The 144,179-nt window shown below is 45.5% G+C and overlaps 1 long non-coding RNA gene across 1 annotated transcript; it reads left to right on the forward strand.

The window, feature by feature from the left end:
* The first annotated feature begins 42,222 nt into the window (after positions 1-42,222).
* LOC138297263 (uncharacterized) lies at positions 42,223-104,773 on the forward strand. Its single transcript, XR_011203983.1, has 4 exons — positions 42,223-42,344; positions 66,723-66,791; positions 84,238-84,327; positions 104,423-104,773. It is a non-coding gene; the product is annotated as an uncharacterized lncRNA (long non-coding RNA).
* The last annotated feature ends 39,406 nt before the right edge of the window (positions 104,774-144,179 follow it).

Below are 144,179 nucleotides of genomic sequence, written 5' to 3' on the forward strand. Positions count from 1 at the left end.
GACGGTGTTGACTTGGCAGGTCATGGATAGTAAGGAGTCCAGGATGATGCACAGTTTGTGCGCGTGGTTTGTGGGGGCGATTCCCAGAGTGGGGACCACCAGGAGTCCTTCCAGGCAGAAGGGGTGGAGCTGAATATAAGGATCTCTGTCTTGTCATCCAGGCAGTGACTGCTCTTCTCCCATTGTGGAAATTTCTCTTGGCCTGAGCAGAGTCCTCAGACAGGGAGACAATCAGTTGGGTGTCGTCGGCATAGGAGACTATGGCCCTCATTATGACATTGGCGGTAAATCCCACATACAGCTGCGGTGACAGCCGCCAACATACCGCCACAGTGGCGAATATCAGTTCGCCATATTCTGACACACACACACACCAATCCAACAGAATACAGCTGCATACATAAACCGGCCAGCCCAAAGGTCATTGATAAAGTGGCGGCACCAACACCCATACCATTACGCCAACAGAAGAACGCCCATCACATTATGACCCACGAATCACCACAACGAATATTCAACCATTGGCGGTACATACCGCCGCGCTCAGAATGGACACCCACATACAAAACAACACCACATTGGCCAATACTAAAGACACACACCTGACACTCTTACACACACCACACCCACACACCCACAGCACTATAAAACACACACCTATATTACCTACAACCATTTACAAATACAAATAATTGCCACAAGACTGACACCAAGACCACTGCGACACCTCTTACACCCATACATCCCTCATGCACCCCACATCACACATCCAGCACATTACTCAACACACTCTCACCAACTCACACCACACAACACCCATGTCCCCACAAAGGCACCCGCGTTTCACTGATGAGGAGTTAAGGGTCACGGTGGAGGAAATAGTCAGGGTAGAGCCACAGCTGTTTGGAGCACAGGTACAGCAGATATTCATTGCAAGGAAGATGAAGCTATGGTGGAGAATGGGTGGACACCCATCACCAAAGCTTACATAGCATAGGGAAACTAACAATGCCACAATACATCACCATACACCAGCAAAAGGTGGCAGGGCAACACCAACGATAGAGGAGAAGCCAGGGATGTGCAATATGTCACATACATGAAGCATAATACATCAGTTACATCACCACAGGTACCCCAGCCAATGTCAGCGGAGAGGAGGTGCCACGACTATCCAGTCCCCCAACAGAAGATGCCCCCAGTGATGACAGTAACTTTGGACTTCAGGATCTAGATGACCTACCTGGCCCATCAGGGACCACTGGACAGCCAGTCACCCAAGCCCACTCCCAGTCCACCTCAAAGCCTCCCCCATCAGGATCCAACACCACAGCACCCACCCAGAGTACCCACACCTCTGTCCCCAGGACACGTCAATCAGCAGTGTGCCCACCTGTACAAGGACCCCAGGCCACACTTCATACCCAAGACAGTCATGAACCTGGGGTCAGTGGCAGTGGCCACACCGTTCAGGGGACAGAGGCACAGGCCAACAGGGACACTGGAAGGCCTGCTGTGTGCCAGGGGGAGGACAGGACCAGGGAACTAACTCTCCAGGAGGCACTCTCCGAGATCCTGGGAGCCTACCAATATTCCCAGGACATAATGGGCCAGATACTTGACAATGTGCAGGAGAACAGGCGTCTGCAGGAGGGACAGTATCGGGGGATCAGGGAGGACTTCCAGGCCATTAACACCACCCTGATCTCCATAGCAGGGTTGCTGGCAGGCATGGCCATCATGAGGGAGGTGACAGCACACCAGCGGGCCCCTAACACTAGCCAGTCCATTGACCAGCCGTCCATTTCTGCTGCAGCTAGTGGGCAGGAGGCCCTACCACAGGACCCACGGGCCACCAGCAACCCTCCCCTGCTGAAGGTGAACCACCCCACAAATGTTCCCTTCAAACCAGAGAGAAGCCAGAGACACTTGCTAAGACCACCGCCAGGAAATGAGACTCTCCTGATTGTCCCCCTTATGTCCCACCCTGTCAACTTGTCCACTTTGAACTGCCTTTCCTCCCCTTCCTGTGGCCCCTTCAACACTGCACCTGTGCTACAAACAGACTGGACCAATACCCTCCATCATCACCCCATTCCATTGCACTTTCCCCTCAATTTCTTAGCACTACAAAAAACACCCTTGAACACAACTTGACTACTAGTATTTTATGTATTGAAAATATGTATTTCTGGAAACAGTTACATCTAGTGCAAATGAACTGTACACTGTGAGAGCATAGAAATAATGACCCGTAGCTGTCTGTAGTCAGCACATCAGTACACAGTTATTATATCACCAACATCTGTAAAATGACAAACCATTGGTAACAGTAAGTTGAGATGCAAAGGAAGTTAGTGCCATCATGCTACAGCCACGCAGAAAACACAAATAGTCATAGGAATGTGAGGTTGCACTGTCTCACCTGTGTGTCATTGGAAGTACTGACGGATACCTGATGTTCTGTTGTCCTCCTCCTCATCCTCAGCCTCTTCACACTGACTGTCCTCAGGGTCTACTGCTGCCACAGAGGTATCTCTAGTCTCTTCCTCCTGGAGAAAAGATACATGGTGTCTGAGGTCCAGGTTGTGCAACATGCAGCATGCGACTGCTATCTAGCAGACCTTCTCTGGTGAGTAGCATAGGGATCCACCTGTCAGATGGAGGCACCTCAACCTGTCCTTCAGGAGGCCGAAGGACCTCTCGATGATCCTTCTGGTTCGTCCATGTGCCTCATTATAACATTCCTCAGGCCCTGTCCTGGCATTGCTCACAGGGGTCAGCAGCCATGATAGGTTTGGGTAGCCAGAGTCACCTGCAAGTACTGAGGGAGCACATTTGGCCTCACACAATCCTATGGGGTTAACACCAGAAGGCATACACTAACATACAGTGGGTGGAGACCAAGGCTCAACTATTAGCCACTCCCTGTGCCTCTTTAGTTGGGCCATCACACTTGGGATGCTGCAATTCCTCAGAAAAAAGGCATCATGCACCGACCAGGTATACTTAGCATTGACGTGGGAGATGTACTGGTCCGCCAGGCACACCATCTGCACATTCAGTGAGGGGAAACTCTTGCGATTCCTGAACACCTGTTCATTCTGGCGGGGTAGGACAAATGCAATATGTGTACTGTCAATCGCCCCAATAATATTGGGGATATGTCCCATTGCATAAAATCTGGCCTTCACAGTGGCCAATTCTTCTACCTGGGGGAAAGAAATGTAGCTGCACATGTGTCTCACCAGGGCAGACAAGACTCTTGCCAGCATGATTGAAAACATTGGCTGTGAGATTCCTGATGCCAAGCCCACTGTCACTTGGAAAGAACCAGTTGCCAAGAAATGGAGGACTAATAGCACTTGCACGAGAGGTGGGATCCCAGTCGGATGATGAATAGATGAGATCAGGTCTGGCTCCAATTGGGCATACAGCTCTGTGATTGTGGCCCTGTCTGGTCTATAGGTGAGGATAATGTGCCTGTCCTCCAGTGTAGCTAAGTCCACGAGGGGTCTGTACACAGGGGTATGTCTCCACCTCCTACTTATTCTCAGCGGTAGGTATCTAAGGGACACAAGAGTGAGAAGGCTGTCACAGTTGGAACAATGGAACCACAACTTCAGTATACTTGGTGCACTTATGTAATGGGACAGTGTTAATAGCGAGGGATGTGCCAATCTAATCTGTGACGCAGTTAATGTTGATATGAGTGCCCCCCCCCCGAAATGGCAACCTCCTGTCCTGTATGTAGGGACAGGTGGAAGTGAGGTAGCTCCGCCGACGTTGGGTGTCATAGCGGAAAGCGGTCTTGCACCGCTTTGCAATTCCTCATTTGATAATATGGGGCTCTATGGAATACAGTGGCCAATGGGGATCCGCACTGTCGGTGATGGTGTACACCGCCGCGGATGTGAGCGGCATTTTCTATCTGATTCCTCACTTCTTTCCTGACCTTCAACAGGAGGACACCTACACTGCGTGTGCTGCTGTGACCTGTGTCTAGAACCCACCATGGCACGTTTAACCAGCGAAAGAGCCCCTGCCTTCACTTCGGAGGAGTTGGAGCGACTGGTGGATGGGGCCCTACCCCAGTACGGACTGCTGTATGGGCCTCCACACCAACAGGCGAGTACACATTAGGTACAATGCATGTGGAAAGGATGCAAGGTGATGTGTGTGGAATCTTCGTGCCATCAGGGGAGTTGAGGGTGAATGTCTTGTGGTGGTGTACATGGTGTGCGCCGGGCAATGTGTGTGCCAATGGTGATTGAAACGAGTATGGTGGGCCATATGTGTGACAGGCTGGACTGTTTGTTTAATGGTGTTCTGTCTGTATTGCCTCTGCAGGTCAGCGCCCATCAAAAGAAGGGATTATGGCGTGCCATCATCAAGGACATGCGGACCCTGGGGGTCTATTGCAGGTGGAGCACCACTACCGGGAACGGTGGGAGGACCTGAGATGCTGGGCGTGGGAAGCTGACCCCCCATATGGCCCACATACTGACGGTGGCCTACCCTGAGCTGAATGGGCGCTTGAGGGAATCACAGTAGCCACAAGGGGGTGAGTATAGTGGGTATCATTCCAAAATTTGGCAGGTGGGGTGGGATCTAGGTGGTGGATGTGAGTTAGTGGGTGACCCTAAGGCCAGGTCAGACATTGCAGCGTGAGTCAACTCTAGAGTAAGGGCTGTATATCAAATACAAGTAACCTAGCTTGTTAGTAGTCCATTTCAGCCAGAGCATCGTGGGTCCCAGGAGGGGTGCATTTGGAGGTGTGTGGCCCTCATCTTGCCTAAACATCTAGACATATCACTGGCAGTGCAATGCATAGTGCTTAAGCCTGTTCCCTGTGTGTGACGGTGCTGTGAATGCCAACTGTGGTGTTGGTGCAGTCACTGACCCAGTGTTTCCTTTGTCTCTCTCCCCCCCTTTTTTGCTCTGTCATCCTGCCCTTTTTGTGCATTAGCATCATCTGGTGGAGGAGTAGGGACACCGGCGACAGAGAGAGCTGCATCCCACAGGACCCAGGAGGCACAGTCCGCTGAAGCCAAGGGAACCTTTGGGACGGAGGGTGAGGGGAGCACCACGGCGGAGACAGGAGATAACACAGACTCAGATACCTCCTCTGATGGAAGCTCCCTGATGGTGGCGGACTCCTCTGGTACAGCTGCCACCCCCGTGCCAGCACCGCCCTCCCAGTAGCCCCTCACCGAGTTGCCCGTGCCCACTCACCCAGGAGGCTGGGCTTCTCCTTCACCCCAGGAACCTCAGGCCCTGCCCCAGTGAGCCCTGCTGCCCTGAGTGAGGAGGCTATTGACCTCCTGAGATTCATTTCTGTAGGGCAAGCAGCCATGGTGAATGCCATCCAGGGGCTGGCATTCCAGATGCAGCAATGCAATGAATTCCTGGAGTGCATTTCAGGCTTTGGCCTACTCTCTGATGGCAGCCATTGTCCCTGTTTCTACCACCCCCCCTCCAACTACCACTTCCCAGTCCCATTCTCCTCAACCCCAACCCATCCCAGACACACATACTGATGAGCATGCACACAAGGCAACACCCAAGAGTGGCACAGGCAAACACAAGCACCACATTTCATCCCACAAGCACTCACACAAACACTAGACAGTTCCAGACACGACAACATCCACTGCCCCCACTATCTCCCCCTCCTCCTCCACCTCCCTCCCTGTCACGTCCACAATCACACCTGCATGCACTATATCAACATCCACTACTAACATCACCACACCAAGCAGCACACACACCTCACTAGCAGACACCTCCACAACATCCATGCACACGTCCCCTGTGTCCTCTCCGATCCTGTCTGCCTCCCCAATGGACACAAATGCAACTACTCACACATCCAACAGCCATACACCTCACATCCGCATACTGCCCATGCACCTGCACCCAAATCCAGCAGACATGCACCTCCTACAACCACTCCCTCAACCTCCACTCCCATCACTTCTCCTGCCTCACCGTCCCTAAGAAGCTTTTTCTTGCCCAACTTGACCTCTTCCCTCGCCCCCCGTGTCATGCCCATAAGAGCAGGTTCCCAACGACCCAGCCCAGCACCTCAGTCAAACAGTGCAGGGGGACAGTGGTGGCACCACCTAGTCGTGGTGGGAAAGATACCACACGACCAGCCAAGAATAGGAAGGAGCCTGTGCCTCCTGCTTTGAAGAGGAAGAAGCCCTAGACTCCTGCCCACAAGGCTAAGGACCATGTACAACCTGCCATGAAGGGAAAGAAGCCATCAGCCCCTGCCAGGAAGGGTAAGGAATTCACACCCCGTGTCATGGACAGGACGAAGCCCTGTACTCCAGCGGAGGCTGTCAGGGTGACACCTCCACCACCACCACCAGTGGTCATGGGGCTGAGGAAGTGCAGCCATCACCTCCTGCAGAGGCTGCCCAGGAGGCACCTCCATCTGACACCACACTGCAACCATCACCACCTGCAGAGGCTGCCCAGGAGGCACCTCCATCTGCCACCACACTGCTGCCATCACCACCTGCAGAGGCTGCCCAAGAGGCAACTGCATCTGCTACCACACTGCAGCCATCACCACCTGCAGAGACAGGCCAGGAGGCAACTCCATCTGCCACCACACAGCAGTCTTCACCACCTGCAGAGGCTGCCCAGGAGACACCTCCACCTCTCACCACACTGCAGCCATCACCATCAGCGGACCCATGTAGGCCACCCTCCAGGGGCAGCTATACGAGGGGCCCCCTCCAGAACCAATGGGAAAGTCACCCACCTAGGGTCTGTGGCCTTGCACTCCTCAGGACAGAGAAATGGGCATGAAGCCCCTTCCAGAACCAGTGGGCAAGTCACCCACTCCAGAGACTGTGGCCTTACACTCCCCAAGACAGAGAACTGGGCATGCAGTGGGCTTGTTCCTGACTTTGGCTGAGGTGTCCCCCCATTCCCCTGCATCCCCCTGAGGTGCTTGCCTACTTGCAAACTGATGCCCCTGCAGAGTTCTATCTGGATGAAGTCAGGATTCGAGTTGGGCCTTGGACTGTGCCCTGTGGCCATGTGGGCCCTTTGAACATTGGACTGGGCAGTGCCCCTTTGTGCACATATGTACATATCTGTTTCACGCACAATTTGATTATTTATTAGCTGTTGATATTAATACATTCACCTTGGTGCAATCCTATTGTCCTTGCATTATTCTGCCGTGTATCGGGTGCAAATTGTTTTTCATGTGCAGCTGGACGTGTGTATGGTGTGTGTGTGTCGAGTGTGTGTTGTGCGTATGTGTGTCACTCTCGTTTTCCTCCCTCCCTCCCTTGTGTGCTAGACGGCTGTACTCACCATCATCTTCGTCGGCGCTGGTGTTCCAGGTGGAGCATAACGTAGAAGATCATCTGAAAAACTTGCAGTTCGGGTTCCATGGCGGTGTTGTTCTTCCCTGTGTCTCCGATGGTGAATCTGTTCTCGTCAGTGATGTGTTTCTGCCAGGCTTTTGATGGCGTTGGTACCACCCCGGAAAACGTGGCGGATTGTAGTGTCTTATTATGGTGGACAGTACTTTGTCTCCTGCCTGGCTGTTGATAGCGACCGCTGGCAGATGGTGTTATCACCGTCATGGTCATAATTTGGCGGTAATTACTTCCAGCCTGTTGGTGGTATTACCGCCACTTTATCACTTACCAACAGGGTCATAAAGAGGGCCTATGTTTTGTCCGTATTGTTTGGTGATCTTTGCAAGTGGGGACATGTAGATGTTGAAAAGCGTTAGGCTGAGTAAAGATCCTTGAGGCACTCTGCAGCAAGTGTCTTTGGGTTCTGATGTGAACGGCGGTAGTCTGGCACTCTGTGTTCTTCCGGTGAGGAAGGACATGATCCAGTCCAGGGATTTATCCTGGATGCTGTTGTCATGTAGTCTGTCGCAGACAGTGGAGTGGGAGACGGTGTCAAATGCAGTGGAAAGGTCGAGGAGGATGAGTACGGCCCTGCATCCACGGTCCAATTTGATGCATGTCATCGGTAGCTGCTAAAAGTGCAATTTCAATGGTGTGGTTGCTTCTGAATCTGGATTGGGATGGGTCTAGGATGCGGTGTGTCGGGCTTGCTGGCTTGCCCCCTTCTCTTCTGCAGTTTCAGGGACATCAAAGACTGCCTGCGACTCTTCTGGTTCATCTGTGAGTCCTACCCTTGCCTGATGTGTCCTCTCCAGTCCTGGGCATCAGATGTTGGTTCTGCAGATGCCTTATGCAAAAACCGATGCATCGTCACCACTGCACCGGTTGGAACCAATACATCACCCCTTCAATAGTGACGCAGAGGCTGTTCGACTACAGTGGGTCACAGCCTGCACAGCCCAGTGATGAACCTCTGCGCAGCTGGGCGTCGATGCATCGCATTCACTTCAACAGAGTGTGAAGCTGCCATGGGACCTGATGACGAAGCTCAATGACGATGCATTACTCAATTGCGGAACCAACGCTGTTGATGTTTTTCTCCATCAATGATACATTTTCAGTGGACGCTGCTTGGTTTCTGTAGCCGGCCTACCCACCATCACGGTCAACCTGAACTTTGGATTTACACCAGTCCCCCACGACCTAAGGTAAGATTTTGGGTTTAATCTTTAAGAGCTACTATATCAATTTCTACTGATAGGATATTTGTCGTTTTGGTCTTTTTTTACTCAAATAACTATTCTCTATTTTCCTAAATCTGTGTGGAGTCTTTTTGTGGTGGCTTCATTGCATTACACTGTGGGTGTGTGTGTGTATGTTTGTGTGTGTGTTTGTGTGTGTGTGTGTGTATGCATGTGTGTTGCACAAATGCTTTACACATTGCAGCTTTCCCTCTTTAGTTAAGCCTGCCTGTTCTGTTTCAAGCTACAAGCAAGTGAGTCCAAGTTAATTTAGGTTGTGTAACTGACTTACCCTGAATAGGATTGTGACTCCTACTTGGACAGAGTTCATACCTCTGCCGACTAGAGACCCAATTTCTAACACTGTATTATATCTATAGTGAGGGTATGATTATCCTGGATGTCTGGAATAACTTTAGTCTGTCTCACTTTGTGTCCCACCCAATGCTTTTAACTCTTGTCCCCACATGTCAATTCTGCCCAGTTTAGAATCGCAAATCTGTAGACATTTTCTCATCTTCCGCAAGAAGGCAGGGATACGATGGAGTGGAAGGCTCATTGAGGTTTTATGGTTCACCTCTGCTGTCACATTGTCAGTGTCACATGGGCACCTTTAGATTTGGTGATGTTTCTCTATGAGGACAATGTGTCCATCTTACATTAAACCACAACATACAACAATACTAAGTAAAACAGTGCCAGGATAGTGAGATTCAGAGAAACAGCCTAGGTGTATTTGCCAGGCCAAGAGTAGGTGGCAGGTTCACAGTCCTTCTCTCAGGCAGCATGCATTTATCAATTTAACTTAGCCTCCCACACACTGATTAATGCACAACCACACTGATTGAAACCTAGAGTGTTTGTTGCGGACCTATCAGGACAAGCTGCAGCTTGCCAACTCAGCCTTCCTGTTGAAAGCATGTCAGTATTCAGCAACTGTAGTTAGAAAGGAAAGAGATGAATGGATGGAGGGCAAAGGTGGATTTCCCCCTGCCCATCTAATACTATGTTTATCTATCTCATAGCAACACAAATCACATCCCCTTAAGTTTAATAGAAATGTGTTTATTTGTATTTACTTTAGTATAATTTTCAGTGCATTAACCCTACACATGGGCATAGGTTCAGGGGGGTGTTTTGGGTTTGACACCCTCCTAATAAATGTATTTTCTAGAAGTAGTTGGGTACAGGTGCTTTCAGCTGGGTATTGTGAGGTGTCAGATTTCACAAGGACTTTTTACATAAACACAAACTGAAACACACACACACTCTATCCCTCTCTGCCTTGAAAGTCTTCAAAAATGTTGGGTATTTTACAAATATTGGCCCTCATTTAGAGTTTGGAGGATGGCGGAGGCTGAGCGCCAAACTCTTTGGGACAGAAGACCGCCACTCCAGTCTTCCGCCCGCTGGCTCTATTATGAATTTCCCGCTGCACCAGCGGGTGGAAACAGCATTTCCACCTGCTGGCTAGGCTGGAAACTCACCACAATATAGATGCCAGCTCGTAATTAAGTGGCGACAATGTTGCTGTGCATTGGGTGCTACAGCACTCGTCGTATTACAGGCAGTGAAAAGCATGATGGGGTGTCTTTGGGGGCCCCTGCACTGCCCATGACAAATTCATGGGCAGTGCAGGGCCCCTGGCACCCCTTCTCTGCCATTTTTTGCATGGCAGGTGGAACTACCATGCAAAAGCCGGCAGAGAGGGGACTCGTAATCTAGCAGCACTGCCCTGGTCGATTAAGACCGCCGGCACAGCCAGGCCGTCGGACCATGGTTGTTCTGCCAAGGTCATAATGTGGAGGCCGGACTGATGCTTTGGCGGTGGTCCGACCACCACTGCCAGTCTGGTGGTCCTAGGACCTCCAGACTCATGATGAGAGCCATTGTGTTTTCTCTCACTTAGTGCCCCAAACAATCTGCATTCCTGTCCCTTTCCACCACCCCTTCAGCTTCTCTCATATGCCCTGCTTGTTGTATAATGTATTTTAACATTATAGCCCTCATTATGACATTGGCAGTAAGTCCTGCTTACCACCATGCTGACTGCCGCCAACATACCACCAGCGCAGCGGATTACCGCTACCCATATTATGACACACACATAGGAATCCCCCACTATACAGCCACACACTCAAGTCCGCCAGACCAAAGGTCAGTGATAAACTGGCGGCACCAAAACACACACCGTTACGCCAACAGAACTACACCCACATCATTATGACCCACGAATCACCACGGCAGACATTCAATGGTACTAAACCATTGGCGGTACATACCGCCATGCTCAAAATACACACACACATACAAAACAATATTACATTGGACAATTCAAAATACACACACCTGACACCCATACACACAGCACACCCACACACTGACACCACTATAAAACACACAACCACAATACCGACAACCATTTACGACCAAAGAAAATTGCCAACTGAGAGAGAGAGACCAAGAGCACCCACAAAGCCACAAAACACCATCACCCATACACCATCCACACACCTTACAGCACACACCCCAACACAGCACCCCACACGCCCTTCTACACACCACTAACACTACACCCATGGCACCACAAATATACCCCAGGTTCTTAGAGGAGGAGCTAAGGGGCATGGTGGAGGATATCATCCAGGTAGAGCCACAGCTATTCGGATCACAGGTGCAGCAGACATCCATCGCTAGTAAGATGGAGCTATGCCGGAGAATCGTGGACAAGTTCAACACCGTGGGACAGCATTCAAGAACCAGGGATAACATCAGGAAGAGGTGGAACGACCTACGGGGGAAGCTGCATGCCATGGTAGCAAGACACCAAATAGCAGGACAGAGGACTGGCAGTGGACCCCCACCTCCTCCCCCACAACTAGCAACATGGGAGGAGCAAGTCTTGGCAATCATGCATCCTGAGGGCTAGGCAGGAGTAGCAGGAGGACTGGTAAGTCAAATCTTTATTATTAACACCCCCTTACATGCATGCAATCACAAACCCCCACCCTTTCCCTCACCCCATCACTCCACCACCTCACATATACCCCATGATCACAACCCATCCATCCCAATACCAAGTCCTGCACGTAACACCAATGCATGGACCCCATCACAGACCTGCATGGACACCCACTACTGAAGCATGCGCACTAGAGACAATCACCTAGCCCACCAAATGACTACTCACACAAGGCAAAGCTACCAGGGCAATAGAAAACATAGAGGGCAACAGACTCCTGCACAAGATGTCACACGCAGAAAAATTAACACTGCATTTACATCCCCAAAGGTCCCCCACCCAATGTCACTGGAGAGAGGGTGGCCATAGAATTGTAGAATTGGGAGAATCTGCCTGCCATGTACAAGTTCAAACACAAAACTATCAATGTAAAGTAAAGTTACAGTGCCTTACCTGTGTGTCACTGGAAGTACTGTATTGTCATATTTATTGCAGTTCTGTTGTCCTCATCCCCATCCGCTGCCTCCTCATCTTCACTGTTCACAGGGTCCACAGTTGCCACACAGCCATCTCCAGCCTCATCCTCCTGCAGAAAAGGCACATGGGGCCATATTTATACTTTTTGACGCAAAACTGCGCTAACGCAGTTTTGCGCCCAAAAAATTAGCGCCGGCTAACGCCATTCTGAAGCGCAATGCGGGCGCCGTATTTATTGAATGGTGTTAGCCGGCGTTAGCCGACCGGCGCTGCCTGGTGTGCGTGAAAAAAAATGACCTACACCAGGCAGCGCCGGCGTAGGGAAAAATGGCGTTTGGGCGTCCAAAAATGGGGCAAGTCAGGCTTAGGCAAAAAAATCGTCTTAACCCGATTTGAGCCATTTTTTTTTGGCGCCCAGACACCATTAACATGACTCCTGTCTTAGCAAAGACAGGAGTCATGCCCCCTTGCCCAATGGCCATGCCCAGGGGACTTCTGTCCCCTGGGCATGGTCATTGGGCATAGTGGCATGTAGGGGGGCACAAATCAGGCCCCCATATGCCACAAAAAAAAATTACAAAAAATACTTACCACAACTTACCTTTTCTTCCCTGGGATGGGTCCCTCCATCCTTGGGTGTCCTCCTGGGGTGGGCAAGGGTGGCAGGGGGTGTCCCTGGGGGCAGGGGAGGGCACCTCTGGGCTCATTCTGAGCCCACAGGTCCCTTAACGCCTGCCCTGACCCAGGCGTTAAAAAGAGGTGCAAATGCGGGGTTTTTTGCCCCGCCCACTCCCGGGTGTCATTTTTGCCCGGGAGTATAAATACCACGCACATGCCTGGGAGTCATTTTTTAAGACGGGAACGCCTACCTTGCATCTCATTAACGCAAGGAAGGTGTTCACGCCAAAAAATGACGCTAACTCCATGAACTTTGGCGCTAGACGCGTCTAACGCCAAAGTATAAATATGGAGTTAGTTTTGCGTCGAATTTGCGTCTAAAAAAACGACGCAAATTCGGCGCAAACGGAGTATAAATATGCCCCATAGTGTCTCAAGGCGAGGTTATGCAACATGCAGCATGCCACAATGATCTGGCAGACCTTCTTGGGTGAGTAGTACAGGGATCCACCAGTTAGATGGAGGCAACAAAACCTGGCCTTCAGGGGGAGAAAGGTCCTCTCGATAATCCTTCTTGTCTGCCCATGTGCCTCATTGTAATGTTCCTCTACCCTTGTCCTGGCATTCCTCACAGGGTCAGTAGCCATGAGCGGTTGGGGTAACCAGAATCACCTGCAAATGTCGAGGGCCAACTGTTAGCCACACACTAACCCTTAGGGCCCACACCATACCCATACACCAACAACCACTGGGTGGCAACCAGGGCTCACCTATTAGCCATACCCTGTGCCTCTGGAGTTGAGCCATCACATATGGGATGCTGCTATTCCACAGGATAAAAGCATCATGCACAGACCCAGGATACTTTGCATTTACATGGGAGATGTACTGGTCCGTCAGGCACACTGTCTGCACATTCATCGAGTGAAAGCTCTTTCTATTCCTGAACACCTGTTCATTTCTCCAGGTGGGGGACATATGCAAGATGTGCACCATCAATAGCCCCAATGATGTTGGGGCTATGTCTCATTTCATTGAAGTCAGCTTTCACTGTCGCGAAAACCTCCACCTGGGGGAATACGCTTGTGTTTTATCAGGGCAGACAACACTCTGGTCAGCAATATTGAGCACAATGGCTGTGACATTCCTGCTGCCAAGCCCACTGTCACATGGAAGGAGCCAGTTGCCAAGAAATGGAGCACAGATAGGACTTGCACAAGAGGGGGATCCCGGTGGGCTGGTGGATAGTAGGTGTCAGGTCAGGCTCATATTGGGCACATATCTCTGTAACTGTGGCCCTGTCAAATCTATAGGTAAGGATGATGTGCCTGTCCTCCATTGTTGCCAAGTCCACCAGTGGTCTGCACACAGGGGATGACTCCATCTCCTATTCATCCGCAGCGGATATAATCTAGGGAGCAAAACGGTGAGCAGCTGATCAGTATTCCACATTTCCAAACACAACACTGCATTGCATGTTGTGACTGTAACAGTATATTGTTGTATAGGTCCAAATGGTGCATATGTGTACTCTGATGCAATTAGGTGCCATGGCCTGCCCCCCCCAAAAATGGCATCCAACTTTCCTGAATAGAGGGACATGTGGAAATTAGGTAATTCCGCTGACGTTGTGTGCCGTTGCAGGAAGCCGTTGAGTACCACCGTGCAACTCCTCATTGGTTAACATTGGGCTCTATGGGTACAGAGGCCAATGGTGATGTACGACGGCGGTGACAGTACGCACCGCCACAAACGTGACTGCCATTTTCTATCTGTTCACTCACTTGCCACCTGACCTTCAACAGGAGAGGACCTACACCGCAAGTGCTGCTCTGACCTGTGTCTGGAACTGACAATGGCTCGTGTCACTGAGGAAAGGGCCCCTGCCTTCACCGCTGTGGAGTTGGAGAGACTGGTGGATGGGTTCCTACCCCAGTACCAAATGCTGTATGGGACTCCAGACCAACAAGTGAGTACACTGTGAGCACGATGCATGAGGAATGAATGCATGGAGTGCTGTGTGTGAAGGCCTTGTGTAAAGGGTGAGGTTGGTGGAGGGGTACTGGGCAGTGTGCTGCATGTATGGGGGGCAATGTCTGTGCGCAAGGGGATGTGAGGGCTATGGTTGGACATGAGTGTAACAGGCCGGACGGTCTGACTGATACCATTGTCTGTGTGTATTTTTCTGCAGGTCAGCGCCCATCAGAGAAAGGGTATATGGCGTGCCATCGCCAAAGAGGTGCAGACCCTGGGGGCCTATGGCAGGCAGAGCACCCACTGTCGCAAACGGTGGGAGGACCTGAGTTGCTGGGCAAGGCCTCCCAATGAGGAAGGGGTGCCCGTCGAACCCTGACCCCCCTGATGGCCCGCATACTGGCGGTGGCCTATATGGACCTGGATGGGCGCTTGAGGGCATCACAGCAGCCACAAGGGGGTGAGTACAGTTTCCCAATATACTACTTGCGCATGGTGGGGTGGTCTCTGGGTGGGATGGGGGGGCCTGTGGGTGCCCCTAGGCCAGGCCAGATATTGCAGGGTAGGTCCCATGTTGGGCAGGGTATGATGTGAACCACCTCAAACCAAGCTAGTAGCCCTCCACTACTGGGCAGGGGTCTGTGGGTCTCAGCTATGCTGCTATTGGTGTTAGGTATTCCTGTCCATGGCCTGGTGACTAGCATTGTGACTGATAGTGCATTGCCTAATGCGTAGGGCTATTCCCTTTGTGTGTGTCATGTACGCCAATGGTGGTGTTGTTGCCGCCAACCCTGTACCAGCACCGCCCTCCCAGCAGCGCCTCTGCATGTTTCCCGTGCCCGCTCACCCAGGAGGGTGGGCATCTCCTTCGCCCCAGGCACCTCAGGCCCTGCCCCAACTAGCCCTGCTGCCCTGAGTGAGGAGGCTATTGACCTCCTCTGATCCATCTCTGTTGGGCAGTCAACCATTGTGAATGTCATCCAGGAGCTGGCAGCCCATTTGCAACAAACAAATGCATTCCTGAAGGGCATTCACTCTGGCATGGCAGCCCAACAGAGATCAATCGAGGCTCTGGCCTCCTCTCTGATGGCAGCCATTGTCCCTGTTTCTAGCCTCCCCCCTCCAACTTCCTCTACCCAGTCCCATTCCCCTCAACCCCAGCCTATCCCAAGCACCCAGGCAACCAGCATGCACCCAGGATAACATACAGGAGTGGCTCAGGCAAACACAAGCACCACATATCATCCCACAGGTACTCACACAAACACCATCCAGATGCAGATATGTCAACGTCCACTGCCTCCACTGTGGCCCCCTCCTCCTCATCGTCCACCTCCCTCTCAGTACTGTCTCCACTCACACCTGCTTGCACTACATCCTCATCCACTACCTCCATCACCAGCACGCCTATCACTACACACACCTCACTGGCAGTCACCACCCCAACATCCATACACACGTCCCCTGTGTCCTCTCCCACTGTGCCTGTGCCCCTCCTCCCAAAGTACACTAACACAAGCACTCAGACACCCAACAGCCATCCACCTCACAACAGCATCCAGCCCATGCACCGGCACCCAAGTGCAGCAGACTGACACCTCCTACAACCACTTCCTCTTCCTTCACTCCCAAACCTTCACCCTCTTCCCACCCCAATGTCCCTAAGAAGCTTTTCCTCTCCACCGTTGCCCTCTTCCCTAAACCCCCCTTTCCTTCACATCGGGCCAGAACCCAGGTGAGCACCTCAGCCACCCAGTCCATGGCCACAGTAGTGTCGACAGCCACTGCAGGTGGGAGAGGATTCCGGGAACCAGCCAGCAGCACTGAAAGTATGCCTGCACCAGGTGCATCAAGGAAGGGCAAGGAAGCACCACCAGCTGCAAAAGGGAAGAGAAAGGAGGCACCACCAGCTGTGAAAGGGAAGGGCAAGGCGGCACCACCAGCTGCGAAAGGGAAAGGTAAGGAGGGACCACCAGCTGCTACGTGGAAGGGCAAGGGGCCTGCACCAGAATACAGGAGGGAAAGGAGGCCTGGTGCTGGGACTCATTCGGAGACCCCACCACCAACCATGGCGGTTCAGCCGTCCAAGGCTGCCAGGGAAGGGCTGGAGCCTCCCCCCCACCACTGTCAGCCCCGCCACCAGCACTGCCACCAGCACCGCCGCCAGCACCGCCACCAGCACCACTGCCAGCAGCCCCAGTGGGCAGCCGTCAGATGCTGCAGGGGAAGGGCTGGAGCCTCCCCCCCCCACTGCCAGCACCGCCACCATCACCACTGCCAGCAGCAGCAGCCCCAGTGGGCAGTTATCCGAGGCTGTAAGGGATGGGCTGGAGCCTCCCCCCACCTCTGCCAGCACCACCACCAGCCCCACCTCTGCCACCACTGAGCAGCTGTCACTGCCAGCAGGCAGTTTGTAGTCCTGCCTCAATGGGCTGTAGTGCATCCTGGACCATGCAAATCCTGTAGGTGTGACGCCCAGGTGAGAGACTGTGACCTTGCACTCCCCAAGATCTGCATCACAGGGAACAATGCCACCTCCAGAACAAGTGGAAGAAGCCATCCACTCACCCCATCCTTCCCAGGATGAAGCACACTGGGCACAAGACCCCCTCCAGAACCAGTGGAAGAAGCCATCCACTCACCCCATCCTTCCCAGGATGAAGCACACTGGGCACAAGGCCCCCTCCAGAACCAGTGAAAGAAGCCTTCCACTAGAGAGACTGTGGCTTTGCACTCCCCAGGACCAAGCTGTGGGCAAACCACCCACTTCAGAGACTGTAGCCTTGCACTCCCAGGACCAAGCAGTGGGCAAACCACCCACTTGTGAGACTGTGGCATGCACTCCCCAGGACAGAGTAATGGGTATGTAGCCCCCTCCAGGAGCAGTGGCATTGTACCATGTTTCAGCGGAAGTGCCCCCCCATTTCCATCCCCCTGAGGTACCTGTATATTTTCGACCTAATGCCTCTGCAGTGTTCTCTCCATGTTGTGGCAGGAGTGAGGTTGGGCCTTGGCCTATGTGATGTGGCTCTGTGCAGACATTGAGGACTGGGCAGTATCCCTATATTTGTAAATATGTATATACATTTGTATTTTGATGCACTTATTCATGTTATTTTATCGTATTACACTCACTTTCCTCCCATCATTTTGTCCTTGCATTATTCCTGAGAGGTACGGGATGTATATGTAATGGTACTGCATCTGGTTGTGTGTATGGTGTTGGGGTGGGAGAGTTGCGTTTGTGTGTCACTCTCTTTTTCCTCCCCACTCCCTTGTGTGCGAGGCAGCAGTACTCACCGTGGTCGTCTTCGCGGGTGTTGGTGTTCATAGTGCAGGAAAAGGTAGACGAGCATCAGTAAAATGTGCAACTCGGGCTCCATGGCATCGTGGTTGTTCCCTGAGTCTCCAGAGGTGAGTCCTTTGACTTCTGTGCTTTGTTTCTGCCCTGCTTTTGATGTCGTTGGTACTGGCCCGGAAAAGGTGGCGGATAGGTGTGTCATATTACTGTGGGCGGAACAGTGTTTTCTACCGGTGCTTGTTGATACCGCCGTGGCGGTCGGTGTGTTAAAGTGGCTGTCTGTCTGGGCGGTTTCCGCTGTAGTCATAATTCCATTTTTGTTACCTCCGTCCTGTTGGTGGTATTAAAGCCGCTTTTTTACCAACCACCAGGGTTGTAACGAGGGCCTATATGCCTTCATGAGAGTTGGAAAATCTGAAGTCCTGATCTGTCACCAGAGTCTTATAGATCATCTGGATATGACAGCAACTAACAACTTTTTAGTCATAGAGACAGTAGACAGGCACGTCTCCCCACCCAACAGGGTGTATAAATTAAATATTCAAATAGAGTGAAACATAGAGCACACTATTGAAGTAATATTTTGGGAACAGTTAAATTGTGAAATTCTATAGGCAGAAAAAGATTGGTCACCTGAATTTGTCTGCTCTCTCCCGCAAGGGGAAGATACAGTTTTGCCTTTTTTCTCAGTCGTGGGTCTAGATATGGTAAAAGTAGCTTATGCTGCAGATTGGGGTCTGGCGCAGACTCCAGTGCTCTACTGCAACCATGTAGGGTGGGATAAGGGTTCCCTGTCCAACATAATACCAAGTCGGAAAGTTTGAAAGGCTAATTCTGTTGGTGGCACAAGCAGCGCTGCAGGCCCACTAGTTGCATTTAATTTATAGGCCCTGGGTATAGAGATACCACTGTACAAGGGACTTAAAGGTAAATTAAAAGTGCCAATTAGGTGTAAGCCAATCATAACAACTTTTGAAAGGAGAGCACCTGCACTTTAGTACTGATCAGCAGTGATAAAGTGCTCAGAGTACTGGAGCCAACAGCAAGAGGTCAGAATAAATACGAGGAAGGAGGCAAAAAAAAATTGGGGCTGACCCTGCAAAAAGGGCCAGGTCCAACAGCATTGAATACTGTGGGGATTGTGCACTTCCTCAAAGCTGTCGCCTCTGGATTTGTTAGTATCTTCCAGGCTATGTTTAGTGTGATACCGGTGGTCGTACCTTCACTCTTTTCAAGTGTCTTTGGGGGATTCCTGATAACTTTGGCATTGATTGGCAGAGTTTTCCTGCTGCTATTTTAATACGCAGTGGATGTTCTCTCTCCGCGAAGCACAGTAATGGAGCTTCCACCAGCCCACCTGTGTTGTGAACGCATGATGCAATAGTCTGGAGCTTCCGTGCTTGGGGAACGGGTGCTGAATTGGCCTGTGACATTCAGACTGGTCCTGACATGTGTCCAGACTGTCTTCCATTGTATCTGGTGCCTTTTCGAATGTGCACCTATCGGGTGTCTTGCCGTGCAACCTGCATCTCCTGTGGACACAAATCTGTTTATGATCTCAATGAGGTTTTATTCGAGGACATGCCCCTTGAGACTGAGGTTGATGCGCGAGGCATCCTATGAGCCAGCACTTGTGAACTTGCTAGCTCTGATGACATCTGGCACAATGAACAGTGCTACCTACGCAGTTGATACTGCACCAGAGCTTCAGCACACTTCTTTTCCATGGATCCTTTTACCAATGCACTGATCAATTCTTCTGAAGTGGAGTCATTTTAGGGCTCCCTTGATGACATCAGAGACTTTTTGCAAGAACATGATTATTGTTGAAATTTGACTACTGGGTTTTTTCTTCAAAAAATACAATGTAACACTGAATTGCCCTTAAATTCAGCATGCTTATTGGCCTACTTGGCTTGTCAAATTCAACAATTATCTCTTATGTATGTTTTTAACAATACTTTTAAAGTTGTTATGCTTTTATTGGAGCATTTTAAGCAATAGGGTTTGGGAGGGTGCTGTAGGTCCATTTTAGTCAGTCACATGGGCATGGTGGTATCTTGACTAAAGGCTTGCTGCCTGTGCCCTTTTACCTGGATTTCATGCTCCGTCACTGTTTATTCATTTTATTTCTAATGTTTTATGGCATTAATTTTATACTTGCAATCAGCTGCTATTCTCCAAAAGCAACAGTATCTGTGCTAGTGATGAAATGTTTTACATTTCTCAGAATCACAAGAACAGAATGTGAGACACGTAAAAATATTGTGCACAATCGGTCCCAAGTCTACGTAAACAGTCCAGCGCTTAGGTACATACCCACATCAGGTGTTGCAAGACCATAAACATGTCTCCTATAAAAATATATTGTAGGACAAAGGGCACCAAAGGTGGTTACAGACAGAATTTCCATCCTTGCTGCATGCTGGTTGTTAGACCTGACAGCCTTAGGGTGGTCACCCCTAACCTTTTTGCTGTTTGTTAGACTCTGCACACTTTACCACTGCTAACAAGTGCTAAAGTGCATATGCTCTCTCCCTTTAAACATGGTAACATTGGATCACACCCAATTGGGATATTTAATTTACTTATAAGTCCCTAGTAGAGTGCACTATATGTGCTCAGGGCCTGTAGATTCAAAGCTACTAGTGGGCCTGCAGCACTGATTATGCCACCCACTTCAGTAGCCCCTTAACCTTGTCTCAGGCCTGCCACTGCAAGGCCTGTGTGTGCAGTTTCACTGCCAATTCGACTTGGCATTTAAAAGTACTTGCCAAGCCAAAAACTCCACTTTTTCTACATATAAGTCACCCCTAAGGTGTGCCCTAGGTAGCCCCTAGGGCAGGGTGCTTTGTGGATAAAAGGCAGGACATGTACCTGTTTAGTTTACATGTCCTGGTAGTGTAAAACTCCTAAATTCGTTTTTACACTACAGTGAGGCCTGCTACCTTCACAGGCAAACATTGCGGCTGCCCTCACGCATTGTTTGAGTGGTAACTGCTGATCTGAAAGAAGTAGGAAGGTCATATTTAGTATGGCCAGAATGGTAATACAAAATCCTGCTGACTGGTGAACTTGGATTTAATATTACTATTTTATAAATGCCACTTTTAGAAAGTGAGCATTTCTATGCACTTAAATCTTTCTGTGCCTTACAATCCACGTCTGGCTGGGTTTAGTTGACAGCTCCTTGTGCATTCACTCAGACACACCCCAAACACAGGATACTCAGTCTCACTTGCATACATCTGCATTTTGAATGGGTCTTCCTGGGCTGGGAGGGTGGAGGGCCTGCTCTCACACAAAGGACTGCCACACCCCCTACTGGGACCCTGGCAGACAGGATTTAACTGAAAGGGGACCTGGTGCACTTCTAAGCCACTCTTTGAAGTCTCCCCCACTTCAAAGGCACATTTGGGTATAAAAACAGGGCCTCTGCCCTACCACCTCAGACACTTCCTGGAGAGGAAACATCAACCACAACCTGCACCCTGACAAGAAGAACTGCTGGCTGCCTAAAGGACTCACCTGACTGCTTTCTGAAGAGGACTGCTGCCTTGCTGTTGCCCTGTTGTCTTGCTGCTCTCTTGCCTTACTGTACAAGTGCTCTCCAAAAGCTTGCCTCCTGTTCCCTGAAGTCTCGGGACCAAAAAGACTTCTCTCCTGCAGCTGAAATCCCAGTGAGGCGAAATTTCGACGCACCGCCTGCCAAGAACGACACAGCCTGCTTGCGGTGAAAATTTCACTGCACACTGAGTCCGGAATGACGCAGCCCGACTTCGCAAACAGAAGATCGAAGCAGTGCTAGCGACGCAACCGGAACTTCAACGCACAGCCCTACTGGATCTACGCAAGCTAACTCAGAATACTGCCACCGGACTTCCGGAGAGGAATCGACACACCGCCTGCCGTGCAGAAGAAAATTCCATGCATCGCCTATCGGAATCGAAGCAGCTGCTGTGACTTTGCTCCGCCATCCCAGGATTCCACGCATCGTCCCCGGGGCATCTAAAAACCCCACAACCCAAAAAGGATCCAAGTCTGTGTGCTGGAAATCGACGCAAAGCCTTCCCGCGTGGAAAACAACAACGCAAGTCCATGTGCGAAGGGGCGAAACCGACGCACACTCACCGTTTTCCACGCATCTCCTCCTCTGCGGTCCCTTGCAAGGATTTTTCAACGTAAACCAGGTACTTTGCCCTGCAAGAGACACTTGTCGTTTCTAGGAGAATTTAAGAAATTTTTGATTGCTTTTACAGTAATCTTTTAACTATAAAGACACTTGATATCACTTTTGGTGACATCCCTACATTTGCTTATTTCATCTTTGATCGTTTTGACCTGCATTTATTCAGATAGATATTATATATTTTTCTAAACACTGTGTGGTGTATTTTTGTGGTGTTATATGGTGGTATTGGATGATTCATTGCCCAAATACTTTATACATTGCCTTCTAAGTCAAGCCTGACTGTTCAGTGCCAAGCTACCAGAGGGTGGGCACAGGATAATTTGGATTGTGCGTGACTTACCCTGAATAGAGTGAGGGTCCTTGCTTGGACAGGGGGTAACCTGACTGCCAACCAAAGACCCCAATTCTAACACTGATTTTTCGGCCGACCCCAGCCTTTTGTGTTTCCACTGATCTGACTTTGAAGACTGGCATCCTGACTGTGTACCAAGGGAAGGGGTTGGGGTGTACTTCTCATGGACACTGTATGGACAAATATGGCTTACATCGCCATGCTGCCACTTAGCGGCTATAGATTAGGCCCTTGGGTAGGAAGTCGCATATACATGTTATCGCAAATTTTTGGGGATTGTTTACATTCACTAATTTTCACAGTCCTAATTTTGTAGCTTCTTGTTATCCTAATTGTGGCAGCTCATGCTTTTTACCATAGACTGCAGTCCTCTCAATAAATGTATTGAAAACTGTCCTGCATCTTGTTGTTTGCCTGTGTGTGTGTAAGAGACTTATATGTGGAGAGAATAGGGTACAACTCGCTTCCACAATGATTTCCCTGAGGGGTTTTCAGAGTTCATGCAAGGCTGCCACAAATCACCTTTACCGATTGGGTTTTGGTGAGGTACTGCTAGTGAGCCGGGAGGGTTGAGCCAACAGCTTCCTACTGGAGTGGGAGCAGCTTAGTCGCCTAAAACTCAGAAGTGCTGTCACCCCAAATCCAGCAGTCTTCTCACCATGAGAGAGTCCTCATGATTGTGTTCCATGGGTGCTGGGTGGCAGCACCCCAAGCAACATTCATGTAATGCCCCTTTCACACAGTGTTATGTTTGAAAGGGGTCCATATTTACAGGGCCACTGCTTTATCCTAGGGAGTGCAAAGCCACAGTCTCTCAAGTCTCTCAAGTGGGTGGTTTGCCCAATGCTTTATCATGGGGAGGGCAAAGCCACACTCTCTCAAGTGGATGTGATTCTCCACTGGTTCTGGAGGGGGCATTGTGCCCAGAGTGCTTCATCCTGCCAAGGATTAGGTGAGTGGATGTGATTCTCCACTGGTTCTGGAGGGGTCATTGTGCCCAGAGTGCTTCATCCTGCCAAGGACTGGGGTAGTGGATGTGATTCTCCACTGGTTCTGGAGGGGGCACTGGTTCTGGAGGGGGCAATGTGCCCAGAGTGCTTCATCCTGCCAAGGACTGGGGTAGTGGATGTGATTCTCCACTGGTTCTGGAGGGGGCATTGTGCCCAGAGTGCTTCACATGCAGTGTGGCAGGTCCCATTCTCTCACCTGGGTGTGTGTGCCACGAGATTGCCTGGGAACAGGTAGCATGATGCTCATGGAGGCAGAGTCACACTCCACCCTGCTGTGACTTCGCCTGCCACATGCAGGTACAAACAGTGCTGGGTGTCGTGCCTCATGTACACTGTGCAGTGTCCAGGACATCTCCTGAAGCCTCGGATGGCTGCCCACGGGGCTGGCGGCGGTGGTTGCGGCGGTGTCTGTGGCGGAGGTGCTGGCGGTGGTGCATGTGTCAGCACCTGTGGAGGGACACAGGAGGACATGTCCTGCAGCCTCGGACGGCTGCCCACTGGGAATGATGCTGGAGACTGTTGCTGAGGCAGCAGATGTGCAGGTGGTGGTGCAGGTGGCGGTGAAGGTGGCGGTGTATGTGGCGGTGCAGGTGGCGGTGTCCACCGCCGTACAGGATGATGTTCTGATTGACAGAAGTGGTGACTCTGGTCCCTCAGCTGGAGCCTCTGTGCCCTGTCCTGACTTGCTCTTTGCCTTGTGTCCCCTTTGATGTTGCTGCTGGTCCCATGGCACTGTCCCCTTTTGGCTTGGAGGAGCCCTTGCTTGGACGTTGGTGCGGCTTCTCCCTCCGGCATGTGGGCACCTTCTTCACCTTGGCAGGTGGCGGAATGGGCTGATCCTTGGCCTCGCTAGGTGGCACACTGGCAGCCCTGATGGGTACCGCCCACGATGTGACCAGACTTGCTGAGACCACTGTGCTGGATGATTTGGTGGCTGAGGTGCTGGGCTGGGACCTGGACAGCCTGGCCCTAGGGGAAGGACGGGGGGAGGTGTAGGGAAGAGATCAGTGTTAGCCAGGAAGAGTTTCTTAGACTCTGGGACGGGAAGATGGAGGGGGTTTGGGAGTGGAAGAAGAGGTAGTGGTTGTAGGAGGTGTACGTCTGCTGAATTTGGGTGAAGGTGCATGGGCCGGACGCTGTTGTGAGGTGGATGGCTGTTGGGTGGGTGTGTGCCTGCATTTGTGTAGTTTGGGAGGAGGACTCACAGACACACTGGGAGAGGGCACAGGGGATGTGTGCATGGTAGTGGGGGTGGAGATTGCACGTGAGCAATGTGGGGTGATGGGCGTGCTAGTGATGGAGGTAGTGGATGAAGATGTAGTGCATGCAGGTGTGAGTGGAGACAAGACAGGGAGGGAGGAGGAAGATGTGGCGGAGGGGGACACAGTGGAGGCAGTAGATGTTGGTGTGTCTGAATAGGGATGGTGCTTGTCTGAGTGCCTGTGGGATGTGTAGTGCTTATGTTTGCCATATCCACTCTTGTGTGCTGATGAGTGTGCATTCTGGTCTGATGGTGTGCTTGGGATAGGAAGAGGTACAGGGGATTGGGCCTGGGTGGAGGAAGTTGGAGGGGGAGGCTGGACACAGGGACAATGGCTGCCATCAGTGCTGAGGCCAGAGCCTGAAATGCTCTCTGTTGGGCCGCCACGCCAGAAAGAATGCCATCCAGGTATGCATTTGCTTGCTGCAAATGCCTCTCAACACTCTGGATGGCATTCAAAATGGTTGATTGCCTAACAGTGAGGGATCTCAGGAGGTCAATAGTCTCCTCACTGAGGGCAGCAGGGCTGACTGGGGCAGGGCCTGAGGTGCCTGGGGCGAAGGAGATGCCCACCCTCCTGGGTGAGCGGGCACAGGAAACTCGATGAGGGGCTGCTGGGAGGGCGGTGCTGGTAGGGGGGGTGGCGGCTGTACCTGTTGATGCGGTGGGCACAGAGGTACCAGCCACCACAAGAGAGCTCCCATCAGAGGAGGAGTCGCTGTCACTGGTGTCTCCTCCTGTTCCCGTTGTAGAGCTCCCCTCGCCCTCCATCCCACTGGTGACTTCTGACTCCGTTACTTCACACTCCACGGCCATGTGGGATGCAGCTCCCTCCTGCTCTGGTGCCACTGCTCCTCCGCCAGATGATGCTAATGCACACAAGGACAGGGTGACAAAAAAAAAGGGAGGGGAAAGACAGAGGAGACACATGGTCAATGCCTGCAACACCACTACCGTTGGTGGACACAACACACAGGGAGCAGCCCTATGCACTAAGCCATGTACTAACAGGGCAGGGGAAAAGCACATGCCCATGGGGGACTCTGTCTAGACCCATTTCATGCACAGCTGGAACCCATGGGAGCCTGACTTGGTTAAGAGGGCAAATACCACCTTTAGGGTTGGAGTGGGAATGAGCCTGCAAATCAATGGATCTACCTTTGCGCGTCTGCTCTGGCCTAGGGGAACCCACAGCCCACCTCCCCAACCCAGACACCTCATCAAGCGCGCAGAGTCAGCTGAATGAGAGTGTACTAACCCCCTTGTGGCTGCTGTGATGCCCTCAAGCGCCCATCCAATTCAGGATATGCCACCGTCAGGATCCGGTACATCAGGGGGGTCATGGTGCGACGGGCACTCCTTCCACGTTGGGAGGCCCCAGCTGGGCCTCTGCCGTCTTCTTGCTCCAGCGGCACAGGTCCTCCCATCTTTTACGGCAGTGGGTGCTCCGTCTATGGTAGACCACCAGGGTCCGCACTCCCTTGGCGATGGCACGCTAAATACCCTTCTTCTGGTGAACGCTGACTTAGAGGAATAGTGAAGTTAAAAAGGATGTTACTTTCCTGTACAGTTCTTCTCACACATTGGACACAAAGCTCCCACCCTGTCCCATAAAAACATACACTCATCATCTTCACATGCTGGCCTGTCCCCCCAGTCTCTTCCATCCACGACACTCCATAGAATCATGTCCCATCCACCATGCGCACGGTTTGCTCACCTGTTTTGTCTGGAGGACCATAGAGTACCGTGTACTGGGGGAGGACCCCATCCACCAGTTTCTCCAACTCCTCCGCAGTGAAGGCAGGTGCCCTTTCCCCAGACACTGTAGCCATTGTCGCTTCCAGGCGCAGGTCACAGCAGCACTTGCAGTGTAGGTCCTCTACTGTTGAAGGTCAGGTATCAAGTGAGGGAAGAGATAGAAAATGGCGGTCACGTCCGCGTCGGAGCGTACCGTCACCGCTGGAGTACATCGTCATTGGCTCCTGGAACCCACAGGGCCCAATGATAACCAATGCTGAATTGTGCAGCGGTCTTCGACTGCCTACCGCGGCGCTGCACAGCACCAGCGCAGTTACCTTATTTCCCCTTGTCCCACCTTATAGGTCAGGCAACCGCAATTTCAGGGGGCCACATGGCAGGTCAACTAACTGCATCACACCTATTTAGGCCAGGAATATGGACAGACAAAGGCACATAGAGATAATTTAAAGATTGTGCTAAACAGTCTTGTGAAACTTATGTGGTGTATGACCCTCTGCTCACCGTTCTCCTCCATAGGGCACGTCTGCTGGGGCAGGTGATGAGATGGCGGCATCCTCCGGTGTACAGACCCCTGGTGGACCTGTCGACAATAGAAGACAGGCACATCATTATCACTTACAGACTTGATCGTGCAACAATCCAGGAACTGTGTGCCCAGTTGGAGCCAGACCTGATGTCAGCTATCTGCCATCCCACAGAAATCCCCCCTCTAGTGCAGGTCCTGCCAGTGCTCTATTTCCTGGCCAGTGGGTCTTTTCAAACAGCAGTAGCCATGGCATCAGGGATGTCACAGCCAATGTTCTCTAACGTGTTGTCCAGAGTGTTATCTGCCCTGCTGAAACACATGCGCAGCTACATCGTTTTCCCTCAGGTGGAGGATCTGCCCACAGTGAAAGGTGACTTTTATGCCCTGAAACATATCTCCAGCATCGGTGCCATTGATGGTACACATGTGGCATTTGTCCCCCACACCGCACGAATAAACAGGTGTAGAGAAACCGGAAAAGCTACCATTCAATGAATGTGCAGATTGTGTGTTTGGCAGACCAGTACATCTCCCATGTGAATGCCAAGTATCCAGGCTCTGTGCATGACGCTTACATTTTGAGGAATAGCAGCATCCCTTATGTGATGGGGCAACTCCAGAGGCACCGTGTGTGGCAAATAGGTGAGCCCAAGGTCCCCATACAGTTTAATTAGGTGTCTGGGTATGGAAGATTCCCTAATGTTTGGAGGATGTCTAACAGTTGTCCCTCAGTATTTGCAGGTGACTCACGTTACCCCAACCTGTCATGGCTAGGGACCCCAGTGAGGAATCCCAGGACAAGGGCAGAGGAACGCTACAATGAGGCACATGGGTGAACTAGGAGGATAATAGAGTGCACCTTCGGTCTCCTGAAGGCCAGATTCCTGTGCCTCCATCTGACAGGTGGATCCCTATACTACTCACCGAAGAAGGTGTGCCAGATCATTATGGCATGCTGTATGTTGCACAGCCTGGCTTTACGATGCCAGGTGCCTTTTCTGCAGGAGGATGGGCCTGATGGTGGTCTTGTGGCAGCTGTGGAGCCTGTGGACAGTGAAGAAGAGGAGGCAGAAGAAGAAGATGTAGACAACCGTAACAACATCATCATGCAATACTTCTAGTGAGACACAGGTAAGAGGATGGAACTGCTTCCCACATCTCATACTATTGTAGGACCTAGCATAAATCTGCCTTTTTACCTCTGTGTATGGACCCTGACAAGTCACTTTGGGTTTCCATTTCACAGATCTGGGTCCTACTTTGTGCCCTCTGCTATGTTTACTGCTGGCCAACAACTGTGTAACATTGGTATGTGAACATGTACATTGACATTGCTATATTTCTGAGAGGTTACAATTACACATTTGTGAAAGTACAGACTGACTCCAGATTGATTTGTGATTCAAGGGTGTTTATTTCTGTACTAATAAGTGGAGGGGGGTGTGCAATGGACTGGGGTGATGGTGGAGGAATGGTCATTGTGGAGTTCAGTCTCTTGGTCTCACAGGTGCATTGTCCATGGGGGCATTGGAAGGGGAGCAATGGCAGTTTAAGGTGGACCGGGTGACAAAGTGGGACAGAAGGGTGACATTCAGGAGGGTCTTATTTCCTGGCGGGGTCCTGGCAATGTTCTCTGTCTTGTTCCTGGATCTCAGGGACCGTTTGTGGGGTGGTTCTCCTTCTGCAGGGGGTGGGGTGCTGGTGGCCTGTTGTACCTGTGGCAATGCCTCCTGTCCACTAGCGCCGGCGGAGGTGGAGGGCTGTTCATCGTCCAGGCTAGTGTCAGGGGCCCGTTTGTGTGCCACTGTGTCCCTCATGGTGTTGGCCAGGTCTGCCAGCACCCCTGCAATGGTGACCCGGGTGGTGGTAATGGACTTCAAGTCCTCCCTGATCCCAAGGTAGTGTTCTTCAGCCGCGGATTCTCCTGAAACTTGGCCTTTACCATGCCCGTGGTCTCCTGGGAATGGTGGTATGCTCCCATGATGTTGGAGAGTGCCTCGTGGAGGGTCGGTTCCCTGGGCCTGTACTCCCTCTGTCGCACAGCAGTCCTCCCAGCTTCCCTGTTGTCCTGTGCCTCTGTCCCCTGAACCGTGTGCCAACTGACCCCAGGTCCCTGAGTGTCTTGGGTTGGTGGGTTTGCCTGGGGTCCCTGTAGTGGTGAACACACTGCTGATTGACGTATCCTGGGGACAGTGGCATGGGCCCGCTGGGTGGGTGCTGTGGTGATGTTTCCTGAGGGGGAAGGGTCTGTGGTGGCTTGTGACAGTGGCAGTGGAACTGGCTGTCCAGAGGTCCCTGATGGGCCGGGCTGGTCATCTTGTTCCAGGCATGCAGAACTTCTGTCATCACTGTGGGCCTCTTCGGTGGGGGGACTAGATATGTCTGGCACCTCCTGTCCGGTGACGTTGGGTATGGGTTCTGTTGGGGTGTAAATGCATAGTTTTAGTATCTGTGTGTGCCATCTTCTGCATTGGGTGAGGTACCCTCTACTCCTGTGCTTGAATTATTGTGTTTGCCCTTTTGTGATAATTGGTTTGGGGTCTGTGTGGGTATCTGTACTGGACATGCTTTGGTGATGGGGGTCCATGCATAGGTGTTGCATGCAGGGCCTTGGTATTGGGATGTGTGGGTTGTGAAAGTGGGTCATACGTGAGGTGTTGGAGTGATGGGGTGAGGGTGAGGGTGGGGGTATGTGATGGCATGCAGTTGGGGTGTTATGGTAAATAAGATATGACTTACCAGAGTCCAGTACTCCTGCAAGGCCCTCAGGATGCAGTATTGCCAAGACTTGCTACTCCCATGTTGTTAGTTGTGGGGGGGAGGTGAGAGTCCACCGCCAGTCCTCTGTACAGCAATCTGGTGTCTGGATACCACTGAACGCACCTTCCCCCGTAGGTCGTTCCACCTCTTCCTGATGTCATCCCGTGTTCTTGGATGCTGTCCCACTGCATTGACCCTGTCAACGATTCTCCGCCATAGTTCCATCTTCCTAGCAATGGAGGTGTGCTGCACCTGTGATCCGAAAAGCTGTGGCTCTACCAGGATGATTTCCTCCACCATGACCCTGAGCTCCTCCTCTGAAAACCTGGGGTGTCTTTGAGGTGCCATGATGCTGTGTGGGTGATGTGTGAGGTGCTGTTTGTTGTGCTGTGTGATGTGTTGTGTTGGGGTGTGTTGTGTGAGGTGCGTGGATGTTGTATGAGTGATGGTGTTGAGTGCCTGTGGATGCTGGTGTTGTGTTTGCTATTCTCTATGCTTTTAAAAAACAAAATTGTTGTGACGGTTTGTGGGTAATGTGTGTGTGTGTGTGTTTTATAGTGTTGTGACTGTGTGGGTGTGGTGTGTGTATGTGTATCAGGTGTGTGTATTTCGATTTGTCCAATGTTGTTGTGTTTTGGAAATGTGCATGTATTTTGAGCGTGGCAGTGTGTACCACCAATGGATTACCGCAGTTGAAAGACCGCCGCGTTGATACATGGGTTGTGATAGTGTGGGCGTATTCTTGTTGCCGTGACGGTGTAGGTTTTGGTATCGCCAGTTTGTCACTGACCTTTGGTGTGGCAGACTTGTGTGGGTGTCTGAATTGTGGCGGATTCCGAGATGTGGGTCGTAATACCTGTAGCGGAATTCTGCCGCCGCCACGGTATGTTGGCGGCCTTCAGCACGGTGGTTAGCAGGATTTACCACCAGGGTTGTAATGAGGGCCTAAGAATTTAAACTCCAAGTCCATCATTGACTCCAAGTGGAAAACGAATAGCTTTCCTGCTCTCAACACGAGTGATATAGGTGAAGGAGTATGACTCCTAGCGATACACATTCATTTTATTGAGCCATCCCTTAACTTATAAGTGAAAAATAAAGTTGATATGAAATCAATTGAAAATTCCCCTGCCATCCAGGAGCATTAACAGAAAGGAATCAACTCTACATTTTGTAACCTCAATACAGTAAGGGATTTACAAGAAGCTCATGGTTAAGTCATATATCATGGACATGCGGCTATTGCCCTACCCAGTCATTGAACCAGGAACAAGCTCAATTGAACCCTTTTAACAATGTTGCACTATCAAAAGGGAAATTAGTGAAGGGCTTAAGGATGAGTAACAATATTCAAACGCTCTCAACAACAGCAGCCATTTGAAATGACCTCTTGGGTTCAAGGGATGCCAAGAAAGACCACATATGTCACTGAAACAAGGACAACCCTCTGTCTATGAGGACCAGAATAATTATATGCAAAAACAACACCATTGTTCTGTGGGAGTCATGTAAATGAAATACATCCCCAAGGTAATCAAATCAATTGTATGTGTTATGTCTGATCCATATCATATGATTCTTAAATTTAAAGAATTAATCAACAACACATTTCTCTTTATTTCAGATTTAATTGTTCATTGATCCAAACAAGGTGCAATATGTGCAGTGAAAAATAGTGCAGATAACAGTGCTAATGTACATTGAACATATAAACAAGAGTGTGAGCAGACACTGACCAGAACCCAAGGTTGCTAATGTATTTGAACAAGTATCGTCAGGAGAGTGTATCAAACTGTGTCCATTTCTATCACATTAAAATGAATTATGACATGCCCAAGGGGAAGGGCGTGGACATTTCGACCCAGAACTTTTGTGCTATGTCTCATCAGTATCTTAGCCATCTTTCGAATGCACAACAACTATTTGTAAGTACGAGGGCACCAAAATATGCCTCTATCTGAGCCCAGATTATAAAAAAAGTCCCTGGGGGTGTGATGGGCATGTGTGTCTGCTTTCTCTTTCCCAGGGGAACTTTGGTATTACAGAAGGGGCCGCAGATCCTTGTGCCACCCCTTCTGTAATACAGATAGGGGGTCATTCTGACCCTGGCGGTCCGAGACCGCCAGGGCAAGAATGACGGAAGCACCGCCCACAGGCTTGCGGTGCTTACTTCACTATTCTGACCACGGCGGTAGCGCCGTGGTCGCACTGCCGGGGCCGGCGGTTTCCTGCCATTTATGCCCCGGCGGTGATAATCCACCAGGGCAGCGCTGCAAGCAGCGCTGCCCTGGGGATTATGACCCCATTACCGCCAGCCTGTTTCTGGCGGTTTGCACCGCCAGGAAGAGCCTGGCGGTAAGGGGTGTCCTGGGGGCCCCTGCACTGCCCATGCCACTGGCGTGGGTAGTGCAGGGGCCCCCTAACAGGGCCCCGGCCAGCTTTTCACTGTCTGCATAGCAGACAGTGAAAAGCGCGACGGGTGCAACTGCACCCGTCGCACGGCCGCAACACTGCCGGCTCCTATGTTGCGGCCTCATTCCCGCTGGGCCGGCGGGCGCAAACTTGGTTTTCACCCGCCGGCCCAGCGGGAATGTCGCAATGGGGGCCGTGTGAGTGCGGCCGCATTGGTGGCCGCATGGCGCCAAGGTCGGAATGACCCCCATAGTGTTTTTGCACATGTAGCACCAGTGCTAGGCTTTCCTTCATTTGCAACAGGCGTGAATCACTTTGCCTCTGCTCCCACTACATATAATGGATATGGGTGCAGAGGCAACCATGACTTTCAGAGGTGCACTAAAAGAGTGCCACAAGAAAATGCAGTACTCTGGAGGAGTGAAAGGGGGCCCCATGGACCCTCCAGATATTCCCCTGCACGCGGGTTGCCATCTGCACAGTGAAACATGAAGCAGCTTTGAAGCAGCCCCTCTATATTTCACCAGAATGCACTGCCTCCAGGGCAGCACAAGTTTGTGGCTGAACTGGGGGCAGCACATTCACAGTAATACAGTGCACTAACAAGAAATGTGCAGTGTATGTAATGAGGCCTCTGGAGCACCTAATCCTTCTGTTAAATAATGGGGTCCAACCTCATGACTACACATTAATACCAATCCTGAACCAACTTCACTCCTGAATTGTCAATCTTAACTAACATCCACCACAAGCACTCCAACACAGCAACATTCACCCACCTCTCATCCATTGCACAATGTAGAGTTTTGGAATATGACCCACATGCTCCACCACCACCCCTAAATGATACTCCTTCTTCCCTAAACAGGCGCAAACTAAAAAAACAACATAGGACTCTTCACAATTTCACATCCCCATGTGTATTACACGACAAGGCAACGCTACAAAAAGAACGCAACTCACCATGTCACTCGCAATCACCATCTCCACCACCGAAACAAACAACCCAACAAAATGCTTTCTAAGCCTGCAGGTGGAGGAATACAATATAGAAAAACAACACTTTTGTGACGCTCATACAGTTAATTTCAGCATTAAGAACACACCAGCTACAAGTTCAAAATATACTGACCACTAATCTGCAAAACAAAATTACACCACTGCCAAAGCAAAATCTTTAAACTGACTACTCATAAATGCTCAATCACTCTCTAGAAATAAGCACTACATTTACAAACTACTCACTGACACACAACCTGACTTACTCTTTACAACTGTACCATGGTTGGGAGATGACATAGCCCCAGTGTTGCATGATGCCGTCCCTCCACGCTATCAAACCATCACACAAAACCGTATAGGCAAAAGAGGAGGTGGATTAGCTGTTATATTCAATCAGTCAATAAATCTCAGCAAAACAGACATCATCTCCAATTAAGGTTGTGAGGCCCTCACTAACAGATGCAACCCTACACCAACTTCCTCCTCCTTTACAGACCACCACTTATCAATTTAACATTCCCAGAAACATTTCTAGACACAGTTACAAACCTTCTAACATTGTTCTCCAAACTATGCATTCTTGGTGACCTAAACATTTGGTTTGACAAACCAAATATGCCCCATCCACAAACTATCATCACTGGCCCAGTCACATTGAACCCACATCAGAATGTACACAACACCACACACATCACTGTATACCTCCTAGATGTCATTTTTGCAAACCCAGACCTAATTACCATTCAAAGCATCACATCAGTCACATGGTCAGGCCACCATTTGGTAACTTTCCAACGTAAAACACACCCAAGACAACCTTACATACATCTACCTATCGCCCATTGAACACACTCAATTTTAAAAATACTTATAAACACAATTAACAGCCAACACAGATCTAGACTGTTAGAAATTAGGTTTTTGGTTGGCAGTCAGGTTGCCCTCTGTCCAAGTAAGGACTCTCACTCTAGTCAGGGTAAAGGAGAAACACACCGGTTAACCCTCGCTCCCCCCTTGGTAGGTTGGCACGAGCAAAAAAGTTTAACCCAGAGGCAATGCACAAAGTATTTGTACCAACACACGGTAATACAGTAAAGCACTACAAAATGGACACCACACATGTTTATAAAAATAGTAAATATTTATCTAAATAAAACAAGACCAAATATGATAAAAATCCACCATACACAATTAAAAATATGACTTTAGCAATTAAGAATACCAAAATAGTGCCTAGAGGCACAAATGCTGCAATGTGATGTTAAAGTGTCATCGTGACGGAGTTGTTTCCCACAATGCGATGCCACTGGTGCTGATTACGGAGTCACACAAACCCCCACGTACAGTTCCGTAGCAAAACATGTGGTAAACAGGCTGGGGCACTGAGTCGGGGAGCAAGGCATTGCTACATCCAATGCGGTGTTGGTTCCTAAGCCGCGGGGCGCAGTAGCGGAGGTGTCATGAAGAGGTGTCAGGTCCTTGCTGCGGAGCGGTGGAGGTGAGGCGGTGTTGGTTGTGAGGAGTCGGTCCCTGGGCACTTCCAGCAAAGTAGAAGTCCGGCAAAGTCAAGATGCTGTGGGGCGAACTCACGGGGTATCCATCGCAGCACAGGGTCACAATTGCTGTGACAGAGTCAGGTGTCACGAACTTTGGGTGTACGACACTTTAACTCACAAGTTTGTGGCGGTCAGCGGCTACAGCAAGGTTTGGCCTACGTTAACGGTGGGGTCGTCGCACCTCGGTGAGGTCCATGGATCCAGGTGTAGGTGGCATCACGGACTTTGTGCAGTGGCATCCTTAGTGAAGTCGCACGGAGTCGTTCAGGGTCGTTTCACGGGATTTCACCAGAAATCCACATCCAGGGGCCCAGGATCTTGAATGGCACCCTCTGGCAAGCTAGAGTCCACAGCATACAGATTCAGAGACTGGTTGGTGAAGCCTTTGCTGTCCCTGAGACTTCAAAAACAGGATGCAAGCTCAGTCCAATCCCTTGGAGATACCTTGCAAGCAGGACTGCACAAGAAAGTCCAGTTCTGGCCCCTTTCATAAGCAGAAGCAGCAATTGCAGGATAGCCCAACAAAGCACAGTCACTGGCAGAGGCAGCACTTCTCCTCAGCTCTTCTCCTGGCAGAGGTTCCTCCTGAATCCTTGAAGTAATCTAAAGTCTGGGGATTTGGGTCTAACACTTATACCCCTTGCTGCCTTTAAAGTTGCCCAACTTCAAAGAAAATTCTCTATTGTTTACAGGATCCTGCCTTGCCGAGGCCTGGCTCCAGACGTACACCAGAGGGTTGGATACTGCTTTGTGTAAGGGCAGGTACAGCTCTTTCAGGTGTAAGTGACCACTCCTCCCTCCAGCCTAGCCCAGATGGCCCATCGGGATATGCAGGTTACACCCCAGCACTCTTTGTGTCACTGTCTAGTGGAGATGCACAAACAGCCCAACTTCCAATCTGACACAGACAAGAAATCCACAAACAGGCAGAGTAACAGAATGGTTTGAGCAAGAAAATGCCTACTTTCTAAAAGTGGCATGTTCAAACTAACAATTTAAAAATCACCTTCACTAAAAGATGCATTTTTAAATTGTGAGTTCAGAGACTCCAGATTCCTATCTGCTCTCAAACGGAAACTGCACTTGAAGTATATTTGAAGTTAGCCTGTGTTGTGTAGCCATTTTAGTTATAGCTTCATACACATTATTTTAGCAAACTAGGCCTGCTGCTGTGCACTTTAACCTAGAAATATTTTATTCAGCTTTGCTTTATTACTTTAACAAAAACCACATTTGCGGTCTCCTTTTATTTTCTCTATCTAGCTATTCTTTGCCTAGTCCAACACTGTGTTCATAAACAAGACATTTCTTTCACTCTGTGCTTTTCTCAAGGCTGCAGTAAGATAGGTTGCCGGCAAACGTGGTAACGCTTTGTCTCTAGTGTTCATAGAAACATACACACTCTTACGTGGGGATCCTTTCTTGGAACATCAGCTGTTTTATTATAAAAACACTACTTTGACCCATGTGCATTAGAGGGAGTTTCCAGCCAGATGACCATGGATGTTTGCTGATTGCTGAATGCTTCGCTGCTGCTGCTTATGTAGACTACAGGCCTCTTCCTCAGGTGTGGGGGTTGATGTCTTCCCAGGGGAACCTGAAGGGAAGAATTAGAGCTTAACATGCTGTGCTCTAACATTGCCTAGGTAGGAACTATTTTTAACGACTCTAGTGACAATATGGTAGCGTTATTTTTATGCTTTACTCTCCTTGGGACAATTTTAATCTTGTCATGCTTCATTATCCGAGTTATCGCATTGCACACTTTATTATCTAATGCAGTCAATAAAACTTTATTGAACTCTATTCTTCCTCTAATTGTCCTTGTATATGTGAGACTAATGTAACTGTAGAAACAGATGAGATCTGAGTGAAAACGATTTCCCTGAGGAGTCAATTGTGTCATGCGTTTGGTTGCCCAATCATCCCTACTCTTGGGTGGAGGTGAGGCACTGCTAGTTAGCTGGAACAAAACCTGGATTATTCCAACAGGTGTCACCTGTAGTGGGTTCAGACTCAGTCCCCCGACAGTGCAAGTGATTCTGCTGCCCAAATCCAGTAGACTCATTAGGATAATGAAAGCCTATGCGACACCCCCATGTTAACCATGAGAGAGACAGGCCTTGCTTCAGTGAAACCTGAATTTGGCAGTATTTCACTGTTAGGGCATGTAAAAACACACAAGTACATGTCCTACCTTTAACATACACTGCACCCTGCCCATGGGGCTACCTAGGGCCCTCCTTAGGGGTACCTTACATGCATAAAAAGGGAAGGTTTAGGCCTGGCAAGTGGATACTCTTGCCAAGTCGAATTATAGGTTTAAAATTGCACACACAGACACTGCAGTGACAGGTCTGAGCCATGTGGCTAGGACAATCAGTGCTGCAGGCCCGCTGGTAGCATTTGATTTACAGGCTCTGGGCACCTCTAGTGCACTTTAATAGGAACTTACTAGTGAATCAAATATGCCAGTTATGGAAAAGCCAATTACACATACAATTTCACATAGGGAGCACTTGAACTTTAGCACTGGTCAGAGTAACAAAAACAGCAAAAACAGAGTCCAGCACACAGCAACAACCTGGGACATAGAGGCAAAAGGTTTGGGGAAACCCCGCCAAGGATGCCAGGTCTAACATAGACACAATAAATTCTGTTCAAAATCTTTTCGAGTGGCTACAGGAAACTTTCGATATCCAAATACCACTCAGAAAACCAAAACAGGAAAAAAGAAACCAAACACCTTGGAGAACTACAGATCTAAAAAAAGATGAAGCAACAAATCAGAAGGCTGCAATGAACTTGGCTCAAAACAAACAACATTCAAGACAAAAGTCACCTATGCAAACTTAAACTATACAAATCATTAATCAAAAACCTAAAAAAGGTACTACTCAGGCTGGATTCAAAATGCTATATCTGCAAATAATTAATTTTATAATATTCTCAATGAATTTCGAAAACCTAAATGCGTGGAAGCAACTCATCCCATTACTAAACAATTCACAGACAATCTGGCAAATCATTACACAACCAAGGTAGACTCAATGGACTCTTATTTTAAACAAAGGTAAACCACCAGCCCCAATTAGTTTCTAAAAATCCTCTCCAAGAGTAAGCCAACCCAGCTGCTGCACTCCTTCAAACAAATATCACTGAGTGAATTTATGGACATGGTCAAAGCAAGCAGGCCTCCAGGCTGCCCTTCTGACCCTTGTCCACCCCACATCTTCAAGAACATTATTTTATCTTCCTCTGGTGTCACACCAGTAAGAAGAATCGGCAATAATTCTTTAACTACGGGAATCTTGACTGAAGACTTTAAAAAGGCATACATATGCCTATTATTAAAGAAACCTACCCTGGACCTGCATGACCCCAACAACTACAGACCAATTACAAATAGACCTTCCCTGGGCAAACTCATAGAAAAAACAGCTTTCGCCCAGATGTCACAATTCATTGAAGATAACTCCAAACTTTCAGACTACCAAACTGGATTCAGCCCAGGAAGAAGCATGGAATCTCCCCTCATCATCACCTGGGATCATCTTAGAAACACAATGGACCACAATGGAATTGCTGCACTGCTTCTCCTGTACCTCTCAGCTGCTTTTGACACAGTTGACCATGATACCACAATAAAGATTCTATGAAGCCAGCATAGAGGGATCTGCTCTTGACTGGATACCATCCTACCTTGAAAAAAGAACAAATGTCATCCACAGTCCTGCTTTATCATCGAACCCTACTTCATAAAAGCAAGGGTCTCTCAAGGCTTAATCATCTCACCCATGCTTTTCAACATCTCCATGATGTCATTACCTGCAATGATCAATGAATTTCAACTCACATGCTACAACTAGGCAGATGATACACTAATACGCCTTGAACTGGAATGCCCCAAAGACAATGGAAACTCACAAATCATCAGTTGCCTCAGTGCCGTTTGATCAGTGGATGACAAGGAGCCATCTCAAACTGAATGTGTCGAAAACAGAAATACTCACATGTGGCGAATGGAAAAATTATGACCCACTCTACACCTGGCCTGATGATCTGGGACCACCTCCTAAAGTATGTAAGGAAGTTAGAAACTTTGGAAGTATCATGGACTCCAACAATGAATGCTCAAGTGGACAAATTAGCAAGATCAAGCTTCATCACCATGAAAATTCTGCAACGCATCTTCCCCCACCTCGGATTTCCACACAAGGTGCAAGCTACTATCTCTCTTGTACTATCTAAACTGGATTACGCCAATGACCTCTACCATGGATCATCTCTATCTACTAGGAAAAAACTACAACGCATTGAGAACTCGGCTACCAGACTACTCCTACATGTAAAGCCACAAACCCACACCTTCCTTGCTTTGAGTCCCTACATTGGTTTCTGGTTGCCAGACAATCCACTTTCAAGCTGCTTTGTATCACCCACAAATGAGTACATGGAACAGGATCGCTTTTCATCATGAATGAAATCACCAAAGACATTCAACAAATAAACTTCCATTCAAGATTGGCACCCCACCTAAAAACACCACCATACAAGAAAAAGACAATAAATAGGTGGTACATCTTTCTCTGTTCAAGCGGCCAAGCTATGGAATTCATTACCCCCAAATATAAGATCCACAGAAAACGATCTTATCTTCAGGAGACTACTCAAGTGTTGGCTCTTTCCTACATAACCACCATACTCAAACAGCAATGGACTGCATATCCCTGTGTATGTAAACATTTATAATTTCATTATATGTAAATATATATCTATTTGTATTTATTTGTACAAATAGGTATAATAACTATTTAGCTTAAAATATATACATACTCTTTAGGCCTGTTTTAACAAATATATACTTTACTTAAGGCTAAATGAATATATGTATGTGTACATGCAGGCGTATGTATGAGTATATATATATCATATATATGTGTATGTATAAATAAATGTGTGTATAATATTCTACGCTTAACATGTTCATGGGACACTGCATAGTTTCTATATAAGTTGTTTGATTAGATGCTTATGAGTCTCTGTTTTCATTTTATCTATCACAATAGGCAAATATTATCTTTACTATTTATCTACAAACATTTCACTATTGAAATATTAATACAAGATGTTGAATACCAAACATGTTTGTTTTCAGTGAACCTATCATGTTGCTGGGGAACTCGTAAAAACTAGTGTCCAGCACATGTATTTAAAATTACTTTCCTGTTCATTTGTTATACCTAAGAATCAACTTAGACAGATGTATTGCTACATACACTACGTGCATGCGGCAGCACTACGTGCAAGGTAAACAGTGGTGCAGAGTGTGGACCATTGGCCTCTGCTTTCATTGGCCTTCGCTTCCATTTTGGTTCACGACTCCATTTTGTCGAGTCTGGTTCGGTGCGTAAGGCACTGTTCTGTGTTTTTCCACAAGCTTCGGCAAGCTGAAGGGTGGGGTGTTTTTCTGCTCAACTTCGCTCCATCTGCCTGGTACGAAGGGCGCTATTTACATTCCACGAGCTATCAGTTAGAACAACAGGGGGATGCGCCTGTACACAAGGAGGAATGCAAGCTTCACCTTGGAGTCCTCTCCTGGGAACTTGGCCCGTTCTGAGGAGACGTCTCGAAGGGTGAACAAGGTACCGCCGATTGCACAATTTGTAAAGGAGGGGGTCTTTTTCTAGAAAAGACTCCTGGGCGTTAGTAAATACTATAAAAGTTGGGGGCCTAGATGGGCTGGTTTAGGAACTCTCTTCTGGGTTGGACGCAACGCCAGGAGGACTGATTGTCCCGAACAGAGGCTCCCTGTGTCAGCTGATTTGGGTTCCCCATCTTTGTGTACGGCGGAGGGATGCAGACGCTCTTTTCGGTGAAGCTTTTCAATTTATTAAGTGTATTGTGTGTGCGCGCGTAATGTGTACTTATTCTTGCAGTCATTTTCATGCTATTGAGCATTGAAGTATATTGTGTGTGCGCGCGTAATATGCACTTACTCTTGCAGTCATTTTCATGCTATTGAGCATTGAGGTATATTGTGTGTGCTCGTATTATATGCACTTACTCTTGCAATTATTCACAGAGTGCTTATATCTTTATCATTATTCTCATGTTATTCTCCTGATGTATATATATATATATTAGTGTGGTTTAGTTTTGCTAGCTGAGAACTTGCCCCTTAAATAAACTTGATTATTCTACTTACGAAGGTGTTTGAGAGTGATTGCTTTACATTGTGCCTTAAAATATCCTGAAGTGCATAGTTTTGATATTCAGAAGAGTAAAGCAGCACAACATCACAGGAGCATATCTGCTCATGCAGACATGTCCACGCATGTAGGATAGTGCATCCTGCCTTAGGGCTGTAAGGTGAGCCATGTCATGTTTTAACTTTTCTCTGCAGCTGCAATGGCAGTTTGCGTGATGATGCTTAGTGGTCCCTTAAGGTGACACAATACATGCTGCAGCCCTTAGGGACCCTCTTTAGTACCGCAGGCCCTAGGTACCTGGGATACCATTTACTTAGGACTTACAGGGGAGCTAAAGGTATTGCCAATTGGAGAAACAATTGTACGGTTTTAGGGAAAGAGATCTGGCACCGGGGACCTAGTTAGCGAGAACCCAGTACACTTCTGTCAAAATTGCATCAAATGCCAGGCTAAAGGGTGGTGACCATGTAAAAAAAGGGCACTTTCCTACAACAGTGTGTCTCATTGACAAGAGCAAGATAAGGAAAAATACGCAAAACGGTGATATGAAGGAAGATAGAAACAGAAAAACTAGTCACAAAGGGAGAGAGCAGGAACCTGCAAGTGCTAGATAAAAGGGCAGGGAGTGTCTGATAGTGGACTGAAGTGCCATTAAGTCTAGTCAAAACCATGCAGCCTTGATATTCGGCACGCGAATGTTTAATTGCACCGGCCTCAGCTTTCTGAGCACAGCTTTGGGCACCGGCCTTCCTTCCTTTACAAATTAAGCATTGAACGACACAAGACCCTGCCTCAATTTCAATAAAGTCCAACTAACTTGACCAGATTGTTGATTAAAATAGTTTGATTGGTGAACAGACAGTTTGGTAAATGCAGTAATTCCTGCCTGAACATTCTTTTGTTTGAAAGGAGATAGTGGGAAATCCCCCAGGCTGCCAAGCCATAAACTGATGAGATTAGGACCCAAGGAAGCAGCGTACTTTGACACTGACTGCACGCTGATGAGTGAGAGGTTCTGCTTGCATCGTGAAAAACATGCACGGTGAAATGAGAGTTCCGATAAGAACACAATATTAGTGACCTTTGCTTTGCCTGAAGCATGCCTTCAGTCTTCAAAGGACGCCTATGAATATTGTGCAAATGCGTTCGCAAGACGTCATTCGTGTTAGGTGAAAGTACTATTAATCCCCTCATCACTTTCGCTTATACAAAGTTCAGAAAAACAGCAGGTTGCCCCACTCGGTTTACACCGGATTGTACCAGCTTTATCAAACGCGTTTGGGGCAGATTTGGACTGTTCGCTGCGATTTATTTCCTGGAGATTTCACAACTCAAGGTACGTGGAACCATAACTTGGAAAACCTAGAAATACACCCATTATTGCCTCCGCTAGTAAGCTGATGGCATAACAGATTCAGCAAAAGTATTTAGTAGGTTTGGAATTGCCAAATTTAGTCTGCTAATGTTTCCAGTGGTTGGGGGGAGGCATAATCGTTGCCATGCTGATAAATATGTTTGTCAATTCGCTTCAAGAACTGCAGATACTACATAACTCTACGCAGTCAATAAAAAATGCTTCAACCTTGGTTTGCGTTTACAAATGGTCAAATTAGTTCCTGTGTCGCTCAAGTACATATATATTGGATATGAATTGAAAAGTCTCTCCGTAATCTTCATCTGCCGTCAAAATGATGAATGCCCCAAGGAGAGTCCACCAGGGGACGGTGTTCAATGGCCTCTGCTCCTCCTGAGTCCTCCACTTAATTGAGACTGTCACCATACATTGCTTACCTGTTAGGGCTGCTTGGACAGGATTTCGCGGCAATTTAATACCTTTGTGTCTTATGTCATGCTGGGCTCTCCCTCACGTGCACACCTCACTGGTGGTCTCAAGCAACTGCCTGTGTAGTTGAGTGGCTCATCTGACATCAAAAAGCAACAATGCTACCTAAATGCGAAACTGTACCACATCTCAGAAGGCGAGTGTGCATTACTCATGGAGTGGAAATAGTGCACTGAAACCTGTAGTAATATTTATTTTTTCCCTTTTTATCATTTGTGCCTAACTTCATGTACCAAACAGATCCACGCCCAATTTTCAAGTATTTCCTTAATGGCACAAATGCTTCTCTTTGCAGTAGAAACCTTGGCCTCAGCTGCAAATGCCTCCCGTTTCTCACATTCAGCAACATTTCTCTAGATGTTCTCTAGATAATAAAGAATAACTTATCAGACAGCCTCATTAAAAAGGTTTGTATTTTGTCTATTCAATCCAGTTATGCAATGATATCAGATTAAAGGCATCTGTGGAGCTTATTTAGAATTTGGCAGAAAGGTAACACCGCCACAAACTTGGAGAAGTGCCCTTTCTGCCAGATTTCCCTGCTTTCTTTAGAGTCATATGGAACCACCATATTCCAATGTGGGAACCTACACAGGCTCTACCAGCGGAAACATATGACTGATGGTCTGATGAAAATTGGACAGTCAGTCAATGTATTTCAGATCATCCACCATCTTGAGTGGACATTTCAATGTATTATTTTTCTTTTTTGGGACTACCAGAGAAAGCCTGGTGGTCTCGAGCAGGAAATATGAATAATGACCCGGATGTGCTGTGAAAAAAACCCCAAGGCATAGATTTTTTTTTTTTGCTTTTCAATAACAAATTCGAACTTTGGAAAACGGGAAGCATTGCTCTGTGGGTGCACTGAACATGGTGCCTGCACAGTAAAGCTTCAGTACCTTCTGTGGAGCCACCATGGTGGCGGGTCTTCTGACGGGACAGAGATCTCTGCCAGGCAGTCAGAGATCTCTAAATATGGCAGTTAATGCAGCAAACTACATCCTTCCGCTACACTAGCAGAATAAAAGACAGTCCCCCAAAGGCTTCATAAGATCTATTGCAACAAGTGAAATTTGAAGCTGGATTGATGTGTTGCCCTCTAAGCAGTGGCATCTGGTGAACTTTGAAAGTGGTGAGGCATTAAACCCAACCCTGAATTTTATTGACTGAAAGCAATGAACAGGCACACCTGTCCCAATAGGGAATCAGAAGTTGTTTAATAAAATGACCAAAAAGCAATAGCTTAGAGGCATGTGGCATCTCAATGGCAGGAAGGTTTTAACATTTAAAAAAATACCAAAAATTAAATATCAGGGACACTGATCGAACAGGTTTGCTTATGGTACAATTTTCTGGCAGGTAGTCTGTCTGGTGCCTGATTTTAAACTACAGCGACTCTAATCTCAGAGCTCCTGCAAGTGGAAATGCGTGAACCCCAAAAGTCCATCAACATTGTTAGAAAAATGGGCTGACAATACTCAACTAGAAAAGGAGTTGAATTCAAGACTGAAGTATATTGCTAGAGCTGTGTGGGGGAATATTGCAATAGTGGGAAGCACCACGAGCAATGATTGAGGTGCAGTCACAGAACAGTTGCAGTTGGCAGTTTAGAAACTGTATGCAATGCTGCAGGCTATTTTTGCAGTACACGAGAAAGAGTGTGGGATTGCATGCGTGAATGTGTGAGAGTATGTGTCTGTGTGTGTGCGTTTGGCAGTGCTTAATTTGTAAATAAAAACGTGCCAGTGCCCAAAGCCTTCCGCTTAAACTCGCGGCTGCTGTAATTACATGTGCAAGCACAGAATACTGAGGCAGAGTAATCTTGAAGCGACCTCGGGCCTCTTCAGTCCATTTAAAGCCACTGCCTGCCTCTTCAGTTCACTCATGCAGCTTTCTGCTTTCTCCCATTGTGACACTTTTTTGTTTTTCTCTTCATTCGTCTTTCCCTTATATGTCTTTTGCTCGCAGTAAATGCTTAAGGTAGAAAAATAAACGCTGGCCCTCAAAAATAAGTGCCTGTGCTCGGATCCGGAAACAACAAGCACAAATTAAGCACTGGCGTGTGTGTGTGTGAGGGATGGGGGATGCTGCTAGAATTTCCAGCAGAGATCTCTTAGTCTGCAATAAGACCATTTAATGTTTTGGGTCACACGTGCTTGAGCCGATCTACGCATGGTGCACCTATACTCCTGCCTTGCTTCTTCCAGCGCACTGAGCACTGACATCTCAAAAATGTGCACAAGTGTAAGAAAAAGAGTAGTAGAATTAATTAACCAAGTGCATCTCTCTGCTGCTACCTGGGCTTTCACACTTACTGCACTGAGACTGCTCTACATCATATAATGGTATTTGTCTTTTTATGCCAACTAAAATTCACTCAAGCACCAAAGCCAGCAATAATCTTTGCACCTTCAGCAACACTTCCGCATTCAGGAGAAGGCAAGATGAATTATAATTGTTAATAATCAAGATTTGAAATGTATACATTGCCAACAATATCCATATATATATATGTGTGTGTGTATATACTCTGGCCCCCTCCATGCCCAGTTATCTCATCAATAATTTTACTCCAAATGTTGCAGTGATATTATCAATGATGTTATCAAAGATGCTATGAGTGCTATAATATCTGGTGTAATTAGCAATGCATTGTGAGGGGGCAAGTCATAGTTACTTTAGGGCACGAGTTATCAATACTTGAAATAACTCTAATTGTAACAAATGAATTTCTATGGTTTTGTATGTTTAAAATGTGATTCTAGCTATATTGTCCCTGTAACCTTTGGATTTTAAGTGCATTTGAATGTTTTTTTAAATTCTATTTCCTAACTATAACATTCCTGTAACTTTTGTATCTTTTAAGTGAATATGTATATATATATCTTTTGTATCTTTTAAGTGAATATATATATATATATATATATATATATTAGGCCCCCGGGGACCCATCCCCTAGGGCCCACCACTATTCAATGAGGAAGGGGCCACACGGCCCCCATGCTCGGGCCGATTTTGGCCCTGGGGACCCCATCCCCCGGGTCCAGCCATGTTTCCCAGGATGCTCTTTGGCACCTAGTGTGCAATGGGACCGCGGGGGAGCCTCAAGTCTCCCTCGGTCCCAGCAGGCTTCCCGCCTCCTGCGGGTGCCAGCTCTGCTCTTGCACACAGGGAGCTGCTAAACATGCACCTCCCTGTGTGCAATGGTTTCTTCTCTGCGGGCAGGGAAAGAGATGAAACCTCTGCTCCCAGTGGACGGGAGCTCTTTGGCAGCTCCATCTCACTGGAATCATAGTGATTGCTCTGACTTGACAGGAGCTGTCAAAGCTCCTGCCAAGTCAGAGCAAACCGTCCCAGGGGTGAGCTCCTCGAAACACACAAGGAAGTGGCCTGGGGGGGTTGCGTTCCCCAATGCTATCATTGGCTTCAGGAGGGGGGCTGGGAGGCCCACCTCCAAACTTTTTTAGCCCCCGGGAGGTGGTGGTCCCTGGGGCCAGTGATCCGCAATGGAGCTCCTTCATCATATTATTTCAGCTCAGTGGAGGTCCTAGGAGCTTCACGGGGGCAGTGTGGGTCCCGTGCATGAATTTCATACTTAGCCCGATGAGGGTGGCGTTCCCCAGGGCTGTGGGGGAGGCTGTACATGCCTCCCCATTACAAATACACATTTTGCCCCAGGGAGGTGAAGGTCCCCTGGGTTTTGGGGGGGCACGCAGCACTCACATGTTTTAATATCATTGCTACAGTGAGCTGGCGGACCCTGGGGCTGCAGGGGTCCACGCGGACCCCCTGCATAAATTTCATATTCAGCCTCAGGGAGGTGATGATCCCAGGGGCTAATATAACCCCTAGGAAGGGGTCCCCATGTGCCCCTCTCCTCCCCCCCAATTCCCCTGGGACTCGGCCCATCCAGGGGCAAAAATAAAAGCATGAGCAGGAGACAGTGCTTGCTTTTTTTTTAATTCACAGAGAAATTTGCAGATCTGCCACAATTTTCGCTGTGCTTTAAAACATATACTTTTAAGCCTTGGGGGGAGTTTCTGGGGGACCCCTGCAGCAAGGCAAGTGGGGTAGGGTGACAGTACCCTACCCCCTTTTCATTTTTTAATTAATGTTTCTTTTTTTAGACTTGGCTGAAGCAGAGTCTCAAAATTGCTGCCAATGTTTCCTGCAACACTTCTATATCTATATCTATGTCTACATCTATATCTATAGCTATATTCTATATTCTATATTCTATATTCTATATCTATATTTAGTTTTCTTTTAATATCCGAAAAACTACTGAAGGATTTACACCAAACAACATAAAGGCTTCTTTCTGGACCAAAAGCTGCATTTCTGCCAAATATGGTGTAATTCCTTCTAGCAGTTTAGTCTGTAGTTGTGTTCAAAATCCCTATTGGAATTGCAATGGGAAATCCACATTTCTGACCCCCTTTTTTCTCGACCCCCGCTTGATGGATCACCCGGAAACTTAGCATGTACAACAAGATTCTTGGGAACAAATGTTTGGAAAACTTATTAAAGATTTGTCAAATGGCACCAGAGATATAGGCAAATTAAAAAAATGTCTTTTCAATGAAATCGAGGTACTAACTATAACTCCCTACTGGCAACTGTGTGCAGGAGCAATGTTGGCTCCAGCAGGATGCAGGAAGCCGGCTAAAACAGTGGGGCCTTGAGGCTCCCCCTGCGGTCCTGTCACTTTCGCTCTCCTTCTCTTCTAACCTATAATGGGATGGAAGAGAGAGAGAGAGAATTATTTTTTATTGTCATGATCTTGCCATAGAATGACTTCAAAGTGACACCCAAGCAAAATGTTTGGTTGGAATGTCATAGTTATTTTTTGAAGCACAGCAAAACAAAGTCATGTCTGGTCTACTGACGAAACTCTTGGACAGTCCCACAGTAGGCTGAAGGTTTAAATCCTGGTATCTCATGGTTGTGTCCCTCTTTATTTATTCGTGTTTGAATGTGAAACATTTCTATTGGTGGAACAGTTACATATTTTTTTACCATCAAAAGATTTGCTTTTATTGTCATAGATGTGTCTGACAAACAACTGTAGGGAGTCACCTATGGCCTAGTGGCCTCACATGGAAGATTGAGGATTCAAGTCTAGTGTCAGTTGACATTTCTCAGCTTTAAATTCTTTTCAACTTCAAATATTTAAGGTAAATACACAAAGATGTTATCACTCTTTAACTTGTCAAATACTTTTTTTTAAATTTGCCTGAATATTTCTGATTATAAGTGATTTGGGCTTGGGTGGTTATAGGGGGTTGAGTGCAGGGCCTGGCCACTGGCCAGGTCCTGCAGCCAACCTCCATTGTGCATGGCCAAAGGCAATGAGTGTTGAAGAGCTGGGTGATTATAGGGGGTTAACGAATAGTAAGTAAAATTACTTTGTTAAAAAAAGCATAGAAATTCAGTGAAAAAAACTAAGATTACAGGGACGTTATAGTTAGGCTTACATTTTAACCATAGAAATTCAGCTCTTATAGTTAGAGTTATTTGAAGTAACTATGGGCCAGATGTAGCAAAGGTTTTTACCCATTCTGTGTCTATGGGAAAAAGTGTTCGTACATATGGCCCTATAACTCGTGCCCTAAGGTAACTATAATTTGCACCCACACCATGCATGACTAATTACCCCATATATTGCAACACTCCTGACATCTTTGATAACATTATTGATCATATCAATGTAATATTTCCAGTAAAACTACTGAGGAGAAAACTGTGCATGGCGGAGGTGTGAGTTATAGTTACCTTAGGTCATCCCCAGACTTTTGCCTTCGTACTCTTGTTTTACTGACTCATTTTTGCTGGGTTTTAGGATTCTGGGCACTTTACCACTGCTGACCAGTGCTAAGGTAAACGTGCTTTGTGCCCTAAAAAATGGTAACATTGGCTTCTCCCCAATTGGCATAATTAATTTACTTGTAAGTCCCTGGTAAAGTGCACTATATGTGCCCAAGGCCTTAAAATAAATGGTATTAGTAGGCCTGCAGCACTGATTGTGCCACCCACTACAGTAGCCTTTCAAAAATGCCTTAGGCCTGCCACTGCATAGCCTGTGTGGGAAGTTTTAAACTGCTGTTTCGACCTGCCAGTTTTTCACTAGTGCAAGACCTATCTCTCCCATAGGTTAACATTGGGTTTAACTTGATGCAACTTTTAAGTGTATCTTGCAATTGGGAAAAGATAAAGATTTGGAGTGTGGTGTCTCTGGACTCAAAATGTAAAATCACAACTCATGGTGAAGTCGAATTTAAAATTGTAAGTCTGAAAATGCCACATGAATAGGACTGTGCCTCTCCCCACACAAAGGGCTGCATAACCCCTTGTTGAGTGTCTGGAGCCAGGGAAGGAAGGGCAGAGACCTTGTGATCTTCAAAGGCCCCTTTGAAGCCTTCCCCACTTCAAAGGCACATTTGGGTATAAGTACTGGATCCCACACCCCACCAAATCAGAACTCTACTGGTACCAAAGACAAAAAGAATGACTGCTGTGCTGTCAGGGGGACTGCCACTCTGCAACTACTTTGTTGTGTTCGCCTACTGCCTGCTGTGTACTGTGCCGTAGGAGTAACTGCCACTTTTCTACTTCCTTTGCTGTGTTGGCCTTCTGCCTGCTGCTTCTTGCCTGCAGTGAGAATGACTGGACTTATTCTCTACACCTTTGCACCAAAGATTCTCCAAGGGCTTATTGGCTTGCCCCCTGTTCTCCTGTAGTCTCCAGGATATCCAAGACTTCCTGCAACTCTCCTGGTGCTGCTTGACTCTACCATCTGTGAGTCTTACCCTTGCCTGAGGTGTCCCCTCCAGTCCTGGGCATCAGAAATGGGTTCTGCAGCTGATGTCTGCAAAAACCAACGTATCATGCCCTCAAAGTTGATGCTTTGCTCCATCAAAGATACTGATGTAGCAGAAATGTCAGTACTGTCCTCATGTCACAGTGCTAAACTATATGTGACAGTTTATGCTTCATATCAATCAAAGTACCAATAGTTCATATGTATAGTGCTGCACTGAAAAGCCATTTTAGCGTGCATTCACAGTATCAATTTAGATACACATGGTATAGTTTTATACATGTATGTTTAACAGATTAATTCCTTTCCATCTTGTAGTTCATAATGTTAATTTACAGTCTGCAATAAATTGATAATAGATTTTATGTAAGAAATATTTTAAAAGTGATGTACAAATGTAGACAATGCAGTAATACGTAATATATGAAAGGGTTAACAGAATCTTTTTCATTTTAAATTTATTGTAACAAAAACAAATCTGATAGCTTATAAATATTGAGTTTATGATTTAGGATGTTAAATGTGTATTAAATGCATAAATCAAAGTGCTTCTTTAATTCAGTTGCATTAGTCTAAGTGAGGCCTTCAAGGCCCTGCTTCATGACTGTGCAGAAAATATTTAGTCATTCTTGCTAACGTGACCTTTTCTTTCAGACTTAATTCTCTTGAGAAAGCTAGCTTGGTAATAGATGTTCTATTTTTTTACTCAGAGAGCACAGTACATTTGGATCTGTTGAACTGGTAACATATACATTTGTTTCAACTCGCATGGATGACCCAGGTGGAATATTGTTTATCTATTGGCAATGAGAACTTTCAGCAATGTTGCAGGCTGTGCCACATAATCGATTTCTATTGGACATTGGCAACTTCTGTGTCACATGGAGTGATGGATTGATGAATCATCTTGCATTATGAACTTTAGTATACTGTTCCCCAGTTGGATTTGGAGCAGGGTCTCACTCCAGACCAGTAGCGAGTATCCTTTCCATTCGTCAGTGCTGCTAATGTTAGTTTGTTTGAATATTTTCCAAAAAACCCGCTACCTTTATTCTATACTGGAGATTTCCTTGTGTGGCCACATTGGTCATACATTTTTACATTTTTATATTTGAATTGATTTGCTGTGAAATTTAATGACTTTTCCTCCACACCTTTATGTTGGGCCAAGCAATTCATTGACTTCTTTTAAAGCATTATCCTGCAAAGGAAAAATGCTACAGCAAATATTGTAGCAGATGTCGGGTCTGACCTACGAAAAGGGAGAGAAAAGTTGGCATAGTGTTAGGGAGATAGGATTAGTCCAATGTGATCTGCCCACTTGAATTTTATTCACTTCAAATTCTGTCCCATGGTTTGTTCCAAATACTGATGAAGTTCTGTAGTCTTTCTTGTGAGAGACGGATGTGTGTTAATAGGGTTTTTGCTTGCATTGTTTTTGGCCTCAGATTGAGGTAAAGTTTGATGTTGTGGAGTGTTTTGGGGAGTTTTTGAAGTTGTGTGATTGTGGTGCTTGTTACTAAAACATGCTCACGGTTGTTGTTGTTAAAGGGTCCATCGTGGCGTGAGATCCCAGTAATAGGCACAGGTGTAGAAGATACTTGGTCAATTTATTATTTGCAGAGAGGTGCTTGTCGTGAAACGTTGTCAACAGTGGCAATAGTTTTCCTTAATTGAATGTGGGTTTGGCTGGTATTAAGTGAATCAAGAGTGCACATGGAGAATCTGTTTCTAACAGAGTGAGGTTTGCTGGTCAATTTTTATTCATTGTGTAATTGTGAAAGCCATAGTCGGAAAGTGTATCTCCTGCTTTGAAGTGTTTGGTTAACCTATCCTGTAGTAAGCAGACAGTTTGTTTGTTTTATTACTTACAATTTTCTGCATTAGGTGTGTGAAGAAATTGTGTGAGAGACAATTGCAAAGCAAATGAGTTGTTACAAAGAATGAGTTTGACGTCATCATGTACCATGCTGGTATAGTTTTGTTGACTGTTGGAGGCTTTCAAACATTAAAGTGGTACAGGGGCCATACGAGCTAAAGATATGGGTCATTTTGTGTTTAGATTTCTGCAAGGATTGAAACCAGAGATAAGTTAAATGATTCAGCAACATTTGATTTGTTGGCAAACCAGTTGATGAAATCCTGTGGTACGCAAAATATTGCAGTGATGAATTGGAATTAAAGCAGTAAAAATTGAAGGAAAAGGTAATGGTTATGCAAATGAAAGCTGCATAAAAAACTAGTTAAGGTCTGCAGATGGTAGTGAACACTGGTGGTATGCAAGGAGTGCAACAGCAGGGAACTCATGACTTCCAACCTAGAGGTAGAGGATGTGGTGTTCAGGTAGACGAGAATTTAGCTGTTAATATCGAGACTTTGAAAAGGACAAATCTATGTCATGCGTCTTGAAATTTAGGGCATTGGAGAAGGGAGTGTCCCCTTATTAATGTGAAAAATCAGGTATAGAGTAACGGAGGTGTTCAAGCACAAGTTAATAATCAGAATCAAAAACAGAGATTTCAAGGATCCCAGGTGTAAAATATAAATGTGGTCCAAGGACAGCAAATGCAGACACCCCAAGCTCTAATGGCTTAGCAACAGATAACAGTTCCCAGACAGAATTTAAATCATGTTGCAAATGCAGACGTGAATCAGTTGGCATCACAGTTTCACCTAATGGATTTGAGTACTAAGGATTTTCCTAGATTCTTCAATTGGATAGTTCAGGTGACGAAGATTGTGCACTAGATATTTCCTTATTAGTAGATCAACATGATCCCTATGCAAGTACTGATGTATTGGGTCAACATGTGCCATTTTTGGTTGACACTTTCAGGATGGAAAATTCGAATTGTAGGAGTCACAAATAAACAGTTGTCTATCCTAGTAACAGAATCAGTCCCACTAAAAATAGGTTCATTTGAGGATGAGCATCAATTCGTGGTCTGCAATTCAAGTCTTTAAGGCTGAGATTCAAACAAATGGTGAGGATGTGCAATGTAAAGTTGAGACACAGTACTCGAGTGTCATATAGTACCCAATCATGATATGTAATCATTTGCCTGCGGATTTAAAAGACACTGGCCCTCATTATGACACTGGCAGTAATTCTCACTTACCACCACACTGACTGCAGCCAACTTACCGCTGCTGCAGTGGATATCCGTTCACCATATTATGACACACATACACCAACCCATCACTATTCAGCCACATACACAATATCGCCACACCAAAGGTCAGTGATAAAGTGGCAGTATCAAAACCCACACTGTTACGGCAACAGAACAATGCCCACCACATTATGACCCACGAATCAGCACAGCAGACATTCAGCGGCAGTAAACCATTGGCGGTACATACCGCCGCGCTCAAAATACAAACACACACATACAAAACAACACCACATTGGTCAATTTAAATAACACACAGCTGACACCTATACACACACCTCACCCTCACCACTATAAGACACACACCCACATTACCCACAACCTTTTACGACCACAAACCATTGGCACAAGACAGACACCAAGACCACAGACAAAACCAGAGCCACACACTACTTACACCTCTATACCACCCACACACCCCACATCACACACCCCAACACATCACCCTACACACCCTCACCTACACACCTCACACAACACCAATAGCACCACAAAGACACCCCCGATTCACAGAGGAGGAGCTAAGGGTCATGGCAGAGAAAATCATCAGGGTAGAGCCACAGCTATTTGGAGCACAGGTGCAGCAGATATTGATAGCTAGGAAGATATAGCTTTTGTGGAGAATCGTGGACAGGGTCAACACCGTGGGACAGCACCCAAGAACTAGGGATGACATCAGGAAGAGGTGGAACGACCTACGGGGGAAGGTATGTTCCACTGCAGCAAGACACCAGCTCGCTGTACAGAGGACTGGCGGTGGACCCCATCTCCCGCACAACTAACAGCATGGGAAGAGCAAGTCTTGGCAATCATGCATCCTGAGGGCCTGGCTGAAGGAGGACTGAACTATGGTAAGTCAACTCTCTACTACTATTACCCTCCTATGTGCATGCCATCACATACCCCCACCCTCACCCACACTCCCATAACTCCACCGCTTCCCACACATCCCAACATCACATCTCACTCATTCCAATGCCAACCCATGCATGCCATACCAATGCATGGACACCACTCAGAGCCCTGCATGGACACCTATCAGTAAAACATGCACACTAGAGAGAATAAGCTGTCCCACTATATACCACCTTACACAAATTAAAGCTGCCAGGCCAAATACAACCAAAGAGGACAAGCCACGAATGCACACTATGTCAGACACGGAAACAATAACACATCATTTACATCCCCACAGGTACCCCAGCCGATGTCAGCGGAGAGGAGGTGCCAGCAATATCCAGTACCCCAACAAAAGAGGCCCACAGTGATGACAGCAACACTGGTCTTCAGGATCTGGATGACCAATCTGGGCCATCAGGGACCTCTGGACAGCTGATTACTCAGGCCCAGTCATGCACCACCACAGATCCTCCCCTTCAGGAAACAACAACACAGCACCCACCAACCCAGCATACCCATACCTCTGTCCCCAGGACACGTCACTCAGCAGTGTGTCCACCTCTACAGGGACCCCAGGCCACACCTCAAACCCAAGACAATCAGGGACCTGGGGCCAGTGGCAGTAGGCACACAGTTCAGGGGACAGAGGCACAGGACAACAGGGAAACCGGGAGGACTGCTGTGCGCCAGGGGGAGGACAGGCCCAGGGAACTGACTCTCCAGGAGGTACTTGCAGAGATCCTGGGAGCATATCAACATTTTCAGGACACGACGGGCCAGATCCTGGACAATGTGCAGGTGAACAGGCGGCTGCAGGAGGGACAGTACCAGGGGATCAGGGACGACATGCAGGCCATTAACAACTTCCTGGTCTCCATAGCAGGGGTGCTGGCAGACATGGACAATATTATGAGGGAGGCAGTGTCACACCAGTGGGTCCCTGCCACTAGCCAGATATTTGAACAGCCTTCCACCTCTGCTGCCACTAGTGAGAAGGAGGCCCCACCACAGGACCAACAGGCCACCAGCACCCCTCCTCCTTCAGAAGGTGAACCACCCAGCAAACGTTCCCTGCGACCCAGACAGAAGCCAGATACACTTGCTAAGACCACCACCAAGAAATGAGATTCTCCTGATTGTCCCCGTGTGTCCCACCCTGTCACCTTGTCCACTTTGAACTGCCTTTGCTCCTCTTCTTATGGCCCCTTGGACACAGGATCTGTGCTACAAACAACCTGGAACAATCCTTGGACTTTCCTCCATCATCACCCCATTGCATTGCACTTTTCCCTCAACTTCATAGCACTACAATAAACACCCTTGAATACAACTTGACTACTAATATTTTATGTGTTGAAAATGTGCATTCATGGAAACAGTCACATCTAGTGCAAATGATCTGAACACTGTGAGAGCATAGAAATAATGAGCTGTAGCTGTCTGTAGTCATCACATCAGTACACAGTTCTCATCTCACCAACATCTGTAAAATGAAAAGCCATAGGTGACAGTAAGTTGAGATGCAATGGAAGTTAATGCCATCATGCTACAGCCACACAGAAAACATTAATAGTCAGAGGAATGGTAAGTTACACTATCTCACCTGGGTGTCATTGGAAGTATTGATGTATAACTGATGTTCTGTTGTCCTAATCATCATCCTCTGCCTCATCATGCTCACTGTCTTCAGGGTCCACTGCTGCCACAGGGGCATCTCCAGTCTCCTCCTCCTGCAGAAAGGGTACATGCCATCTGAGGGTCAGGTTGTGCAACATGCAGTATGCTCTACGGTCTGGCAGACCTTTCCTGGTGCGTAGCACAGAGATCCACCTGTCAGATGGAGGCACCTGAACCTGGCCTTCAGGAGCCGGAAGGTCCTCTTGATGATCCTTCTGGTTTGCCATGTGCCTCATTATAACATTCCTCAGCCCCTGCCCTGGCATTCCTCACAGTGGTCAGCAGCCACAATAGGTTTGGGTAGCCAGTGTCACCTGCAAGTATTGAGGGACAACATTTAGCCTCACACAATGATTTGGGGATGACACCTGAAGGCATACACTAACATACAGTGGGTGGGGACCATGGCTCACCTATTAGCCACACCCTGTGCCTCTGTAGTTGGGCCATCACATTTGGGATGCTGTTATTCCTCAGAACAAAGGCATCATGCACTGACCCAGGATACTTAGCACTGACGTGGGAGATGTGCTGGCCCACCAGGCACACCATTTGCACATTCAGTGAGTGGAAACTCTTCCAATTCCGGAACACCTGTTCATTCTGGCGGGGGGGGGACTAACACAATATGTGTCCCATCTATGGCCTCAGCAACAGTGGGTATATGTCCCATTTCATTGAATCCGGCCTTCACAGTGGGCAGATCTTCCACCTGGGGGAAAGCTGTGTAGCTGCACATGCGTTTCACCAGGGCAGACAAAACTCTTGCCAGCACAATTTAGAACATTGGCTGTGACAATCCTGCTGCCAAGCCCACTGTCACTTGGAAAGAACCGGTTGGTGACCGCCTGTCCTGTATTTAGGGACAGATGGAAGTGAGGTAACTCCGCCGACGTTGGGCGTCGTGGTGGAAGGTGGTCTTGCACCGCCGTGCAATTCCTCATTGGATAACATGAGGCTCTATTGAGTACAGTGGCCAATGGGGATTTGCGCCGGCGGTGACCGTGTACACCGCTGTGGACGCGACCGCCATTTTCTATCTGATTCCTCACTTGTTTCCTGATCTTCAACGGGAGAACACCTACACTGCACGTGATGCTGTGACCTGTGTCTGGAACCTACCATGGCCTGTGTGACTGGGGAAAGGGCCCCTGCCTTCACTTCGGAGGAGTTGGAGAGTTTGGTGGATGGGGTCCTACCCCAGTACAAACTGCTGCATGGACCTCCAGGCCAGCAGGTGAGTACACCTTAGGCACAATGCATGTGGGAAGGATGCATGGAGATGTGTGTGCAAGAATTGTGTCAATGGGGAAAATTTGTGGTGTGTACGTGGTGTGCGCCAGCCGATTTGTGCCGAAAACAGTGGGCCATATGTGTGAAAGGCTGGATTGTATGTTTAATGGTGTCCTCCTGTCTGTATACCTCTGCAGGTCCTCACCAATCAAAAGAAGGGATTATGGTGTGCCATCACCAAGAACGTGCGGACCCTGGTGGTCTATGGCAGGCAGAACACCCACTGTCAGAAACGGTGGGACGACCTGAGATGCTGGGCACGGAAGACTGCGGAGGCCCAGCTGGGGATGGCCTCTCAATGAGGAAGAAGTGCCCGTCAGAACCTGACCCCCCTGATGGTCCGCATACTGCCGGTGGCCTACCCAGAGCTGGATGGGCGCTTGAGGGCATCACAGCAGCCACAAGGCGGTGAGTACAGTGAGCATTACTACAATAATTGCCAAGTGGCGTGGGATCCGAGTGGTGGATGTGACTTAGTGGGTGCCCCTAAGGCCAGGCCAGACATTGCTGCAGAACCAGCTCAAGGGTAATGGGTGTACGGCAAATGCAAGTAACCTAGCTTGTTAGCATTCCATGTCAGTCAGGGCTTTGTGGGTACCAGGAGGGGCACAGTTGGCGGTGTGTGGCCCTCATCTTACTGTGGCATCTAACCAAATCACTGGCAGTGCAATGCATAGTGCTCAAGCCTGATCCCTGTGTGTGACAGTGCTGTGTATGTCAACTGTGGTGTTGGTGCAGTAATTGACCCAGTGTTTCCTTTCTCTATCTTCCACCTTTTTTCTTCTGTCATCCTGTCCATGTGTGCATTAGCATCATCTGGCAGAGGAGTAGGGGCACCAACAACAGAGGGAGCTGCATACCACAGGACCTAGGAGGCAGAGTCCACCGACGCCGAGGGAACCAGTGGGACGGAGGGTGAGGGGAGCACCACAGCGGAGACAGGAGGCGATGACACAGACTCAGATACCTACTCAAATGGAAGCTCCCTGGTGGTGGCAGACATCTCTGTCACCATCCCAGCTGCAGGTACAGCCTCCACCCCAGTCCCAGCAGCCCACTCCCAGTAGCCCCTCAGTGAGTTGCCCTTGCCCGGTCACCCAGGAGGGTGGGCATCCCTTTCTCCACAGGCACCTCAGGCCCTGCCCCAGTTGGTCTCCAGGCACGCGTCTCCGGGTAGGTTCAACGCGGGACTGCAAGAAGTTTAAATAATTCTTCTTTGGTTTGAGACTGACATGTGCCTATGATGCCTTTTCTCTACCATGGGAGTGGCGGCCATTCAACCAATTGACGGTGACAAGTAGTCCTCGGTCAGTAAGTGACTTTGTAGCACTTATTTTTCTTTTTATTAGGAGAAGTAGTTGTCTAGGTCCTGATGAAGCGCAAAGGGAGACATTTTTTTACCATAGAGGCGCGAAACATGTTGACCACTTTTTGTTAGGATTGGGTACTCTACCTTCTCTCCTTTCATAGAGTATAATGGGACATTGTTCCCTGTGTCTACTCCTCTAGTTCTTTTTTAATCTTGGCCTGTTCCTTCTTTTCTGAGTTATTAAAATATGATGGCTCAGAGCCAATTTTAATCACTCGTCTCTCCTACACTTGTGTCCTTTTGTCAGTATTTTCCGCAGACTTATTTACACCTGCTGGAGGATCTTTGGTTGAATACCACCACCTTGATTGGGGTGGTCCGTCAGACATTGCAGTGCCAGTCTGACGAGATTGCCCAATGATGATACTCAGCATCCTAGTAGATGCTTGAGGGCTCTCCTGAAAACACTGGTACGCCTCTACCTCACATGCCTTTTGTCTTGGAACAGTGTACTATTTTTTCTACCTGCCCCAGTGAGCCGTGCTGCCCTGATTGAGGAGGCTATTGACCTCCTGAGATCCATCTCCGTAGAGCAATCAACCACTGTGAATGCCATCCAGGGGCTGGAATCCCAGATGCATCAATGCAATGCATTCCTGGAGGGCATTCACTGTGTATTGGCAGCCCAACAGAGATCGATTCAGGCTTTGGCCTCCTCTCTGATGGCAGCCATTATCCCTGTCCCTACCGTCCCCTCTCCAACTACCACTTCCCAGTCCCAGTCTCCTCAACCCCAACCCATCCCATGTACACATACAGACGAGCATGCACACAAGACAACACACAAGAGTGGCACAGTCAAACACAGGCACCACAATTCATCCCACTAGCACTCACGCAAACACCAGACAGTTGCAGACACAACCACATCCACTGACTCCACTGTCTCCCCCTCCTCCTCACTCACAGTCTTGTCACACTCACACCTGCATGCACTGCATCAACATCCACCACCAGCATCACCACACCAAGCAGCACACACATCCCACTAGCAGACACCTCCACAATATGCATGCGTCCCCTCTGTCCTCTCCCACCCTGTCTGTCCCCCCTCCTAAAGGACACAAACACAGGCATTCACACACCCAACAGTCATCTACCTCACATCAGCACACAGCCCATGCACATGCACCGAAGTCCAGCAGACATACACATACTACAACTACTCCCCCAAACTCCACTCCCATCCCTCCTCCCTCATCCCGCCCCACTATCCCTAAAAAGCTTCTTTTTGCCCAACTTGACCTCTTCCCTTCCCCTCCCCTGATCCTGCCCATCAGACCCAGCTCAGCACCTCTGCCAAACAGTCCACGTGTACAGCGGTGGCACCACCTAGTCGTGGTGGCAAGTTAGTGAAGGTTAAGGATCCCACACCTCCTGCCATGAAGGGGAAGAAGCCCTCGACTCCTGCCCGGAAGCAAAGGAACCCGCAACCCCTGCCAGGAAGCGTTAGGATCCAACACCTCCTGTCATGAAGGGGAGGAAGCCCTCGACTCCAGCTGAAGCTGTCAGGGTGACACCACCACCACCAGTGGTCACAGGGCCCCCACCGGCAGCTGAGAAAGTGCATCCCTCACCTCCAGCAGAGGCTGCCCAGGATGCACCTCCACCTGCCAACAAGGTGCATCCCTCACCTCCAGCAGAGGCTGCCCAAGAGGTACTTCCACCTGCCAACACAGTTCAGCCCTCACCTCCAGTAGAGGCTGTCAGGGTGACACCACCAGCACCACAAGTGGTCACATGGCCCTTACTGCCAGTTGAGGAAGTGCAACCCTCACCTCCAGCAGAGGCTGCCCAGTAGGCACCTCCACCTGCCGACACAGTGCAGCCCTCACCTCCAGCAGAGGCTGCCCAGGATGCACTTTCACCTGCTGACACTGTGCAGCCCTTACCTCCAGATGACACAGTGCAGCCATCCGCACCAGTGGAGGGCATGTAGGCCACCCTCCAGGGACTGCTGTACAAGGGGCCCCCTCCAGGAGCACTGGGAATATCACCCACTCCAGAGAATGTGGCATTGCACTCCCCTGCACAGAGTAATGGGCATGGAGCCCCCTCCAGAACCAGTGGGAAAGTCACCCACTCCAGAGACTGTGGCCTTGCAATCCCCAGCACAGAATAATGGGCATGGATCCCCCTCCAGAACCAGTGGGAACATCACCCACTCCAGAGATTGTAACCTTGCACTCCCCAGCACAGAGTAATGGGCATGGTGCCCCCTCCAGAACCAGTGGGAAAGTCACCCACTCCAGAGAATGTGGCCTTGCACTCCCCAGCACTGAAATGTAGGCACGGAGCCACCTCCAGAACCAGTGGGCTTGTTCCTGTATTCGGCTGAGATGCCCCCCACCACCCATCCCCCTGAGGTGCCTGCCCACTTGCAAACTGATGCCCCTACAGAGTTCTATCCAGATGAAGTCACAATTCGAGTTGGGCCTTGGACTGTGCCATGTGGCCATGTGGGCCCTTAGTACATTGGACTGGGCCTTGGCCCTTTGTGTACCTTTGTACATATCTGTTTTTCATACAATTGGTTCATTTGGTAGCTGTTTATATCAATACATGCTCATTACTGCATTCTTGTTGTGCTTGCATTATTCTGCTGTGTATCATGTGCCATTGTTTTTCGTCTGCAGCTGGTTGTGTGTATGGTGTGTGTGTGTCTGGTGTGTGATGTGCATGTGTGTGTGTCACTCTCCTTTTCCTCCCTCCCTTGTGTTCTAGGCAGCTGTACTCACCGGAGTTGTCTTCATCGGCATTGGTGTTCCTGGTTGAGCATGACGTAGATGAGCTTCGGGAAGTCTTGCAGTTCCGGTTCTATGGCGGCATTGTTCTTCCTTTTGTCTCCAATGGTGAGTCTTTGCTCTTCTCTGATGTGTTTCCGCCAGGCTTTTGATGGCATTGGTACCACCCCATAAATCCTGGCCAATTGAAAGGTCAAAATATGGTGGGTGGTACTTTGTCTTCTGCCTGGATGCTGTTGGCTACTGCTGTGGTCAGTGTTGTTAACACCCTGGCGGTTGGTGTGGTACATTGGCTGTCTATGGGAGTTTTCTAGGCCATGGTCATAATTTGACGTAAATATCGCCAGCCTGTTGGTGGTATTATTGCCACTTTATCACTCACGGCCAGGGTCATAATGAAGGCCAAAGATATATTTTGGTTGTTGTTTGCATTTTCTCTCATTGGGTTGAAGGTTATCCTATCAGGAAAAATGATAGTCTTACAGTAGCAAAGCTGTTGTTCTGTTCAGGGAATTGATACCACATTTCAGATTCCTGACTTCTCTAGAGTCAGTCTGAGGGACACACTTCAACAGGGAGGTCCTAAAATTGTTATGTGCGGCATTGCAAGTTGAGCAAAGACTTCATTGCAGTTACAGACCTGAGACTTCTGGAATGGTGGAGCAGGCTAATGGCACTCTGAAGTCCAGATTGGCAAAAGTATATGCATCCACCACTTTGAAATGGCCAGAACATTGCTTCTTGTTTTGATGAGTATGCAAAGTACTCCTGATGGAAAGACTGGTTTGTCACCTCATGAAATCATCATGGGAGAGTCAAAAGATTGTCAGCTGCGCCTGAGAATGTACTCATGATCATTACAGATGACTTGGTATTGGATTATTGCAAAGGACTAGCTGTTGTGGTTTGATCTGTGTCTCATTGGGCTAGAGAAGCTACAGCACAACTGCAGCATGAGCTTTGCCATGACTTCTCTCCAGGTGACTGGGTTATGGTTAAGAAGCATGTGAGGAAAACCTGCTTGGAACCACACTGGAAGGGTACAGCACAATTGCAGTCTGAGGTGGGTCTGAGCGAGTCAACAGCATCGGTTGGCACGTAAGGATTGAGGCAGACTCTGATGACTCATGGAAGCTCAAATGCTGAAGTAGGACCAGATGCTGTAGAAAAAAGAGCTGTACTCAGAGACCATTGGCCAAGTGAGCAAACTGTGCCAGTTGTAAAAGTGCCTCAAATGATTGCTGATGAAATTGAGGATACAATTCAAATTGACAGTGATACTGAAAGTCGAGTAACTTGGAGATCAAAAAGAAGGAGAGTTCCTAGTTGAAAGTACTCAGCACCTGAATGGACATCCTTTGCAGCAAATCGATGGGAGAAGGAATTTGCAAGCTTTATCTTTAACAATTCAAATCCAGTTCAACATTCTTGAATTTATGATTGCGGTAGAGATGAAGTTTGAAATCTCATTACCGCTTGACGAACAAAGACATTAGATCCTGGAGGTGATTATTAGTGATTATCAGCTGTGCTTTTATTATTGACATGTGAACTTTTATTAGAAGCCTTTTTGAACATTTTTCAGTAGAAACACTTGATGAACTTTCTAGAAGGTCAAGGAGATTATTTTTGGTTTTGTTTTACTATGTGTGGCATTTGCTTTGCTCAAAAATAAAAAAGGACTGAAAAAAGACAGTGATATTCTGCATCTGCATTTGCATTTTTTGTCTTTTTGTATAACTGATTTTTGATTTTGGATTTTCTCGTCTGAAATTAGAGAATCCATTGAGTCTCTGGAAACAAAATTAGTAAGCTTAGTCGTAGGCACACATGTGTTGTAATACTAGTTGTGACAGTTATAATGATCTTTTTTTTCCTAGCTGGATTATGTTTTGCTTAAAGAAAGAGTTACATGCAGATGGATCCAAATGTGATTTGTTTACAAATGCTTATTATAGATTTCTGAATGAATATGTGAATATGATGGAGATTAGAGACTGTAATGTGTGCACAATTTCATTGTCATGAGTTGGTGTGGAATCACTTATCATAGTATTCCTTTAACCTATAGAATTTCCTATAGCTTGTTGCTAACACTTTTGTATCAACAATAGTATTATCAGCATTATTATTCTAATTATGATTTGTTTTTTTCAAATGCCCCAATCATGAAACAGTTGAGCAGCACTGCTAAAGCAAAAAACATTGACATGGTAGGTGGTTTCTTTGAAACGACATCGACATTTGGTACAGTTTTTGCCCACAGAAACACACTGACCTGTATTCTTAATCCTGTAGAAAAGGAATTCATAGGACAAGTTGAAGACAAAAGAAGAGCTATGAAAGCTAAAGTAGAAAAAGGAATATTGTTACCAAGTTGGGAGGGAGAAGAAACTCATTCACTAACAGGGAGTCGAGGGTCCCTTATCTTAGATAGGTGACATGTAGGAAGATTATGTATACATAGACCCAAATTTAAAATTCACACTTTTTGTAGGGAATTGTGAATGTATATATATGTTTTTATTTTAAAGTTTGTGGGTTTTTATGATAGCTGGACAAGACCCCACCATTCCAGGTGTTGATTTCATTTGAGGGAAAAAGCTTATTTCAAGCTGCTGAAAGGCTGATTTAGAAAATGTTACCGAGGAATAGTCTTTCCAAAGATTTATCATGTGGAAAATGTCATTGATCCTGCTTGGGATGAGAAATAAAACACCAGAGTTACAAGAGGTGCCAATGCTTCTGAAATAGTAAGTGATATTTTTAGTGCCATATTTCCATCAGTGGGTATGATCCTAAATGATGATCACAAGATAAGGAAATTGTCAACAATTGTAGATAAGCATTCTACTGATGCAGCAGGTGCCTTCTTATTAGTTGACAAAGAAATGGTTGCTGTGAGATCAATGATTTTACAAAATTTCCTTACGTTAGCCATTTTTCTCACAAAAGAGGCCAAAGTTTGCAAAATGTTGCAACTTCAACAGGGCTACATTTACATACCTAAAAATAGTAAGGAGCTAAGGAAGTATATTTCAAACATGACAGTCCTGAAAAAGGAATTAAAGGAGTTAGAAGTGACAGGTGAATGAGAAGGAATAAGTAGTGTATTTTCAGCACTTGTAAGGTGGTTTGGAAGGTCAGGGAGAGGTATTGTTAGAACCATCTTGAGACCTATATTGATTATAGCCCTGTGTGCCCTGGTTGCAGTTGGTCTTTACGAGTTTATCAGGAAGCTGAAAAATTTGAGAACCAGCAGCGGAGATAGAAGAGAGGAGTTTCAGCTGATGACTAACTGATGCATACATGACATTGGCATCAAGTAGTTAGAGGATTCCAGAACATCTTGACTGGAGAAACCTCCTAATGTTTGAGCTGTCTCATAGTAGTTTGTATGATGGCTTGATTCGCCGTCAGAATGGGGCTGATGTAGTAGAAGTTTTAGTGCTATCCCTCATATGGCAGTGCTCGTTTGTATGTGACAGTTTATGCATGATACTAATCAAAGTACTAATAGTTCATATAATTAATGTAGTGCACTGAAAACCCATATTAGTGTGTATTCAATATTGGTTATCAGTTTAAATACTTGTCGTATAGTCTTATAAGTTTATGAATAACAGATTAATTTGTATCCATCTTATAGATCTTATAGTTCTTGATGCTAATTAACAGTTTGAGTTACGATAATAGATTTTATGTAGGAAATATTTTAAAAGTGATGTGCAAATGTAGAAAATGCAGTGATACATGATAGCTATGTGAAAGGGTTAACAGAATCTTTTTTGTTTTTAATTTTTTGTAACATGAACAAATCCGGTAACTTATTAATATTGAGTTTATGGCTTATGATGCTAAATGTGTATTAAATGCATAATTGCATTTTCCACTTTAATTCACTTGCATTAGCCTAAGGGAGACCTGCAAGGCCTTGCTTTGTGACTGTGCAGAAAATGTTTAGTCATTTTTGCTAACATGAACTTTTCTTTCAGGCTTAATTCTCACGAAAAATCTAGCTTGGTAATAGATTTTCAATTCTTTTATACATAGAAAGTTTGGGAACCTGGCCTTGACCAGAGAACATTTGGAACTCTGGGACTGGTAACATATACATTTGTTTCAACTTGCATGGTTGAGACCATATGGAATATTTTCTACCTGTTCTTAATGAGAACTTTCAACGTTGTTGCAGTCCATGTTGCATGATTGATTTCTATTGGACATTATCAACTTCTGCGCCATTTGGAGAGATGGATTGACAAATCATCTTTCATAATGAACTTTAATATACTTGTCTCCAGTTGGATTTAGAGCAGAGTCCCACTCCAGACCCCGCAGAGAGAATCCTTTTCATTCAGCACCACTTATGGAACCCCATGTATATATAGTCCTCTCTTCCCTAGTCCCTAGTCCCTTTAAAATGTTTACTGAGATTTAGAGATTTTTCCCTTGACCCAAAGAAGAAGACTCTTGACCAAGCTTCTGAAATGCTGACGCCTTCACTTTTTACTAAATTTTTTCCCACTTTACTTAGTAACCTGTTGTCCCAGATTTACTTTTTCCAAATTATTTTTGTCCTTTTTGTGCTTTTTGCCTTTTTTCCTATATATCTTTAGCCCAGCACATTTTAATCCTTAATTGACTAATCTGTAAGGTTACCCTTGCCCAAATTAGCTGACCTTAAATTACTTTAAAATGTTCTAATGCTTATGAGAGCTGAACATTGTTTGTTTTCTGTACATCTAGTGAAATAGTTTCAGCAGACCCTGTGTGGGTTCTGTAGCTGGCCCACCCTCCATCACGGTCGGACTGAACTTAAGATCTGCACCTTTATCTCATGACCCCAAGTAAACATTTGACCTCTACTGACTCCTAAACTCAGTTTTCACATGTAATATTTCAAAATTAATATCTCGACTTCTAGTTACTGGATTTGTCTCGTTTTGGTCATTTTACACTTAGAGGAATGGTCTCAATTTTTCTAAACTGATCTGGAGTCTTTTTGTGGTGTCTTTCACTATGTTACTGTAATTAAGTATTGCACAGGTACATTACACATTGCCTCTTAAATTAAGCCTGAGTGCTGTGTGCCAAGCTACCATGGGGTGAGCACAGGTTAATTATGGTGTGTATCTGACTAACCCTGATTAGGATTGTGGTCCCTACTTGGATAGGGTGCATACCTCTGCCAACTAGAAACTCAATTTCTAACTTAGGTGATCAGCGGAAATGATTGGTATTGTATTTGTGCAGTGCCTTACAGTAATTTGGCATACACTACTACTCATTCCTAGATAAATTTGAATCAATTGTCTCTGATCCCTATTGCCATTTGTTCCCTATTCTCTTCAATTGGCATTTTTGACTTTTCAATTCTCCCTGATTGGCATGTTTGCTTTATATTCTAAAGCATGTCTCTGGTTGGAGGTTCTGCATCTGCACCTGCAATAATGGAATTTAAACTGGCCAAATTTAAGGATTATATTGTGGCCAAGCTCAAAGAGTTCTGTAAGTATTTTGGACTCCCTGCTGTGTTCAAGAAGGTAGAATTGCAAAAGTCACTGAGAGCCTATGTAGTGGGCTAGTCTGTTTAAAACCTCCCCTTTCTCTAATTCAGTCCATTTGCAAGGTTTCATACAGTAAGGAACGTGGATTGCAGTATATATTATGGTACTTTTCTTTATTAGTTTTAATTCTAGATTACCGTCCTTCTTGTACTCGGTTAAGGAGTTAAAAAATGTTTTCTTTGTATCTCTGCTTTACTAGTCTCTCTCTTCTGTTTTTCTCGTTTTTCTTTTTTTCTTAGTTCTCTTATTCTTTCTTCTCTTGTGTACTGTCTCTTGTCCCTTGTCTTTCACTTTTAACGGTCTCTAATTTATTTTCTTCTAGGTATTCTTCGGGATCCTTGGGATGTCACTCTGGAGCATGAGGGGAAAATACAGGATATAAAAACAGGAGGTAAGTTGTTATCATTTGTATACATCTGGTAGGATTAGGGTGCGTGAGGGGGAAGTGAAATAAATGTGCCCCCTCTGTGATATCTCCGTTCTTTCTATGGGTGATTCTTCCCCAGTGAATTGTTGTGTGTGCATATAAACAACAACAAAAAAACAAAGGTTCAAGAAGTAGTGTTTAAACTTGCACGTTTCGATTCACATGCGAGGTATTAGAGATATTTCCCTTGCCTTTCACTAAAGTTAATATTGTACTTTCTCCCTGCCTTCTTGTCTTCATTTGGCTCTTCTCCCGTCCCACCTGGATAATCCCAAAAAGTGCTTGTAGCCCGTATACGGGCACGTACCTGCTCTTGCTACATCACTCCAGGGACGTGGCAGGTTGTCGGGTTCCAAAGGTGAATTCGGCTGCTGCCTCCCTTACTCGATTCTGCAGGTGTTCGGCTTTCCTCAGTCTCCTCTCTGTTTTCTCTCACCATCCTTGTTCTTCCTGTCGCCTCTGGGCAGTCGTCTCTCTTTTTCTGTTCGTCCGCGTCCTCTTTTTCCCCGCCCTCCTCCTCGGACCTCTGCACGCGACTTCCTGTTTCCTTTCTACGTCGCGCTGCAGCAGCGTGACGCTCTCCGAAGTGCCCCCGGAGCACTTTTCCATCAGCCCCACCTGCGCTGGAGCATCCAGGGCTCCAATATCCACGTTACAGCCCATTCAGAAGCCTAGACTGCAGCACATGAAGACTAAGGATGTGGAGGAGGACCTAGACTAGGGTCAGAGAGGAGGCCTTGGGCTGTTGTCTATTGGGTAGGTAAGCAACTCACTCCCAGGAATGAGGGCCTCCTTCCACGGCAGGGAGCAGTGTGGCATCCAAAGGCCTGTCTCCAGAGGAGCTTGAGGACAGGAAGGAGGAAAGAAAGTTAAGATTGGAGCTGACAATTGCAAATTTGAGGAAAAACAAAGGAAACTGGCCATAGAGGAGAAGGTAAAAAAGAGGAAACGGGGCATAGAGGAGAAAAGGCTTGCCATGGAGATGGAGGAGAGACAAAAGAGGTTGGCTATTGAAGAGAAAAAGTCGATGTTGGCTCAGGAGTTGAGCATAAGAGAGCTAGGCATCAAGGCCAGACAGTTGGAGTCCAGCAGTGATGGTGGCAGCAATTCTTCTGTGACCTCTGACAGAAGGGTCCACATACCCAAGGGTCTGGTGCCTGATTTTGTGGTGGGAGACAACATGAACAGATGGTTTGTGATCTATAAAATTGCTCTGAAGCTGCAGAAGGTCCCTGAAGCAGATTGATAAGCTGGCTTGTGGATACATATACCTAGGGAGAGGAGGGCCGCTATATTGTTCCTAGTAGGGAGTGGCAAGATGAGGTATCCCCCCATGAAGGAGGCCCTAATCAGGAAGTCTACTTTGACCCCAGGGAATGATAGGAAGAGATTCAGGATATTCAAAAGATTTCCCTCTAGGTCTGGGTGGATTGTGTGGATTCTTTTGTGAGGGGCAGTGAGCAAAGGATTCTCAGGGTTTGTGCAATTTGTTTGCAACAGAGTACCAGTTCTGTCTTTGTTTTCCAGATTTGCACCAACACATTGTTGACAGCAAGCTCACAGACCTCAGAGAGCTTGCCAAAGAGGCGGACCGCTGGGTTAGCACCCGGGTCCAAAAGAAGGTAACTGAGAGTGACCCCAAAATGTGTGGTCCAGGTTCGACCAGCAGAGTGAGGGGGAGGTCAAGGGAGACCAATGCAAGTCCATGGGCAAGGGGAAAGGAAAGGATTCCAATGTCCGTCCTGAGAAGAAGGAGAGAAGTTCTGGTAGGTGGTGGCCCAGGGCACCCCATTTCCAACTCCACTGCTTTGATTGTTCTCAGCTAGGACACAGGCACGGGGACTCTGTCCCTCCAACGAAACCACCCACCCATCCTTCTTTAGTTGGGAGGTGGACTCAGTGAGTGACCTGGTGATCCATGAGATTTGTCACTTCTGCCAGGTGACAGTGAATGGGGTCCCAGTCACTGCTCTGAGGGACACCGGGGCTAGCAATCCCATGATGGTGGAAAGACTAGTTTCCCCAGTGCAGTACACCAGCCAGGTATGTAAGGTGACACAAGCCCATGGGCAGGACTACTTTCATCCTATGGCCCTAGTACCCTTTAAGTGGGAAGGGGAGGTGACCCAGAGAAGGATCATAGTTAGTCTCCAAATGCTCATAGACTGCCTTCTGGGGAATTATTTGTCACTGGTGTCAGGGGAAATTAGTGGGGCGGCTGCCACAAACACCCTAACAAATTAGTTTTCTAGGGGTGCCGATCCAAAGCAGAGGGTACAGGACCCCAGAAGGAGGATCAGGGTGAGGGAGAGCCCATTCTTGTCTTCTGTTCAGCCTCAGTGTACAGCCATAGGCTAGGTGGCTAGTGTCAGGATACCCCCCCAAACTGGTGGGAGGTAGAGTGGAAAAAGGGTCCAAAGTATTTGGGGCTCCTGCCCCCCACTCTCAGAAACCACAGAGGTCAGAGACTCCTCGATGGCCTGGGGCCCGGGTGTTGATACTGACAGCTGCAGTGGCCTCTGTTGTTTCTTGTCCTTGTGGGCAGAGTTTTCTCTGCGTTGAGGTCAGACCCAAGGGGTGGAATGGGCCACATTACTTTGTTGGCCATGGTAGCACTGTTTGCTGACTTGGATGCATTTGTAAAAAAGTAAAGTTTAGATGCTGCACAGTTGGAGTCCCCAGGGGTCAGCGCAGTGTCCAGGAAGACTATAGACAGAGGGATCCAACTGAGTTAAGAGAGGTGTAGAACTGACAAATGCCCCTGCAGTAGTGGGTCATCATCCATGTTCTATCGCTGTAAGCAAGGAAGCCCAACAAAGCTATTGAGTAGTCTACCCTTACTTTAGGCTAGAGACAGGTGTAGGAAAGTACCTTCTTTTTGGCATGGTTACCCCTACTTTTTGCCTGCTGTCAGTGTGTTTTTGACTGTCTTCACTGGGATCCTACTAACCAGGACCGTGCGCTCTCCCTCTAAATTTGGCTGTTCTTGACTTTGTCCACCCCACAATTGGCATATTAGTGCCCCTATGTAAGTCCTTAGTATATGGTACTTTGGTACCCAGGGCATTGATGCACCAAGTGTTCCCCATGGGCTGCAGCGTGTATTATGCCACCCATGGGAGCCCATGCAAAATGTGCCTACGTGAAAAGTTGCATGCACCCTTTTTGCAAGTCTTCAGTCTACACCAAGACGCAAGAGGGAAACTCCCTTGGAGTGATGGAGTCACTCCCCTGCATCTGCAGGCACCTATTGCAATGACAACCAGCCTTGTGGATCCTCTCTTCTTCAACTCTGTGTGGATCATGAAACACAGGTGGTGGTCTTGAGTGGTCCCCTAGGTCCCCTCTACCAGCTGTCCAACTTTGGAGGTGGTGAGTCTTTGCTTCTCCTTGCAGGTCAGTACCCTCGTGCACTGCAGCTACCAAGGCTTGTTGACTCTTCTTCCAAGGGATCTTCAGGCTTCATGTAGCACTGGCCTCCAGCACTCTTCCCTGCAACCCATAGTATCCTGCCTGCTGCTCCAACAATGTGGGACTCCTTTCCAGGTGTACTGAGTGGATCTCACTTCGACCCCTGTGCCTGCTGCCTGTGAGTTGCCTGTGGGAGGCTGCATCTGCGACTTTTGGCTCTCCTCACTCCTGAAAGTTGCCTAGGGCTACCCTCCTTGGATGGAATCCCCTCAGACTTTCCTGCTCCCATGAAGCTCTGCAGCTCTTCTTCTGTTACTCTTGCTTTTGTTGGAGGTTTTTCCACTAACCACTAACAGACTGCAACTTTTCTTCTGACGTGGGACATTGACTGCATGACTTCTGGAACTCTTCCTCTGCTCCTGTGCTCCATAGCCGACTCCTGGTCTCCTCCGTCGACCTGGTCCTGCCCCTCCAGAAGAGTGGGTAGTGCCTCCAGCCCCAAACGGACACTCCAACTGGAACTGGACTTGGTCCCCTTTATTTGCAGGTCCTCTTCTGTCTAGATCCATCTTTTGGTTTTTTTCACTCTTGCTTGGCTCTTGCACAGTCCTTTTACAACGTTTCTCTTTGGTTTTGGAAAAAAAACAGGTACTTACCTCTTCTCTCTTGGTTGCTGGGGGGCACTCTGGTATTTACCTTTTGGGGTTCCTAGTTCCTCCAGCTCCCCTCTACAGATTTCACTTACCTGGGTAGGGATTGGACTTTTGCATTCCATTTATTTAGTGAATGGTTTGGTCTCTCCTATGGTCTCTATTATTTACTTTAATTTTAATGTTTTCTATTGCATTCTATGCCCATTCCTGATTCCTCAGGTGTATATAATAACGTGTTTACTCCCCTGCTAGTAGACTATTTTAGCATTTGTGTCACTAAAATAAAGAACCTTTATTTTTGTAACACTCTGTGGTTCTTTCATGTGTGTGAGTACTCTGTGACTACAGTGGTATAGCATAAGCTAAATAAGACGTGGGTGCCCATCCACAGCCACCTCTAGAAAGCCTGGCTTCCTAGACACTGACTACACCTTACTAATAGGGGATACTTGGACTTGGTATAAGGTGATAGCACCATAGGCGCTCACTACACACCAGGTCAGCTTCCTACATTGGTGGTGCAGCGGTGGGATAAGCACTTGCAATTGCCTTACCACTCTGCCACTGAGTACTTGCCACAGGAAAGACCATTTACTCTGTAGGTACATTATTCACTGAAGTGTTAGGAATCTAGTGTCCCAATGTTTGGGTAAGCTAGGGGCTGGCATAGCCTTGCTCCAAAATTAGCTGAGAGACTAGAGTTAGAGACTAGAGTTAGAGTAATTAGCGACTCATACTCCACTCTATCTGGACATCATATCTTCAGTAGAGCTTACCTCTCAGGCCCTGAACTCTCAATATGAGTGTTTAACTTTCCAAGAGTTAAGAGAGATGTATGCTGAGAGAAAACTGAAGACAGGAAGAAATCCCTATGAGTCTACCCTAGGCCTGCTTCTCCAGGATGACCAGGACCATGATGGTAGCCAGGAGGAGGACAAGAAAGTGCAATCCTATCCCCCGATGCTAGAGAAAGTAGAATTAGACACTGAGGTGGGTCAGGAAGTACCCAGGGAAGATCAGAGAGAACATGGAAATACTCACAGCCCTGTTAGAAGCACTACTGGTGGTGGAAAGGGGGGGTCATACAAGTAGGCCTACCTTTTGCTGATTGAGAGGGTTTCCATAAATAGGAATAGATCCTCCTCTGCACCTTCTCATGTCTCCTAAGTAGGGGACCCACTGCTCAACTTCAGGTGAGGACTCCCCAGACAGGGAGCTTAGGCAACTGAGACCGGAGGAGGCCAAGTTGAGGCTGCAGCAGCAATAGCTGGCCCTAGATAGGGGGACTTTGGCAGTGGAAAGAGAGAGGCAGGTTATGGGCTTAACAATGCATGGTGGCAGCAGTTTCAGTTTTAGGGACAACAGGGTAAGGGAGGGCTCTTTTGACTCTACGAACCTGAACAAGGCAGTCCCTCCTTACAAGGTGGGTGCTGACATCTATCAGTGGTTCACTGCTCTAGAAAGTGCATGTAAGGTACAGGGGGTACATCAGAGTCAGTGGGCAGCTACATTGTGGCTTTCCTTCTCTGACAAAGGTAGAGACAGACTCCTCACTGTCAGAGAAGAGGATGCAGACATTTACACAGTTTTGAAATCAGCACTGTTAGATGGGTTTGGTCTGACTACTGAACACTATAGAATAAAGTTCAGAGAGACCAGGAAAGAGTCCTCCCAAGATTGGGTTGATTTTCTGGACTGCTCTGTGAAGGCTCTGGAGGGCTGGTTGCATGGAAGCAAAAATACTGACTACCAGGGCTTGTATACCCTAATTCTTAGAGAGCACATTTTGAATAATTATGTAACTGATCAGCTGTATCAGTACCTGGTGGACTCTGATCTGGCAGACAAATGGGTCCGCACCAGGGTGAGTAGTAAGACTCACACAGGTGGTGACCACAAAAAGAAGGAAGCAGGAAAGTCTAAAGACAAGGGCGGGGACAAAGTTTAGCACAAAGAGTCCTCATCAAGCCCATAAAAGCCCTCTGAGGGTGGGACCAAATCCTCCTCCTCATCTTTCAACTTTAAAAAACTTTGGTGCTGTTTGTAAAAACCAAAGGCCATAGGGCAGGGGAAAGCTCCTGTCCTAAGAAAGGCACCAACCCTTCTACTACTACTACTAACTCTGCTTCTACTACTCCTGATGTCCCTATCAAGAGCAGTAGTGGTGGGACTACTAACAGTAGTCAGTCCAAGCATGTAGCTGGACTCACCTTAGGAACTGTAGTGGGGTCTGGGCTGGTCAGAGTGACTACTGAGGGTGTACTGGTCTCTGATGGGGGCATTGACTTTGCCACCCTTGCTGCCTGTCACCTTAACATGGACAAGTACAGGCAGCATCCTCTAATAAATGGTTTTGAGGCTGAGGCTTACAGGGACACATGTGCCAGTGTCAGTATGGTGACTGAAACACTGGTGGCCCCTGAGCAACACCTACTTGGTCACATATACCAAATGACTGATGCTCATAATACTACTTTGTGCCACCCCCATCGCAGCTATTGATTTTAGCTGTGGGGGGAGGGTTTACTGGTCAAAAAAAAGTTGTGGTTTCCTCAGACCTACCTGTAGAAAGTCTACTAGGGAATGATTTGGAGACTTCAGCTTGGGTTGAAGTGGAGATGGAGGCCCATGCAGCAATGCTGGGCATCCCAGGGCATATCTTTGCCCTAACAAGAGCACAGGTAAAAAGAAGCAAAAGGAGCAGGGAGCGTTGGAGCCTGGAACAATGGCCTAGAAAATTCCTAAAACAAAGAGCAGGAAGGGCAAAAGGCTACCCTCCAGCCTTCAGTGAGGATTCAACTCCTGAGGGAGAAGAATCCACTCCCTGGGTAGAACCTACACCAGAGGAGCTGCAAGTTGACACAGCTGAGCTCTTAGGTGCAGGGGGGGGCCACAATGGGAGGAGTTCAGTAGGGAGAAACAGATTCGACCTACACTGGAGCGCTTGAGGCAGCAAGCTGTAGCTCAAGAGGCAGGGTATATCAGTGGCACCCATAAGGTATACTGGGAAGATAGTCTCTCATATTCAGAAGCAAGGGATACCAAACATGGTGCCACCAGGAGGTTAGTGGCCCCTCTGAAATATAGAGAGTTTCTGCTGACCTTGGCACATGATATTCCCCTGGCAGGTCACTTGGGGCAAAGCAAAACTTGGAATAGGTTTTTTCCACACTTTCACTGGCCCCATGTGTGGGAAACTGGCAATTTGTTGCAGTACCACCCCGCCACTTTTTGCCTGGCTTCTGAATGCAACTTGAACTAGAGTGCACTGGGATCCTGCTAACCAGGTTCCCAGTGCCAGTGTTCTGTCTCCAAAACATGGCAAAGGTAATTGGATACACCTTTAGCTGCCAGTATAATTCCCTAGTAAAAGGTACTTAGGTACCCAGGGCATAGGGGACTAAGAGTAGGAACCTGAGGGCAGAAGCACTGATTGTGCCACCCTCTAGGACCATGCATCCAGATGCACTCAGCACTGCCAGTGTAGTGTCCTAAAAACCCAAACTCGATATGGCGCACAACCTGTGTGCCTGTCCACCATACACTGCATATAATATGAGTAAGACACCCCACTGGCAGGCCTTCCATCTGTAAGGCAGGGTGCACCATATTTTATGTGAGGGCATAGCTGCATGAGCAGTATGCCCCCACAGTGTCCTTGCCAAACCTGGGACACAGGGAGTGAATAGGGCAGCCATTGTTATTGCATGTGCTGTACACTGGTCAACATGAGTTTCCCAACTACATGATGGCCACTCTGATCCATGGGTTGTTTGGTATCAAACAACTCAGAATGCTAAATCCAAACTGGTACCTGTACTGGATTTATTATAAAATTTACCCAGAGGTCCCCTTAGAGGTGCCCCCTGCAAAAGCTAACTATTATGGCATGGTTGCTGACTTGCTCTCTCCAGCCTGCCACCTCCAGATAGACAATATACAAACCTTGGGGAAGAGCCCTGTCTCTCTGGATTGTAAGACAATGTCTTTCCTGGGTAGAGGAGCTAACACCCACTCCCTCAGGAATGTGCACTGCTCTAGCAATGAGCTTCAAAGGGCTTATCGCACTTGAAACTCGACCCCTCAGGCCTGCTCCTAGCAGCAGATGGCTTCCCCCTTGCAAACCCTCACTTTTGGCAGGAGCAAAGGCTGGAAACCAGACAAAGGCTAGGAGGAGTGGCCACACCTGGCATGCACTATCCCTAAGGTGTTACTTGCATGGTGGACCTTCCAATTCACTTTCCTCCATCTTGGATGGAGGGAAAATGACCAATCAGAGATAGGGAAGTGACTCTTCTCACAGGAAGTAGTCACTATAATGGTTGTAGCCACCCAAAGGTAAGTGTCCCTTGGATACTACCTGGTTCCCCCTAAAACACCAACTAAATTCAGTAATTAGTGGGCATCCCTAGACCAAGAAGATAGATTAAAAAGGACAAAGAAAAGACAGCACCAAGAAGAACCAAAGCACAAAAACTGTGGACCTGCTGCACGAGAGGAAGCACCAAACCCTGCCTGCTGCACTTGGGACCCGACAATCACCGCTGAGGAAGAGTTAACCACTGGCCTGAGCCTGAGAAACTCAGAGGACCTCCAGGCTTTGCCAATAGCCTGAGATCTCCCTCCAGAGTTGGAGATACCACTCTGCAACAAAGCAAGAACCAACAAGACAGTGAGGGTCACTTCATTGAGTGGCCAACAACTCCTGAACCGGAAGTCACAGACATACCCGACGACACACCAACAACCAGGAGGACAAACCCTGCAAACCAGACCAGGAGGAATCCCCAGTCAAGGGACTTCAGGAACACCCTGGACCTTCTGTCAGAGTGCCCCCATTGTCCTGCAAATGACCCTGAAAGCGACTTACCACTGGACCTTTTTCACCACTTTGCGCACACCCCTTGGATCAGCAACTTGCCCTGCAACTGGCTGCCCAGAGCCCTGCAACGAGAAACCAGCTGTGCCCTGAGGATCCTTCACCCCTTGCGACCTCAACACCACAAGGGGGCCCCAAGACACCTACTTGGATTTGCAACAACAGACCTTTTACAAGTGGTCCTCCTCAGTGGCCCTGTACAAGCTCCAAGAGACTTTCCACCATTGCTCCCGCTGGAACCGGGAGCTGCCTGAACTTCTCTAGCTGGCACATCATGCCCACTGACAACTCCGGCCAACCTGCAAAAGTAGAACTTGGTAAAGCAACTGTGTGATTTAAATGCATTTTGAAAAGTGGCTGCTTATTCATTCCTTTGGTGCATAATTACACACAGAAAGACTGCATTTGTTAAAACTTTAAAAATTGATATCTTAAAAAGTACTTAACCAATTTTGATAATCTTGGTCTTGAAATGTATATAAAAATCTGAAGTATTTTTGTAAATTGGTCTCGAATTGTTCCTTTGAGTGTGCGAGTTGTAAAATTGATACTGTGAATACAACAAATGCTTTGCACTTCTCCATGATTAGCTTAACTGATTGACCAAGCTACCTTAAAAATTAGAGCATTAGTGATCTAGTTTTTACCCCTGGAAACCAACATGTGGATGCCTGCACTGCCTGCACAGTGCGCCTAGCTTTGCACATTACATGGAGAGCCAGCCTCCCAGACCACATGTCTGAAGACACCACATGCCTGTGCCACCTTCAAAGCCAGTGGAAAGACAGGTGGCACTCCAAAGGCCCCCTTAATTCCACATCCTGTGATTTGGGTTACCTCTGAGAAGGTTGGGGTGGACATTGTTGGCCCCCTGGACCCTCCAACAGCTGCTGGATATAGGTTCATACTGGTAGTAGTGGACCATGCTACGAGGTACCCAGAAGCCATTCCTCTTTGATCCACTACAGCTCCTGCAGTGGTTAAAGCCCTTCTTGGTAATTTTTCAAGAGTGCGTTTTCCTAAAGAGGTGTTATCAGACAGGGGTGCAAATTCCTGTCTGCTTACCTAAAAGCCACGTGGAAAGAATGTGGTGTGACTTACAAGTTCACCACTCCTTACCACCCCAAACAAATAGCTTAGTTGAGAGGTTTAATAAATCTCTCAAAGGTTTGTTCATGGGTCTCTCTGAAATACTCAGGAGGAGATGGGATGTCCTATTACCATGCCTCCTCTTCGCTTATAGGGAGGTCTCTCAGAAGGGTGTGTGTTACAGCCCATTTGATCTTCGGTTTGTGCACCCTGTTAGGGGTCCCCTTGGTGTTGTTAAAGAAGGCTGGGAAAAACCTCTCAAGCCCTCCCAAACAAGACATTGTGGACTATGTGCTTGGCCTCAGATCCAGGATGGCTGAGTATATGAAGAGGGCCACTAAAAGTCTTCAGGCCATCCATGAGTTGTAGAAACAATGGCATGACCAGAAGACTGTACTGACTGTGTACCAGCTAGGACAGAAAGTGTGGGGCCTGGAGCCTGTGGCTCCCAGGGCACTTCAGGAAAAGAGGAGTGGTCCCCACACTATTGTGGAGATAAAAGGTGAGGTTACCTACTTGGTAGACCTTGGCACTCCCAGAAGCCCCCTCAGGGCCATTCATGTGGATCACCTTAAACTCTCTCATGACAGGTCTGATATGACTCTGCTCATGGCAACTGATGAGGGGCAGGAAGAGGAGATTGACGACTCTCCCTCACCTCTTCTCCCACTCTGCAGCTGATGGCTAGGTTGATGGGGTAGTGCTTGCTGACTGCCTCTTTGAGTCCCAAAAAGAGGACTGCAGGAACCTCCTAGGACAGTTCTCAGAACTTTTCTCTCTGACACTTGGTCAAACCATATGGTGTGATCACACCATTGAAAATGTACAGGCAACCTGACAATGTCAGAGACTGCATCAAGTCTAAAGTTCAGAAGGCTCTAGACCCAGGAGTCATACAGCCCTTGGGCTAGTCCTGTAGTTCTTGTCCCAACACCCCACTCCCAGAATGGAAAAAGGGAAATTAGATCTTGACAAGGCTACAGAGGTCTCAATACTGTTACCAAAACAGAGGCTCATCCTATCCCTTGGACAGATGAGCGTGTAGATACACTGGCAAGTATCTCAGCACTTTTGAGCTGACTGCTGGCTACTGGCAGATCAAGTTATCAGAAGATGCTAAGCCTAAAACAGCATTTTCCACCATTGATGGACACTATCACCTCACTGTGATGCCCTTTGGGTTGAAAAATACACCTGCCACATTCCAAAGGCGGGTAAATTCAGTTCTTCAAGGATTGGAAGACTTCAGTGCAGCACATCTGGATGATGTCGCTGTCTTTAGCTTCACCTGGGAGGATCACCTGGTCAACCTGTGGAATGTTTTGGAGGCCCTCCAAAAGGCAGGCCTCACTATCAAGGCCTTTAAGTGCCAGATAGGGCAGGAGAAGGTGGTATAGGGCAGGAGAAGGTGGTATATCTGGGCCACCTGGTAGATGGAGGCCAGATTCAACCACTACAGGAGAAAATCCAAACTATTTTAGATTGGACGCCCCCTACTGCCCACTCCCAGGTCATACCCTTTTTAGGCCTCACTGGGTATTACAGAAGGTTCATTAAGAACAATGGCTCCATTATAGCCCCTCGAAAAGATGCCCAGGAAGGTTTTATGGACAGCCAGCTGCCAAAAAGCTTTTGAGGATCTCAAACGGGCCGTGTGCTCTGCTCCTATCTTGAGAAGTCTTGACTACTCCAAACAATTCATAGCACAGACAGATTCTTCTGAGGTAGGGTTTGGGGCTATACTATCACAACTGGAGGTTGACCCCCAGGGAAAAGCGTTGGTCAGCCATAGAAAGGGAGGGCTTTGCTGTGGTTTGGCCTTTGAGGAAGCTGAGGCCATACTTGAATGGCACTCACTTCCTTGTTCAAACAGACCACAAGCCCCTTCTATGGTTAAAACAAATGAGGTGAAAATCCCAAACTTCTGAGGTGGTCCATAAACCTACAGGGAATGAACTATACAGTGGAATATAGACCTGGGAGTAACTACTCCCCTGTCCATCACCACCCCAGAGGTGGTGCCCAGAGCTCATCCAGGTGGCCACCTGCTTCTGCCATCTTGAATCCAAGGTGGGTAGAGGTCTCTGGGAGAATCTGAGTGGCCAGGTCAGGCAGGTGACGTCACAGCCCCCTCCTGTTAAGTGGTCACCCTGCTAGGTGACTAATCCCACTTTTAGGGATATTTAGGACTTCCTCTAGGGTGGCTCCTCAGATTTGATATACAAGATTCCAGCAGGACTCCTCTGCAATGTTTACTTCAACTTCTGGCCACTGGAACTGCAACTGGACTTCACAAGAACCTACAATCTGCAGCTCCTGTGATGACTTTGCTCTGCAGTGTTGTTTCTCTGGCTCCTTCCAGCAACTGCGACATTGCCCCAGCTGTGCATCCTCTGAGTGTGGCAAGTCTTTAGTCTGCACCAAGAAGCAAGAAGGAATATCCCTTGGAGTGAAGGAGTCACTCCCCTGCATCCAAAGGCACTAACTGCAACAATGACCAGCCGCATGGATCATCTTTCCTGCAACTGTGTTTGGATCCTGCAATTCAGGTGGTGGTCTTGAGTGGTCCCCTCGGTCCCCTCTACCAGCTATCCAACGTTGGAAGTGGTGAGTCTTTGCCTCTCCTTGCAGAACAGTATCCCTGTGTTCCATGTCTCTTGTAGCTACAAAGGATTGTTGGCTCTTCTACCAAGGGATCTTCAGGCTCTGTGAAGCACCAGCCTTCAGCACTCTTCTCTACAATGCGTAGTCTCCTGCCTGCTGCTACAGTGACATGGGACTCCTTTCCAGGTGTGTTTAGTGGGCCTCACTGGGACTCCTGTGCCTGCTGCCTGTGAGTTGCCTCTGGAGGCTGCATCCTTAACTTCTGGCTATCCTCACTTATGAAGGTTGCCTGGGAGTCTCTCTCTTGGGAGGAGTACCCTTGGATCTTCCTGGTCCTCAGCAGGTCTGCAACTCTTGTCTTTGCAAAGGTTTATTGGTGGCTTTTCCACACCACTAATGGACTGCAACTCTTCTTCCGATGTGGGACATTGACTGCATCACTTCTGAAACTCTTGGTCTGCTCCTGTGCTCCGCCTCCTGGTCTTCATCATCGATTTGGTCTTGCCCCTCCACAAGGGAGGGTAGTGGCTCCTGCCCCAACCGGACACTCCAACTGTAACTGGTCTTAGTCCCCTTCATTTTCAGGCCCTTCTCTGTCTGGATTCAGCTTATGTTTCTTTCAGTCTTGCTTGGGTCTTGCACAGTCCTTTTACAAAGTTTATCTGTGGTTTTTCAGCTGATTTTGACAAAAAACAATACATTGTGCCCTCTTGGGGACAATGCGGGCACTTCAGGAAGTGTTGACAGCCATTTTGGCAATCGGCTCCAACTGAGTCACAAAAAATGCAAAAAACAAAGTAAAGACAGCACGTTAAACCCCTAGCCTTGATCTAGGAGTCCCCTTGCGACCCGCCAGGGCAAAAAAGCATTTTTTAAAAATTCAATGAAATTTTAAAAAAAGAAGCAAGCGCGGTCACCGGGGCTTGCTTTTTATTTTGCTTCCGGGTGGCCCAGTTCCCAGGGACATAGTTATTTTTATGATGAAGGAGGTGGGCGTATGTAGCCCCGTTCCTAGGGGGCTCTCAAAAGCCTCGGGGCACATCACCTTCCTTGGGCTACATTTTAAAACTATGCAGGGTGGCCTGGAGGACCTAGCCAGGCCCTGGGGACCACCACCTCCCCGGAGCTATTTTTTAAAAATTGATGGAGGGTCAGGTAGACCTCCGCCAGACCCTATGAACTACCACCTCCCTGGGGCTACATTTTATAAATATTTGGTGGGGCTCGTGGACCCACCTGGGCCACAAGGACAGGCCCTCCACCTCTCCAGGGCGAAATGACAAAAATTGTTGTGGAGGCCATGTGGAAGCCCCTAACCCTAGTGATCACCACCTCCGCGGGGCCAATTATATTTTTACAAAGAAGGAGATGGGCCATTCAGCCCCCACCTTCTGGAGTCATATATGACCCTAGGGATCACTACCCTCCATGGCTGCACCCTTCTACCTCCTGAGGTGCCCACCTTCTGGAGGTAGCTGTTTGCTTTTGCTTAGCGGGAGCTGTGACAGCTCCAGCCAAGCAAAAGCAAACACTTCACTTCCAGCAAGCAGGAGCTGTGAAACTGCTCCAGCTTGCTGGAAGTAGATTTTTCATCTTTTTCCCTGCTCCCAGACATGGAGGCAGGGAAAGAGATAAAACTATTGCTGGCACATGCAGGGATCTGCATTTTCAGCAGCTCCCTGCATGAAAGAACAATGCGGGCTCCCACAGGAGGTGGGGAGACGCAGGGACCACGGGACCTTGAGGCTTCTCTGTGGTCCCCAACATTTAGTAAAAAAAAAAAAAGAATCCTGCCCTGCGTATTTATATTAGATAAATATGCAGACCAAGATTCATTGTGGCACGATGCTCATTTCACAGAAACACACCTCAACAGAAAACACTTACAGGTATAAACAAAGCAGGTGTCCAAATTGAAGCTCCACTTCTGTAAAGTACTAATCATCCTCACTTCGTGCTCATGGCCAAGACAAAGCAAGTGTGTTTTCTTTGCATTTCCACCACAAAATATTGTCTGTAAACCTTGAGGGGATTGTTTGCATCCTTGCATTTTTTTAGTGCAATATCTTATGTAGTGACTGTGACAAGTGGGTTCTTTCTCGTAATCTGCTGTTGAGACCATATATCATGTTATCACTTTTTAAAAATACAAGTATGTGATATGGCCTAGAAACGCCACCCTTTTGGCCCTGCCCCATATACATTAGTGATATGCAACATGTTCCTCCCCATTTTCCAAAAAAGATAGGAAGCTTACTTAAAGGACCACCTGAACACATCTCACACCTATTTTGGAGATGCATTATTGATGCACAGGAATATGATCACATTTGCACAAAACAAAAAAGCACTCAATGAGTACCATGGGGTAGACTGCCTGAGGAGATCTTCTGCTGCACATGGCCAAAGGCTGTGCATGGCATGGGGTTTGGTGATTATAAGGGGTTGGTCAAGGGGCCTGGCTACAAGTTAGATCCTGTGGCCAACCCCTGCTGTGCACATCTAAAGGCCGTGCATGGCATAGAGTTGGGTAGTTACAAGGTATTGGGCGAAAGGTGCAAGACTGGGCCAGGCCCTGCAGCTATCACCCACAGTGCAGCCAGGCCCTGAGGTGATCTCCTGCCGCACATGGCCAAAGGCCATGCATGGCCTGGGATTGGGGGATTATAGTGGGTTGGCCAAGGGGCCTGGGTACAGGCTAGATCCCGTGGCCAACCCCTGGTGCGCACATCTGAAGGCCATGCATGGTGCACGGTTGGGTGGTCACAAGGGATTGGATGCAGTGTGCAGGATTGGGCCAGGTCCTGCAGCTATCTCCCACCATGCGTGGCCGAAGACCATGTGTGACACAAGGTGGAGTGGTTATAAGGAGGTGGCCGAAGGGTCTGGCCACAGGCCCTGCGGTGAACCTCCACTGCACACGGTCAAAGGCCGTGCACGAAAGTGGCTGGATTAGTGTAAAGTAATTAAAATGACTTTACATTAAAAAAACATAGACATTCACTTAAAACCCAAAGGTTAGAGGGTCAATATGGTTAGAAAATAGAGTTTAAAAAACATAGAAATTCACGTAAGAAAATAAATGTTGCAGAGCCGTTATAGGTGGGTTCTGAAATTGCGTCCTAAGGTAACTATAACTTGTTCTTTGCCATGCAATGCTATTTACCTCTGATATTACAGCACTCATGACATCTTTTATAACGTCATTGATAATATCACTGCAATATTTGAGGTAACATTATCAATGAGAAAACTGTGCATGATGGGGGGCGCAAGTTATAGTTACCTTACGACACGAGTTATAGTTACTTGAGATAACCATAACTATAATTGCTAAAACCTCAGTGTGTTTTAAGTGAATTTCTGCGGTTGTGTTAATTTTAGTTCCTAACTACAAAGTCCCTGTAAACTTTGTTTTTTTAAATTAAAATGTATACATGTATAAACACACACACATATATGAAACCAACCAACTTGTGCCTTTGACTGTACAGTGCTGACTGCAGTGCATACATAAGTGTAAAATCTCCTAGGCACTGATGCGGGCCAGTAGGTCACTGAGACACTGACAGCAGACGCAGTGTGCACTGCGTGCAGTGGCTTATCCTATGGGAATATGTAATTCCCCAGACTGTAACCACCAGCCTCACCCTTCTTTGTGAGGCCCTTCTGCCATCTCCAACTTATCTGGCCCTTTAAGTCACCAGGACTGAATCACAACTAGCAGGTGGCTGATCAGATAGGATGCGCATGCCTCCAGGTGAAGTATCACGGTATATATGTTTACAGAATGTGACCTGCTGTCACAGATGACACCAGGTAACATACTCTACAAAGCATTTCAACACCTTTTCCCGATTAATAAGCACTGTATAACTACAATTACAAAAATTACTCCTCAAAATACGCCCTCTATGAAACAGCAGGCCTGCAGTTTTGTGTGAACACCACTCTTCCCCAGGTCATCAAGGGGGTGGTGGGATCAATGAGGCTTTGCTGATACCACACTGCTTTGTGATGAGATTGGAAAGATTGGTGTGCATCCTCGCAGATTGACATGCAGCCTTGGGAATACAGGGCTGTACGCTTAAGTGCCCAGGCTTTGTTCAAATAGCAAGACTGCCCTGTGTCACAGGGGGTAGTAGCTGGAATGAGATAAGCCTGTCAAAACCTGTGACGGCAGGCACATGCACACTAGCACATGTCACTGTAAAAAGTGCTGTGGCTCTTCCTGGCCATTGCATAGAGCAAGGGTCACAGTGATCATGATGCAGGAAGAGTATGGCAATTTTGTATTTAAAAAAATGAGATTGGAAAAATATGAGTCAATAGGAAGTGAGGGCAGAGGCTCCATGTGCCTATCAATAAGCTGTCCACATCCTTATAGTAACAGATGTGAATGAGATTGCATATCATATTACCATTAAAGCTTTGAAAGAGATAACTGTCAATGTTGTATTATTTATTGGGTTGAATAGGTACTGTTATGCAATGAGGTTATGTTTTTAAGTGATGTTGCCTACTAATATAAATATGTTGAGGTCATAAACACAGTATAAGTTGTGCCTGTTGTGGTTTGCATGGCTGTTGCCTAAGTTATGGTATGAGGACCTAACCTTAACTTACGAATTTCAGTGTTTTTTTGGTTTTAATTTATAAAAATATCTACTTTTTGGCTGTGGTGCTTTACATGGATTTATGAGTTTCTTAAAACACACAATCAGGGGTTATAACAAAAGCTGCCATAATTAACTTAAACCTTTGTTTTTTTCAGTGCTTTCATTATCAAGGAAGGAATGCACGCAGAGGAAATTGAGTGAATATCTAATTTTCCCAAATTAATACACCACTGAACAACACCAAGGTGAGGAACCCAATTTGAGCAGCAAGGTCTTTCTCTGAATGAAACATTAGTCATTTCTCTATTTCTCTTATATATAGTGCTGAGTTCCATCTCCGTTATTAGTGCTAAACTTAATCGTGATTATCATTGCTTATCATTAGCAACATTTTGTTTTTTACAATGTCTATGATGGGCAAGGTTCTATTTGTTTTTCAATTCCTTTCATAATAAACAACACATTTCATTACGTGATTGTTATAGTTAAATTTAATTCTGGTAGGCTTTTAACACCACTCGTAATCTGTAGTCTTTAAGAGCTGGATGAAATGCAGAAATTAACTAAAATGCTTTTCAATTAGTTCTATAACATAGTGTGTTTCCCCACAGCAGGTGACTAATAATCTATTCTCAAAAGTACAATTCGTTAACATTTTATTATACTCGAGCTTCTCTTTCAAAATGCCCTTCAGCTGTAATAAGCCACTTAGGAGCCAGAGATTCACATCCAATACTATGCTTGGACTCTAGTTGACATAATTGTTTGACTTGATCTGAGACCGTCTTGTATTTCATCACCTTTCCAACTGCACAGAATTACAACGGTTCTTTATTATTATTATGCATTTCGTCAAAGTGTTTGGCTATGGTGTAGATTACAATTGGATTCTTGAATGCACAAAGAGCCTTAGAATATTAGATATCCTACACTGTAGCCAAATACTTTGATACAATGCATGCTCATGATGAATACTGTTGGATAACCAATTCTAATATGATTCAAACAGATGGACTCAATAAAGAACAAAAATACAAAAATGCTTGTCAAAGAACAAAACTATATTTGTATAACAAAGTTTTGACTTCTGACTTTCTTTGGCTCTACAAGATTGCTTGCCCAGTGAAAGATCAGCTGACAGTGCTGTTATATAAAAAACCGTCGTGAATAAAGATTCCAGTTGATTGTAACATCATTGTAGTCCTGAGATCTATTGAGATATAAAGTAATCAAGTGGTGTTGTCTCTCATGTGACGTCCCTTTTGGCACTCTGATTTTAAATAGTACGTCAAAATATTTTTCGCTCATGTCCAGTATTTCTGTCTTTCAGAAATGTTCAACAGGGAAAATCTGTGCCTGGCAAGAAATGGAGTTAAAATGATTGGCCGGTCAGGTTTCCTACTAATTATTGCTCATTTTCGATTCCCGAAGTGTTTATCAAGATGATTTACTGTTTAGCTTTCATATTGTATCCCTACAGTCATTTAGTTGGCACTGGATCATGTACATACATGGCACAAGGTGCTCAGCCCAGGATCTTCCTATAACAAAACCTGTGCCTGATGATGTTAGTCACATATGATGGCACATTTAGAATCCCAGTAATTAACTGTGCATTTTTTTGCAGCTTGGCTAATTACAAACTTTCACACTAAGGGCCTGATTTAAAGTTGGCGGAAGGGGTTACTCTGTCATGTCGCATAGGTCCTCATTTTCCTAATGAGACTATTGGATTTGGGTGGCAGAATCACCTGAATTGTGTGGTATTGACTCCAATCCCACACCATGTGACGCCTGTCAGCCTAATGCGGGTTCTTTGGCAAACTAGCAGTTCCTCATCTCCATCCAAGAGCAGGGATGATTGTGTTAGCCGGGTACTTAACATAAACGACTCCTCTGAGGAATCTTGGGTGATCAGATCTCATCCTTTTTTTCTCTCAGTTACATTAGTCTCACACAGGCAAAGACAAACAGAGGCAGAGTATAGTTCAATAAGGTTTATTGAGAAGTGTTTTTATAATATAACAGCTGATGTTCTGAGAAAATGTCCCCACGTAAGGATGTGTATGTTTCTGTGAATGCTGGAGACACAGCGCACCACTTTTGCGGGCAACGCTATCTGGCTGCAGCCTTGAGGAAAGCACAAAATGAAAGGAATGTCTTGATAAGAATGGAGTGCTGTCCTAGGCAAAAGAACAACTAGATAGAGAAAAATAAAACAATACTGCAAATGTGGCTAGTGCTAGAAAGAGAAAGCAATGCTGAATAAAATGTAACCAGGCTAAAGTGCTCAACAGGAGGCCTAGTTGCTAAAATAACATGTCTAAAAACATGTCTAAAATAGCTATAAAACACCCTCCCCTGCCAATTTAAAGGTGGTTAAATGCCTAAATAAAAATATTAAAGCTATTAAAACCTGTGCTTAAAAACATATGTACATGAATGTCAATAATGAGAAGTTAAAAGACACTTGAGAATGTGGTAAAAGGGCAGTTTAAAACAATAGAAGTGGTGCCAATGAAACCAAATTCAAAAGTTAATGTCACTTTAAAAATTGCCAATGTTATCCAGGAAAATTGAAGCCAGGAATTGTTCCACTTCAGCAGGTAGTAAAATAGCCAAATTGTTGCCAAGGAAAACCAAGGAGCACTCATGTTTCAAAGCCTGAGCTCCAGCCAAAGCAGCAGCGAGCTGTGTTGTGCCCAATGTAGAGTCAAGAGCTGCATGATCCACGAAGGGCAACTCATGGACAGCTTCCCGCAGCAAATGCACCCTCGACACGCATGTCTGATAATGAGCACTCAGCAAGAACATCAACAGATCAGCAGCCAATGAAAGTAAGCGACACATGGAAAGGCAAATTTGCAGTTCACATTCGAAAAGGCACCAAAGGCATCAAAACACGGGCTGCACACAATCCAAAACCGGTCTGAATGGAAGGGACCAGTCGCACTCCAGTTCTTCCAGAAGTGGTGCTCCGAAACACTGTATCATGTGTTCACAACACAGTTGCGTTGGTGGAAGCGCTTTCTGTCCTCCTTGTTGTGAAGGCACAGCCATTGCGCAGAAAAATAACAACAGCAGAAAGCCACCTATTATAGCCAAAGTAATCGGAAATCCCACGAAAATACATGAAAATATCGAGTGTATGGGTGAAGATATTAAGCCAAATATAAGGGAAAAGGTGCAAATGAAACCAGAACCAACAGCCTTAAAAAAGTACGCAATCCTAGTAGTACTGCATGTGTGAAATATTCATCCCACAAGATCGCCAAAGTGCCTCAGAAAGTTTCTATTTAAAAGGGACTGCATCTCTGCAGATGACCCTGCAACTTGAAGCGCATAGGTCTCGCTCACAGATGTAAGCACCACATGTTTTTGAAACAATAAAGCTTTGAGTCTGCTCAACTTGTGAAAATTCACATTTGAAGTAGCAATGTGAGGCCAAATCTCTGCTTCTCTCTTCTGTTGTGTTGGGGGAAAAAGGACATTCTTGCAACAGGTGACAACTTGTTAGACTGAAACGATGTAAGCTATTCTGGCTTGCATTCCACAGCAACTATCACTGTTAAGGAGCACATAGTTTCCATTCAAGAGCACCTGGAACACAGGTCAAATCAAGGAGACTGGAACTCCCCTCATGCAGCAAGCCACGTTCACTTCCAAGGCATTACACCCCTGTGCAAGGACAGCTGCTTACAAACATTCGAATGGCTCACAGAAGTCTCACAGTCACTACTGCTAAGAAAGACCTCTTTCATGCCATCGAAACATTTGTACAAAAAGGGAAGCTCCCACACCTCATGTGTGTAGCTATCTCTTAGCCTATCATATCTGCCTACTGGAATGTGTTTCAGGCAGGATGTGAATACAAGTGTTGAAATAGGCAGATTAATAACTCTGTGTATTAACCATTCCGCAGATGGTATTTCAGCCACAGTACAAGGCAACTTTTCTAATTACTCTATGTTTAGCATTGACATAAGTCGCTTCCTTCTTAGCCATTATTTGTTGTTGTCACATTAAATAAAATGTTTAAAATATGTCCTTTGAGCTAATGTGTTGCCAGGGAATGCAACCTGCTTTCAATGTTTGCAGTGTCCAACCTAACTGCATAATGGACCTTAGCTGGCTCTGTCTATGTTGTAAAAATGACATGTTGCGTTCTACTATGTCTATTGCAGAAGAGACAACGTTATTTAAAGTGTATATCCAGTCAGACAAGGTATTAATCCCATTATCTATAATGGCTAATGCTTTCTGCAAATGCTCCTGATCTATTTGCCTTAACCAGGCAGCAGCTTCTTGTTGGGAAAGTTTCCAACTTTCATTATATACTGCATATGAGAAGTGCTTTCTGCATTGTCCTCTGGGGCCTAACAGGAAATCCTGCAAATCTGTATCATTAGACAGGAGACTGGCCTATTTGTTCTAAAACCCTGTGCGGAGTTTACAAAACGTGTATGGCACCCATTGGTGTCTACTGGCCACAATAACCACCCACCAGGATGTGAAATTGATGTGTCAAATGTTCCATTTTGGACCCACTCATCGAGCTGATCTTCAGTTGCATTTATGTATTTTTTCCATTTATAAAATGTGGTAGGAACAGGGATACTGAGCGCATTCAAATCCTTAATCTTTGCTCAGCCTATACAATTCGTCTGTTGTACCGTTTCCTTTAAAAATATCATTTGAACGGTTATCAGACATGCTCTAAATAAAGCTTCCTTTCCCCTTATTTGCCAATTTCTTGTTCCCACGAACTCTTTAAGTCTATTGACTTCAACCAATATTCATAGCCTTCTATAGCCAACCTGGAAACAAATGAATCAGAAGAAATCAATTTTGTATCAGTAAATAAAATGAGTTGGCTTTCCATCACTGGCAATTTAAAATAATACAAATCAACATTTTTAACATTGTGCCCAGAAAAATTTGCAAACTTTTCACAGTACGTTTTGGAACTTCCCAATGGTGGAGTCGGACAGTGTTCCCATTGCGTATAATTAAAAATAGTGTTTCTGGTAATTGCGCTGTGAATGAAACTATGCCCATAATAATTATAACAGGACATATTTCTGTACTTTTCTCTGGATTGATAGACATCCTCAAGTTCAAATACAGTGAAATATTGCAAATCAGACATCATAGAATCAACTGTTTTTACAGCCCAATCATCAGAAACAACTTCTGGTGTTATTACATCGTTCGTGGAAAGTTCAAATACATACAGAATTTGGATGACTTCCGTCGGGTCATATATATCAAATGATACTTTATCCCAAACAATCCCATCAGTAATTGGTATAGCAGAAATGTTCACTAGGGGCAAATCTCTGCGAATTTTGTGAGAGAAAAAATTTGGTTTTAGGACCTCTTCCACCAGTTCAATTGGGGAGCATTAAGGAAGGTAATGACCATGTTTCAGTAAAAAGTAAACAATGACAAACCCAATCCAAAGGAGGAAAGCAAATACAGTTCATAAAAACCACAGAAAGTTCCATGGCAGATAAAAATAGTTAAATTTGAGCCAATTTATCATCTTACGTGCTCTTGATAGTTCAGTTACAGAAGATGCAGATCAATCAGTGAAAGTGTCATTGAGGTCAGCAAAATATCCAGAAGCAGTTTGTGCAAAAACTGGAGCTGTGTTTGGAAGAGGAGAGCTGGCAGATGTTTCTCACGGTGGTTCATAGTAGACTATGCCATCCGTTTGTGTAGAATTTGAGTAAAATTGCTCAACATTGAGGACGTTACTTGTTGCAAAAGAAGTGAATGGAATTAATGAGAGATCATGTCTTACCCTCCCCACGCTTGGAGAGGTGTCAGCGTTGCTGCTTAAAACCTGAAGAGGAACATCCTGGTCTGTAGTGAGAGGGATTCGGGTACTACCCAGGAGTCCTCTAGGTCTGCTGTGCAGGATCGGCCATATGGTGTAGCTTGACATTGTGAATGGAGACAAAGTGAATTTCTTTAGAACCAGGCAGAGGTGGTAGAATGACAGTTCTGGTACTGTGTATTCCCAGGACTGGAACCAGTGCACGATAGGAAGGACCAAACTCCTTTTTCACAGCAATCGTTTCACGCACTAGATCCCCATCTTTAGGAATCCAGCCAGTAGATGTTATTGGTACATCCCTTATTCCCAAGAAGGCTGCACTGGTAGATGCGTTGTCATCACAGAACTGTTGTTTGTTCTGCAAGACAGTGGCGCAAACTAGACTACTGCTTAGTCTGTTGTTTACACCTGGCCACCTGTAGCGTGCTTGTAGCAATGATGTTGAAGCTGCCACACCAGCTTGGGCAAAGGCAACTCCCTCATGCGCTGCTTTGATCAACTCTGGCCTTTGATCTTTGTTGGGAATTACACGATTACCCACCCCTGGTATTACTACTAGGCCAGTATTGAGGCATGATATGTGTTAGGAATATTTGGCAGGATATACCTTTGGCAGGGGCTTGCTGTCAGCCGAAGCTTTCACAGCAAACAGTGTTTCGTCATCCAATTTTGTTCTAGAACGAGTTACTGCAGCAAGAGAAGCTGTGGCTACTGCTGATTTGGCTGCTTCATCAGCCAAGGTATTGCCAGCAACATGTATTCCAACAAGCTGATACCCTAGTGTAGGTACAACATGGACATTGGGTAGCGTTTCCTTCAAATCCGCTACTTCCCCCACCGAAGTCTGTGTTTGATGGTGTTACCTTTTGAATCTCTGAACCCATTCTGGAGCAATTAATGCAGATATTCATTGAAGGAATGGGAACAATAGTATGAATCACAGACAATTAGCATTAGCTGTTCTGGATCCGTGTGTTCCAGTGCCATCACCACAGCTTTGAGCTCTGCCAGTTGTGCAGTGCAGACCCCTAATATTTGCATATAAGTGTATTGTGGATGGAATTCACTATCCTTCATATAGCCACTCACGACCGTGCAAGAGGCAGAGTATTGATGTTTTATGCCTATAGCTGGTTGGGCTGAGCCATCATTGTACATAATTATTTGATATTGTTCAATAGGCAATGTATTTGCTGGAACTGCGTATTCAAGCTCATATTGCAAAAAATCTTGAGTTTGTAATTTTGAGTCAAATATTCTAATCAACATCAGTAGCCGTCAGAGACATTGGCCATTGAATCCAATGTGGATGTAGTGCTGTAGCGTTAGGAGCGCTAGCTTTAGTAACAGCCTCAGGGGTTGGGATCGGAGATGAGACAATTATTAGTTTCTGCTTGGCCAGAGGTCTCTCTTTGATGACAGCAATCTGAACAGCAGGAGAATTTTCTCAGTGGGAGCAAAGCAGTGTTTTGCTGTAGAGTACAATTGTGATTTGTATGCAATCAGGATGGTCTCACCCACATTGAACGTTACATAGGTGAAACCAATGGCACCAGCAATTATTCTGATGGCCAAGTGTTTCTTGTTGTCCCTTGTGTGTAAGTGTTTAGCTGCAAGCATGTCTTGTTGTAATGCTGCGAGTATGAATGTGTTTTTAACTGTCCAGTATTTACTGGGAAAGTCAGAACATATTAAGTCATATAAGGATTTTATGCGTTGTGCATAATCTGGAATATATATTCTGCCAAAGTTTAAATAGCCCAAGAAAGACTGGAGCTTTTTTGTGGTGTTCAGTGGTTGTAGTTGTTCACATTTTTCTAAAAAGTGGTGCACTAGGCCCTTGCCTTCATCTGATAATTCATATCCCAAAACCAAGGCACTAAGAAAGGCAATCTTTTTTGAGAATTTGAATTTGTATCCAAATTTGGCAAATCCCACAACAATGCGGGCTACGCGTCTTATATGTTGCATGAGGTCATCATCCATAAGGTTAATTTCATCTACGTAGGTCAACGCCTCAGGGTCAATGTTGTGTAAAATAGATGTGACACAAGCTGAAAACAGTCCTGGACTGATCTTGTACCCTTGTGGGAGTCAGCAAAATTTCTTCTGAGAGCATAAAGTGCTGAAACTTGTTAAGTCCCTATTTTCAGGCTCTATGTTTAGGCAGAAAAAATCATTAGAAATATCCAAGGCTGTTTTATGTTTTTTTTGCATTATATTGTTCATAAATGCTGTGCTGTGTGCATTTCATATAGCAGATGTGTGTGTATGACAGTTAAAAGTCTGTAATCTATTCTGTATGAATGGTCCAGTTTAGCTAAGGGAAACAATTGATTGTTTATTGGTGACACACAGGATTCGATTGCACCCTGGTACTTTAGCTGTATGAGGATTTCCTTCACAGGTGCATTAGCTTCATGTTTTATTGGATATTGAGGTTGGGATTTAATTGGTATTACATGATAGGGGGAATCTTGATCTCATCCTACAGGATTGCCATATAAGGCAGGTGCCTGGCCACTGCCCAATCAATGCCGTGAATTTCCATGAGCTTTCTGGCAACAATGGGCGAGAAAGAGAGTTCAATAACCTCTTCCCCATAAGGGAGATTTCGGACAAATTCTGGTGGCCAGTCCTTGCCAGCCAACAAAATATCATGAATGGTAACAACGCAATCCTCAAAGATGGCATCAATTGTGCATTCAATATCTCCTTCTAATTGCATAGTTACTTTATACACCCTATCGGGCGGGGAGATACACATTTCCGTAGTCTCAACTTGTAAGAAGTCATCAGTTGCTTTCACCTCCCGATGCTGTTGAAGATCCTGGTGAACTATTGTGACCTCTGCTGCACTGTCTAGCAGTGACAGTGCCCACTTCCTGTTCTTCAGTATAGCCCTCTTCCTAAGTGGCATATCGAATAGCAACTGCTGCCACTTTTTTTTTTAATTGGGGTTTTGTTGGGAAAGTTTCTTCAGACGAGCGATGTGAGTCCGTTCTTGGTTTCATGTACTCTGTTTGCTGCTCTGACCGCCCACCACTCTTATTGCATTTTTACAGTGAGTCCTGAAAGAAATGAGATTGGCGAGTATCAGTATACTGATAGCTGTCAGGCGTTTTAATATTGTCTCTATTTCTAAGATTATAGCAATTTTTAGTGGTCTCCGAATGTGGAGATTCTCCCCTTTTGTTTTTAGGTGTTTGTTGTTTTTCATCCCACCGTTTTCTCGAACCTTCAGGTGCTTGCTTGGAAAAATCTATATTAGATTTACCCTGTAGATGTAGTTTAATGGGTCTGGCCCCCAGACTATCTCTACCAATGCTAGAGTAGGTCTCAGCGATAATCTTTGGCAGCTCACGTTCTTGATCCTATAGAGGAACGTCATGGAGTCACATACGCACTGCTAGTGCAACTGCCTTCCCTTTAAGATTACTAAATAGTATTGAGGACACTGTGGTACAATTGCCCATAAGTTGCATCCCTTAATCCAGGACCTGGGCTGCCCCGGAATACTCTAGAACCTGTTAACAGCTCCAGAAGATTGGTAAGTGTTGGTGTACTGTGTGCGGTAGTGTAGAGCGTGGCAAATACCGTGCCCCAAGTAATGCAGTTATCTACTCTGGGAACCAGCCCTAATGGCAAGCACTTAGTCAGTATTCTGTTTATCCTGAGGACCCGTATGGGAATAAACTGCTTCCAGGGCATTTATTTTTTGAGCTATCTAAAATTGAATCTCCTCCTGTTTGGTGGATACCTTACCCATGATCAAATGTGCAGTCGTGGGGTTAATGCCTGGCATATCTGCATGTGGTTGCGCTGGGGCAGAACGTGCTGGGTTAGTATTTAATGTCTGCATTACAAACTGTACTAGTAGTCTGTATATTGCTGTGAGCTCTGTATATAAGCGACAAACCTCAGCTACTGCCAAGGCTGCTGCATCAGGGTGCGGCATATAACTGGCCAGTAAAGGCCAGGAAGGACCATCATTACTCAGAGGACCTAACCTAACAGCGCCATCAAGCCAATTATTATGGTCTTGATAAGATAGAGGTAACTCTAGATCTACATAAGCTCTGTATTGTGCAGGTATGTTAGCAGGTGTGTAGTGATCAAATGGGTTAGTGTTCCCATCAACTGCTGGAAAGTTGATCCAAGAATAAAACATTTCTGTTCTGTAGGCGGGATGAGCCTCAACCGCAAATGTTACTGGACCCCCCTTGCCTGTGAGGCCATTTACCAATAGATGGGCAGTGAGGGGTGGTCGCATGTTCACTGAAATTACTACCCATTGAGGGTTTGCCATGGTAATGGTAAAGGTAGTTGTTTAGAGATAAGGACACCTAATGGGGATTGATCCTTTTAAGGTTCAAGCTTCAACAACCTGTAGCATTGGATATGTACTACCTACTTAGCTGAGGAGGAAATACTCAATACTACAGACGTCTCCGCATATAGTATTGAGGTGCCTTTAGCACATAGTGAGACAGAGGTACTCAGGAGGATCCAAAAGTTAGTGCCTGACCAAACGTTGGTGGCGCCATGTCGCGTAGGTTCTCACTATCCCAATGAGACTCCTGCATTTGGGCAGCAGAATCACCTGAATTGTGGGGAACTGAGTGCAATCCCACACCTTGTGACGCCTGTCGACCTAATCCATGTTTTCTGGCTAACTAGCAGTGCCTCATCTCTACCCGAGGGCAGGGATGATTGTGGCTTCTGGGTGCACGACATAGATGACCCCTCAGGGGAATCGTGGGTGATCAGATTTCATCCTTTTTTTCTCTCAGTTACATTGGTTTCAGACAGGCAAAGATAAACAGAGGCAGAGTATAGTTCAATAAGGTTTATTGAAATAACTGCATCTTAGATAAAATGTCATGTATTGCAATAACTAGGATGATGAAACACACTAGAAGCAAAATGGTGACAAGAAGAGTGAAACACAAGAACAGTCCCACCATACTGTCACTAGGAGTGATATATAGTTCCTACCTAAGCTATGTTAAAGCACAGCTTGGTAAGACCTAATCTGCCCTTCAAGTTTAACCCCCCCCCCCCGGGAAAATATCATCCCCATGCCTGAGCAAGGAAGCCTGTTGTCTAAGCAGACACCATCTTCATATGGGCAAAGGATCGACAGTCTAAGCAACTGTAGTGAAGGCAATCAGCAATCAACATGCAGTCGTGGTCACCTGGCTGGAATCTCCTTCTAATGTGTATAGGACAGGGAAGTGCTTTTATAATAAAACAGCTGATGTTCTGAGAAAATGTCCTCACATAAGGATGTGTATGGTTCTGTGAATGCTGGAGACACAGTGTACCACTTTTGCCAGCAACCCTATCTGGCTGCAGCCTTGAGGGAAGTGCAGAGTGAAAGGAATGTCTCCTTAAGAATGGAGTGCTGTTCTAGGTGAAAGAACAACTAGATAGGGAAAAATAAAATAACACTGCAAATGTGGCTAATGCTACAAAAACAAAGCAATGCTGACTAAAATTTAACCGGGCTAAAGTGCACAACGGCAGGCCTCGTTGCTAAAATAACATGAAGAAAATCATAGCTAAAATAGTTATGCAACAGTCACAAACATGACAGATATCCCGTCCGCCGTTTACGATCTCCACAGGTTACAAAGGGATTGTAATGTTGCAGATGGGCTAACTGTCATGTTTGTGAAGGAGAGACCCCCACCACCAAACCCTAAATCAGCCTTAAGTGCTCATAAATTGGGAGCTCTGTGATAAGCTGTCACTGAAGGATTTTTAAAAAAACTGTAGTTTTTCAGAAGCATACAACATGATATTATTTTATGCATTTTGTTTTATTGTTAGGAGCACATAGATGATAGTCTGCCACAAATTGGATTCTGTCACTTTTGTTTTTGCTGTAGTTTGAAATAAGTGCTTCCCTGGGTAATGGCAAAGACTTGCCAGTTTGTTGCATTATGACTTGCAAAGGCTAGCCACTCATTTGGAATAGCTTAAAGCTATTCTGTAGATTTTCTTTATACATGTCCTCATTGTTTTAGATGCATTACATTTTGAACACCTCGTCATACATGATGCTGAGTTTTGTATGGCATAGTTGACCCTCATGCATCTGTTTGCACATTTATGTGCCAGTGTAGTGCAGAGCTGGCACTTACGTCGGAAATGTAACTTGTCAAGTGTGGTTATTAATGCAACCATAACTCACCCCCCATGCACTTCTCATGTCCTCAGATATGATGTAATTGATGACCTCATTAATGACATCACTGATTACATCACATATGCTCGCCAGCCATATGACTTTATTTAGCACAGTGGACAGACAAGCAAGCCTTTATTAACAGTGAAAACGTAGACACAAAACAACATCTTAAACCATGGCACTTTTAATTTCAGCGACTCTACACTAAAAGTGAAAGGATTGAGGATTCAGCTGTATTTATTGGGGTTCTAAATCAACATAGAATGTAAACTATACATTTAAACCTGCCATTACTAGTGGGAAAGTGATACCGGTGTTAAAACTTACTTTGGTCTTTCTGAATGTCGATTGGTTCCCCACAGCCTGGCACAGCACCCGGAGGCGTAGCTCAGTCTTTAAGACTTGGGGAAGTAGGGGTGAGCATTAGATTTCCTAACAATCACGCTGGTATATAATGTTGAAATGCATTATACGACAATCAGTGCACATGAGGTGGGCTAAAGAGGCAGTGCAAATGAAGACAAATACGGATTGGTAGGGGTATTAACCTCTTGGGTGCCAAGGACATAATGGTTACAACCTTGGCTGCACCGCTCGGGTATCGAGGACGTAACTGTTACTTCCTGATATGGACCCTCGGGGAAGCACTAGCGCTCCCCCTGAGGGCCTGGCCTCCTCCTCCCATGGGCAGGGATGGAAGGGGAATCGCTTCCCCTTCCACCCTGACCACTTAAGTGACATTTGATGATGTCAGCACGCGATCGTGTGCTGACCTCATCAGAGGCCACCCCCACCGAGTTGGAAGAATTGGAAGAGAAATGCAAAGGCATTTCTCTTTCGATCACGGGCTGAGGGTGGGAGAGGCATCAAAGGAAAGGAAAGGACTTTCTTTTCCTTTGATCTCACTCTGAGCATTTCTGCAGCCTGATCATGAGGCAATTATTTATTGGCCATTTCTGCCCTCCCGGGGGCAGATCGGCCTATTTTAATCAGGCCGATCTACCCGTAGAGGGGCAGAAGCCACTAGACACCAGAGAGTTTTTTTTTTTTTTGCCAAAACGTTGAAGGGGAGGGACGCCTAGAGCAAGGGTCGCTCCCTTGGGAGGCCATTATTTATTAGGCCATTTCTGCCCCCCTGAGGTCAGATCAGCCTATTTTAATTAGGCCAATCTGCCCCCAGGGGGAATAGAAGCCACTAGGCACCAGGGATAATTTTGTTTAAATGCATTTAGAGGTGGGGAGCGACCCCTTAGGCAAGGGTCACTCCCCGGGGGGGCAAATTCTTTTTAGGCCATTTCTGCCCCCCTTGGGGGAAGATAGGCCTATTTTTATTGGGCCAATCTGCCTACCAAGAGTGGCAGAAACCACTAGACACCAGGGATTTTCTTTTTTTACATCATTTTCATGCAAGGGGAGCGAACCCTTAGGCAAGGGTCACTCCTCTGGGGGCAAATTTATTTTAGGCCACTTATGCCCTCTTGGGAGAAGGCAATTTTAATTAGGCCGATCTTGCCCCCAGGGAGACAGAAACCAGTAGGCACCAGGATTTTTTTTTTTTTGTTTGTTTTTTTGCAGATGAGGAGCGATCCCTTAGCCATTTCTGCCCCCCTTGGGAGCAGATGGGCTTATTTCTATTAGGCCAATCTGCCCCCCAGGGGGCAGAAAACATTAGGCACAGGGATTGGTGTGTGTGTTTTGTTTGGAGGGACAGTCCCTTGGGCAAGGGTCGCTCCCCATGGAGGCACATTAGTTTTGGCCCTTTATGCCCTCCTTAGAGGCAGATTGGCCTATTTTTGTAAGGCCCATCTGCAGGGTGGCAGAAAGACCAGCAGTGACCAGGGAAGACTTTTGTTTAAAAAAAGAGGGTGGAGGAATGGCCATATCCCCACCTTAAATAAATGCGGACAAAGTTGTTCTGCCCACTGGTGGGCAGATGGCACAATTACCCCCGATTCACCACTTGGGGGGCAAAAAGCCTACTAGAAGCCAGGGAATAAAAAATAAATAAATAGTGGGGTCGTGGCCACTAACCAGTATGGGCATGGTTATGCCCCCACCCCAACTGAAGGAAGTAACTGTCTTTCAGCTCGCCTTTGTACACTAAAACATCTTATCCCACGGCAGGCAAGAGGACATTTGATTATTTTGTCTTTTGGTTTTACATTTGGGCCATGAAAGCTTGTCTAACTCAAAATCGTCCCACTTGGAATGGTGAGGGCTGCACTGTTTGTACTTTGGGACCTAGACACATCTGAAAACTAAAGATCTGGGTGAGCCCAGGGTGGCGTGCTTCACATGCACCCCACACCATTTTCTTACCCACAAGGCCTGCAAACCTCCAGCTTTGCTTGAAATTGCACATTTTTGTGATGGAACCTTCTGGACTCTGCAGAAATCCACAAAATTCTTACCACCCATCATTGTTGCATCTATACCGATAAAAATTCTGCCCAACTGTCAGCCTAAAAATGTTTTTTTAGAAACTGCCCTTTTGGACTCGCTTTGGTTCACCCTCCTTTTTGAAATGTTTTTGACTCTTCCCACAGGCACTTGGCCCACCTACACAAGTGAGGTATCATTTTACCCGGAGACTGAGGGGAATGTTGGGTGGTAGTGCAGTGATCTCATACAGAAATGTAGGAAAAATGCGATTTGTTTAGATAAATTTAAGTTTGCTGAGGATTCTGGCTAAGAAAACACTGGAGGATCTATGCAAGTCAGACCTCCCTGGACTCCCTCAGGTGTATAGTTTTCAGAAATGTTTGGGTTTGGTAGGTTTCCCCAGATGGCTGCTCAGCCCAGGACCAAAAACACAGGTGCCCCCGCAAAAACAGGTTGTTTTTTTATTTGATAATTTGTCTGCATAGTATTATGGAGCATTTCCTGTGGCAGGCACTACGCCTACCCACACAAGTGAGGTACCATTTTTATGGGGAGACTTGGGGGAACACTGGGTAGATGGGAGTTTGTGACTCCCCTCAGATTCCAGAACTTTGCAGCACCAAAATGTGAGGAAAAGGTGTTTTTTTGGCAAGTTTTTAGGTTTGCTAAGGATTCTGAGTAACAGAACCTGGTGAGAGCACCACAAGTTACCTAATCCTGGGTTCCCCTAGGTGTCTAGTTTTAAGAAATGTCCAGGTTTGCTAGGTTTCCCTAGGTGCCGGCTGAGCTAGAGGCCAAAATCCACAGCTGAGCACTTTGCAAAAAACAGGTCAATTTTCTTTGGGAGAATGTGATGTGTCCACGTTGTGTTTTGGTGCATTTCCTGTCATGAGCTCTAGGCCTACCCACACAAGTGAGGTACCATGTTTATCAGGAGACTTGGGGGAATGCTGGGTGGAAGGAAATTCGTGGCTCCTCTCAGATTCAAGAACTTTATATCACAGAAATGTGAGGAAAAAGTATTTTTTTTCTTTTTACAAATTGTGAGGTTTGCAAAGGATTCTGGGTAACATTACCCGGTGAGAGTCATACAAGTCACCCATCCTGGATTCCCTTATGTGTCTGGTTTTGAAAAATGCACAGGTTTTGTAGGTTTCCCTAGGTGATGGCTGACATAGAGGCCAAAATCCACAGCTAGGCACTCTCCAAAAAACACATCAGATTTCAATTTAAAAATGTGATGAGTCCATGTTGCGTTTCCTGTTGCAGGCATTAGGCCTACCCACACAAGGGAAGTACCATTTTTATCGGGTGACTTGTGGTAACACAGAAAATCATAACAAATATTATTGTCCCTTGTCTTTCTCTACATTTTTTCCTTCCAAATGTAAGACAGTTTGAAAAAAAGACGCCTGTTTGAGAAATGTCCTGGAATTCACATGCTAGTATGGGGACCACAGAATTCAAAGATGTGCAAATAACTACTGCTTCTCAGCACCTTATCTTGGGCTCATTTTGGAAATACAAAGGTTTCCTTGATGCTTACTTTTCACTCTGTATTTCACTAAATGAATTGCTGTATACTCTGTATACAATGAAAACCCACTGCAAGGTGCAGCTCTATTATTGGCTCTAGATGCCTAGGGTTCTTGATGAACCTACCAGCCCTATATATCCCCGCAACTAGAAGAGTCCAGCAGACCTAATAGTATATTGCTTTTGAAAATCTGACATCACAGGAAAAAATTACAGAGTAAAATGTGAAGAAAAATGGCTGTTTGTTTACCTCAATTTCAATATTTGTTTCTTTTAGCTGTTATTTTCTGTAGGAAAACCTCATAGGATGTACACAAATGACCCCTTGCTAAATTCTGAATTCTGTCTCCTTTTCAGAAATGTTTAGCTGTCCAGGATCCAGCATTGATTTCACACCTATTTATGTCACTAACTGGAAGGAGTCTAAAAGCACACAAAATAGTAAAAATGGGGTATGTCCCAGTAAAATGCCAAAATTGTGTTAAAAAATGTGATTTTCTGATTTAAGTCTGCCTGTTCCTGAAAGCTCGGAAGATGGTAATTTCAGCACCACAAACCCTTTGTTAATGCAATTTTCAGGGAAAAATCCACAAGCCTTCTTCTGTGGCCCTTTTTCCCATTAAAGAAAAACAAACCAAATTTTTGCTGTATTTGGGCTAATTTCTTGGTGTCCTCCGGTGGAACCCACAAACTCTGGGTACCTATAGAATTCCTAGGATTTTGGTAAAAAAGGACGCAAATTTGGCATGGGTAGCTAATGTGGTCAAAAAGTTATGAGGGCCTAAGCACAAACTACCCCAAAAAGCCAGAAAAAGGCTGGGCACCTGAGGGGACAAATGGCCTGGCAGTGAATGGGTTAAGTAAAAGAAAACACAATGGGCCTTATTATAACTTCTGCAGATGGCAAAGCCCGTCTGCTGAAGTCCCGACGGGTAGGTTGCCACTAGTGTGGCAACCTCCCCGCTGGGCCTATTACGAGTTTCCAGGAGGGTCAGCGGGCGGAAACACAGTTTTCCTACCAGCCTTTTCATAGCAGGGTAACCGTCATTAAACCGCTCGTGGATAAGGGGTTCGGAATCACCAGGGCAGTCCTGCTTGACCACCAGCACCGCCAGACCATCATGTAGAAAAAAACTGGCATTAGTGGTGGTCCTACTGCTACCATGACCCTGGCGGTCATTAGACCGTCAGAGTCGTAATTAGGCCCAATATTTTGCAAAATACCCAACATTTTTTAACATTTTTAAAGCAGAAGGGAGAGAGCGTTTGTGCATTATTGGCTGTGTTTTTCTAAAAATTCCTGGTGAAATTCAACAGATCCCTCTTCATATCCGATTAGAAGCACCTGTACCCAACTATTTACTAGAAAAGGAATTTGTTAGGGGGGGAGGGTCTAACACCCCAAATTCCCTCCTGAAGCTGCGCCCCTGACAGAACCTACATCCAAGTAAATATGATGCAGGCAAGAGAAGTGGCTGAATTCCAGCCATTCGTTCAATCCCCACTGCTTAAAGTTAGCCACCTAGAGTGAGTTAGAGCCCTAGAAGGACATAAAACCAGGGGCGATTTCTCAATGAGAGCCTTAGGGTGTTGCCCCCCTGTACTTGTGGTCCCCTGACCCCTGTATTAAAAATAATAAATAATGCTAAAAAGTCAAACGGGTTGGACGGGTTTCTTCTGCTAGCCAACCCTCCATGGGCACTTGAGGCCTCTCTTACCTGCGTGAATTAGGGAGTTGGGGAATCTGAGCCGAAGCCTCCTGGTTGTGCCTGCTCCAGCCAATCCAGGCACTTCTCCCATTGGTAATATAACAGCTAAGGAGCAGAATCTGTATTGGCTGAAGAGAAGCAAGTAGGCCTAGTCTCATAGCTTGGCAGTGGGGGAGGTTTAGGTTCACGATACTCAGCCAATTACTGTATGGCTATTTGAAGCCACAAAGTGATTGGCCATTTCCTATGCCTTGCTGTTCCTTCATGCCGAGCACATTGCGCACGAGACGAGGGTGAAAATGAAGAAGGCGAGTCAAGGTCCAAGAGCGAGAAAGACTGCAAGTTACTCTCTTCATCCACAAGCAGCTGTTCATCTACACGGAATCCTTCGTCCCTATTCAAAGCCAAAGATCAACAGACTGCATAGAGCTCACGGGGTATGGATGAAAGGTTCTACATGAACCTGAACACTGTGTGAGCATTTAAAATGCATTTCTGAAAATAACTGTTAGCTTTTCAGCAAATAATAGGAAATCTGGCATGTCAATTCCTTAGAAAGACAGGATGTGGTGTTAATAGCCAAAGCTGCCGACTCAGGAGCTGGCGAACCAGGTTCGAGTCTCGGCGTCAGCTCAATATCTTGTGACTGGGTGAATCAATGAATCTCACGTGCCTATAAAAAATATGAAGGTGTCCTTGAGTAATGTAGTTGGTGGTCATGTAAAGTGTTCACACTATATAAAGTGAATTAAAAGAAAAGATAGTGACACGTGAAGCATATAAAGGTAAATTCTATGCATACATGAAGAAAGAGCATATCATCCTTAAGACAGGGGGGCGGGGTGGTGTGCACGAGGGGGGAATAGTAATAACATTTTTAAAAACTTACCTTAGCTCCCGCACCGCATGCTGCTCCTCTGCTGGCTGCAGGCATAGGCTCTCATTATGCCCTGCAGTCAATCCTGATGCTGCTAAAAGCAGCGCCAGGATAGGCTGGGATCGGCCAGCCAGGGTGCTCCCAGGCAGACATGGAACCTATGCAGGCTCTCTCCTGCTGTTGCTAGGCTGGGGAGAGCCCTGTGTGCATGGGTGTTTGACCGGCCTGAGACGGCTGGGCAAACACACATGCACTCTCAGTGGTCCTGCTGAGCACTCCCCCTCAGAACACATCACCCCCATGGCCCGCCCCTTTACCAGGAAACAATAACAAACACTGTTTGTTATAATTTCCTTGTAAAGGTTTTGCAGCTGCCGCTGCTGGTGGGGGACGACGCTCCTCCGCCCTCATGGAGGAGCAGCTTCTGCACTCAGGGCAGGGGAAACAAGCAAATTAGACACAAGCTGTGTAACCTCATGAGTCAAACCCGTCTCAAAAGTCAGTATACATAGTGCAGTCTATGACAATCTTTTTGCAATTTTATTAATACTTGCGCTCCAACTAGAGTGAAAATCTCCTGCATCCTGGCCCCTATCCTCCTGATTGCAATATTGTGAGGTGAATGATAATAGCCTACTACGCAACTTGCAGTCACACACGTAAAGCATCACTCGTGCATGACTGGGAGTGCCAGTGCAGAGGCTGCCCAGACTTTCAGAGAATGGCCTTGGTTCATGCTGATATGTGTTCAGATGTGCATGCTGTGTTAGTGCACTATGATATCACATTCATTTTAGTGGCTATGGTCAAACTGAAAGTCTCCTTTTTATTTTACCCAGACTACATTCTATAGTATTTCCCCTTGCAATTAATGATGCAGAAAAAACTATTAAATCCAGTGATTATAGTGAAACTGAAAGACTCACTTTTTTCCTTATCCACCACATAGTCCCTGCTTCTTTATTTTCCTCTTCCTGCCAGGGATTGGATACAGAAGGGCACTGTTGCATCAAAATCTGTACAGATGTTTCTTTATTTGACTCATTGTGCTTAAATAATTAACCCGCCAATCAGTCTAATTTTTGTCACATTTTTATTCTGATTACACAGTATCATTTGGGTAGCGTGGTTCTTGTATGTTGGTGTCCCAACCACGATCTGCAGCTGGATCCCAACACAGCCTACACACTGCAATGGCATGACAGCATGTGCACCATTAGTCAGGCCCTGACACACAGGCTCTACTCTTCACTGAGCGGCAAACCTGTGCAAACAATGGCTGTCAGTTACCACTCTTTTTGGGAAAGGTTTTTGGAAGGGTAGTCCACGCCCCACTTTTGTCCATCAGACTTGCTAGCTTTGCTTACTGGTGACATAACACTCCAAGCCAAATTTTACATCCCACCACCTGCAAATGTCACCAGCCACCACTGCACAAAACAGGGCCAACCATTAGGCCATCCCATCAATCCTTGCTGCTCATGGTTAACGGCTATGCCTAGGAGGCTATGCCCACATAAGGTCTAGGTGAAGGGTTATTGTGAGCAGTTAACCCATAACACCTCCTCTCACTGCTCATGGCCTCACAAATGATATCATAAATGACCTCACAAGCTTCAGTTTGCGGCTTATCTTGCATATAGATCTCCTTGATTAAAGGCTGCAAGGCAACTTGTATTGCGTTTAATATTGGGGATACGTTGTGCTACTGCCAAAATATAACAAACCTGTATGCTACAGACACTCATAATACTTTTCTGCATTTTTATTTCCTTCTACTTCTTTTTTGCACAAATAGACGAAGAATCCATTGTTAACTCTAATGTACATTGCCAGATGTCTCATGCAGCTATGGATGGAATAACTCACAATGTGGAGAGTGATGCTCATACACTGGATGATCCTCAGCAAACGTCAGACGGACAAGCAGAAAATGACAGTGACAACCTGAACATCCCCACAGCACCACCAGCTGGTATGAAAGATGAGTCTATGTCTAATCAGAGGCAACTGTAGAGATTCTAAAATATTTTGCTCATGTGCTATTGGTTGGCTCAAAAAAAGAGAAATTTGCTCATATTCACAATTTATTTAACTTGTCCCTTTGTTGTTTGGTTGCATTGTGAGCTAAGAAATAGAGCTAAATGTAACAGAACATGAATATCAGTGCCAGCAGCCTCTAGTGCTTGCTAAATGTGCACTTGGGGAAACATTTTCCCCCAACTTACTCCAAGCATTTAGTGCTAGTTTCTTAGCACAAAAATGCACCTTCACATCCAAAATGGGCACAAGGCTGCATTTCGAGCTACAAAAATAGCCATCTCAATAGCAGGCCTCTATGGAGATGGTGCAGAGTCAGTAGGTGAGTCAATAGGTATGGGACGCATGCAGTGCTGTGTGGAATCAGTAAGTAATTTCTTCATTCTCAGCACTGAGGGTGCTAAGGCACCTTGAAAAATGGGTCATCCCAGTGGCTGGTCCTGCCAAGAGTAACAGTAATCTGGTCCACTGCACTTTATGAAGCCTAATCAGACCTTGCAGACACACTCTTTCAGTCTCTTCTGCAGACACAACATCATACGGAGAGGGAGAGAACCCTTGTCAGTAGAGTCTTTGTTGGAAGTCAAAATGTAAAGCTAATGCCAAGAAAGGTCCAAATCTTCTTGTGAGCTGTTATAAAAAATATGATTCCTAAAAGTTGAAATTATTTCTGTGTAGAATCCCTAGTTCACTCTCAAAGATGTAGCTAGAGCAACAAAGCCCCACACATGAAAAACTGGTGCAGTAGAGGTCACCGAGCTAAGTCACTATCCTTTTGTTAAGCACTGCAGCTGAGCTTAAGCAAACTAGATTGAATACTTCCAGAATTAATCAAGCACCAAAAGGTAGGAAAATGTTGATTTGTTCAAAGAGCTACTCATACCCTATTACCTTTGTCCTGTAACCTTGGTTTTGAAAGTATTATGCTATAAAAAGGTATCAAATTAAAGTTTTAATCAATTACTTACCCTGAAAACAAATAATTTGATGGCCAGGGCAGTGGAGTAACTTACTCTGTCACAGGTCCAGACCACCATATTATAAAATGTTTGTCAGCCCGACTTAAATTTCAGTCATTCACAGGAACAGCCGGTAAGGCAGTTCCTATGAATGCATTGGATCTCTATAATATGGCTCTGTCAAACATGACCATGATCCAAAGTGAGTTATTGTTTTTCAGAATAAAAAAAATCAATGCCCCCCTGCCATGGGGGTCATCACGCATGACAAGGCGGCATTTCTTATTTTTTTACTGACGCTTACCGCCAGGGGTTACCAGGAGGTGTCGGCAGTAAACAAACAGCTATGTGGCCTCCCTTCCAAGTTGGACAGGTGGACATATAGCCAATTCGCCAACAGTCAGTACTCTGTTTGGAGTAGTCTCCACCATAGCAGACCTATGGTGAACCCACTTTTAAATTCGACGGGCAGACCATTATCTTGTTGGGTAGCACATTCCATCACCATTGCAACGGAGTATGCTCATCACCAACATATAAATCAGACCCAGCATTTTTAGTGGAAAATATTTTTTTCATTAGTATACAATATTATAATGCAAATATCTTATTCAAGTTTTACAAAGAATTATATTTTCTTCTTTTATTCACAAGTTATTTTTTGTGGCTCATGATGCCTCAATACATTTTGGACCATTAGATGAGCCCTTTGTCATAGAGACAATCACATATCACATAATCACAATCACAGCTTATGTGCCTGTGAACATACAAAGAAATCTAAAGAGAAACTAAATATGGAGGGTATTCACACAAAAAAAAAAAACTATACAAGACTTGATACAGCATGTGCATACCTTATCATAATCAACAAAAATAATACTTTTCTGCCACGTGAATATGTTCCTTTGAGACTGGCGATTTATAAAAGGCACCATGTTGAAGTCATCTAAAGTATGTCAACAAACTATGCCTAAATTTTTATTGTGCATTATCTCATTTCAAAATGATGCTCATTTTTTTAATTTGCAGTAATGCAATGCAGCGTTTCAAAATGTCCAATACATTGGTCAGGCGACATTACAAAAAAGGACAGAATGAAATCACACATATCTGTGTACCAACTATAATGGTTCAAACCTACATGTGAGAGGTGAATCATAGTTAAGAACTACTCCTGGCATGTGTTCCTGTTTGATGTTTTCAAAGGTGTTTCTAGAGTACCAGGATAAGAGAGCCACAAGTAAAAAAAGCTGTAGTGGCCCAGGCAACACAGGGATAGCAGTATTTGTTGTATATATCCTATGACAGCAGCAGGTTTCCAGTCTCTTAATTTGAGTCTTCCACTGTAGACATTAAAGGCAGAGATGCTAGTGGTTCTGTCACAATGTCAAATTTATTTTAGACTGCATTGTCTTGTTCAGAGTTGGAATGCAAGCATTTGGGCAGTGTTGATAACTCTTTGTTGATCCTTTGTAGAAATGTACTGAGGGTTCTAAATCTGGCTACCAGCACCCGGGCTGTGATTGGTTTACTAAATCTCTGTACTCAGAAACTGGATTAGCTGTCCCACAGATGTGAGATGATACCTACAGAAAATAAAGACAATCATTGGCACCCCTCCTATGGAACTTGTTTACTGGGTTTTCTTTAAGCTAACAAATTAGAAGGTAGTGGTAGCTTGTATGAAGTCTCAAATCAGGATGCAATCCCACGGCAGGCGTTATTGTTTAACCTTTTGTCATGCCAGCCTGTGTTTCTTAAAGCATTGTTGGTGGCATATTGTACAACTTTTAAAGTTGCTTCTTGAGGACTGTTATCTATTTAATGTATGTTGAGAAAAAGAATGATAGGCTTATCACCAGAGAAAATAGGAGTCGGGCAGAATGTCTTCACTCCAGCATCCAGATTATGAGTGCTCCCAGGAGGGCCCAGGACTGGAGGGCACCACCTGGGAGGTTAGGACTCACTTAGGCTTGGTCCTGGTGCTGGTTCAACATAGTTTGATCTTTTTCTGTCTCTGAGGCTTTGATCAGGAGGTCAGCCAATTAGCACTTGGAGACACTCTGGTAGTCTTTGGATCAACAGAAGAACAGGGCTCAAACAGCAGGGTAGACCTCTGAGGGTTCAAGGCAGTCTTCAGGCAGCAAAGCATTCCCTTCAGGTGCAGTAATACAGTGCTCTGAAGTACACAGAAGGCTACAGCAGCAAGCAGTCTTCTGGGAGTCCTTCTATAGGTCCAGAAAGTGAGTTGAAGAGTGTATCTGAGGGTCCTAGTTTTATACCTGGGCTTCCTTTGAAGTAGGAGAAGTTTCCAGAACATTCCATTTGAAGTGCTTGAAGTTTCCTGCTTCCCCTGCACTGGCTGCAAGCTGGCTGAATGAATAATGAAAGAGTGACAAGTCCCTTGTTTGAAGGCAGAGCATAGCCTATTCAGTTGCAAGTGGGGCAGTGCCCAGCTTCACTCCCCAAGCTGCCAGTTGATTGCTATCCAGGCACATTTAATCCCTCTATTGTGTGGCTATCTGGGAGGGTTAACCAATATCCAACTGTCAGCTACACACAGTCATGTGACCCAGAAAAGGCCCTAGACACCACAGGATTAAGACAGGAAAATGCCAACTTGTCTTTAAAGAGGATTTTTAGTTACCGTTTTTGAGACACCAAACACAAAAACTCCATGTGTTCCTAATCAAATGATTGCACTTATTAAATGTAATAAGTCAACCGAATGTTATGCTGTGGGAAGGGATCAGCCACTCAGTTGTGAAAAACAAATATAGGAGTTTTTTTAGTACCAGGAAATGTAAAACTTAAAAGTACATGTTTAACCTTTTAATTTCAATACATCCTTCCCTGTGGGCTACATAGTGCCTAATTTAGGGCTCACTTATATGCAATAAAAAGGGAGGTTAAGGCTTGGCAAGAGGGTTATATTGTCAAGGTGAATCGGCAGTTTAAAACTGCATTGAAGTGGCAAAGGCAGGCCTGGGACATCTTTTACAGGGCTACTGAAGTGGGTGGCACAATAAGTGAGTATACATATTCCACTTTACTAGGCAAGTAAAAGAAAATTAATTATGCCAATCAGGTGTAAGCCAATTTTACCATATTTTAGGGAAAGAGCGCAAACATTTTAACACTGGTTAGCAGTGGTAAAGTGCACAGAGCCCTAAAGCCAACAGAAGCATATTCAGCAAAGTAGGAGGGATGAAGGCAACATTTTTGGGGGTGTCCGTGCAGAGAAGGCCAAGCCCAAAAGTAGTGCTAGCAAAATCTTGGAAATCCAGAAGAAAAATAGTAAATAGCATCATTATAGAGAGAGAATGTAATTTTCCTGCTAAAGAAGGCACGTTGGCATGATAGACAGTAAGGGCGAGGGAGAATGGACATCTTGTTGCCTTTAATAAACTTTACATTTTATCTGTGAAGGCTAGGGAAATCTCTATTGTACTGCAAGGTAAGCAGGTACACATTATATGACATGTCCAAAGTATGTCAAGAACATTGAAAGCATCATTCTCATTGAAATTGAAATAGAAGACTCTGAATGGTGTAAGCACTGAAACAGATGGTTGTTTTCAGGATGTTAGTCGGGCCACAGTCCACAACTGACCATTAGGTGCCATATTGCCACAGGCTGAATGTGCCAATCTCTGCCTCAGCCACAACCCAGATGAGTAAATAAATGAAGGTAATGAACAATACCACTTGAAGAGGTTTTCTCAAGGAGAAAAAGGTTCTGATTTAGAGTTTGGCAGAATGGCCATTGTTAATCTATCATGGCGGGACAGACCCATTCAGCAGGCTTATGGATTTTCTTCTGCCATACTTAGGGTTTGGCATGATGGTCCAGCATTTGTCATGGCGGATACACTTCTGTCAATCTCAATATGGCAGTCATTTGTCTGCTATATTTAGAGCTGTCCGCAATCAGAGTGGGATGGAGGGACCCTGATAAAGGAGGACAGCAATGGTGAATGGGGTATCGATGGTGGAAACATTTGTCAATGTTGACCGACTATGTTAACACACACCTGCTCAAAATCAACTCATCAACAACACCTGCAGCTCCCACTACAACAGACACTCTTCAAGTGGCACACACCATTTCCCAAACACAACAGAAAGCACCTGCAGCACAGCTTCTGGTTAGAAATGTATAAAGATGTCTGGAAGAAGAGACCCTATATTCTCTGAAAATGAGTTAACTCTTGTGGCGGATGAGATAATTAGGGTTGAGACACAGTTGTTTTGAACCCTGACCCTTACAACAACTATGACCCAGAAAATTAAAATGTGGGCCAGAATAGTGAATAACCTGAATGCTTTATCCCACACCAGATGCTCACAGGAGGACATCCACAACCGGTGGAACAACCTGCTTAGGAGAGTCTGTTCCCTTGCTTTCAGGACCCACCAAGACACCCTGAAAACTAGTGGTGGTTCTACCAGTTCCCTCAACCCTGTGCTCTGGGAGGTGAAAGTGTTGTCCATACTCCACACTGAAGGCATTGGGGGAATTCCAGGGAGAGACTGGTAGTGCAAGCACTAACTCTTCATCACTGACAAATTCACACTCTACCTGTTCTGGCACACCCATTTAATAACTCAAAGCTTTTCACACAAGATAGGTAAATCATGTCTGTCACATCTTACTACATCCCTTATCTAATCACAATTTAACATTTCCTCACTTACAACATTTTTCTTAACACACATTATAGTATACACCCATTCAAACAGGTGTAACATCACATTTGGAACACAAATTACGCCTTCTACTATGCAACTCCAACATTTACCCGTTTACGTATAACAATGTAAGATCTACTCACTATGATTGCATTCACATACCACTTGCTATCTTTCTTGATATCAAGCAATATAAAACAAATAACTATCATAGCAAAACTTTGCACAGATAAATCCATGTTACCAGAACTGTGTTCCAGTTCTGGTTCTGCAAATTACATATTACTGCATAATGGGGAATTATTTGTATTACTTTTTTAGTACATTGTTCAAGCAAATATATTTTTCATTACAAACTAAAAGCTAAGGAATTGCGAAAGTGGAGTCATAATGTCATTTTCTCATTTTGTCTAATAAGTAACACTTAACTTTTACACACGTCACTGTCCTAAGTAGCAATGATCCACTTGTTTCTTCAAATTGTAGGACCTACTCATTTTGATTTAAGCAACAAACACACATACAAGGCTTCATCTAAATAGACGTTGCACTAGATTGTTGTATTTAAGTCTCTGAAAAGCACTGCAAAGTGGACTGTGTATTCTGAGCACCTATTTCCTATCCACTCATACACTGTGCTCTGGAAGAGGACTCTAAGCAACTGTTGTCCTACATATGACTTAACTGATTTTCAGAGAATCTCAATTTTGAATATGTGTTATGTTTTAGCAATTAATAAAACATGAAAAAAATGTGTGTTGTGTCCTTATTCGTATAAAATGAATCAATCAATACAATAAAAACATAACATTCTGCGTAATAAAGTCCAAAAATGTAACACATATTTATTGAATTCACACAGTAAAAATGTCATCAAAATTAGACCTGGGCAACATTTTTAATATGCTGGTGAATTTCGATTATTTTTGGGAATTTTGCAATACACATTTTATGCAAAATCCCAGAAATTATGCCATTACACTATTTTGCATAATTACACCCCATTTGTGGTAAACATGTACTATGAATTTATGTGAACAACAGAATCCAAGCAGCTGTTGTTCACAGTGCTTTTGCTTTTTTTTGCACTTTTCTTAGTGCAAAATGCATCCTTGCATCAAAAACCCATCCAAGGTTGCAATTTGTGCTAAAATATGCCATGAAAAGACAGATTGTGTTTTGCCTAGTTATGCTTAATTTTGATGAATATTTATGTAATTCATATACCCCTAATTAAAACTTAAAACATAAATGACTATCATCTCAATATGTAGATGTTCATCTACAGTGATTTGTTGCATTTATGTATAATTCAAAAGTTCCAAAAACACAACAGCCAAGTAAGGTAGAAGAATACCTAAGCAATACAAACACTTGTCTATAAACCATGCCGGATAACACAACATGACATAGACAAGAAAATCAAAAGGATTATGAGGCATAACAAACAATGGTTTTATACAATGTATGTGACATCCACCTATTGTAAAAATATTTAGTCAGCGTTACATTTTGTTATCAACTACTCCTCCAAAGATATTAGTGTTAGAAATGGGGTCTTCGGTTTGCCGTCAGGTGGCCCTCTGTCCAAGCAAGGACCCTCACTCTAGTCAGGGACAAGGAGAAACACACCTGGTTAACCCCCACTCACCCCCTTGGTAACTTGGCATGAGCAGGCAGGCTTAACTCAGAAGCAATGTGCAAAGTATTTGTACCAGCACACACAGTAATACAGTGAAAACACAAAATGGACACCAGACCAGTATAGAAAAATAGGTAAAAGGTATCTAAATCAAACAAGACCAAAATGACAAGAATCCAAGATACAAAAGTTAAAATATTAATTTTCTAAAAAGTCTTACTCCATTGAAAACAATGGAAATGATGTTTTTGCACAAAGTACCTGGTTAGCATCAAAAATAAAGCTGCACGGGCAAGCATGCATCGGAAAAGCCAGCGATGCATCGATTCCTTCCTTGCAAGGGAGGCGAGTGTTGTTTCTTCTCCGGTCGGGTCGGCAATATGTCATTTTTCTCCCTCGCAAGGGAGTGATGCGTCAGTTTCCGGACAGGGCGAATCCAGTCGCACGGTGTTAGAAAACCGCGCTGCGAAGGGTTTGCATCATTATCAGCAGCCACAAGCAGGTGTTGAGCTTCATTTCTCCAGCCGTGATGCGTCGATCTCCCAGCCCCGAAGCAGGTGCTGCATCGTTTATCAGCCGAGTTGCAGATGCTGCATCAAACGTTTCCCCCACAGCGTTCTGTGCGTGGATTTTCAGCTCTTTTTCTGCCAACTTCACCTTTCAAGGGCCCACGGACTGGATAGGACACCACTTGGTAGGCCAGGAGTCTCAGCGGACAGTCCATGTGTTAGCAGAAAAAGACATTGATTGTCCTGAGACTTCAAAACAGGAGACAAGCTCAATTCAAGCCCTTGGAGAAAATCCAGGATAGTCCAACAAAGCACAGTCACAGGTAGGGACAGCACTTCTCCTCAGCTCTTCAGCTCTTCTCCTTGGCAGAGATTCCTCTTGGTTCCAGAAGTGATCTAATTTTCAGGGGTTTTGGGTCCAATACTTATACCTCTTTCTGCCTTTGAAGTATGCTTACTTCAAAGGAAAGTTTCTCTTATTCACAAGATTCTGCCTTGCCCAGGCCATAACCCAGACACACACCAGGGGGTTGGAGACTGCATTGTGAGAGGGCAGGCACAGTCCATTCAGGTGTAAGTGACCACTCCTCCCTCTACTCTAGCACAGATGGCTCATCAGGCTATACAGGCTATACCCCAGCTCCCTTTATCCCACTGTCTAGAGGGGATTCACAAACAGCCCAACTGTCAAACTGACACAAACAGGCAGAGTCACAGAATGGTTTAAGCAAATCAATGACTACTTTCTAAAAGTGGCATTTTTAAACTAAGAAACTAAAAACAAACTTTACTAAAAGATTTATTTTTAAATTGTGAGTTCAGAGACCCTAAACTCCACATTTCTATCTGCTCTCTAAGGGAATCTGTACTTTAATGATATTTAAAGGCAACCCCCATGTTAGCCTATGAGAGAGATAGGCCTTGCAACAGTTAAAAACTGAATTTAGCGGTATTTCACTGTTAGGACATGTAACACACATCAGTATATGTCCCACCTTTAACATACACTACACCCTGTCCATGGGGCTACCTGGGGTCTATCTTAGGAGTGCCTTACATGTATAAAAAGGGATGGTTCAGGTCTAGTAAGTGGGAACACTTGCCAAGTAGAATTGGCAGTTTAAAACTGCACACACTGACGCTGCAGTGGCAGGTCTGAGCCATATTTACAGGGCTACTCATGTGGATGACACAACCAGTGCTGCAGGCCCACTCATAGCAGTTGATGTACAGGCCCTGGGCACCTCTAGTGCACTTTACTGGGGACTTACTAGTACATCAAATATGGCAAACATGGATAAGCCAATTATATTTTACATGGAAGCACTTGCACTTTTGTACTGGTTAGCAGTGGTAAAGTGCCCAGAGTACCAAAAACAGCAAACAGCAAAAATAGCAAAAACAGAGTCCAGCACACATCAACATCCTGGGAAGCTGAGGCAAAAAGTTAGGGGAGACCACGCTAAGGATGCCAAGTCTAACAATTAGGAACGCAAATTGGAGCCTTTAGCCATATTGCCCTCATGTTTTACACACATATTCTCAGATGAACTCCTGATATATTTTATATCAAATATTATTGTAAATTAATTTTATATATTTAAATGTAGAAAATAAGAATGGCCCACTCTGGTAAAACATCTACCTGAAATGTTTGTTGACTGCCCATGATAAAGGAACTGCTGCATTCAATCAAAACATTGCCACTCACATTCGGATGTGTATTTTCACACACAAAATTATCCAAGCGGTCTGCTAAGGTAAATAACCTACCTGAAATGTTTGTTACTGCCACTCACTTTCAAAACACTGTTGCTCTCACTCAGAAATTACTGACTGGTACATTTTGTGCTACAATTGCTCTCCTTATTTGATTCACATTACCCAATTTGGCATCATTTGTTATATAAAATTACCAAAGCTATGTTAATTGTATCAACTTAATTAAAATTGCACATATGCATTATTTCATGTCCCAACCTTTATTAGTTTCTGTGGGATGCTGTTGCAGTACCAGTGGTTGGCCATATGTTTTGCTGGACTTACTTCAGTTTTGAGCAGGAGTAAGTTACTTTCTGTTTTGAATCTGCTTTTGGTTGTAGTACCTTTACAAGAGCTGTTTGTGAACTGGAAGGAGTTTATTCGTCTGTGGGTGGGTGCATGCATGTCCCAAACCCCTCCCTAAATCCCTCCTTAACCCTTCCTAAACTCCTCCTTAGTCCTCTCTAACCTTGTCCAAACGTGCTGTAAGAATTCCCCATTTTCCAGCCACTCCCCTCTGCCTCTTCCCTAATACCAAAATTTCCACTTTGGAGACTGTAGAGTTGGGGCAGAGATATCTTCACATAAAAAGATAGGAGAGGTAGAGTCATAACCTATGCACGTAGATTTGTAAATAGTATTTTGCAGTACATTTGTTGTAAAATTTCAGTCCTTCAAAACCTATAACAAAATACAGTTTGTCGATAGGCCCAGTTCTTGTTTTAGCCCATGTAAACTGCCACACATATATTATTTTCACATTTGAAAAAAATATATATAATTATTTTGTATTTGTTATTATGTTTTCCTGAATGTATAAATTTATATTGGCAATAGTACTATTCTCTAAAATCACACAGAAAATGTTTTTACAAAAACGTTTAACCCCAAAAATTTTACAATTTCCAAAAATGTCCTAATCATTTACATTACATCACATTAATGTATGTATGTATGCTGTCAGTTTTCTAAATTCTTTTAACATTATTTGGTGAAAGGTTTGTCCGTGTTGACCTATAATTACGCTGCAGGCAGTGTAAATTTAAACTTTGTTCTGGAGACATTCTAGTTGTTATTGCTTGCATCAGTAATGCACTACCAATTGGCAATATTGTCAGCCATAGCCTTTGCTGACAATGTTGCTTCGTAGTGGCAGAACAAACATGATGGATGTGTGACATAACCATCACAGATGACGTACTATTAAGTGCAGTCTGTACAAACCTTTCCTGGCATCCACCACTCAGCATTGGTCATAGAGGTCCGTGATTAACTGGAGTTGTTGCCCAACGTGTAAGAATCCTATGATGTAATTTCCAACACGTTGATGTACACATTTATAAGCCATTTTCAACTCACCTTGTAACCATCAAGTACAGCAGACTTCCCTACCTGTTGCTACTCATTTTCTGCTACTCGACCACCATTCCTCAGGAATTGAAAGTCATTTTGGAGTGTGCCCTAACAACAACCACCTGTGAAATACACTTCACAATCTACAAATTATATTCTATTATTCCCATCCCCATAAGATCAATTTTGTATAAATCTATGAAAAGGCAGTTTGTTATTTTAGCACAAGCTAATGCAAATCCGCATTTGATGATGACTTTGTGTGTCTAAATTCTAGATCTGCTGACTTAATGAGCCAAAGTTTTCACTTAGAATGTGATAAACACAGTGGCATGGGCAACCAGGGCAACCAGGGCAAGCCAATGGAAGCCAAAGTATAATGATTGCTAAGAACAATTAAAATTTTCCTTGGAGTTAATGCTCTTTCAGATTTCAAGAGCTCCAAGTTCTTATCAACCAAACTAAATGGTAATAAGAAGGAGAACCCCAAGCAGGTAATGTTGCCATTCCTGTAAAGCCAACTTGATAACAAGAAGCTCCCGTTCAGCAGTGGTATCATTTTGAAGAATACGTTTCTTTGAAAAACAATGTTCAGGGTGTAATTGCCTTGTGTCTGGATTCCTCTCAGAGAGTACCCCTCCCACAGCACTCTGGAAAGTGTGTACTTTAGTCAGAAAAGGCAATGTTGAATTTGGTTTTTGCAACACTGGGGTAGAAGTAAAGATATTTTTCTAAGCTTTGATAGCTTTTTCAGCCTCTTCCATCCATTTACAAATTACTACTTTTCAACATAGTTTTGTAATTGGGGTAACTGTGTCAGTAAACCCTTTGATTAATCAGCAATAAAAATTGGCAAATTCCAAGAAGCGTTGAATGTCTTTCACACTCATGGGGGGAGGCCATTTGAGAATTGCTTCTATGTTTTGTTTTCCATAGTTTTGCCTTCCTAAGTAATGAAGAAGCTGAGAAACTATACTGAGGTGGAGGGAAAAGGTGGTTATCCTGTTGGCGAACTTGGAGAACAAGTGGTTATTATGTAAGAGTTGGAGGATTGCCCTGACTTTTTGGAACACGTTCCTGTTCATTCTGTCAAAATATGAGAATGTCATCCATATAGACGACCACACATCTATCACAACATCCCCTGAGAACCTCACTTATTAGAAATTGGAATGCAGCTGGATCTTTATTGAGTACAAGGGGCATTACAGAGTTCTTGCAAAAACCATGTTTTTTATGAAATGCACACTTGAACTAGTCTCCCTTCTGGGCATTGATAAGGTGGCTAGTATAAATGGTGGTGTTCTTTACCTTGTCAAACAGCACAGGTATCAATAGCAAGGGATATTGGTTTATTTAAATCTCCCTCCAGTTAGGAGACATTGAGCGCACAATCTACGCAATCATTTGGGACTGCGTCGTAAACATATATGATATTCTACTGGCTGAAAAGGATTGGCCACTTGAATTTGTCCGTACATGCCCATATGGGGAAGATGTTGCCAAACCTTCTTTCTCGCCCATTGTTCCTGATAGGAGCTCACAGAATCCTGCACCATCAATTGGGCATTGGCGCAGGCACCCACATTATATTGCAATCACGTACGATGGGATAAAGATTCCCCAGGTAATGTAATCCCTATTAAAAATCAACCCCAACCTCATATCTAATATCCAATAAAACATGATGCTAATGCACCTGTGAGGGAAATCCTCACACAACTAGAGTACCAGGGCATAATCGAACCCTGCGTCTCACCAATGAATAATCCATTATTCCCAGTAGCTAAACCGGACCATTCGTACAGAATAGCCTTAGATTACAGACATTTAAACAGTCATACACGCACATATGCTATACAAAACTCAGATAGCACAGCACTCATGATCAACATAGTGCACAAAAAAATAAAAAAAACAATAACGTTGCTGACCTTCCTTTTTTGTTGACAACAGTTTTTTCTGGATTTCTTTCTCTTACTTTCTCCCAAATGGTGGCTTAGCTTAACAGTTAAATCGATTTGATCCTCAACATCTTTGGGAGGCTCAGTGATATGTGAGCAGGCATCTTTCAGCTTATCACACAACCCCCAGTAGAATAAGGAAAATCGTTTATCCTCCGGCCAATTTGCTTCATCCACCAATCTAATAAAGTTTGCTAGATATGTGAGCAGGTTTTTGGTCCCCTGCCTTAAATTCAACAGTTAGTTATCAACAAACATGCAGATATGTTTGCTTGGTGATCAGTTTTCTCATTCATTCTTTAAAAGCTGGGTAAATAAGAAGGATATTATCAGCCCTTTCAACCAAAGAGATCAACCAAAAAGGTGGCCTTACCCACCAGGTACAATAGAATGAAAGCCACCTTAGCAGAGTCATTGGGAAAGGCGGAAGTTCTAAAATTAACTAGAGGTGGCAATGGTTGAGAAAAATAGAAACTATAGCACTGTCTCCACCGAACCATTCCCTGGGTACCAGAGAAACTGAGTGAGGGGTCATGACAGAAATGTTCATTGGAGGGGGTGGTTCAGTTGTCTGCAGTGCCTAAGTGGAGTGGTACTTCACCGGCTCCATGTGTAAGAAGCTTACACCGAGCTGACTTTTTAGTAGGTATCCATAATTCAGATAGAGTGGGAACAGACCATGGAGTCTATATGGGCCAATACCTTCCCAGATTTGCCCTGAGTCTGACAGTTTCCAAATGTGAGACATGTAAATCTCCTTGAACAGCTGCTAACATTCTTGTAACCCTGGACAAGGAAGGCTGAGCTGCCTCAAAGGGGTCAGACAGGGCTTGAGAATAAATATGCTCTTCCTCGTACTTCATGTTACTCTGGCAACTTTATAATTCTGGGGCTTGCTTGTCTGTCAAGTACTAACCTGGTTTTCCAAAGGTTCCAAGAATTGAAGGAGTAACATGGATTCAACCAATACCCACACAAGATACACACCAGCTTGTTAACATGCATGTTGTGTGTGCGTTCCTACCAGGGTAAAGGGGGTTAGGAGGATGTCTGGGGTTTCTGTCCATTGAAGATGCTGTAATTCTTCGTTTCTCCTTGAATAGTTGGATTCTTCTTCCGACTCACAATTGTTCTCCAGAAGTCCACTAAACAATGACACAAACCCACACTAGCTACCAAACAAGTACTTCAGTTACATTTCTTATTCAGTACTTTTACGACGTCACCCTTCAATAACTTACTATACAAAACTCTTTCTGTTCACCTTTTGCTTTCCGGTGCAAAGGTAGTAATAGTCTTTAACCCAGGAAGATATCAATGAACAATTCACAGTCACACCAATTTTTTCCTTTGGTAGCTCTCAGGAGGGACCTTTAAAGGTCCTTAGCTTACTGATTTGTATTTCAAGTTTTCTGGTTGGACCTCTACAACTGATGGTTGATCTGGTTTGTTGATTAAGCTATGCTAGATACTACTTCCCCAGTGTGCTGATACCTGTCAACAGGATAATGAAGTCACCCCTTATCCTTGGTTCTTTGAGCAAATTAAAGCTTCTTTTGGCTTGGCCCAACAAGGGCGTGGCTTATATATCCTTCCAACAAAGATGGCCACCATGTTACATGATAGGCCAAATCTCACCAAAACCTTGCAAGATTTTTTAAAGCACATGTCCAGAGACACAGAGTGGCTACGCTAGTTGATGTTGGGGAGTCGCAGCTATGGAAATAGGTGCTAAGCAGGCGCTTAGGTTTATTGCATCGCCCCAAAGTTTGGGCTCACTCTGAGGATGTGCCCAGTGGAGTCTGGGGCATGTGCCTGGAAGAGGCTAGGGGTGTGTAAAGGAGATCAGGTGTCCAAGGAATAGTAAGGGCAGGGTTACAATCTATGCAGGATGTGACAACAATAGTCTTGAATTAAATTTAGGCAAAATGGCTACAATATCACAATGAGACATAAAGGCCTTACTTAAAAGGAAAAGTTTGCCCTGTGTCCACCAGCACCACTACAACTATTAGCACCCTCACTCTTGTTCCCCTGGAAAAGAAAGAGCAAACACCCAGAAATGGGATGGATCTCCTTTGGCTAGGGCACTTCCACCTCTACCCCTGTCCCACCAATGCTGGTGTCATAAAAGTCATTGGAATTTTCAAAGAACCTTTTTGTGAAACAGACAGCATTGTTACATGCAGTGCAGGGCGTCAGTCGGCAACACACACAAGTCACAGACATGCTGGATGACATTCAGTGTGCCCTGTATTCCTTACAGATTGGGTCTATCGCTCATAGTGACCCAACTGACCCTAGTGCTACCAGTTAGACTTGTCCCTATCCCTCCTTTGGCCCCCATTCCTGCCTGACACCATTCCTCCCCAAAGCTATGACCATATTCTACTGCCTGAACCTATTAAAAGTGCTGACCCATTTTCCTCAGCCCACCTCAATTTCTCCTTCAGACTCAGGCCCATATTTATAATCTTTTAGCACCTCATTTGCATATATTTTTTTATGCAAATGAGTTACATACTTACAAAATATAATTGTATTTGGTAAGTTTTCACTAATTTTACGCAAATGCAACTCTAAAAAAGTATAAATATGGGCCTCAATCTCTCCACCTACCTCCACCATTCCATCTGTTCCAATCACACCCAACCCCCAAAATGTAGACTTACCCAAAAACATTCCCATACCCCAAAACCTCACCAATCCTGTTGCCATCCCTCCCGTAAATACTAGGCCCTGCCTACCTAATAAATCTTTAAGATCCCACACCATCCTAAGAAGTAGGTGCCCAGAATAACATCATCTCCATGATGAAGAGCTCCCTGAGGAGGACATTGCTGCAAATGGTGAGAAGGCAAGACCAGTGCCTGGAGGCAAAACTGAATACGACTGTGATTGGACACTTTTCATTCTACCCCATCCATAGACTTTTACTTTTATTCATTTTTTGTATATTACATTCGTGTACCCAAAGTAGGATGATTTATGCTGTTATTTGGATATCTTTTTTCATGGAAATTCTTATTAAGTAATACATTTTCATAATTCATTTTGAACCTTTTATATCTGTTGTTTTCTTGAAGAATTTTTTTAAAAATGTAATACTATTTGCCATATGGGATTGCATATGGTGATATGTTGGCTAACGTAACCATTTACTTCCATTTCCCGGTCTTGGGATTTAACACTGATTGCATTGTGGGAGATGTAGTTCATTTTATTTCCTTTGTGTTAATGTAAGTGGCAGTGTTGTTGTGGGGGCGTAGTGTAACTGGCATTCACAGTGGTAGTGTATATGACTATGTATAACACCAAATGTTTTAGGGATAAATGTAGTAATAGCTTGAGATATTTTGGCTCACTTATAGCCCTTGCCATACATTACGTATGCCTATACCTAGGTTAAGGATACAAGTGCAATGTCTTGCGTCTGAATCTAGACAACAGTTAGTGTTGGCCGGGACTACAGGAGCACACAATCTAGTCCAAAGTCCTTTCAATTCAATCTCCACTGTTGCTTCCAATCATTTGGTGCTCCAGGAGGACAGAAAGCTACCTGTTCTCCCTCTGTTGGAATGCATTCAGAATCAGCAAATTGAGTCTCTGAGCACTCCAAAATAGCAAATACGCATCTCATGTGTCTTGCCAGCCATATTTTTTTCCATCAGAGTTCCATCACAATTATGTCCACGCAAACATTTGTTTTGTCTCTTGTTGCCAACGTTGCACCAGACTTCTTCAGGACTAAAACTAAGAACAAATACAACTATTAAGGGAAGTATCCCTTTGCCTTGTAATGTATACTAAGACCCACCACCTGGGTCAGAATGAAACAATCCACCACATGCACCAGACGTAAGAGTGCTCCCAGTGTGTGAACCAGTTGTTATCTTTGGGTATTCCCAATACTATTTTGATCTTATTGCCCTAGTGAATAAAAGTAAGGCCTCACCTACTTGTATCCAATCTCTGCATTACAAATGACCATCCAAAAGTCATGATAGGTATGATTTCTAAAAGGGGAGGTGAGGGCCGGTCACTAGAATGCATTTTGTATATAGACACTTCAAAAAGTTCTAACGGTACCACAACATACCTCATGTAGATTGACTCTCATATATGTTATTCTTTGTGCTTGAAAGTTTGAAAGTATTGTATCCCATTGTCTGTAAATCAGAGTACACGTCATCAGTTTACGCATTCCTACATCTTTATCAATACATCTCATCTTTGGAGAATGCCTAATTCGCCCGTATGAATAACAGACTATCAGATTTTTAAACACAACTGTGTCCGTAAAGGATGGTGCGGCCATCAAGCAAGGTGATATCTAAAAAGTATTTCAGTTATGTGGTTCTTCTATTTCGTGCAACACTATCACAACGTATTACAAGATAATGCCCAATTTCATCGCATCACTGAGTATCTCACTTCTAAAGCGATGTCGTTATCCAGTTTATTACTACAACAGTGTCACATCATAATATGACATAATGCCCAACATCAATGTCTCATCAAGTAAGTTGTTTCAAAGTGCTCGTTACCCAATTTATTCCCATACATGCGGTCATTGTACTAAGTCCAAAATCTCTCATGCAGTAGACTTTATATAGACTATTTAGCTCTTCAATTAAAAGTAGCCACATATTGCATATCAGCAAGCGTCACCTTACCTTGGGAGAGTGCTCCCTTCTCCTCACTCTATCACGCGAGGTGCTGTGGCGTTCTAGTCAGGGGGCATGTTGGGCTATTCTTATATAGCAACTCAACGAACAATGTCACTATAGTAGAAAGGGGACTATTGATGAAATGTGTGGCCGTCATATTGTGTAACCTGCAGTAACTGCGGTTTGTGCATAAAACTCAGGGACGGGTAACATCCTGAAATCCCTTAACTATATTAAGGTAGAAGAAGGACTGCTAGTATGCTACAAAGGTGCCAGGCTCTCTTCCCAATGCTAGGCTTTCTGACCAGGTTCTGTCCTTGCCTCCCTGCCAGGTTCCACTGCCCAGGTTCGGCTCCCTGCAGCACCCAGGTCTCCTGACCTTAGGAGCCTTGTCACCTGCATTGCCCTCTGGCTCTATCTAGCTCTACCTAGCACCAGGCTCTCTGCCCAGCATCAGACTCTCTGACCAGGCTCTGTCCTTGCCTCCCTGCCATGTCCAATTGCCCAGGTTCTTCCCCATGCATTGTCCTCTAGGACCTGCTCCCCGTGCTCCCCGTGCTCCTGGTTCCAGCTCTTCCTGCGGTCCTGGTTCCCATTCTTTCCTGCCCTCCGTCCTACTCAGTACCCCTCCCAGGACCTATTTAATTGAGACAGCAGTGCGGATGCGCAGCAGGTGTGCTGCTGGAGTGCCAAAGATGAGCCTGTCTATGCCCATTTGTGCCTGGTCAGCTCCAAGGGCCAGGAACCCTGGACCTCCGGCCTCCCACAGGCACTCAGCTGGCTGCTGATTTTCGTACCCTAGACCCCAGTTGCAACAACAACTGCTGCCTCACCTCTCCCTACTACACAGCAGGAACTTTCGCCTGTTTCCTTTGGTGCTTCACATCTCCCCCAAGACCGACCACTGCCGTAGGTTCCCATACACCACCATCAGCTCCAGCCAAGATCCCACCAGATCAACTCAGATGCATCTTACTCTATGCCAGATCTCTCTGCAAAGAAATCTGGGACACCATCTCCACCCTCAGCCCCCAACGTAAACCTCATCACAGAAACCTGGATTACCCCAGCGTCAACTTTGGATATCACCACAGTAACACCTACTGGATACAAGATGAAACACCGGGACTGCACCAAAAAGCACGCAGGCGGCATCACACTCATTCACAATGAGTCAATCACCTGCACCATCACCGACGATCATACCACACCCGTCATAGAACACATGAACTTATAGCTGCACACTGACAAAAACACCACCAGAAGAGGCACCCTCGCATATAGACCTCCAGGACCATGAACCAGAATAAGCAACGCCATCGCTGAATTCATCACCCCATTCGCCATCGAATTTGATCACTACGTTTTCCTGTGAGACCTCAACTTCCACCTAAACACCCCCACTGACACCAATTCCACGGACCTCCTTGAATGACTCAGCAACATTGGCCTCAGGCAGCTAGTCACTGACCCTATGCACAAAGCTGGACACACACTGAACCCCACCTTTACGTCCAACAACAGAATCAGATACTTCCACACCTCGGACCTCACCTGGTTGGACCACTATCTTGTACACTTCAGCATCACCAGACATGTCCCCAACCACCACAGCATACCCTTCCGTAGATAGTTCAAGGTCACTGAGAAACAGTGGACTGACATCCTGAGCACCACACAGCCCAAACACTCCCCACTCCTAGACCTCGGAGTACAAAACTTCAACAACTGGATCACCAGCGCAGCTGACCAAATCACCCACTCCAAACACACCAACTGGTACACCCCAGGGCTCAGCACATCAACACGTGGATTCAAACAACTTGTAAGAAGATGGAGCAACAACAGGAACAAAAGCGACAAAGCCTCAGTCAAATCAGCCCTCAATGACTACCATTGGCAGATCAGAGTGACAAAGAGAAAGGCCCTGATCTCCCAAATCGATACCAGCACCAACAGATCATAGGAAATCTTCAATATCGTCAGAGAGTTTGCCTGTCCCCCATGTACCGGAAAACTAAATTCCTGCTTCACAGGAACTCTGAGACACCCTCATCGACCATTTCCAAAGCAAGATAGCAACCATCTATAAGAACTTTGATCCCAAAACCTCCCACACCTCCAGTCTTCAATCTACATCTACCATCCACCCGCTCACCTATTGGCAACAACACAGCTCATCTAACACATCCACCCTTATGAACTCCATCTGCTCTGGAGCACCCACCGACTCCTGCCCCCACCAACTCTTCAACCGTGGAAAAGATGAGATCAGTCATCAACTCACCGCCATCATCAACCGCTCACTATCCTCAGCCACCTTTTCCGATGCTTGGAAACACGCCGAGGTCATACCCCTCCTCAAGAAACCCCTGGCAAACCCAACAAACTCCAGATCTACTGACCCATCTCGCTGCTCCAGTTCCCCACCTGGAGTCCTGGAGAAGGCCATCAACCTACAACTCATCAAACACCTGGAGGAATACAACCTCCCAAGCTGGATTCAGGACCAACCACAGCCCTAAGACAGCAATGATTGCTGCAACAGACGACATCTGCGCCCCACTTAACCGAGGAGAATCCGGCACCTTGCTCCTGCTTGACCTCTTGGCTGCCTTCGACACGGTCTCTTACAACACACTCATCAACCGCCTGCGCCAGATTGGAATAACTGAAAATGAGTTCACATGGATGGCAGACACAGAAAGTCCTCCTTCTCCCCATTCACATCGCAAGTCAAGCACATCATCTGCGGTGTTCCTCAGGTCTCATTCCTCACCCAACACTTTTTAACATCTGCATGATACCTGTTGCTGACTTTGTCAGATCACACAACATCAATATCATCTCCCACACCGACGAAACACAGCTCGTCCTATCACTCTCCACCAATCCCAACTCAACTAAAGCAAACTTCCACAACTGCATGAAGAACATCTCAAAATGGATGAAAGATAACTGACTAAAACATAACACGGATAAGAAGGAAGTTTTCATCTTTGGTAAACACAAAGCCCTATGGAACGGCACCTTGTGGCCATCTGTGCTCAGACCCACCCCTATGCCAAAAAACATGCCTTCAACCTCAGCATCATCCTAGACAGCAAGCTCTCCATGAAACACCAAGTCAAAGCTGTCTAATAAGCCTGCTTCCACACACTTTGCATGCTCTGTAAAATTTTCAAATGGCTCCTTACCAACACAAGGACGACGGTAATGCATGCCAACTGGACTACGGCAACACACTCTATGCAGGCACCACCACCAAATGCATGCAAAGGCTCCAATCAATCCAGAACGCATTTGCCAGACTGATCCTAAACCTACTAAACAGAATCCACATCACCCAGCACCTAAAAGACCTCCACTGTCTCTCTGTCCAGAACAGATGCCACCTTGATCTCCTGACCCATACCCACAAAGCCCTCCACAACCTAGGACCCGTCTACTTGAACCAGCTCCTACACTTCCACTGCCCCCACAGGAGCCTCAGCTCACCTAGCCCTCCCACAGATCTCTCATACACACCTCTGCTGCACAGGAGGACACACCTTCTCCCATCTTGCCACCAAATCCTAGAACACCCTCCACCTCCACACCTCCCCCTCGCTGACCGAATTCAGGAAGGAGCTCACGACCTGGCTCTTCGAATGAGGCCCACATCAAGTGCTTGGATATTCTCACAGGTTACAAGCTGCCCTCAACAAATACCTGATTGACTGATTGATATTATGGTGGTCATTACAACCTCGGTGGTCTTTTTGACAGACCGTCGAGGAACTGCCGTGTTGAAGACCGCCAGTGCAGGCGGTTTTCTGCTCAGCGAATTATGACTGCTGGCAGCCCTCCATCCTTTTTCGGATGGAGAGCTTCCAGCAGCCATACTGACGGTCGGCGGGGAAGTGGAGGATGCTCCACCTCCACCGCCCGTCATCAGAACTCTGCCCACCGAATCACGTTCCATGATTCGGCGTGGCAGTGTTCTGGTGATGGGGTGCTGGTGGCGGAGCAGCCCCCAGGGATCCCGCCCATCCCGGAAGATCAACGGACAAGGTAAGTTGATCGTCCATTAGGGGAGGCGGTGGGGGGTGTTGTGTGTGTGCATGGGGGGGTGTGTGAGTATGTAGAGGGGGGTGTGAGTGCGTGTATACATGCGGGGCGTGCTGTGTGGTTGAAAATGTGCCCGTGTCAGTCTGTTTGTATGTCTGTCAGCATGTGTGCGTGCATGTCTGTATGTATGTGGGCGTGTATGACTGTGTGTGTGTATGTTGGTATGTATGTTGGTATGCGTGCGGGTATGCGTATTGATGGTGTCTGTATGCATCTAGGGTGGGGGTGTGTTGCAATGTTCGGGGTAGGGGTGGGGATGGGGTTCTGCCACAATTGGGGGTGGCAGGGTGGTGGTGGGTGGGGGGCAAAGACTCGGCGGTGGGGGTGGGGGGTGTGGGAGACCCCTATCAGTGCCAGGGAAGGAATTCCCTGGCACTGATAGTGCCTACCGCCATGGATTTCATGGCGGTTCCAAACCACCTGAAATCCATGGCGGTCAGCAGGGTCGTGATACCGCCGGCGGTCTTGTGACGGCCGCCAGGCTGGAGACTCAAGTCTTCTGCCCAGCGGTAGTCTCCGCCCTGGCGGTCGGAATGGAGAAGTGGCAGATGACCATGGCGGTAACTTTTTAATACTGCCACTTCTCCACCGACCACCAGGGTCATAATGAGGGCCTATGTGTCTCAAATCATCATATACTTAATCTGCATGATAAATTGCATATATTCAGACCATATTGCATTATGTATTGTCAAGTGTGTTAATAATGTCTAACTATTCTTCTAGTCTATCACATATATAAGTAAAATGTATAAAAAAAGCATATTACCTCAGTCTTTGATAGGGGCCATATTAGATTGTATCTACTGTCATATAAACTATATATACCAATGTGTTGAGTGGTCCACTGAGCGTTCCATCACTCCCTCACTACTTGGGTCAATCTAGGTCTAGCTGTTCCAAGTCTCCCCTAATTGGTTCCAACTAATAATAGTAGAAAGGAGATTTACTGCAAAACATAAAAAAGCATCTGTCACAAGAATTGAGAGAAAAGGAGAAGAACAGAACCCAAGGTCAGGTTAATGGCAAGGGTATACCATCTAAAATATAATTGCCTCCCCTTGCATGTAGAGGAAGTTGACTGTTAAGCCATTGGTATTCATGTTGCAGATGTTATACAACATTAGCTGGCAAGTAAAACATTAGTTGTGTACATAAAATCGTATTTCAAACATGAATGTTAAACAGGTACCACATACTCACAAATGCTAACCAAGTACTTCACATCCCCTAGTGTTCTACAAGTACTACAGTTAAACAACATTTTTCTTGTAGTTGAGTCCTCCAGTACATTATTTCAATATATAGTTCTTCTTGTTACGGAGAACAGTTCTTTCTTTTTTACCAGGCCCTCAATAGCTTATGACATATTAGGGGTATGTTTGTTCCCCACATTCTGTAACATATCAGTCTCCCAAAAAATAATGTAGTCCGTGATCAATGTTGAGGCCTTGCTCCACTGCTTTTAATCTCATTATCCACAACGCTTCCCGTCACCTCAAGGGGAGCTCCCTATTACCTCCCCTTCTATCGGGATGTACCACCTCTATTCAATATAAGTGGAACTCTTGTGATGGCTCTGTTGTGTACATGCTAGTGTATGTACAGCAAATATGTATTTGGAGTTTCTTTGTTTCACTGCCCTTAAGTGTTCTGTGATCCGATCCTTCATTGGTCTGATTAAACTGCCAACATATATTTCACCACATTTACAAATTAGTACATAGACCACATAGCATGACAAGCAGTTGATATTCCCTTTGATATGGTAAGTGGAGCTATCATAATAGGTGAATGAACTTAGGGCCTGATTTAAATGTTGGCAGTAATGAGCCAGCCATTGACTTTTTGACTGGAAACCCATCCGCCACAGTGACGTTCTGCCCACCCTATTTAGATGTCAGTGGAAGCAAAGGGGAGGGACCGCTGACGGCCCACAGTCACCGCCATCACCACCAGGAAATTTCATCCCTGCTGATGGCGCCATAGGAAAAAGCTAATCAGGATGTGTTGTCCTGCTGACGCAACTGTGGAAACTAAACCTCCACACCTCTCACCTTTTTAATGCTTTCCACGTAGCCTGCCTCCATACCCGCTGCTACCAGTCCTGCTGTTGCTCCTGGGTTAGGTCCAAGATGGAAATCAGACCCATCATCGCTGGAACAGAATATAAGGCACCGGCATTTCTGTTATCTTCGATTTGTAGCATCACAGGAGTACTGGACTCGTGCATGGCTTAATAATTTGTGCAAACACCACCATAATGCTGCGCAATGCTGAAGTGTGCAATGTTGTGGTCAGAAAATGTATCAGAACAGACCTCAGGGTATAAATAGCACCTGCCAATCTGGTACAGACTGCCTTCATGGCAATGGACACCTACACAAAAAAAATCACAAAAATCACAAATAGAAATGTGCCTTCACAGGTGTGTGCAATCATGTCCCCAAAATTTGTAAGTATCAAGTGAAACACTGAACGAAACAATTCCATAATAATATAGCAAATACACTACAACATGCTATAGGTGGGTGTACACAGAATGCCCTACAAATTTTACTGGTGAACTGCAAACATGGCATGAAGGTCATATGTCCCCTTGGTGTGTACAATATATCACAAAAATAAGAACCCATCAACTGTGAAGTGCCAGGTCCCTGTGTAATGCATATGCTCATAGTATTGGCATTTCATGTCAAAATAAACACACGTATTCTCTAGTCACACAAACAGAAACATATATGATTTTGGTGTAAGCATCATGTAACAACATGAATGCTTGCACCAAAATTAATATGTCCATCACAAATGTCCAGCACTAATGTCTGTTTTGACAAAATATCTAAAAGTTACAACCTGTTCTTGTCACTGTCACAAATTAGAATAAGTGCATTTCACACACATTAGAAGAAACAACATCTCCAGAAACAATTAGTAAGAATCACAAGATAATGCCAGGACAACGGCATTCTCAAAGTATAAATGTTTTATATAAATGACATAACTCTCTCATAACTATATTAAATAAAAGTGCACAGAAAAAATAAAGTCACAAGGCCAGTGGTCCATTGTGTGGGTACATGCCCACTACTTGCCTTCTAATGTCACTGTCAAAATAAAGGGGCATCTACAGGGCAGAGAGCAGGCACCTCAAATATCTCACAGAGAGGGGGAGTCCTTGGGTTTGGGTGGTTTGGGATTTGGAAGAGGTGGAAAGATGTTTGGGGGGGTGGATTTATATTTGGAATGGGTGGGGTGGGATGTAGAATGGGTGAGTTGGGAGGTGGAATGGCTGGAAAAATGTTTGGGATGGGTAGTTGTGGTTTTTGAAGGGGACAGGGCCAGGGAAAAAAGTAGCTCCTCCTTAGGAAAATGGGTAAGGTGGTTTTCAGGGAGTTGGGTTTGGGAGGGAAAAGGAGTGTCTGTTGTGTGTGTGGGTGTGTTTAAAACGGTGTGGGTGCTTGATGATCTGGTGTATGTGCTGTATCTTTGGATTTGTGCATCTTACTGTTTGGCAGTTGGGTGTGTGAGTGGTGGCATTTCGGTCTAGTATGTGTGTGTGTGTATATATCTGTATAGTGGATGTTGTATGTATTGGTGTGGTGTCTGTGTGTGTGCTGGTAAAAGCACATTTGGTGGTGGGTGTGATGAATGGGAGGTGTCCTTGTGTGTGGGGGTGTTGGTGTAGTAGAAGGTGTTGCGTCTGTGAGTGTGCTGGTGGTTGGGGTGTGTTTGTGTCGTGTTGGTTGTGATGCCTGTGAGTATGCTTCAGGTGGTGGTATGTGTGCTGTCTGCATGTATGTGTGTCCATGTCTGTGTTTTTGCTGTGTTAGTTTTGGGATGTGCTGCATGTGGTTGTTGTTGTGGATGTTAGAAATGGGGTCTCTAGCTGGCAGTGGTTTGCACCCTGCCAAAGAAGGAACCCTCACTCTAGTCAGGGTAAGGAAGCCATACAGCTAAGATAACACCTGCTCACCCCCTTGGCAGCTTGGTACGAGCAGTTAGGCTTATCCAAGAGACAATGTACAAAGTATTTGTACACACGCACACATACGGTAACACAGTGAAAATGCTACAAAAGGACTTCACACCAGTCTAGGAAAATAGCTAATATTTATCTGAATAAAACAAGACCAACACGAAAATAATCCAACATTCCTAAGTAATGATATCACTTTTTAAAGGTTTCAGTGAGTCTTAATCTATAGGAATCAACACTCTTTTTTAGCACAAAGTGCCTGGGGTATGTCAAAAACAAAGACCATGCTGACGGCAAAGGCGGTGAGGCACTGAACAGCAAAGCAATGCCTCAGTTCCTTACTGCGCAGAGGTGATGAGTCATAGGATAGGGGATGCGCCGGTTCCTTACTGGTAGGGGAGGAGATGAGTTGATTCTTCTTTTGCATACACAAAAAAGTAACTAGAAATGTTTCAAACAAAATAATACAGTTAGCTTGGAAATACTGAATTGCAGTTATCTCATGAGTACCATCAGTGCTTGCCAGCTCCTCATGTTACCTAATCAGGTCTACAATATCATCTTGGCCAGAGTTATGCAAGTTATCATGTTGTGAGAGCCACCCCTGAGCTACTTGTTCAAACGTCCGACAAATCTCTGCCCTCACTGACACATAGCAGCCCTTGTAGCTGGCCATTAGTCACTGTATGTGAGGCAGACCGTGGGTTCTGACTCTTGGGAGTGTAGGCAGGAAGCCAATATAGCTGTGTGTGGGATTATGTGCAAGGATTGTGCAGGTGGTTTGGTCTTTAGTAGCTCACAATGATTGTGAGTAATCAGTTGTGCTCTCACAAACATTATGACAATGAATTGTGAAGATTACCACACATTTACAACATATACACACATATGGGTATGATATGAATAGGTGAGAATACTACTTACAAGCACTCTACCTCCCTACCTTCCTGTGCAAATGGATGGAGGTTTCTTTTTGGAGGAGCAACAACATACATTGATAGGAAGCAAAAGATTATCAAATGCAAGGGATGACTCATAGTTAACAACACAGTATCTGACTTCACATATTGCACATTGTTACAAAAGAAAGATACAGCCAGGATGCTAGTAATTAGTATGACACAAGATATTTTAGGGAGTCAGGGTTAGTTTCTACTGTTTTGATAAGGGTGTTGCAGCATTCGTAAAATCTTACTCATGGGCAGAACTCCATTTGTGATTCTGCAGGCATTGCTAATTGAAACTTACCAGTATCTATTCAACAGAGTTTCCATTCAAGACTTCAGGATGGTTCTGAAAGACCTTCTCTTCCCAGGGAAATAGTTATAAAGGGGAGCTGGCTGAGAGAATCACCACCAGTCCCCTGGGCCTCCAGGTAATTGCCACCTGTTCCTAATTTCCTCCTCTGAGTGCAGATTGTTAACAACAGCATTCACTCTGTCCACTATTCTGGACCACATTTGCCTTTTCTCGGAAATGGTAGCATTTTGTACTTGTGATCTAAACAATTGTGGCTCTCCTCTAATAATTTCATACACCATGACAGTTAACTCTCCCTCAGTGAAATGGGGGTTTCTCCTCCCTGTCATTGTGAATTTTGATAAACAGAAAAATGTTATAGTACTCACTAAATCAGTGTAATAAAATTAAGTAAAGTTATACACAAAACAACACAGAGGGAGAGGAAAGCAAAACAAAGCAAAAACCTGTTTCCTGGCTGGAAATACTGAGTGCCTGAATTGTCTACTACAGTGTAATGGCAAAAGATGGTGGTCTGGAATGGAGTGTGTTTTATTGTGTGTTTTGCAGGTGTTCTCAATTGTCCAATATACAACAGGTGTGGCCTACTTAAAGCCAACCAATGGTTACAGCCAATGTACTATACTGCAAGAGTCTCGCAAACGACTTCCGCCATTATGGGGCAGCCACTAAAACACTGCCAGCACAACTGTGTGATCTAAATAGCAGGATACCTCTGTCAAGATAGTGATGGAGGGCCTACTTGCCGGCATTGGAGTCCGCTGCATCAGCTGCTGAATGCATCTGGCAAAACGGTGTACACTCCATCATGGTGGTCTTTTGCTTAGCTGGAAGGCATCTAAATACAGCGGGCGGTAGTCCACCGCCTTGATGATCTTTTTGGGCTCACCTCCAAAGCAACTTGGTAGTAGTACCGCCAAGATCTAAATCAGGCCCTTTGTTCTTTGGCAATCCTGCATACCTTATAGTGGCCACACTTGTGAAAACCCATCATATTCGGTGTCAACCAATTAGGACGCTGCATTGCCTCCAGGTAACTTGGGCTAGTAAGGTTCTTTATTGTCTGACCCCTACGAAATATCAAGTTATAGGTCAATCTTGTTATCCTCTCTCATTATCTGCTAGTGTCTATTAAGCACCTTACTCCATTTATATTCCTTCCATAGGTAACCATGGATTTAATTTTAACCAAGGACTTTCTTGCTCCTTTCCTACCCTCTTTGAGTGTCTCTCGTCTGTCCAATTCTAATGCTCTATTGTATGCCTTCTTAATGCTTTTTCTATCATACCCTGTCATCATAAACCTTTTTTCAATGTCATCCAAGGTCTTACAAACATCTCTTTCTGAACTACAATTTCTCTGTGCCCTCACTATCTCTCCAAAAGGAATTGCAGAAAGTTGACGTTGAGGTGGGCACTGTAAGCATATAAAATACAATTTCAAGATATTTCTTTCGTGTATATCCTACTTATTAAGTGTGGACCACTGGCATATCATTCCACATCCAAAAAGTGTACACTTTTGTAACCATAAATCATAGTAAAAGACATGTTAAATGTGTTGGAGTTGAGATAAGTATTAAATTCCATTAAATCATCTACCATCCCCTTCTACACCATCAGAATGTCATCCATGAACCTTCCCCCATAGTGTATGTGCTCTACCCGTTGGCAACCACCTAGGCCCCAGACCCACTTCTACTCAATCCAACCCATAAAGAGGTTGGTGGAAGAAGGAGCTAATCTGGAGACCTTCACAGTCCTGCGTATTTGATGGTACCACTTGTCTTCAACAATGAAAACATTATTGTCTAGTATCAGTCTAATTATTGGAAGGAGCATTTATGTGTGTCTGAGTAGTTCAACTGGTCTTTTGTTGAGGTAGCACGTCACAGCCATCATTCCAAAATCAGGTAGTAAATTAGTATAAAGGGACACAGCATCAAATTTAACCAGAATCATACTATCCTCCCCTATAATCTCTTAAACCATACTCAAACCACATTTGGTGTCCCTTATGAAGGAGGGAAGATTGATACAAATGGTTGAAAAAATACAGGTATACTATCCACAAATTGTGACAGCTTTTCTGTTGGCCCACCCTTCTCTTACACTATGGGCCTCCTCAGGGGAAAGGGTAAAATCTTGTGTATTTTGGGAAGTGTATAAAAGCAGGTGTATCTTGGTTTGCCTATCTTCATAAACAGGTAGTACTCGAATGACAACTGTTCTTCTTCATACCATGCCTGAATTTCATAGTTAATCCTCAGTGCAATACTGGGTATTGGATTAGTGCATAAAAAGGTGTACCATGAAGTATAATTAAGTTGTTTGTATATCTCCGTATTGTAATCTGCCTTGTTCATTACTTCTACACAACCCCCTTATCTGCCTTTCTAATAGTTAATGCATCATCTTCCTGTAAAGTTTTCAATGACAATTGCTCTTGTATACCGAGATTATTCTTCATTCACCAATTTCTGTTAGTGGTGTTCCGTGTTATTTGATCTAAATCTCTGCAAATATTTTTCTTGAATATATCATAGCTATTGTCTAATGGGAGATTTGGGGTCCATTTACTTTTCAATTTCAAGCCACTATCCTTACTGGAACCTACATATATCCCTAGAGATGTGGCCACCTCTCTAGCATTAGTGGTCTCTTCCTCTCCAGCTGTGATCGAGAGGAGAGTACCAGTATCTATTACATTTTATATAGTAAGGTTGCTTTTCTTTATTACGTACCTGGGCTCTCCTGTTTGTCTCAAAATGTTTTTCTTGCATATGAATGTTCTAGTGCCCTTGATATAATGTGCCAGATTTTTAGAGGTAACATATCAGTGACTGGCAGTCGAATCTTTACTTGGTGTACATGGTTAATTCATTTAAATGTGGAGTGTCTAGTAAATGGGTAAAGTGGGATGAGGTTTACACTTTCACTAGTTTTGTGTTTTCTGGTTCAACACTAATGTGAAATAGTATTATTATATACATCTATTTTTTAAAACATTTAAACCAGCTTAATTATACTGTAGAGTGTTAGCCTCATATGTTTGTGTGACCATGTAAAATTGAAAAAAAAAAATCCATCACTTACAGACAAGGGGACAGATTTACCATCCTTCACGGCAATGTAGCACAGCAGTCAAACAAACTGCACTGCGTTGGGCGAGAACGAGAGAGCAGGAGAGCGCCATATCTGCAGAGATATGGCTCTCTCCTCCTCTTTCCCTAGCACCGGTGCTGATTTCACCTGCCTTACGCCATGCACACACCTTTACACCTTAGTGCAAGGGTGTGTACGAGGGTCTGGCATAGGTTTTATACTGAATGGGTACCTTTCCAGTACAAAATACTAGGCTTAGACAACTTCTAAAGCTTTTCCTACTTTGTATGTGTGCTTCATAGTGCAGCAGATATGCAAAGTAGGAAAAAAAGGAGAAATGACAACATTTTTCCTTTTAATGCTTGATTTTCAAAGGTGTTAATTTTTGACAAAAAACCCTGTCTCACATTTTTGGTAGATAGGGATTTGTGTCATCATCATCATCATCATTTAACTTTATTTCGGTATGTAAAAAAACATACCATAAAAGTACAATACAAACATCAAACTTTTTTGATTTTTAAGATTAATAAAACACTAAGGCCCGTGTTTATACTTTTTTTGCGCCGCATTTGCGTCGTTTTTTGATGCAAAAACGGCGCAAACTTGCAAAAACCATTGTATTTTGTAGGTTTGCGCCGTTTTGCGTCAAAAAGCGGCGCAAATGCGGCGCTAAAAAAAGTATAAATACGGGCTAAAAAGTGTAAGCACAATAAAAAAAAAAAAAAAGATAAAAAAAGTTAAGATCCAAACAGAATAATCAAAATGAATGTCTCCTAAAAATGGAATATTCTTCTCAACAAGGACCCTATTCCCTGCGCCCATAGGTGTTTCAATAATACATTAGGACAATTACTTTATACTTAAAAATTAGATACTAAAATCAGGCATCAAAAAGTCAGTGAATATACATACATAGATCTAAAAATTGGCTATCCAGTCTTGTTCTTTAGAGTTGCTAATCTAAGGCGCCAGATTGATTCGAGAAATTTTGCCACTGGTAAAACTACCTGGACAGATGAATCTGATTTTAAAATTCTCTCAACATGAAGATAGGACCTGGCGCCTATAGATTTGCAAAGCGGAATAATCCACAAAGCTCTTTGTTTATGATATGCATAACAATGGAAGAGAACATGTGAAATAGACTCTTCATGTTGACAACCCATCGAACAAAGCTTGGAACTATTAGTGGAACAGAGCCATTTGGACGTTAGGGAGCGCAGAGGAAGAGACCCTATTCTGAACCTGACAAAAAGAGCTCGCGCAAAAGGGGATAGTGCTATTTCCATGAAAGGCTCAAATTCGTAGTGGCATTTAATCAATAAATAATTATCAGACATAGACAGCGGGACAATCTTGGTAAATTGCACAACCTGAACGTTATGCCAAAAAGCATCCTTCAGTAGCTGCACGGCATTTTTAGGTATGGAAAGTGGATCCAACCAATAGGACTCTAGACCTAGATGGATTAAGGACCCTTTGACGTAAGCACACCATTTCGTTTTGCTAATAGTGTTGCTGCCCACCAGTTTGAGAAGCCCATAGCGAAATGGATAAAGGGCGTCTGTTGACCAAAGTCGGATCCAATATAGCAAGGGCCTAAGGGCTGCAATCTGCGTGATAGAAAAAAGATTTAAATCCATGCGAATAGGCAGAGATGGAGTACTAGAGGGAACTTTTAACAACAGTTTAAAAAATTGGTTTTCTGCCCTTGCCAAATCCATCAAATTACAATGGCCCCAAAGTTCGGCCCCATATAGGGCCCCCCCCCGGCTTGGGATTTATATATTTCAAGGGCAGGGGATATTGAAATCTGGGAGATCTAGAAGCAAATCTTGCAATGCCACCCGCTCTTTGCTTCAGGCACAATAAGGATTTCTGGCGGTGTGCATGCCAAAGGTGTGAATCTTCCAATTTAATACCTAAATAATTGAAAGTGCCCACTCTTTCCAAGAGAACCCCATCTAGATATACCGGTCTCTTCATTTTGCACCTATTGTCCCCAAAGACCATATATTTAGTTTTTGCAGCATTGATTTCCAACCCATGATCCTTGCAAAACTCCAAAAATCGGGAGAGCAGTCTTGAAAGGCCCATGGCAGTTCGTGAAAGTAACAGGATGTCATCCACAAACAAAAGACAGGGGAATTTCTGCCCACCCAAAATCGGGGCATCACCATAACAATCGAAAAGATATGGGATACATGCATTAATAAATAATAAGAATAGGGTGGACGCAAGAACGCACCCCTGCCTCACACCTCGTTTCGTAGAAAAAGCTGGGGTCAGGTCACCAGCCGAACCCCAGCGAACTTTGGCATAGTTATCAGAATAGAGATCTTTAATAATATTGATCAGAGCACCCGGAACTCCAATATTGCTCAAGACCTCCCAAAGCTTGATACGCGGTACAAGGTCAAATGCAGATTTCAGATCAACAAAGGCCACAAATAGATGGCCTTTGTTTGCGTCTACGGTCTTCCACTTGATTGTAGTAAATCGGAAGACCTGATCAATAGTACTAACCTTTTCCCGAAATCCAACCTGGAGATGGCTTAAACCCTGATTTTTTGTTATCCAGTGTTTTAATCTGGATAACAACTGAAAGGAGAATATTTTTTGCAAGTTGTCTAATAGACCAATCGGTCTATAGTTCCCAGGGGAACTCTTATCTCCTTTTTTATGTATGGGGACTATATTAGCCACCTTCCACGAGTCTGGGTAAGATTGAGTTGTCAAAACAACATTCGATAACCTATTGATGTACCAGGTCCACACAAATAAGTCTGATTTATACAAATCCGTTGGAACACTATCTAAGCCAGGAGCCTTCCCTGTTCTTTGAGCACGAATTGCCAGCTCTGTTTCCTTTAGGGTAAAGGGCGGCACAGGAGCGGGGCACAATAAGGAATCAATAGGAGTGTTATTCGAGTCGGGGCAGGACCCATAAAGTTCCCGAAAGTGGGAGAGCCAAGTTTCTGCATCAATATGACATTCAGGAATAGTTGAGAGGGCGGGGTCTCTATGCGAGACCAAGGTCCAGAAAAGTTTGGAGTCACGGGCACTATCCGCCTCCGCCAAACACTTCCATAATTTTTCCTCATATTTGAGTTTGGGTGACTTGCAAATGGAAACATAGTTTTTTCTCGCATATGTAATGGCATCCCGGTTCTTTAACTTTAAAGCTTTGGACAAAAGGCTCCTAGCCTCCCGACACTCCTTATCAAACCACTTGTAGTTAGGCAGAGGAGAATTATTTCAGGTTAAGGGGGTTTAGTAAAAAGCTCCTTAAGACCCTCAAAAAGAGCCACATGAGAGGACATAACTTCTGAAGGAGATAGGACAATACAGTCATCAAAGAGCTGGTGACAGGAAACTAAATCGCAGAGCTTATCATTAGGCAGATTGGATTTTGAAAACGAAGACCATCTCACCACACGCCTATTGCTGGATAATTCCAGCCAGTCATTGGGAACATCCGAAGCATGAGGTAGAGTTGGCCCTAAAAAAAGAGTTGCATTATATTCAATTTGTAAAGTGGCGTGGTCGCTAGTACCCCGAGAGCCCACCTCTACATTAATTATAGAGTGCCAGACACGCAGATCAAAAATAACGTAATCCAGGGTGCTGCTATAATGGCCTCTGTAAAAGGTGGATCTGACAGGGTTATCGTTAGAAAATCGACCATTTCCAAAACGAAGGCCATATGTTACAACAAGATCTGTTATCTGCAACACCCTAGGGGAAGGAGTACATAACACTGGCTGAGTTAAAAGTGGGGGGAGATTCCATACTTCGTCTTCAGCCTGGATAGGGGTTTGTGTCAAAAAGGGTGGGAGGTTGCATGGGAGTGCCCATGTAACACCTCCTTGATGCAAAGAAATGCAAAGCAGCACCGAAAGTAAATCATTGAAAAAAGATTTTCTGCTGGTTTGTGTCACTTTCATGACCCAAACCCAACGCAAAATTTTGGTAGACCTGCCCCGATGTTGAGGGGAGTAAAGTTGTATTATGTCAGTATTTAATATGGGTATGTTGTACAAGGCTTGTGGCCAGCCAGAGATACCGGGTAAATTGCTGTTAGACATAGTTTGGTTTTCATAAAGCTACCTTTAGTGGCATTGCTATTTAACACATTGCATTTAAAAACTAATTTAAAAAGTTTTACTTGGCTCTTACTTTGTTGCAAATTGTGTTATGTTCATCCAGTACTGCCAGGTAGAGGCCCAGACGTTTGAGTAGCAGGGACGTCTTGTTTCAGTTGGTTGTCTCGTTCCTGTTGGCAGGGTTTGACTATTTGTGCTCTTTTTCCTCCAACATAGGTGTGGAGGATAAACTATCATGTTCATCCACAGAAATTATACTCTAAATACGACGGATGGAGTATTGTCTTTTCAACGCTCGGTCAGTTGTTTTTAGGGTACACTACCTTCAACGGAGCAAGAGCAATTTGCCAATAGCGGCAGCTGGTTGACAGACTTCCATTCGCCAAACCGCCATACCGTAAGTCAGATGGATGGAACTCCATGGCAGCGATCGTGTAAACAGGCAGATTTTGATGGGCTGTCTGCATCCAGCCCAAAGAGTTGAGAATTCAAGAAGGAATGAAGATACGCTATTCGCCTTTCATGCTTCTTGATAAGGCCTGCCCCACATAATTAGGTACGGTCTAGGAAGTAGGAAGTAAAAAAACTGAAGGACATCCAATTTTCGTTTTCTCAGAAAAATAGAAAACCGCATTCTAATCAGAGTAACACTAGCTCCTAACAGACACGTTCCAGACATCAGAGACTACTTCATTATAAGTTAGACTTTATAGTGTACCAGCATATCAGAACTAGATTATAGTCTGTAGACCAGTGGGTCAAAGAATATGGAACCAAATTGTCATCACTTATTGATAAGACTCCTGGGCAAGAAGTGAGTGAGAGGCAAATTCTACTCTTAGATCAAAGGATCCTTATTTATGTGAATGGAAGCTAGAAGAGGGTAGGTGTCAGAGTATTTTTGGGGGGGCCACAGACAAACACTGTGGTGGCTGAGATCCTTCGCCACTGATGTCCAGGTGCCCGTCCTGCTATGGCTCTACAATCTAGGCCATGTAAATCCTTTCAACACTTGACTCTGAGGGTAATGAAGGCAACAGTCACACAGGCTTCTTATGGAGGTAGTGTGGGCGTGAGATCAGATCTCAACAGTCAACCAACAGACACAATAACATAAGGTCTAGACCAGTGGTTCCCTTTGTAGAAAAAGATGTATCATCACAGAAGTACTAAATACTTCATAATCCAATGTGTACAAGATACAGGTTTGTATTGAGCTACTGCTGAACAGTCAAGTACCACACCTCACAACTTCTCTGTAATCACACTCTTTCCCCACTATGTTTGAGATCCCGCTATTACCAATACCCAACTCAAGTTAAGGCAAAGATTAGGTACAGATGGTGAAAATGTCTCAATTGTTTTATGAGCAACTCAGTTCAATGTCTTCATCATACCTTCTTCAAATGGCTTAGGGCCTGATTTAGATTTCGGCGTATAGGTTACTCCATCACAATGGTGACAAATAGACCGACCGCCGAAATCTAAATCCCATAGGATATAATGGGATTTAGATTATGGGGACGGGCTGTTCGCCACCGTAATCCGTCTGTCAAACCATAAATCAGGCCCTTTGTCTTTTTTCCCCCTGGTGCAGACTAAGCCCTATTGTTTACCTGCTTTGTGCATGCTAGTCTGAGCTGTGATGTGGCCACAGATTGTTCACATGGTCTCAAGGCTTGATTCTTTATAATGCTGAATTACACACAGTGTGACCAGCATAGATTGCGCCTTTATGGATTGACTTTTCTTTCACTGGGGAGTAGTGGCAGTAGCCTCCCTGTGACAGTCTCATGGAAGGGACTTGTTTAAAATTATCCATCTTAAGCAGCATAGTGTTTCTGGTCTGCTGCAATCCAGGGTCAGCAGTTGCAGCTGCAGTCTCCAAACCATGTTCCTTGTGGTGGTGACTTTGAATGCAGTTGTTGCCTTAGGCAGATCAGCGGTCCCTTGGCCTTCTTTTCCTCTTGGCAGCAGCAGCATTAGTGTCTCAAGTTCATTGCAGACTGCCATGCTGGTTGGTAAGATATGAACTGCTGCTGCTCAAGCCTGAACTGCTTAGAAAGGCCATGGGACCCCTCTTTCAGCAGGGGGTCACACCTAGATCACTCTCTTGGGTCTTCGACTTTCTTTTCTTCTTCTCTCTCACTCAACAGGCAGATTTCTAGGCTCCTTAGGCACACACTCATCATCTACATCAGAAATTGTTGATTTCAATGATGTCCCCTCACTTCTGAGAGACTGGCTGTCAGACACTCACCTGCCTTTGTTGCACAACAGCTCTTTGAGTACTCTATGAAGCACTCCATTCTTTGATCAAGAAGAAATTGGATTGGTTTGGAATCCACATTTTCCACACAGGGGATGTTGATCCAATTTCTAAGATTTCACAGCTGGTTTAGGTTGGTTCTGTTCCAATGTCATTTTGAGGCTGCTCTCCAGATACAGCCGTTGTTCAAGGTGATGTCTTTCGTGGAGGTTAACAACAAAGGGGTGGCGTAACTCATATGATTTGCCATAGCATAATTACGCAAAGTTATGCAAAATTATTCAAAATAACACTATGAGCATAACCTAGCATTTAGCATTATTTTCTTTGCTTCCAAAATAGACCCACGGATGCATTTTACTCTAAGAAAATAGAGCTAAAAGAACAGAAGTTTGTTGTTCCTGTGCTCACACAGTAGGTTTTTTTTAATGTCAAATTACTCCTAACTAGCAAACATGTACAATCACATATGTTGGAAAACGGGTTATTGGTAAGTGCAGGTAGGTACCTCCACTTAGCAATAGGCCACTAACCTCCACTTAGGTCCAGTTAGGTCTCAGTAAATTAAACCCAGCTCAACCCTTGGCAGCTTGGCAACGAGCGACAAGGCTTAACTTAGGAGGCAGAGTGTAAAGCATTCAAATATCACAAAACAGTAATGAAATAAAACACAGGAAACAGTTTAAAAATCCAAAACCAATTTATAAAAATAGATTATATTTTTATCTTTAAAATTACACAAAAACGAATAAAATTGGATAAGGGGAACCGGAGATATGAATTTTCAAAGAATTGTTTTTTAGCACCTGGAAACACTAAGGGGGTCATTCTGACCATGGCGGTAATTACCGCCATGGCGGAGGTCGGCGGTAGCACCGCCAACAGGCTGGCGGTGCACCGCTGGGCATTCTGACCGCGGCGGTTCAGCCGCTGCCAGAAACGGAAAGTCGGCGGTGTACCGCCGACTTTCCGCTGCCCGTCTGAATCCTCCATGGCGGCGGAGCGCGCTCCGCCGCCATGGGGATTCTGACACCCCCTACCGCCATCCTGTTCATGGCGGCTCTCCCGCCACGAACAGGATGGCGGTAGGGGGTGCCGCGGGGCCCCTGGGGGCCCCTGCCGTGCCCATGCCAATGGCATGGGCACGGCAGGGGCCCCCGTAAGAGGGCCCCAAAAAGTATTTCAGTGTCTGCCCAGCAGACACTGAAATACGCGACGGGTGCAACTGCACCCGTCGCACCTTCCCACTCCGCCGGCTCAATTCTGAGCCGGCATCCTAGTGGGAAGGTTGATTTGCCCTGGGCTGGCGGGCGGTCTTTTGGCGGCCGCCCGCCTGCCCAGGGCAAATGTCAGAATCACCGCCGCGGTCTTTCGACCGCGGTGCGGTGTTCTGACGGCGGTACCTTGGCGGACGGCCTCCGCCGTCCGCCAAGGTCAGAATGACCCCCTAAGCACCAATCAGGTCATCTAGTTGCACCTCGACCGGGGCAAAGGTAAAGTTTAAGGCCGACCGCAATGGAACCTGGCTAGGCTACAGGCCACGGGAAGCCTCGGTCAAAAGTTTACCTTCGCACTTAGTCGTTTTTCTGAAGATTTTCTTCAGCGGGACGAACCTGCCAGTCCAATCCGACCTCCTAGAACCCTTCTGCGGATACGCGTCGCTGGAATCCTCAGTGGAGATTTTTACCTTCGGACTTAGTCGTTTTTTCGAGGTGGAAATCCTTTGACCGGGGAAAACCTGGATCTTGATCCGACGTCCTTGGAGCCCTCCTCGGATATGCTGGCTGGGAGGTATCGGTCAACTTTGTATGTTCGGACTTAGGGCCAGATGTATGCAAGTCGGAAATAGTGATTTTTAAGAAATCGCTATTTCTGATTTGCAAAATGTAATGTATCATATTTGCGATTTGGTAATAGCGATTTCTTAAAAATCACAAACGCTATTACCGAATCGCAAATTGCGATACAGCCCCCATTCGCATCTATGGGCCTGTTGGCCCATATTTGCGAATATTTAGCATGTCCCAAACTGTGAATTCCTAACTGGAATTCACAATTTTGGGAAATGGAAAGTCCAGGGTGCTGGGGGACTAAGGCCCCCTCTGCTGCACCCCAAAACGTTTTTTAACAACATGTAAGGTGCACACATGCCAATAGGGCAGGTGTGCTTTACATGTAAAGTTTAAAAATGCATTATAAATGCATTTTTAAAATTTGCACATGGTTACCAATACGCATTAAGGAATTGCTTCATACATGTGCTTTAGAAATCGCAAATAAGGATTCCTTATTTGCGATTTCTGATTTAGAGAGTCGCAATTTGCGACTCTCTAAACAGGGTCGCAATTTTAAGGAATCGCTATTTGATTTTTTCAGGAGTTGGTGCAGGGGACTCTGGTTAGCAATTGTTCACCTGTAGCAAACGGGGAGTCCCTCCTTGAACCAGTTGAAGCCAGGCAAAGTCCTTCTTGTGGTGAAGCCCAAGTGTGCAGCTGGTGCAGTCTTCAGAGTGCAGGTTCCAGGTGCAGGCCAGGGGTTCAGCAGGGCAGTCCTTCCTCTTCTGTGGTTCTTCCTTGTTGGAATCCGATGGGGATCTGAGGTGTGGGTGCAGGTCTGCCAGTTTTATCCTTGCTCCTGGGTGGAAAATAGGGGGGTCCTGATTCTCCAATCAGGTGCAGGGTCCTTCCCCCTGTGATGACCACTTCCTGGGAAGTGTTGCAAAAATCAATCCCAGGAGGCAACATTATTAAAAAATCCATCATGGCTGAAAATGATTTTTGGAGGTTACATCTGGCTGAGCCCACCCACTGGTGTGGCTACAAATCATACACACACCCCTCTCCTGCCCTCTCCTAATCTGATCAAGGGGGGCACCTAGATGTCTGGGGTTGCAGGATGTGGGGGTGTTGCTGGGTTGCTCCAAATGTCCTTCTCTGCCTTTGAAGACCAGTTTGGCAGCCCTCCCCCTTCCTGCCTCACCATTTGCTGAGGGGAGATTCCCTCCCACAGGCACATCTCTTTGTGTGAAGCCAGGCCACTTCACACCTCATCAAGGCAGCCTGGCCCGGCTGCCAGAGGCTGGCCAATCAGAGCATAGCAGCAAAAACAATGCAGGGTTGAAATTGGCAAC

The sequence above is a fragment of the Pleurodeles waltl genome, chromosome 5 (genome assembly GCF_031143425.1).
Source record: "Pleurodeles waltl isolate 20211129_DDA chromosome 5, aPleWal1.hap1.20221129, whole genome shotgun sequence".
NCBI lineage: Eukaryota > Metazoa > Chordata > Amphibia > Caudata > Salamandridae > Pleurodeles > Pleurodeles waltl.